The 126747-nt window shown below is 33.3% G+C and overlaps 4 protein-coding genes, 1 non-coding gene and 1 pseudogene across 8 annotated transcripts; 5 read left to right on the top strand and 1 right to left on the bottom strand.

The window, feature by feature from the left end:
* Positions 1-11873: 11873 nt before the first annotated feature.
* Positions 11874-47639, top strand: LOC111055782 (hydroxyacid-oxoacid transhydrogenase, mitochondrial). The gene is made up of 9 exons (XM_039419488.1): positions 11874-12318; positions 13722-13824; positions 16597-16805; positions 20098-20294; positions 28945-29113; positions 32884-33051; positions 41434-41611; positions 45288-45416; positions 46893-47639. Exons 1-9 carry the CDS (start codon positions 12269-12271, stop codon positions 46974-46976), a joined length of 1287 nt encoding a protein of 428 aa, XP_039275422.1. The 5' UTR covers positions 11874-12268; the 3' UTR covers positions 46977-47639.
* LOC120349525 lies at positions 19063-19217 on the top strand. Its single transcript, XR_005570373.1, has one exon. It is a non-coding gene; the product is annotated as a U1 spliceosomal RNA (small nuclear RNA).
* Positions 47033-56250, top strand: LOC120349421 (biogenesis of lysosome-related organelles complex 1 subunit 5). Its single transcript, XM_039419482.1, has 3 exons — positions 47033-47038; positions 53253-53438; positions 56080-56250. Exons 1-3 carry the CDS (start codon positions 47033-47035, stop codon positions 56248-56250), a joined length of 363 nt encoding a protein of 120 aa, XP_039275416.1.
* On the top strand, positions 48699-48840 carry LOC120349531 (annotated as a pseudogene).
* Positions 50697-73517, top strand: LOC111055784. 4 transcript variants are annotated; one of them, XM_039419638.1, is made up of 6 exons: positions 50697-51008; positions 51713-51795; positions 53253-53438; positions 56080-56663; positions 68190-68497; positions 73129-73517. In XM_039419638.1, the coding sequence occupies exons 4-5, from the start codon at positions 56306-56308 to the stop codon at positions 68471-68473; spliced, it is 642 nt and encodes a 213-aa protein (XP_039275572.1). In that variant the 5' UTR covers positions 50697-51008; positions 51713-51795; positions 53253-53438; positions 56080-56305; the 3' UTR covers positions 68474-68497; positions 73129-73517. The 4 variants fall into 4 exon arrangements, with proteins under 4 accessions (XP_039275572.1, XP_039275571.1, XP_039275574.1 ...); XM_039419637.1 differs by having other exon boundaries at positions 50710-51008; positions 72931-73517; XM_039419640.1 differs by lacking the exons at positions 50697-51008; positions 51713-51795; positions 53253-53438; positions 56080-56663 and adding an exon at positions 58130-58731.
* Positions 73518-76226: 2709 nt separating this feature from the next.
* Positions 76227-107907, bottom strand: LOC111055783 (leucine-rich repeat-containing protein 15). Its single transcript, XM_022343066.2, has 2 exons — positions 107622-107907; positions 76227-78836 (listed from the first exon to the last, which is right to left on the bottom strand). The coding sequence occupies exon 2, from the start codon at positions 78823-78825 to the stop codon at positions 76639-76641; it is 2187 nt and encodes a 728-aa protein (XP_022198758.2). The 5' UTR covers positions 78826-78836; positions 107622-107907; the 3' UTR covers positions 76227-76638.
* Positions 107908-126747: the final 18840 nt, after the last annotated feature.

Genomic DNA, 126747 nt, shown 5'->3' with positions numbered 1-126747 from the left:
GGGATGCATTGATTCCATAAGGGATGCATTGATTCCATAAGGGATGCATTGATTCCATAAGGGATGCATTGATTCCATAAGGGATGCTGATGCTGACAGTTCGTTGTGAATTTCTCACTATAGAGCTTTCTTTTAAATATAGCTTTTGCTACTAAACGGCTCGACCAAAGTCGCTAATTTTGTTGTAATATTTGTCTGTTAATTCTTACCATTTTATTTTAATTTTGTACATCAAATGTACCAAAGAAACTGACAGAAATCAGTTTGATCAAGTTCCACTTGTCTATTTGTAGATATCCATCGAATTTTAATGGACATTATCAATGCTTTCGCATCATATTGTGATCAAGTGTGTGTGTGTTATATTTATAGCTATTTATTTTTTATTATTTTTTGTAGTTAGCGTAGCTAGTTGTAAGGCTGTAAAATTTCAACTCTAGATCTCTCAATGAATCTTATTCAGATGTGACAAAAGGAACGTTAAATTAGAAATTTACAATATTGTTCAAAGTTGATTCTGAATAACTTGAAAATATTGACATGTTAGGTAAAATTAGATTTGAAAAATGAGCTTAAAATATTATTACAGGATGCTCGTATGGTTTTTGAAGTATCTACATTGTATCTCTCAGGGGTTTCAAGTGCTATAATTAATCATTATTCCTTTATACCTCATGAATTTCCCCAGTATTTTTTATATGCTGAGTAGATAAGTGTACTAGTAAAAATTTATAAACCCGATTTAATATTCTAAAAGTTATGCATTGAAGTACCTAAGGAATGAATTAAATTCAATTGTTACAAAGATATTCATTTATTTAAGAATGATGGAATGATTATTCTGTCAATCAATTTCGTTACATTCAAGATAGAACGTCAATTCCACCTTTTTCAGATTCATATTTTTTTATTGATTCTACAAAGTGCGCCAGAGAAACTTGATTATTTGAAAAAATTCCCGTGCGTTGAATTGGTCGTGTAGAGGGGCAGGAGGGGGCGCATCTGGAGGGGGAAGTTCTCAAATTTATCCTCCTTCAAGTAAATAGCCATCATGCTCCGGTCTAGAGAGCAGCGGTCCTTCTCAGTTGAGAGCTTCTTTTCTAATGGTTGATCACCTCGATTTGAAATTCCTCCCCACAGACTGGATACTGGCCATAATTCGATTCTGTCGTGGGTTAACTCATTTCAGGAGTGTGGAAGTGTCGCTAAACCCAGAAATGGACTTCAACGAACCATCAGAACTCCAGAAAATATTGAAAGAGTGAGGCAGTCAGTTGTTCGTTCTCCCCGGCGTTCGGCTCGCAAACACGCAGCTGCTATGGCAATTTTTGACTCCACTGTTCAACGAGTTTTCCATGAAGACCTTCAACTTCATCCCTATAAATTGGCTGTTGTTCAAGAATTGACTGAACGCGATTTTGTTGCCCATCGAAATGCATGTGATATGCTGATTGACAACCTGCCTTAAGACGCGGTCATATGACAAGGCTCATTTCCACATGCGTTTCCTTAATGCTATTTTTATGGGGTTATTTGAAATACCTGGTTTATGTCGATCGACCACAGACCATAGCACACCTCAAGAACAACATTCGCGACGCCGTTGCCAACATACCGATTGATATACTGGAACGAAATTTCAAAAATCGACTTTATCAGTGTACATATGTGCAAAGGGGGTCGCCATTGGTCTGATGTCATTTTCAAGACTGCATGGAAAAAAATTTAGATATTGTATTCTCATATAAAAAAAAAGATTGAAACAATATATCTCAAGTACTTATGTTTTCATTGACCTTTCAAATAAGTAAGTTTCTCTGGCGCACCTTGTAGTTTCACTTATTTTCCAATTGAACATGATTTTTATTTATTTGCATTATTAAACTGGACTTTTGTTTAAGAGAGTATCGTTTTAATTAGATTCTGGAATAAAATTCTCGGTCCACTGTCGCGCACAAATTTACCAATTTTGTCTATAAATCTATTTTTATTTTGCTTTAAAATTCCTTAGTTAAATTTCTTTCCCGTAACATTTATTTATTTATTCATCATTGAATAATGACATAATTCTTATCATTGTTCAGCATTCTATAAACTTATTTGTGTTAAAATAGTGAACGATATTATTTCGGAGCACCACTTGTTTATCTTTTAAATTAAATTATGTTTATATTTATGGTCGGAATTAATGAATAATATTGGTAATAATATTCAAATCCTTGAAGTTTTCATTTCCCAAACTTACAATCAACAAATTTTGCTTGAAACCACGAGTGGTATATTCATTAAAGTATTGTTCCTTGTCAATAACTTTCTTCCAAATTACATCACATTTTATATAAGTGTCTGAGTAGATAATTAAATCAGAATGATTATTATTTTATCATTTTTTCAGTTCATGAAAACTGAAGTTTTATAAGTTATAAATACTATATACTAACTAAAATAATTCAATTAATTATTCTGAAACTTATTCAGTCTATTTTAATAAATTATTTAGTGAATTAAAATATAAATAATATCATTAGAGAGATCAATGCTTGAAAATAAAAGGTTTGCTTATAGAGCTTTAACATTGCTTTAGATGTGGAATTGAAGATATTTATGTTGACGATTAATGTAATCAGTATTATATGTATTGGATTCTACTAAACCCATCCATAGAATGCATTAGAAAATTGTTACTTATTATTATTTGTTTATTGTTGTTTAATTACTTATAATTTTTGATTTTTTTTCAAATTGGTAATATTCATTTCACAAGACATTTGAGTTTTTGAAAATTATATTTATTTATTAGACTGAAACGATATGCGACTACATATCACGCAAGTAATCATTTATTATATATTGATCAAACTTGAACAAATTGATGTATTAGGTCTCAAGATTTCTTCATAAAGGCTTTAATAAATCAGCCTTCGTCTTCATTCTTCATAATATTTATTCAATTTGTTAGTTTATTAGAAATTTGAATCATTATCATATGTTGATAACTTTCTCTTAATAAAGTTATTGTAATGAGATTATACCATTATTATGCAATGCCAAAGAATTGAATTTGAGCTCGATGGAATTCCTTCATTTTATTGTCAAAAAATAACATCTCTTTGTGCCGGTTGCACAAAAGCCGGTTAAATTTTAATCGTGATTAATTCCACGAGAACCAATCAGAGAAGCCGTCTTTTTAAAAAGGCCTGTTCTGGAATTAATCACGGTTAAAATTCAACTGGCTTTTGTGCAACCGGGCCTTTATGTAGTTCAAAGAGGGAAAGATAAGACGTGAATGAATTAACGAGTGAATGAGATTTTCTGTGTATAAGTAGTATCTTAGATTGGCTTCCACTTATCATAATCATTGTTGAATTATAGTTATAATATAATTGTACAGTGTAAATCTAAATTATAAGTATGGTGTGAATTTGTTGCTTTTTTCTTCTAATTTGTATATTAGAATAACATACCTAACCTAACCTAACCTAACCTAACCTAACCATCTATCACTCCAAGCAATCTAGGTTGATACTGTATTTATTACTCTTAGTGTACAGTTAGAATCGATGAATGTTGTTACCTGTGTCTGCTTACTTTATATCAATAACTAACTTCTTGTTTATATTATTTTTCCGATTAGTGTTTAAAATGTTGAAAATATGTAGCCTGCTATGACAAATTGCGTCTATTTTATTTTTCTACTCATAGTTTAATGATTCAGTGTATTATCGCAGTGTATTTTGTTCAAAAGTAGATATTTATTGAGTATATTATGCCAGTGAATCAAGTGGTAACATTTCGATTTTTGTAAATAAATTAATGTAAGTAGATGTAAAACTATTTATTATCTGATTTCAGATCAGTTTAACAATTTTTTAGTTTAAGAAATTAGTAAGAGTTGTATTTACTCCACTCTTCGTGATCAATTGTCGTCAGTTGATAGATATTTATAAAATAAACAATTTTAAGAGAAGAATATATACAAAATAATAATTACCAATGTCGTTCATAATGTTGATAAAGCACGTGTTAATCACAATGCAAGTATATATCCTATAAAATCATAGTATTTATCTCAAATTAAATGACGTTACTCGTAATTTAGTATCAGTGTTGGAATTAAGCAGTTGTCTTTTCGTATATATTTTGCATTTTCTTGTGCCAAAAACAGCAATTTCTAATTCAATCTAGTGAATTATGTAAACAGGGGTTGGAATTGGAAAGTTCTTAGCCTAAAAACTTCATGTTTGTTCTTCATGCTCGATAAATTCCCATTGTTAATGGCGTATTGAAGCTGTGAGATGGATTTCTGGTCACTGTCTTATGGAAAACTTTAAAAAATTACAGTTTCCCTGGAAATAATTCAAATCAATAAAATTATTTGAGAGTTAGATTAACTTTCATTACGTTTTTCAGACTTTTGTTAAGGTTGTGCAAAGGCTAAAAATAAACTTTCTACTGATGATATTTTTCAAAGTTTTTTGATTTTTATATCATCAAGTTATCAAAATGGAAAAGTTTTCTCAGGAAAACATTTTTTCCGATCATTAATTTTTGAGATATGAAAGGCTAAAGTTTAAATTTTTGGGACAGAACATTTCAAATTTGGTAAGAGATGAATCCATGAGATTTGAAGGATAAATTCTTCATGGTATTGTTGATCTAGTAAAACAAAAATTTTCTGTAAATATCAATTTTCAATAAAGTTATTCAATTTACCAAAAATAACTCAACAAAAAGTTACTTTTGGTCATTTTTAGTAAATTGGATATATTTATCAAAAATTGATATTTTCAGAAAATTTTTGTTTTACTAGATAAACAATACCATGAAGAATCAATCCTTTGAATCTCATAGATTTATCTCTTACCGAATTTAAAATGTTCTGTCCCAAAAATTTAAACTTTTGCCTTTCATATCTTAAAAATTAATGATCGGAAAAAAAATTTTTCCTGAGAAAACTCTTTCATTTTGATAGCTTGATGATATAAAAATCAAGAAACTTTGATTTTACTCTAGTAAAACAAAAATTTTCTGTAAATATCAATTTTTGAAAAAGCTATTCAATTACCAAAAATAACTTTTAGTTGAGTTATTTTTGGTTATTTGAATAACTTTCTCAAAAATTGATATTTCAAGAAATTTTTTTACTAGATCAACAATACCATGAAGAATTTATCCTTCAAATCTCATGGATTCATCTCTTACCGAATTTGAAATGTTCTGTCCCGAAAATTTAAAATTGAATCAACAATCACTATTTGAAAATTCACTTTTGGGCTAGGAACCTTTCAATCGCATCCACTTCTAAAAATGTTAATTCTTCTTCAAGTTGTTTAAATATATTCAATGAAGCACAATAATACTTGTTGAAATGTTGAAATCTTATGATGTTTTACAATCAGTAGTACTTATTTAAAGCATGAATGTACCAAAGATTACAAACATGACAAGCATATTTTATTTAGTCTTCCATATTTGTATCGTTTTTCAAAGAATACACTCACTTGCAACTCGATGCAATTGTTGATTTGTAGAAATTATTACAATATTTAATGGAAAGTTTATCTTCTTCAATGAAACTAAACAAATCAAACCAGACATACAACAAGTTTTCTAGTGTTATGGGAAATACTCTAGTGTAATGCACAAATGGTTATAAGATGTTCTTGAATTTTAAAATGTGATAAATCTTCCTTTTTCGTGTCCCCTTCTGTAATTCTGTATTAGTAATCTACTCCTGATTATCTTGAGTTGATTTTTATCAATAACGTGTTATCAACTGCACAATATTCAATATTTTATCACTCCTGATAAGTTTCTCCAATTCGCTGTATATCTAAATATATTCCAATATACTTTGTACATTAGACTATATACTTTTTATATTGTAGCAACAATTTTACCAACATTTTCACCTTAAAACACTATCATTTATTCAAATCTTTGTTTCAGAAACTCAATAATATTTCAATGTTGTAGGGAATAAGACTTCTTTGAAAATACTGATCTCGCCATAGTACTTTGAATCGAAAGATGATTTGCTTAAAAATATTTGTTGGTATCGTATCATACTATTCTTTCAAGCTTTGAAATTGTTTTCATCACGGAAGTAGCCAAACTTTTGCATTAATCTTATGTTCCTAACCCACCGCTAAAGAACCGAAGAAGTTTCAAAATCAATATGTTTAGAATATTGTACTCCACCTACAAACTTAGTTTGAATTCTCTGAGTTTCAATGGTTCTACGCGAATCCTGATTCCAGCTATCAAATAATGAAAACATGAAATTTCTTGCAATTTTAGTACATGGATGAAAATAAAATGTTGATAAATAATTGTATCTGTTACTGATCATTGTTGCACCAACTATTGTTCATAAATTTCCAGTTCGAAAGTAAAAATCATATATTATACTACAGAACAGTGCTACTTTACACTGTAACTACAGACTTTGCAATCACTAGTTTCTTACCTCAGAGTTTTACCATAGAGAAACGATAGCATAGATATCCCATGGTATAGGGCGTTTATGTCGCAAGTTTTACTGTTATCCCAAGCCGATAGTTCACATAGTTCTTTCCTATGCAGCTGTGTGAAGCTGGTAGTCTCTCAAATTGTGCCGTTCATACACTATCACCCCAACAAAACAGTAAAAATTGACAATAATCGACAGTAATCGGCTTGAGATAACAGTAAAAGTTGCGACATAAATTCCCTATACCATGGGATATCTACTTACGCTATTGTTTCTCTATGGTTTTACACCCTTGACAACAAACTAAATGAAGAATTCAGTGTTAGCCTTTTTAGGCTGAACACTTCTATTCTGTAAACTGTTGAGTGAAATTGAAGTGTAGTCGATTATTACATTCAAAATAAATCCTTGTTTTTATTGACTAAATATTATAAAATATAGGAGATTTGAATTTTCTCAAAGCAATTATCCCAAAGACGAAAATCAACCGATAAATTTATCAAAACACTGTCATTATTTTCCCATTCCTTTTCTCATCTTGAATCAATGTGTGTTGTAAACATGACGTGATTGAACAATAAAAAAGTTAACCCGATTTTAAATTGAGTTGTTCCTAGTTCAGTTATCGTGTGTTTTGCAAATGTTACCGTTTTATTGGCGAGTAAAAACTATTTACAAAACTAATGTTTTGAAGATATAACGCCTTAATCTTAATTATTACTTTTCTTGTTATCATCAGAAAGGTTACTCTTAGAATACTCATAAGCTTGTATACTTTCGCTCGTAGTGCTAAATAAATCAATGAAGTCAATGATAATTAGAAAGTGATGTATTTATATTATTTTTTTGTGTAGACTATGTAACACATATATTATTTATTTTGTATATTCAAATTGCTTACATTATTGTTGATTTCATTAATCAGATGCTATTTTAATATAACTAAGTAGATCATTCGTCTGTGAACATTATTGCTGCCACTTATCAGGATTAATATTCTTTGTATTAAAAAGAATATTATTGAATAATAAAGATGAATATAGAAATATGTTTTCTGTCACTGGTTATTTGATTATTCCTACCATCTATCCTACCGTTCTATTTCTGTAACTTTATATTCTTAAAATATATAACGTACCAGAACTTTTTGTTTTTAAAAGCTTGCCAAAGAGTATAGGAATTGGCAAAATATTGAAAACACAAAGAAAAAAAGAAAAAAGTAAAATCAAAAATAAAAATCATACAATGAACCCTCTCTACACACATATTCCTGTGTGGTATAGAAGACTCTGCCCATCAGTTCGTCACAATCTACTATTATTGTACTAATTTATCACCTGTTGGAAATTCTTACAATAGTCAGTAGCAAAAATATCATTATTGCCTTCAAAGAGTATTTACTGTAAAGGAAGTTACAGCGCAGAGATACCTTTAAAAAAATAACTGATAGAGCTGATAATAATTTATGTCAACTATTTTTCACAAGCAATTTTTCAAGGAAATGACAATAGTTATTTGTGCAACTAGTGCCCAAAGTGACAGTTTGCTGCACCGAAAGAAACGTTTACACACGAGCCGTAGGCGAGGGCGGAATGGTTTCTTGAGTGCAGCAGAGGAACTTTGCTCGCGTATTTCACATTAAATTTTTCCTACAGCTAACATTGAATATGAGAAGTGGTTGATTATGGGTAAAATTATGGCTGAAATCCATCAAATGTTTGTCTGTACAATTTTGTTATTAATAACAACTTTAATTTATTTTAAACTTAATAATCCAATTAGAAATTAATAAACGATCATTTATTTAAATTAAAAATTAAATTAATTTGAATAATTTTGAGTAAATCTTAAATTCTAAATAATTTTTCAACCAATCAATTTATGAATGAAAAAAAATATTATTTGAAATAATGAATAATTAATAATACCGTATTCAAAATGTATAATTTAATGAGTTCTCATTTTTATTTATTTGAAAATCAGAAAAATATAGATAGAATAAATTCGCCTTCAAAATACACGCCAACAATGTCAACAGCTGATTGGGATGGCTTCAAGATAACACGCAAAGTATTAAGAGTACGCAAAGTAATACTTTGCACACTAGAGCGGAAAAGTGATCCTTTGCGGTCTGCAGTCAGTGCAGAAATGGTCACTTTCCAAGGTAGCTGTAGAAAATAATATTTGTTACAATTTTAATCATCAGATTAAAAAAGAAAAATGTAAAAAAATGTTTTCTATCAATAACTCCAAACTAGAATCATGGCCTCAGCTTATGGAAAGACAATGTTAGTAGACAACTGTCTACTAACGTTGATGGAAAGATACATTTTCAAGATGTTCGATGTTTTTGAACGGGTATTATTATAGTCCACTAGACAGCTGATTTATGATGAATAATTCTATAGTCTGATTTTTACGGTAATATTGGATGGTGTTCGAAGGAAACTTCTTTTCCTTTTGTATTATTCTTGAAATGCAAAATTTTAAAAAACCTTATGTATACGTCGACGCGAAATATTCAAAAAGGAACATACCTGTCAAATTTCATGAAAATCTATTGTTGGGTTTCGCTGTAAATGCGCAACATAATATCAACATTCAAACATAAAGAGAAATGCAAAACCGTCGACTTGAATCTTAGACCACACTTCGCTCGGTCAATAATTATTGCTTTCAAAGAGTATTTACAGTAAAGGAAGTTACAGAGCAGAGATACCTTTAAAAAATAACTTATAGAGCTGATAATAAGTTATGTCAACTATTTTTCACAAGCAATTGTTCAAGGAAATGACAAAAACATTTTCTTTGAGCTTCTCATTTCTCACTCTCTTAGAGATCATTATTCTGGCCATTCTCTTCCATTCCAAGTTGGTGAATGATTAAGAAAACACCTCTTACTAAATAAAAAACTTTCACTTCAGGATGTAAACAAAGAAATAATATTCCATTTTAAGCAGTCAAAGTAGGGTATCAAATGCTGGCTTAACTATTCTAAATACAGGCATTTGATGATTTGATTAACCGAATTCTGATAGAAAGTTTGCTGTTCTAACATAATGCTTCTAATCATAGCTTAGTGCTAAATATACCCTATTATGTATAGCATATTGCATATCAATAGTCTACATATCCACCAATGATTCTATAATAACGGGACACACTCAAGACCTTGAATTATGGAAAATTCCATAGTAATAACACTAAATTGAAATAGTTATCACAAATGAGTACCTTGAAATAGTATTATTTAGTCAGTCTACAGTTTATTTATAAATTACCTGACAAATTCATTCTTGTATATTATTATTTTTAGTGATCATGAATATATAAGTATACTAGCAGATTTACGATGACACTAATATTTTTATTGCAATGAGCTATTATATAATTGACGATAGAAATGTTTCCCCGTTGGAATTTAAACGGAACACTGTCTAAACGACTAAGATAACAGGGTTAAAGGTTTGATTACTTCAACAATGAATAATTTTTATTTATACAGCAGTCTCAACCAAGATAACTATAAACTAATCAATCACATTAATTCTAAGTTCAACGTGCTTCGATATAATTTTCATCGAATTTCTTACAACCAACCATATAATTTTCAGACTCAAAGTTTGACAGGTAGCTATTTCCTCCTGATGAGGATTGATGAAAGGCCTAAAATGGAATAAGTGAATATATAAAAATAATGCACATTATTAAGAAGTAAAAGGTACTATTTCAGTTATAAATATTAATATTATGTGCTATAATAATATTAATAATATCGAGTGACCTGGCTGGCTCGGGTCTGGTGTCAGAGTTTTCAGGTCGCAACTGATCAGTTTCAGGGCCTCTGACATGACCTAACGACTGCTTTTTAGGCAGCCGGGACCGACGGTTTAACGTGCTATATAAGGGAGTATGGGTCCAGTGTTTTCCATGGATAAGTTATATTATACATCTTACTTATTTATTACAATTAAAGACTGCTGCACCTATAGTATTGTCTACACTTGTCATAAATACCTATGTATTTTTACTAACATTTCTTTACAAAATATCAGAATAAACTTATAAATATTGCCGGCCGGCGTGGCCGAGTGGCAACTCCAGCCGGTTTCGCTCCGCCCGGTCGTGGGTTCGAATCCCGTCCGGGCCATGGACATTTGAATAGGCTACCTAAATTTTATCATATCCCATCCCTATATCCATGCACAGGCAAGACGCTTAAATGTGCATTATCCAAATACGAGATAGAACCTCGATAACAGAAGAGAGTTTAAATATATTTATACGGTACGGTAGTTAATACCAAGGATAGTATATAGCTAGCTATAGATAGGATAATGATTCTATTTATACCATTCTTGAGTCAATACCTATCTTTAATCGCGCGTGAACCAATCAATGTTCTTTCTATTTACACTTATAATAATCTTTCTATTTACACTTATTATAATCGGTATTATTACATACGGTACTGACAACGCCTGACGATATAGGTAGTTGAAGCAATTTTCTAATTAATTGTCAATAAATTATAAACGGTACCGTACCTATTAAGGCTGTGCAAAGGCTAAAAATGAACTTTCTACTGGTGATATTTTTCAAAGTTTTACTATCAATCTATCAAAATGAAAAAGTTTTCTCAGGGAAACATTTTTTTTCAATCAGTACTTTTCGAGATATGAGCGCCTGAAGTTTAAATTTTTGGGACAGAACATTTTAAATTCGGTAAGAGATAAATCTATGAGATTCAGAGGATTTATTCTTCATGGTATTGTTTATCTAGTAAAACAAAAATTTTCTGAAAATATCAATTTTTGATAAATATATCCAATTTACTAAAAATGACCAGAAATAACTTTTTGTTGAGTTATTTTTGGTAAATTGAATAACTTTATTGAAAATTGATATTTTCAGAAAATTTTTGTTTTACTAGATCAACAATACCATGGAGAATCAATCCTCTAAATCTCATGGATTTACCTCTTACCGAATTTAAAATGTTCTGTCCCGAAAATATAAACTCAAGGCGCTTTTATCTCAAAAAAGTAATGATCGGAAAAAATGTTTTCCTGGGAAAACTTTATTATTTTGATAGCTTGATGATATAAAAATCGAGAAATATCACCAATAGAAAGTTTTTTTAGCCTTTGCACAGCCTTAAACACTTCGAAGCTGTAATTGCAACTATTAATTTATACTGTAAGTTTATTATAGGTAATTGAAAAATATCAAACATAATTAATGTAGGCTATCGTGATACGATAGCATAATAATACAAGTGCTGGCAAAATGCGACGGTCCTATAATAAATTAAGGTACATTCTATAACTGGGTCGGCTCTAAATAGTATCCAACTGATAAGTGCTTATCAAGGACGTTTATCTTCATCTCTATTCAAGTAAATTACTCTTGCCTCTTCATCATTATCACAGTTTACAGTTCTGGTTGAGAATCCATATCAAGAAGCTATAGGGCCTACATCAGGCAGAAGGAAGGAGGAACAGTCAACAGTGTTTTTTGTTGGTGTGTTTGTGTTGAAGTTGAAGTAGGGGAATTCAGAATTCCGTAGAACTCCCACAGTTTGGAAGGAGTGGGGTTGAATTGGCCGAATGCCATTGACTTGTTGATAGTGGAAGCGAAAGCGGACTCTGACGTTTGTTATGAGTGCGTGAATAGTGCTACTGATAAACGTTAACAGGCAAACAATTTATTTTGTTTTGCTAGTTGTGTTGCTGCTCTGATTGTGACAAGTACTGACTGATTATTAGTGAAATCTTCTTCCTCTTCTACATCACAATGTCTCGTAATCGTGTCCGTGATTTGATGAGTGTTATTTCTAATGCCTCGTAAGTTTGGTAACCGATCCACTATAACCTAAAAATATTGCAAATTTATATTAGAAAATTATTCAAGAATGACTTTACACGTTATAGCTAATATGTTAGTGGTTAGTCTAGTCTATTTGTGGAAATAATAAACAATCTGTGGCTGAAGGACAGCTTTCAATTGGTTACTTCAAAAGCTTCAAACTCTGTGAAATTCAGTAACTTAGGCTACCTACTGTGGAATTTATACTCAAAACACTTGTTGAACTTTCAATAAAAACTGGATTGTTTTATATAAACCAGGCCATACGCCCATATCCTATGGTAGTAGTGTTTTGAATGGAATAGTAGGTACTATAATGAGGGATGCTAAATTCTTTATAATCAAGGTGCTCACATGGCCACCCCCGTAGGGGTGGGGGGTGGGTCAATGAAGCACACTGCGTCATTGAAATTCTGTGAGGGTGTGGGTTTCAACGCGAATCTTTGGGGGGCTCCAAAAATTTGGATAACTTATATTAATTAGGTACCTAATTCTGGGGTGATACAATAATTGACGAACTGACAACCTTTGTTTTGGTGATGGTGCCTGTAGGTTGGGGGGGGATCAATGTCTACAGTGTAGTAATGCTTTTATCATCAATTAATGAGGTGGTGAATATGGTATAAAGGACCAATAAAAGCAAAACTTCAATTCATTTATAATTTATGTTTTCCAATGAACCCTCAACCATATTCCAAGATTGTTGAATGGACTTGGGGCGGGGGTGGATGTGTTTTCCAATAGTCAATCAAGTTTTAAGCACAAAGTGACTTTGCTTTTGAGACTAAATCAAAACAATTGAAAATAAGAATGCTCTCAACTTTTACACTAATACTTTGTGATAGCCCCCTAATTCTATTTATTATTGTCATAGTTTATCATTGGCATTTATCATCATCATCATCATCATCATCATTTTCTTCATCTTCTCATTCATGCTTGTTATCATCTCTCCATCACCATTTCATGTCTTTTCTCAACCTTTCTTTCACTTTTCTCTACTTTTCAATACCGTATCATTTTTAAAGTAGTTTTTTAAGTACTTTTTCTAACGTTAGTTTATTGATTTTGGTTTTGAATACGAATTGTACTTGTATTTTTGTGATGATAAGAGAACATATATTTGGGGTTTTACCTGTTGCTCCCATTGTGAAAGAAATAAATAAACTCGCTCGGACACTTGGTGTCTCACTGGTGGCCAAGTCTGAATAGTGGCCTAATGTAATACGAGCCTAAAATATCAAGTCCCTACCCAAAACTAAAATTTTGAAGTTACACAGAAATGTTACAATATCATTGGTGTTTATTTTAATTGTGTATCTAGGAATCATATTTGCAAAAAGATAACAATTTATGCAGTTTATGATCTATGTTATTACAGGTGCAGATGTCCCTCACATTCCCATTCAGGTCCAGCTTATAATTTGACTGTGAACAATAGTACTACGACAAGTTCACTACCATCGAAGGATTATGCATTCGAAGTAAGTATATCCTATCCTGGGTAAAATTTGAATGCTTGAAACCCCTATTCAAAACTTGTCTATACAGAAAAGGTGCCCATAAGTCAGGGTGTGATTCCTCTAATCAAAATAAGAAAAAAGTACTTATTAAAATAGTTCAGAAAATGCTTGGGTGAAAGATTTCGTCTGAACTCTAGTTCCCCTGCTGAAACAAATCCCTACTAGTATTTGTTGGCTGCTGTTAATAAATAAGTACAATTTAGCGTTACTTTATGTAAAATGAACTGAGAAATTGAATAAAACTGTTTCCAGACCTGTAGCTATAGTAATTTTTAAGATATTTGACGAAAGACATGATACTTGGTCCCGAAAAACAAGTTCCTTTAAGGTTTGAAGCAGATTTTCTATGTTAAATGTGCAATAAACACAACATATTTTTTCTCAAAACTTGTAGAAAATTTAATTTTGAAGGAAAAGATGTAAATTAAGTCTATTATAGACAAACGAAACCTTTAAAAAATAATTCTTAATATTACATTTATAGAAAGCTTAACAGAGTTTGTCTAATTAATTGAATAGACTTAGAACGTTGTCAAAAATCCACTTTAATTAAATAAAAATTAATAATTAATTAATTAGCATGCTCCTGTAAAATATTAATTTTTATTTAATTAAAGTGGATTTTTGACAACGTTCTAAGTCTATTCAATTATGGAAAAGTTCCACAACATCAACATTAACACTACAGAGTTTGTCTATTTTTCATGCATTTTAAGATTATGTTTGTTAATGTCACATAAATTTTTGAAATGATAACAACGTTTTTTGGTTGCTAATTAATTAAATTAATTTTTTTGGAAACTATTGTTGCTCTTTGTAAAAATTTTCAACTTGAAAATCATTGTTGTTGATGAAAATTGAATGATTCTCCACTCCAACATGCACTGTACCGTATCTATATTTTTGGCTTTTCATCGCCAATTTATTTTATTTTGCCAGTGGTTTAAAAAATTGTATTTATTAGGAGTGTAAAATACAGAGTAGAGTAGCCTACAAGTACAGAGTTATAAAAATGGAAAGAGTTAATTCACTCTACTTTCTCAGGTCCAGAGCTTTTATTAATATGAAACTGTTGAAACTATCTTAGTCTCATATTAGACTGTTAACAACACATTGTGTGTGAAACTTATATTTAAAAAGATGAAGGCTCATCTAAGGCTGAGCACACACCAGCTAGTCATGAAAAGACAAGATATGATCAGACACGTTCAGTCACAATACTTCACATAGTTGCTTATGAATACATGTCTAATTGCAATGACTAATCAGTGTGAGTTGCGTCATAAGCAACTATGTGAAGTATTGTGACTGAACGTGTCTGATCATGTATTGTCTTGTCTTGACTAACTGTTGTGTGCCTAGCCTAAGATTAATGTTGGAACATAGTGTTGAATATTAAATTTGAGTTCCGGTTCCAAAATGTTGCAGAAATTGTAACGGTCAACTACACTAACCTACTATTGTAAAATGAAAGTAGATTTCCATAGAAGGGCTTATACTATGTTAGAATAGTGATACAGTTGGAATTTTCGATACTATATGTATATCAATTCGTCGAAATTGAATATAATTACTATCATATTTTAATAAAACTTTAAAGTGAAATAAACACTAACATTCTTTGGTTTGGTGAACGACCATTTCGTGCTGGTATATCACATTTTCAAGCTAAACAGAAACTTTCTTGAAAATGTACAATACTAGCACGAACCGGTCGTCGCCACATCAAAAAATTTGAGTTTTTTTTTCACTTTAAAGCTATTTTAAAATAGGAAAGTAATCCTGTACTATTAAACAAGCAACTTCTGTTTATATGTTTATATGTATAGATGTTTATATGTTTGTATTTCACCGGATCTCGAAAATGGCTCTAACGATTCTCACGAAATTAAGAACAGAGTAGGTTTATAATATAAAGATTCGATTGCACTAGGTCTCATCCCTGGGAAAACTCGCTGATAATAATTATTATTCATCCTTGGAAAAACAGCTGATAATAATTATTTCGTCGTCTGTTGGTGATGGAAGTGATTGAGCGAGTTCATGTATGTGGGAGGACTGTGTCAAAGTTATGTCTCAGCTGTTGAAATTTGGTAATCATTCAATCAGGTACTTAGTGCCGGTTGCAAAAAAACGGGTTATTTTCAATCCTGATTAATTCCAGTAGATCCATGCTTTTGAAATGGTCTTCTCTGATTTGGTTCACGCAAAGTTAATCAGGATTAAAATTTAACCGGCCTTTGTGAGAAAATTTTTGCATTCCTCTGGGAATTAATCTCAATTTACTGTTATTAGATAGAACACTTCTGTATGAATGTTATTATAATTTCTTCTTTCGTGATAAATTTGTTATGCTTTTGAATTCCAGAGCGAAGCTCGGTCCCCGATATTAATAATATTGAGAACAAGATGGATAACCAACAATGAATATAATTGTTGAATTTGTTATTGACCAATATTCGCCTATGCTCATCAATTCCTCATGAAAAAATAAAAAAATAAATTCCATATGGATCTCATTGCCTTCCCGCTTGAAATTCTTGTAAAATATTTATCAAAATTTGTATAAAATTTATCATTTACTTCAATGTAAAATATTTATCTCTCTAATAACAGAGAATAATAATTGAATGAATTCAATTATTTCAATACTTTCTCCTGGTAAATGCTTTCCGAATCGATTTGAAGATGTACAATAGGAATGTGAACTAAGATGCATTTGTGTGGTTTCAGATGGCTTGCTCGACCATCAGATATGGTCCCGGTGTCACTCAGGAGGTCGGCATGGATATGGTGAACATGAATGCGAAGAAAGTGTGTGTCATGACTGACCCCAACCTGGCCAAGATGGCTCCTGTTAAGACTACTCTCAGCTCATTGGCCAAGAATGGTGTCAACTTTGAACTATACGATAGAGTTAGAGTGGAACCCACTGGAGAAAGGTGGGTAAACTTATATACAGAGTGTTTCAGAGAAACCGGAAATTTTGAAAGTTAAATAATTTCAAGAAAAACAAATCTTTAAATAAAGTTTATCATATCATTCAATAATAAAAATAATGCCGTTTTAGAATAAATAATACCGTAACATTTATTTTTTGAAGATGACATCTTGCAGGTGTGTTCCTTTTCCACGCAAACATTCCTGTAGTTCTCTTCATCACATTGTCCATGGTTTGACGTAACATTACAACTGGAATTTGAAATCGCTTCTCGAATCTTGGCCGTCAATTCTGCAACAACGGAAGAATTGTAAGCAAAGATTCGAGAAGCGATATCAAATTCCAGTTGTAATGTTACGTCAATCCATGGACAATGTGATGAAGAGACTACAGGAATGTTTGCGTAGAAAAGGAACACACCTGCAAGATGTCATCTTCAAAAAATAAATGTTACGGTATTATTTATTCTAAAACGGCATTATTTTTACTATTAAATGATATGATAAACTTTATTTAAAGATTTGTTTTTCTTGAAATTATTTAACTTTTAAAATTCCCCGTTTCTCTGAAACTCCCTTTACTATACCGTTGTGAGATTCACTTTTAGCTGTCACAGCATTTATTGAACTGCATTGATGTTATAAATAATTATGTTGGCAATTCAAAATGGATGTCACTGTATCTCAAATCATTGAAACTATTAAATCAATATTAATGAATGATTGATCTTGTTTAATTTTGTTTGATGTCATCTCTTTGTTCTTCACAGCTCGTATTTATTCGTAGCTGTATCCATAGTTGAGAAAATTGAAATTTTAATATTGTAAGTGAAGTGGAAAGAACTATACTTTATTAATAGCTTAAAATTAATTTGTATATTATTGAACAACAAATGATTAAGTAAAAAGTAGGAAAATGGTTCCCTTATGCCGTGCTACCAATTTATCCTAAATAGGTTGGATAGCATTTCACACCTATTAACCTAAAGGAAGTTATCGGCTCCAAAATGGTAGATTCTTGATAAATTATGAATGGATCTATTGCTTATGAATAAGAAATCCAGTTTTCAGAGCAAATCAACTTATAATCTTCATAAGAATTTTGGCAATATACAACACAAATCCACAAAACAATACCTTACACACTTAAACATCTAGCATCATTACAAGCTAAAAATACTTATCCATTTTATATAGTTGAAAACAATGGCTATAGGCTTGTAGACACACAAATCAAATTATACAAACTTAGAACACCATAAAACTGTTCAAATCTCAAATTAAAACATTATAAATTTCAATCAAACAGAAAAATATTCAGAGAGCACGAACACTTTTCCATAGCCAGCCACCATTTTTTAGAGAGAGAAGCTAACAAGTACAGAGCAAAGCCACACCTCAAACCAGTGATGACGTTATGAACACGTCATTGATATTAAATTCCAAAAAATTATAAATTACAAGTTTAGAATTTACATTTTACATTTATTCTCAATAAAACTTTATTTCGAAACTGTTATTTTAAATTTATATATCCTCTATATTTATAATGATCTGTTAATTCTGTTAACTCTGTTTCGGTGATACCATGGAATGTGCAACACAATTATTTACGATAAATTCTCAGTTAAAAGTTGTCCGCATATCGATTACTCTGATATTTACTATCAAGTTTCATAGATCTCGAATTGAAGATTAGATTTTAATCGAGAAAAAATGTAATATTACACTTATGATAAAATTTGTAGAACAGGGGAACGCTTTGACGTAGTAACGTTTTGGAACCACTCCATAGTTGAGAAAATTGAAATTTTAATATTGTAAGTGGAGTGGAATGAACTATACTGTATTAATAGCTTAAAATTGATTTCTTTGTATATTATTGGACTGACCATTGAACACAAAATGATTAAGTAAAAAATAGGAGAAATGGTTCTCTTATGATGAAATGAAATTTGTAGAACAGGAGAACGTTTTGACGTAGTAACGTTTTGGAACCTCTCCATAGTTGAGAAAATTGAAATTTCAATATTGTAAGTGAAGTGGAATGAACTATACTGTATTAATAGCTTAAAATTAATTTTTCTATTATTGGACTGACTATTGAACACAAAATGATTAAGTGAAAAATAGGAAAAATGGTTCCCTTATGATGAAATTTGTAGAAGAGGAGAACGCTTTGACGTAGTAACGTTTTGCAACCTCTCCATAGTTGAGAAAATTCAAATTTTAATATTGTAAGTGAAGTGGACTGAATATATACTTACCTGGCATACCGTGATCAAGAAGGCAGTTCCCCCAGGGCGAGGCCTTTTCATTGCACTGCAACTTGGTTGACCCCTGCGAATGCCCCAAATGTGGGCATCTCGGGCGCATAATTTTTGTTAGTATTATACTGTATTAATAGCTTAAAATTAATTTGTTTGTATATTTTTGGACTGAGCATTGAACACAAAATGATTAAGTGAAAAATAGGAAAATATAGCTCCTTTTTGGAACGATTTTAATCAAAATTTGGGAAAAGATCAGTTTTGACCCTCGCCTGTTGTTTCCTCCTTAGATAAGATAAGATAATCTTTTTATTTAACACAGTACACTTTATAATATACAGAATATAATATGGAAGACTAGAGTAGGCCTACCTACAAACTATGCTACCTTCTATCACTAAAATCCTAAACTTTCCTTCCTAGTCCTTAAATCAAATTCATTTGATTCATGAATAATTGAAATTGGTAAATAAATCTCTCATGAACACATTTTCTCATATTAAGAAAATAATCTCTATATATAAAAATGAATGTCTGTTTGTGTGTTAGTTAGTTTGTTAGTTTGTTTGTTCCCTATAGACTCGAAAACTACTTGACAGAACGGCATCAAACTTTGGGAATATGTTGTGTGAATATTGGGGATGGTTTCTGACCAGAAATTTTAATGGGGGGGCTGATAATAATCATATATTAATCCATTTTACAGACCTATATTTTCGAAATTGTCGGCCGAGCGGCTAACGTAGAACGGGAAGATCATCATGATTCAAGATCATGTTGTGATAATATGATTTAGCATATTCACCAGCTGTAATAAACACGTCACTCTGTGGTAAAATTGTTTACTGGTATTGAAACGGTAGTTTTAAGCACATAGGAAGTCCATATTGAGATAAATTTCATGATTCACCAAATAAAGTCGAGTGTGACATGAGATATATTGACTTTTTGGCGGTACGAAGTTTGCTGGGTAAGCTAGTGTATAATGAATGTATGTGTAATAATATTTCACAATGTATTGCAGTTTTGCCGATGCCGCAGACTTTGCCAAGAAGGGAAATTTCGATGCTTTTCTGGCGGTGGGAGGCGGATCTGTGATGGATACCTGCAAGGCGGCCAATCTCTACAGTGCGGACCCCGAGGCTGACTTCCTGGATTATGTCAATGCTCCAATTGGAAAGGGCAAACCGGTCACCGTGCCATTGAAACCGTTGATTGCCAGTAAGTTCTGCCAATTATATATTCAAATTTCTCCAATTTCCAATCATTTGATTCAAATTGAGTTACTTTCTATATAATATTTGAATCTTCCAGTTTCCCATAAGAGATAGAACAATCAGTTTTGAATTTTCAGCCGGCCAGATAGCAGAGTTGACTAAGACGTTGCACCCTTCAGTCTGCTAGTGTTACCTGGTCGTGGGTTCGAATCCCGCTGAAAACCATCGGTTAGGCATGGACGTTTGATCATCTCATAACTCACCCTTGCACTTCTCATTACCCACGCACAAGCAAAAAGCTCATGTGGGCATCATGCTCAATAATAGAAAAAAAGAATTCATGTATGTTTTGATCGAATGAAGAAAACAAATACAATATTTAGAAAATACTCACTTGTTACTTACTAGTAACAGAATAAAGCAAACGAATACAATATTCAGGAAAGAAAAATCAGGCTAAACTATCCAAAACTTCTTCCATCTCTTAAGGCTGTTTGGTACAATTTTTTCATTTAAATTGGATAATCTTTTTCAATATAATTGTTAAGATCATTATAAGAGTGAGAAAAAGGGGCAACTTTAATTTTTAAGTGGTCTAATAAGCGAGTTATGGGTTGTTGAAGTGCTAACTCCGTTTTCTTTCCAGATCGGTTTCGACTATATTAACAGAACTTCTCTTAAAAATCCAAAAGATGTATCTTTCCAAACTAAATCATTTTATTCACCATATCGTGCATAAATAAAAAAGTAACATTTTTTGTGAATTCGATAAATTGTTTATTTTGGCATTAATCGCGAAAAACGACAATTAGATCAAAGCCAATGGATGTATTAAAAAACTACCATGGAAAATTCGAAACCGTTTATGATCTGGAAAGAAAACGGATTTAGGACTACAACAACCCATAACTCGCTTATTAGACCACTTAAAAATCTCAGTTGCCACTTTTTCTCACTCTTATAATGATCTTAACAATTATATTGAAAAAGATTATCCATTTTAAATAAAAAAAAGTGTATCGAACAGCCTAAAATATAGTCTCATATAATCAGAAAAGGTTATAAACCATATTTATTTATACACTGAACAATCTGAAAATTCCACATCAATTTAATCTGATACTATAGTGAGGTCCACGTTATAATGGCAGTGGAGAAAGATAGGAGAACTGCGTTGTCGATTCTCTGCCTTGTCTGCGCTGTCGAATCTGATGTAAAATTAACTGTTCTTTCTTGTTGAAAATGTCCAATAATATTATAAATGAAAGAATAAGACTTTGATATTGTCAATATCACTTTTATTTATTCGAAAATTAATTTATAATTCAGAACCAGGTTTCATGGTAAAACCTACCACATCTTCAGCTGAACTAATAAGTTTGTTGTTATTGGAGGAACAGGAAATTCAATTTTAGGTTATGTGTTGGGATTGTATAGGGGAAGGAGAATGAAATTTGTTAGTGGGAATGGATGAATTAATGATGAAATTAAACTATGTTAATATTTGAAGAATGGAAAATTACATTTTAAATGGAAATCTAGACATCTTAAAATATATATATATATACATCAAATTTGGTTGGTAGCTTACTGGTGATTGTATAATCATTTATGGTTTTGAAATCCTGTCTCAATTCTAAAGGTTATAATAATATTATAAAATTATAAAAACAAAGGATATTATTATGAAAACAATTCATAATAATTGTGATTAGTCTAATCTAAAACACAATAAGATAATCAGTCTTATCTAATTTTTTTTTTCTCTTTTTTTCTCAATGTTACCTTTAGGTTGGTACTGGTCATGGCACCAACTTGAATATAAACTTAATTTTGAGAAATTTATCAAACTAGAATATTAAATTTCACTTAACCTTATAAGGTGCTTAATATAGTAGGGGGAGAGGGGAGAGAACTTAATAAGAAATTTGATAAAGGGGTGGGGGATCTTAGTAATTGAATTATTCTGTTCAACTTTGGGGTTAATAATTATTGCTAGTGGGAGATCATGGCCTGAAATTGAGATCCCTCTAGGGTTCAAAAGTTGAGTAATACTAGATATTGGAGCTGAGTATGAACATGATATTACCCACTGTCCACTTGTTATGTTAGGTTATATTGGCCAGATCTTGTAATGGGAACTGAATTGGAATGTTATCAAATAGACAATAATTGTTTGTACTTGAAACTATGAGTAGTTGTGAGCAAGTAGTATGATAATATTTTAGTTGAGATCCATATAGATACTCAAGTCAAATTCTTATCAAAAATCTGAGATTATAATAATGGATATGTACACATTAATTTAAAATAAGGAAATAATATAATTGGGTCTACCTGAACTAATTGATATACCCTAAAATTAGAAGAACAATATAATTGAGCTTATGTGGATTGTTTCATAGACTATGGACTAGAATATAACAACTATAATAAGTTCTCAAGATAATGGTGATAACTGTTATTGATTTGTGGAAGTTATCTACTTGTTATATATCATTAATCAATTGCTTATCTTACAATTTGCTTGGATTTTGAAAAAAGAGAGAAAGGTGATCCCTCTTGGGTTCAAAAGTTGAGTAATACTAAATATTGGAGCTAAGTATGAAAATGATATTACCCACTGTCCACTTGTTATGTTAGGTTATATTGGCCAGATCTTGTAATGGGAACTGAATTGGAATGTTATCAAATAGACAATAATTGTTTGTACTTGAAACTATGAGTAGTTGTGAGCAAGTATATGATAATATTTTAGTTGAGATCCATATAGATACTCAAGTCAAATTCTTATCAAAAATCTGAGATTATAATAATGGATATGTACACATTAATTTAAAATAAGGAAATAATATAATTGGGTCTACCTGAACTAATTGATATACCCTAAAATTAGAAGAACAATATAATTGAGCTTATGTGGATTGTTTCATAGACTATGGACTAGAATATAACAACTATAATAAGTTCTCAAGTTAATGGTCATAGCTGTTATTGATTTGTGGAAGTTATCTACTTGTTATATATTATCATTAATCAATTGCTTATCCTACAATTTGCTTGGATTTTGAAAAAAAAGAGAAAGGTGATCCCTCTTGGGTTCAAAAGTTGAGTAATACTAGATATTGGAGCTAAGTATGAAAATAATATTACCCACTGTCCACTTGTTATGTTAGGTTATATTGGCCAGATCTTGTAATGGAAATTGAATTGGAATGTTATCAAATAGACAATAATTGTTTATACTTAAAACTATGAGTAGTTGTGAGCAAGTAGTATGATAATATTTTAGTTGAGATTTATATAGATACTCAAGTCAAATTCTTATCAAAAATCTGAGATTCTAATAATGTATATGAACAAATTAATTTAAAATTAGGAACTAATGTAATTGGGTCTACCTGAACTAAGTGATATACCCTAAAAGTAGAAGAACAATATAATTGAGCTCATGTGGATTGTTTCATAGACTATGAACTAGAATTTAACAACTATAATAAGTTCACAAGTTAATGGTGACTACTGGTATTGATTCTTTCAAGTTATCTACTTGTTATATATCAATTTGCTTATCCTACAATTGAAATATTCTACTTGTTCATTCAAGCTTGTGGATTCTGTGTCTGTTTTTAATTTGAAGATTTCAATGGCTTCAAGTACATTGAGGAGTTTGCTTTTTTGGCCTGTGTGCAATATTTGGATGTTATTGTTGGGGTTGAAATTGTGTCCAGAGTTTATAAGGTGTTCTGCAAATTTGGAAGTGTCTAGTTTTTTGTTTTTGAAGGCTATATGTGTTCTTGTATTCTAGTTTTGAATTTTCTCCCTGTTTGTCCAATATAGCTAGCATTGCAGTCTCCACAATTTAGTCTATAGACTCCACTTTTGTTTTCTATTCTGATGGGGTCTTTGGAATTGAAAATGCAGTTGAGTAGTGATGAGGTCTTGTAGGCTACATTCAAACCTTTCTTTTTAATAAGTTTACCTATTTTGTCTGATACTTGGCCTATGTAGGGAATGGTAATCCAAGTATTGTTTTCATCTTTAGTGAGTGAGACTGTTGATTTCATGGTGTAATGCATTTTCCTCTTCTTAGAAGTTTGATGATGGTTCTCCTGCTATAATTGTTGTTCTTTCCTAATTCAAAAATAGTATTCAGTTCTTTGTTATAATCTTTGTGGTCTTGTGGTATTTTAATGAGTCTGTCTATCATGGAATGGAAAGCTGCCATTTATGATTGAATGGGTGACATGAGTGGGATGGAATGAGAGTGTCTGTGTTTGTGGTTTTCTTGTGTGAAACAGAACTTCTTCAAATTCAACAACAGGATGTTCCACAAGAAGAAGGTCTAGCAATGGGATCATCATTGTCTCCACTGTTGGCTGAAATCTTTATGGACAACCTGGAACATAAGATATGTGAAGAACCTCTGTTTAAGGACAATATCAAGTACTGGTTCAGGTATGTAGATGACATCATTTGCCTCTGGGGAGGAACCAACAGACAACTGGACTCCTTCCACAATTTCATAAACAAAATCCACAAAAACATCATATTCACAATGGAATAGAATCAGATCACCAATTAATTTCCTAGACTTGACCATTTCACATAAGAAAAATACACATGAATTCAAGATTTTCAGAAAACCCACAAACACAGACACTCTCATTCCATCCCACTCATGTCACCCATTCAATCATAAAATGGCAGCTTTCCATTCCATGATAGAACTTATTATAGTTGTTATATTCTAGTCCATAGTCTATGAAACAATCCACATAAGCTCAATTATATTGTTCTTCTAATTTTAGGGTATATCAATTAGTTCAGGTAGACCCAATTATATTATTTCCTTATTTTAAATTAATGTGTACATATCCATTATTATAATCTCAGATTTTTGATAAGAATTTGACTTGAGTATCTATATGGATCTCAACTAAAATATTATCATACTACTTGCTCATAGTTTCAAGTACAAACAATTATTGTCTATTTGATAACATTCCAATTCAGTTCCCATTACAAGATCTGGCCAATATAACCTAACATAACAAGTGGGCAGTGGGTAATATCATGTTCATACTCAGCTCCAATATCTAGTATTACTCAACTTTTGAACCTAGAGGGATCTCAATTTCAGGCCATGATCTCCCACTAGCAATAATAATTAACCCCAAAGTTGAACAGAATAATTCAATTACTAAGATCCCCCACCCCTTATCAAATTTCTTATTACGTTCTCTCCCCTCTCCCACTACTATATTAAGCACCTTATAAGGTTAAGTGAAATTTAATATTCTAGTTTGATAATTTCTCAAAATTAAGTTATATTCAAGTTGGTGCCATGACCAGTACCAACCTAAAGGTAACATTGAGAAAAAAAGGAGAAAAAAAAAAAAAAAAAAATTAGATAAGACTGATTATCTTATTGTGTTTTAGATTAGACTAATCACAATTATTATGAATTGTTTTCATAATAATATCCTTTGTTTTTATATTTTATAATATTATTATAACCTTTAGAATTGAGACAGGATTTCAAAACCATAAATGATTATACAATCACCAGTAAGCTACCAACCAAATTTGATGTATATATATATATATATATTATATATATATATATATATATATTATATATATATATATAATATATATATATATATATATATATATATCTATATATATATATATATATATATATATATTTTAAGATGTCTAGATTTCCATTTAAAATGTAATTTTCCATTCTTCAAATATTAACATAGTTTAATTTCATCATTAATTCATCCATTCCCACTAACAAATTTCATTCTCCTTCCCCTATACAATCCAACACATAACCTAAAATTGAATTTCCTGTTCCTCCAATAACAACAAACTTATTAGTTCAGCTGAAGATGTGGTAGGTTTTACCATGAAACCTGGTTCTGAATTATAAATTAATTTTCGAATAAATAAAAGTGATATTGACAATATCAAGGTCTTATTCTTTCAATTATGGAAAAATATCACAACATCTCATACCATACAATCAAATCAATATTATAAATATTTGTCAAGAAAATATATTTTAAATGATTTAATAATATTGGGATTAAACAATATTTTTTTATTAATTATATTTCTACATTGTTGAAAAACGATCTGAAAACGTTGCGGAGCTAGAAAAGGATCTGCTTAGTCAAATGATAGACAAGGATAGCAACACCAATGTTGATCAAATATCGCCATTATAACGAGGACCTCACTAAAGTCTGTTCATCAAAGGGTATGTATAAGGCTCAACTCACACTCACGCGACTCAGGTCGAGAAGAGACTCGACTCTAGTCGAGACCATGTGTTTCCAAATGGTGACGTCGCGGAGACTAGAATCGACTGGTCTGAGTGTCACCATTTGGAAACACATGCTCTCGACTAGAGTCGAGTCTCTTCTCGACCTGAGTCGCGTGAGTGTGAGTTGAGCCTAAAAGTGATGACTGTTTCCGTTGTTAATTTATGGACTTTTAAATACCGGTTCACAATGCGTTTGCTCACAGTGAGTTATATATATATCTGATTATTTAGTTCAGTCCATGACAAAGATGTTAGGTGACTGCTGTGAATCGGTCTTGCTGCTCCAAGATCCACCCACAACTGATTTTGCACCTGAAGATGTCTTTGTCTATAATGCATAGTGGATTATCTGCACTCATCTGTACACTAGTAGTTCTGTGAACAGTAGACCTCGCGCTCAGTAAGTTACACTGACCTGTTGTTATGTTTTCTCAAAAAATAATAAATAATTTATCAATTAAAAATGTCTAGAAAAATCCTAAATAAGCATAGAACTTTCTGTCCTATATCGTACCGTGACGTGTCGTCCCGGAATGTGAGTGTGAGCACTGTTATCAGGTCTGGCTGCAACTGTCTACAACGTTGATGGAAAGATACAATTTTCAAGATGTTCGATGTTTTTGAACGGGTAGTATTATAGTCAACTGTCTTCTAACGTTAATGGAAAGATACATTTTCATAGATGTTCGATGTTTTTGAACGGGTAGTATTATAGTCCACTAGACAGCTGATTTATGATGAATAATTCTATAGTCTGATTTTTACGATAATATTGGCGTATGAAGGAGGCTCCTTTTTCCTTTTATATTATCCTTGAAATGCAACATTTCCAAAAACCTTGTATATACGTCGACGCGCAATTTAAAAAGGAACATACCTGTCAAATTTCATGAAAGTCTATTACCGTGTTTCGCCGTAAATGCGCAACATATAAACATTAAAACATTATGAGAAATGCCAAACCGTCGACTTGAATCTTAGACCTCACTTCGCTCGGTCAATTAATTATTTTATCTACCCATTATATTCGCAAGTTAACCACATCACATTTTTAGGCTATACTAATTTCATCTCTAAGGATTAAACCTTATGAGTATTTTGCATGTATTATATTTCCAAAGACTAAGTTTAGTGCATCTGTGATAATATATAGGCCTATGTTATTGTAATAATATGACTTATCTGTAATGTACTTAATGTATAAGAAATAAGGTTATGGTAATCGCTTTAAATACAGTATCCAAACTTATAATATTGATAGAATAATATACAACATTTTCTCCTAGTTTGGCTTGCAGGAAAAAAACCATCAACTCCAAATACTTGTGAATGGTTTCCAGTTGCTTATTTCTGACCTGTTTTACAACGTTTGATATAAACTCGTTATTCATTTATTAGCATATGACATTTTTGTCATAATTAAGAAAATTTCACACTGTTCACAAGTGCACGTCAAGGTTTGAAATGTACTGTATTACCTGGGGACTGGCCACAGTAAAGTCGTTAGCCTCACCCAGGTAGGCACGTCTCTCACATTCAAATATGATGTGGTGCACTGTCTGCTCCATCGCTCTACAGTCATATAGTGGGGAGTCTGCAAGTACCCATTTGAAAAATGATAAACTCGTTATGCTCACCAGTTAAGTGCGCTATCTACAATTAAATTCTTGGATCCCAGTGTCAAGCACTGGGATGATAAAGTTAAAGTGTCAATCATATTGAAAATATGTTTTCCTACAGTTACGTTGAAAAGTGGCCATTGCTGCACTGATTACAGAACGCAAAGAATCACTTTTCCGCTCTAGTGCGGGAAAAATTTTTCTGCACTCCAGATTTGCAACATGGCAACGCAAAATACTTAGTAGGTTATATGGAGCAACAGTGCAGCAAAATCAAAATGAAGTTGGTAACAGTGACTGCTGTGGCTGCTATAGTGAGCAGAGGTGCAACCAAGCACAACGCGCTAATTATTAGTATTAGATATTATAACCAAGGACAACGAGGACTTTAGGATTTTAGGATTAAGGTTTTTATCAATAATAAAATTACACAGAAAAACATTTGATGGATTTCAGGCAATTTTACCCATAATTACCCACTTTTCATATTCAATGGTAACTGTAGGAAAAATTTAATGTGAAATACGTGCGCAAAGTTCGTTGCTGCACTCAAGAAACCATTCCGTAGTTGTAGTTTCCAAAGTAAACGTTTCTTTCGATGCAGCAAACTGTCACTTTGCGCACTAGTTGCACAAATAACTATTATTCTAAAAATCAATAAACACTTTGATCTACATGAACCAATATTATTTCAGTTCCCACCACCTCCGGTACTGGGAGTGAAACTACTGGAGTTAGTATCTTCGATTATGAGCCATTGAAAGCGAAGACCGGAATCGCAAATAGAGCTCTGAGGCCAACTCTGGGTCTAGTGGATCCCATTCACACCCTGTCAATGCCTCAGAGAGTTTGTATTTACAGTGGGTAAGTGTTAGATAACTATTCTGAAGTGTCAATCCTTATCATTTTAGATGACTTATTTATCAACCAATCTAAATTACTGAATGAAAATGTCAATATCAACTTCACAACTACTCACAAAGAATCTTTATTACCGTATTTTTAATTCACTGTAACCGACCCCAGATGGGGTTAGAATTAAGAGATCTCTAAATTCTAAAGGCCGAGTCATGGCGGGACTTTATTGAGAACAAACTTTTTGCATTCTGATCAATTTCTAAATTTTATTCAATGAGTCAATTTAATTTGAAATTGGACAACAAATAAGCTGCAACAATTTATTACACATTCTATGACAAAAAACGCCTGTAAGATTTTGCTAACTCTGATCTCTGGTAGTTTGTTTACGAAGGTAGCGTGGACTTTACTCAATTTTCTACTAAATGAATATAATTAATAGGGACTCGGTCAATTTGGGTTTCTAAAACATGAGCAAGACAATATAATGGCACTAGCTATCTTTAGAACTATTAATCTCATCACGACTGAAACCTTTCACTACTCTACGTTGTTGATAAACAATAAAATACATACACAATTCAAACTACTTTAAATTACTTTACGAAATCGGACCAATCAAACATTATGAAAATTCATACAATACTTATATTTCACCACATGTGACACGTTCAAATGTGTAGCCTTCGAGGCCCGAGGCTACCTCTAGATATTTATCTGATTCCGGCCGCGGCTTGATTGGAACTGAGCTATTCCACGCAAATTATGTTCCCCTTCCACCAACGAGACAACGGTCCACGTGGAGACGAGCATAATTCCGTGGGAAAGGAAAATAAAGCAAGTTTGAAATATTCCCAAATACTCGTGTATTTTCCATCGCTAACGGAAATACAGTTCCGTGAGAATACCTGAACCCTGCATAAAATTGGAGTCTTCTCGGACGCACGTTAGCAAAATCTTAATGAGAGAAAATGATTTTTTAACAGAAAAATAAATTAAATCACTTTTTGCTTCTAGAAAAAACGACTAGTAGTCAGATATTTTACAATAAATGTATTAATCACTCACTGGACAACGAGATCTTTCGGCAGTTCCGCCATCTTCTTGGTTGTCTCAAAAATAAATTTCTCACCATAAAAATTTACACACAAAATTCAGCTTCAAGATCACTAAAGTCTCATTGTTGGAGTCCTAATTCTACACTTTTCAAATGAGCCCACACTAAATTTATCTCTATGAAAACACAAACCCATAATTAGTTAATTTATTCCAATATCATCACCATCACAGTACGTTCTATTTCTTTTGAAAAGTTCCTCCTTCTACCAAGCGTTTATGTTTTTACTATAGCGAATTTATGCTAAGACAGAACTAATTCTAATAATTGACAAAACTAACGGAATTGTCCAAATCACTCATTTAAAGGATAATCGAGGAATTATTTCCTATTGTTACACCATAATCAATCGCTAGTAAACTGTTTTACACTTGAACTGGGTTCCCACAATCAGTGTCAGTGAAGTAAACCTGTTCAGAGAAGAAGATCCATGAGTTGTGATTGGATTGTTCCCTCTCAGCAGTAAGAATATTATTCCAATAAGCTCTTATGGGACTATTCATACTCGCGTGGCCGGGCTGAGTGTGCATAGTCCAATTAGAACCCATGGGAATTATATTTCCACTATGCCGGTCACTTTCACTCATCCTGATATGTGGCAATCCAGCTTTATGGTTAAGTGCTCAGTCAAGTTAAACGGTCAAGTGTTAAGTGAACAAAAACAAAATACATGAAATTTGAACTAAGTGATACAATAAGAAATAATAGTTATTTGTATATCTAGAGTGAAAAGTGCTGTTTTTCTCCCTGAGAGGAAAATTTAAAGCCCGAGGCGAAGCCGAGGGCAACAATTTTCCTGAGGGAGAAAAAACATTTTTCACTCTTGATATACACAACGTTTTTCCTCCACCTACATTTTTATAAAAACTGCAAATAAAATAATTTTTAAAAACGTATGTGACCAAACAATGTGTTACAACATAATCTAAAAAGTAAACAGAAACAGCTGGCTTGTAATCACAGTTCTCCTCCGACAGCACTATCTGTCGGCTAAAGTTGTAACAACAATGACAGCCACAACTACAGCTATGATGAAGTTCCCGTTTCAAATTGATTAGTTAATAAGTAATATTTGTTGGCTGGTATTTTGAATAACATGGATTAAAAGAAAAAATATATAGTTTTTTTTAGTATAGTGATATGAAGTTTGTAATAATAATTTCAGCATACAAACATAAATTTTATATATCGATCAAATGTCTGGTTGAGGTATGAATTTAGTTGGTTTAATGACTACTCTATATGCTTCCTCATCTGAGCTTAGACCTTCTGACCTATTCCAAATATACGTTTTTAAAATAGAGATGCTTCCCATGTTATTTAAATGGAGTCACTTTTACTCCCTAGGGAGTTTTTCTGTTTTTAGTACCGAGAGCGAAAAAGTGACGCTTTAGTATCATGTTTCAGGGAGTAAAGTAATTACTTTGACAGTAGGTGGAGGAAAAAACATTTAAACTTCACTGTTTGTGAAAACATTACAGCTGTTATAGGCCTACCACAATTGTACATATTTCATCACATATCAATATCGGGGCACCCAGCTTCGCTCGCTATTTTTATTTATTGATAAACAGAACACAATTCTCTAAAATGTTCGTGTTTATATTTACAGCTGGCTATACATCAGCTTATGAATTTCGGGGATGCGATATTTTGATTTTCCACAGAATCACTCGCTCACTTTTTACTGTCCACAGACGACGAGAGTCTCAGCTGTTTCAGCCAAGGATGAATTATCCTTTTTATGTCGTTCAGCGAGTTTTGCCAAGGATGAGACCTAGTGCAATCGAATTTGTATAACATAAACCTACTATGTTCCAAATTTCGTGAAAATCGTTAGAGCCGTTTTCGAGATCCGTTGAACATAAATAACCAGATATAAAAATATAAAAATAACCAGATATAAAAATATACAGACATACAGAAATTGCTCGCTTAATATAATAGGAATTGGAAAATTATTTAGTTTGCTGATATGCTTGGATTATCAAATAATAATTAATCTTTTCTTACTTTTAATATTATTCTCATGAACGTGAACTGAATTATGTGAAATGAAATATTATATTATAATAAATGAATATTATAATATTATATGTTTCGTTATACTCATGAATAAAGGAATTTAAATCTTTACTACTAGACTCTATAGCTGCGTACACATACTCGCGCTTCCAACCCGCACCGAGCACGCTCCTCCCTCGTACCGCCCTCGTACCACCCTCGTACCACCATCGAACCACAGTCGCACCGCCCACGCACCCATTATGAACGTTACGGAAGATGTTAGATCTTCTCACGTTCCCCGGTCAAACCACTGTTGCTCGCCGGTCGTTCATCAATCGCTCTGCTGGAGTGACGTTCGGTTGCGGAGCAGAGCGACAGTCTGTACGCACCTCAAGTGAGACTAGTCTCTCGATTTTTCGATGATTGTGAACATTTCAAGTTGTTCTATTTAGGGAAATGGATACCACAGTTTACATTCACTTCTGAGGAATTTAAACTTCCAATTGAATAAATCTTCCTTTTATAAACAAATCATAAATAGGCCCTATAGTATGAAATGATTGGTTTTGAGAAAATAAATTGATGTATATGACATATGACATATACATCAATTTATTTATATCATACATTATATGATCTGTTGTTGTTCCAGGTTTGATGTATTTTGCCATGCTCTAGAATCGTTCACTGCAGTGCCTTTCAATGAACGTGGACCCTGTCCGCCTAATCCGATTCTGAGGCCAGCCTATCAGGGTCAAAATCCAGTGTCCGATGTTTGGGCGAGATTCGCTCTGCAAGTTATCGCCAAGTATTTTAAAAGGTGAGTTCTTATTGTTTCAAAATTGATTATTCACCCATAAGTTAAGTTTTATCTTTGTTGTGGCCATTCTTGAATTGAGCGCGTTGATGTAGCGCTGTTCCGTGCGGTGCTGCCTCCTGGCGATGGGTTGTCGAAAACTGTCGTCAGCCCAGGCTTTCTTGTCAGTCGGGAAAAAACAGACTGAGTCAAGAGTGTACAAAGCCAGACTGTACCGGCTCACGTTATTTGTTATTGTTATTGTCTGGCCGAACATTATATGTCAATAATTGATTGAAGTGTTTAATGAATGTCGTGAATATTTGGGAGAAGCAAGGAGCAGTGAAATTAATATTGCCAAGCAGCTTGTAATCATCGCCAGGCCACAGTATCAGAGTATCAGAAGGTATTTCCTTTCCCAAAGGTATTTATCCTTCTCATTTCTATATTCCCTCCTGTATTTCGATTCCAATACCTTATAATTGATAATTTGGCACATATAAAAATTACGACTGGTGAGTCTATTATCTATACTAATTTGAGAATTTCCATAGCTTTGCTCACAGTAAATATTTCTTTTAATTCCAGCTTGGCAAGTATTTTCATTAAATAAAATAATAATTTAGATACAGTCCTCTCACTCTACAAAACAATCTTAGAGAAAAATAGCATAATGCTATATTTTTCTATGGTTTCATTGAGTCAAGACCACAACGATATGGTTTGAATAGTGCCGTATCCAGAAAAAAATTTCGGGGGGGGGGATCATAACATTGGAGTGGAAAGCACCTAAACTTTGAGGGTGACACCGGGGGTTTGAGGGGTATGAAATACCCCCTACGAAAGGGGAGTCCGGGGGCCCTCCCCCGGAAAATTTTGAAAATGTACCTTCAATTTGGTGCGATTTCACGCAATTTCGACTTGAAAACAAACATTCCATTCAAGTTTTTTTGGTGATCAGTAGGCCACTTATTATTTCGATTTTTCCTTGAAAATTTCATAGGCCTATTGGTTTTTTATTAAATAAATAATAGAATTCTATTAGTCTTTCAATTGTTTGACTATAAATAGTGATTTTTTAGATGGCCTATTTACTCATTATTATCTAACAAGCTAGAATGCTTAAATTTTGGCTCCAATAAAGCACTTTTCAACCATTTTTATAGGCTTAGTTTTACTTGATTGACAAATAAATATAGAAACTACGCACGTACATCATTACTGTGAAATTTTCGGGAGTTCTATCTCTCTAGAAGAAACTGCTGGAGTTTTGTTTAAGGATATTCATGAAACTTGATAAACTATTACCAATTAGAGCAACATAAGCTATATTGAATTCCTTCATAATAATAGATAGTAAAAAGTGAAATAATAACTTTGAAGTGCTATCTGTAGTTTCTCTATCCCCTACTATCTACTCCCTAAGCACTAGGACTAGATACCATTCACTATCTTCAATAAAGTAGCTCATTTATTATTATCATTTCTACTGCAGTGCTATTATCTCATCCCTTATATATTTCTAGACTCAAATAGTACGATATTATAAAATATGACATTAGTTGCTAATTTTTGTGACAGCCACAAAAAATTCAGGTTCCATTTCGGAGGGGGGATACATCCCCAAATCCCCCCCTGGATACGCCACTGCGTTTGAATACGAATTTCAAGTCTCATCGTATCTTTCATAGTTTATGGTCTTATGTACATCTACGTCTACAATTCTAACCCACGATTACATGGAGGAATGATCGTATTTATCATAATGTGTTACATTCTGGGTTTAAACCAACAGTTGATCTCCATTTAAACCAAGATGGTGCATATAAACCTTTTATAGTTCATTTTCAATTTCAGTTCCATTCTTGGGTGTACATTCCGATCGTTTTCTATTTATTTTATTATGATTATTATCGCTAATAATTGATTCTATGTGATTCCAGGATCAAATTCCTTTTATGGAAATATAATAGTTATATAAACCAAGTCGTTTATACGAGTAGGCTATATATTATTCCCACTTCATCTCATTTTATATATTGTTAAGAATATTGCTTGTATGACATTTTTAGGTAATAGCTTATTTTTAACCTTCCGGCAGTCGCGCTATTGGAAAAAGTACAACAGTGTCAGTTTTTTGTTGCACAAAGCTATTGAATGGGGTGGTGTCAGTGAATGAGTCACCTATGCATTCCAAAACTTTCCCCCCATCACTCCACTGAGTTGCAGTAGCAACCGAGCAATGGTTCAGTCTTTAGGTGCCATTTAGTCGCGACAGTGCATAAGTCGCACTGTGCATAAGTTAGGGAAAGACTGTAGCCTATACGGGGACTGTCGGGGACTGTAAATTTAAATATCGAGGTTGGCAGGACTGATCTGCCCAGTTAGTTTGCTGTAATTACTTCTCCGTATTTATTTAGAATCTTAACTATTTAATTGAAAAATTGACAGAATTTAGTGATTTCAGACGGTTGTTATAGTGTTTATAAGTGAATTAATGCAGTAATTTACCTGATTGGTCGAACCTTATTTTCACTAAGTGTTTCGGATTATTTCTGTAGCCAAGAGGTTAGTTTTGCTGGACAAGTGCACTGTATTGAGAAACTGAGAATAGTTTTTACAAGTTCAGTACTGTATTTCAGTTGTTGTTATTGTCATCTTGAGACTTACTATCTGATTTTGTGATTAGTTAACATTGTGTTTCGGACTGTGTTCTTTGCGACTCACGATCAGCTGCTTGTTGAATACCGGTATCTCTTGTTTACTCGTGCGGTCGCCTAGCAACTAACCTTTGCTTGTAACCAATCAACGATTGAGACAATTCAAAGTCTGCAGGCGGATTTGTTTGAATCTCTGTGCTTTCCAATTGCTGTTTTTTATGAAGGTTATTCTTGTTTCACTGAACATATACATGATAACAATATCATTGTTTATCAGCAATATCAACAAATCAATTCTTTTATAACAATTCATATAAACATTTCAAGCTACGATTTTCATTTTCTGTTTTTCTATGAATAAATATGATAAAAACAACTACGAGCAAGGGCAACCCAGCGATTCTCGTTGACTCTTTTAAATATCGAAAAGCGGGGCCGGTGTCCACCGGAGATATTGTTTGGAGATGCTTAGCGAGAAATTGCTGTGCTAGTGTTAGGACGGATGCTGAAATTGTCATGCTTAAAAGTAGAACGGGAACGCATAATCACGAGAAAATAGACATGAATACACCGCCTGCCTCATCCAGAAATTTAGCGTATCAAATACTCATGATTCGTCTATAACAAGTAAATCTCCTGAAATTCTTTGAACAGTCTACCGGAAATTTGATGCACTCGTAGATATATCATCTAAATAGATAGCGAGCTTTCTGAGTCTTTACATGAGGAGGTTTCTGCTTCAAACGACGGTGTAAGAGTGATAAAGTCAGCGGCTTTTGAACTGTCAGTGAAAGATTCTTCTTCTGAGTGCTGTCCTCATTTACTGCAGGAAATTCATGAACTTAAAGAGACTCTTAAAAAGCGTCTAATAGAGTGGGAAGCAGCGGTAGATCGTGCTGCTGACATGGAGACTAGGTTGAATGAGTTTTCAGTTAAATGTAGATGCAGAAAATCGCGAGTCGACGTATCATGCAATACAGTGAATAATTATGTAGCTGAGATAGATTTACCTAAAAGTGTTTCTGTCAATGAAAATGCTTCAACCCTAAAAGAAAAAATTAAAAATCACAAGTTAGAAATTGAAGGTTTGAGTGATCAAATAAGAAAATGATGACTACGATAGAAACTCTGGAAGCTGATAATCTCTGTCTACGGAACACAATAACGGAAAATGCTTCTGCGGCATCAAGACTAACTTGGTCCAACCCTAATGTCAAATCGACTTCAAATGACATATGCTTCAGTAACTAAACAAAAAAGTAATTAAAGGTAATACTGTAAGTTATTCACGTTATAGTGTTTATTTGTGGGCTGATAGTCAGGGTAGAAAAATGAGAGATTTAATATGGGAGAGACTGCCGGTTGGCTACTCATGTGAGGCTTACGTTGCGCCAGGAGCAACTTTTGAAATAATTTCGAATGAAATGCTTTCTTGTAGTAGACGTCATAATCTGGGTCTGAATGATTGGGTGTTTGTTATAGCGGGTACAATAGTGTGTCGAACAATTTCAAAAAAGCGATATTGAAGCTTACATTAGAAAGTTGAGTTATTTAGCAAATGAATATGGAAATTGTAATTTGATATTGTCAACTGTTCCTTACAGGTATGATTTAAGTTTCAATTCAACTGAAATGAAATGATTGATGCGCTAAATAGTGAAATACGTTCCTTGTGTCATAGGAATAGCATTCATCTAATTGATATATGGTATCTTGAACCTTCCAACTACACAAAGCATGTTTGCATCTGAACACAAAAGGTAAACAGAGTGTGAGTAGAAAAATAGCTGCGTTAATTGGCGAGTATGACAGAGAGAAATTATACAGAAATAAGTTAGTAGTCCCTACCAGTATTGATCGTGCATTTAGTCCAGAAAAGCTTTCTTCTAGAAGAAAATCCATTGACAGTCAGAATGATATCATACAATCTTTTATAACAATTGATGAAACTTTAGGATCTGAATACGATTCTAATTATGTTGACAATCCTCCTGTTGAACCCAATATGCCAGTTGTTGTGGAGCATTTAAATTAAACTCTCATGACAAAGATGCTTCAAGCATATCTGCTGTAGATTTACAATTAAGGACTGATACCCATGTTAATATTGTTGAAAGAGGGCCTGATAATATTATGATTTCTAATTCTGTTTCTCACAATTTCTCATTGGTAACCAGGTATAATGATTATAGCAATGACAAGCTTAATTGTTTTTTCTTGAATATACAGGCCTATGTAATAATTCGACTACTTGTCTCTTATTTGTACTAAATACAATATAAAGTTCTTACTATATCTGAGCATTGGATTAATAGTACTGATGTGGATTTTACATATCTGCCTGGTTTCAAAACTGCCTCTGTTTTTTGTAGAACAAACCGAGCACGGGGTGGGTCAGCGATTTTTGTTCATGATCAACTGGAATTCAGGGCTCTTGATCATATTAGAGACATGTCAATCGAAATGGTATGCGAAGTTTCAGCAATTGAACTTGTCAGGGATAAAATAATAATTTTGTCAGTTTATAGACCCTACAATAGAAGTATAAGTTTTTTTAATGAATTCTTAACGTGTTTTTATAATGTATTAAGTGCTGTTTTTAAAAATGGTTACAGTTTGATCATATGTGGAGATTTCAATGTAAATATTTTAGGTCATGATTGCTTTAAAAATGATTTATTGAATTTGTTTGAGAGTTTTGGTTGACTGTTACTATTAATGATATTACTAGACCTGGTCTTGATGGAGTTTCAAATGGATCATGTATTGATAATATTTTGACAGATATTCATAATAGTCTATGGTCAACTGAAATCATTCACTCTCTCTTTTCTGATCATGAAGGAATTCTGTTTAGACTCAACTTCATAAATAAGGATGTAAAAAGTACTGTAAATAACACTAAGTTTAGATTAATTAATAATGCTAATGTAGGAATTTTTCTAAGTTTTCTGAAATCCATAAATTGGTTGGAGGTGTACTCCGTAACAAATTATAATGATAGGTACAATAAATTTTTGAAATATTCATGAGAGCTGTGAATGGTTCATTCCAATGGAAAACTTGTAAACCAATAATTTCAAGCAAAAAAATGAATGGTATGATAGTAGGCTAAGAGCGTTGAAGGCTAAATGTGATGGGCTGTATCATTTATATAAAACCTTAAAAACACCTGAGTTACTCTCCTGCTATAAAGAAACAAAAAAGTCATATAGGATTGAAATAAAAAAGACAAGAATTTCCTATCACAATAAAATTATAAGTAGCTCTGTTAATAAAAGTAAGGCTTTATGGAGAATTGTAAATAGTCTAACAAATAAGAAATGTAGTAATAGATCTTCAGTTGATGATGTAAGCTCGGAAGACTTTAATAATTTCTTTGTAGATTATATTACGCAGCTAAGCAATAATATTCCTGTCAGTATTGAAAGTACAGCTTATTATTACAGTAAGTTGGAAAAACCAGGAGTAATTTTTTCTTTCAAGCCAGTAACTGTTGAAAAAGTTTTTCATACAATTTTAAATCTAAGCAACAGTAAGTGTATGGATATTTATGGTCTAAATGCTTCAATTTTGAAGATAGCTGCTGATAAAATAAGTGAGGTTCTGGCTTTTTTATTTAATGAATGCATTATTGCTGGTTGTATCTATCCTGAAAAGTTGAAAAATGTAAAAGTTTTGCCCATACATAAGAAGGGTTCCAGAAAGGAGAAAAGTAATTTCAGGCCAATTGCAATAGTACCTGTTTTCTCTAAAGTGTTTGAGACGTTGATTCATGAACAGATGTCATATTTCTTTGAGACCAACAATTTATTTTCTCATAAGCAATTTGGTTTCAGGGCGGGTAGAAGCACAAATGATCCTATTGTTAATGTTGTAAGTGGGGTTATTAGCAACATGGAGGCAGGTGATTCTGTAGGTCTAAGGTCATACGATTTTTCAAGAGCGTTTGACACTATTCAACACGATATTTTGGTGGATAAACTAATTTTCTATGGCTTTACACCAGGTGCAGTCAAACTTATATTATCATATTTGAGTGACAGGAATCAGTTTGTCTTTAAAGATGGGGTTCTGTCAAATGGCAGATTATTGGAGTTTGGCGTTCCTCAGGGCTCTATATTGGGCCCCATTCTTTTCAATATTTATATAAATGATTTACCAATTAATATTGATAGGAACTGTCTAGGACGGTTACCTATTTGCTGATGACTTAGGTTTGAAAATAAATTGTCCATCCAAAGATGATCTTGAAAGAGAACGGAATCACAGTTATTGTATTCTAAAGGACTGGTGTGCAGCTAATAATCTGTCTCTTAATAATGATAAAACCTCGGATATAATTTTTAATTTTAGAAAGGAGAAGGACACGACGCCTATCAAGTTTCTGGTGTTATGGTTGATTCTTGTCTATCATGGGAGGCACACATTGATTTCTTGTCTAGTAAACTTGCTAAAGGCCTTTATTGCTTCGTAGACTATCTGTAACGGTTGATAGCCTGTGCTGATAAATATATATTACGCACACATACAAAGTCTCCTATCTTACGGAATAATGCTTTGGGCTAATAGTGTAAGAGCTAATTCAATCTTTGTCCTTCAAAAAAAAGCTATTAGGATCATTTGTAATTTGCCTCTCAATGCTCATTGTAAACCGCATTTTATTGAACTAGGCTTACTGACATTGCCATCTCTGTATGTCTTTAATATTCTTTGTTATGTACAAAAAAATTTGGTAAAATATGACTCAAATAATAATCACCATAACTTAAATACACGAAATAGACATAGACTTAGAATTCCTCAATACAGCCATACCAAATCGCAGAGAAACTGGCATTTCATGTCAATAAAGCTATACAACTCCACACCTGACAAGTTTAAGTTACTCACATATGCACAATTAAAAATAAAATAAAATATGTGTTGATTAATGAATGTCTGTATACTGTGAATGATTTCTTTTTGATTAACTGGGTGCAGTTCCTGTAGTAATAGTGATTTATGAATTTATGTATTAAATTTTTATGTATGAATTTTGATTTCAAAATGTAATCTGACAAAGTCAATGTATTTCTTGTGAATATTGAATGACCAATAAATTCTATTCTATTCTATTCTATTCTATTCTATACTGTAAACGAACCAATAACACAGAATTGATGGCTTTGCTTGATGTACCTTATTGGGCTATGAAATGGTAATCATCCAAATGTTCATAGGCGTAAAATAATCCAAGAAGATGGAAAAAGTAATTATACAATTAATTAAAATGTTTTGACAGTAAACAGAGTACATAACACTTGGAAAATTGGTTGTACAAAATACAACACGCGACTGCTCGTGTGATTGAGTAGGGCGCGACTACCGGAAGGTTAAATTCTGTGAATAACTTTTGAAAGTAATTCACAATTCAGTACTATTATTTCCACTACCTACTGCTCATTACCTGTTTTTTTTTCTACCTGCAAAAATATTACTTGATAAAATCACATTCAGTTGCAAATTAATGTAGCCTACTGTACAAAGTAATCTAATAACTCCACCGTCTTTGATTTTGCTTGGATGTATTTGTTCTAATAATTCTTTCAATTGGATTTTTTCAAATGCTCAATAGAATACCTACATGAACAGACTCACAATGTAAGTTCAATGATGTTCATTCATCATTCTCTAGATCCCGATTTTGAGCGGAAATATTTTACTATATTCCTGTTTAATCTAGTTGATGCTATCTAATTTCCAGAGCTGTCTACCAACCGGATGACCTGGAAGCGAGATCAAACATGCACCTGGCTTCCACCATGGCTGGTGTCGGCTTCGGCAACGCTGGAGTCCACTTGTGTCATGGACTCTCTTATCCCATCTCTGGCAACGTCAAAACATTCCAACCTGAAGGATATAGGTGCGTTCTAATTCTTCTTTGAGCTTAGGATCATCAATTTTATAAACAAACAGGAATTTCAGTGCATTCATATACAGCTGAATCGGTTTGGCTGAATAATAACATTCCAGCACAATAATAAACGTTTTGTAACTTGTAACTACGAAACAGTATTTCAATGTGGAATTTCAACAGTAAAATAAATCTCTTTTAGTTTCGACTACAACTCTTACAACAAAGTTATGAATGAATGATTGAAGTTTTATTCTCAATAAGCTTAATAGAAGAAACTGTAAAATATCTATATAATAAGAGAGAGCAGGTTTGTGTTTGTTCGCATCAAAACATGTCAACTTGTGGATTGCATACCGGAAAAACGGGAATGATTTAGATCTCCAAATTTTGCACATAGATTCTAAAAATATCAATTTCGTGCACCTCGAAGCCCAAATTTCAATTTTCCTTCTAGATTTTTCAGAATTAATGTTCCAATTTCATTCATGGGACATGAATACATACCATATATTAATATAGAACTATAATCTAGAGAGACTACCTCTTCGAAACAGATGGTTAAAATTTGGCAACTAAATTAATAACCAGTGCTATTTTGTCAGGTTGGCATTAAGTTGAGGAAGGTTTCTAAACAAAATTTGAGTTCTGTTACTTTATTAGGTTAGCACCAAGTTGAATAACTTTTCTATACTATAATAAAGAAAAGAACTGGCTCATACAAGTACGGGATAGAAAATTATGTTTGACGCATCATCTCGTCTAAACTATTGGACTGATTAACTTGAAATTCTGAATATAGGTTCCTAATTAACCGAGGATGGTTCTAGGCCTACTTCAAACTCTTCAAGATTCCACTCGGTCAAGTTTTAAATTCGTCAAGATTTAAATAATAGACCCTTGCGGAGCACGGGTTACTTGCTAGTAAATTAATAATAATAGTTAAAATCAAAATTAATAACAGTTATTATAAAGGTTTTGTTATGGAAGAAACAATATCAATTTTAAGTAAAATGAATATATCCCATTTGTATTCAATGTATTCCATCGTGGAATTTCAACATGCTATAAGTTAATCCATAAGTATTTCAAGAATTTTTCATCATGAGGAATATTATTAAATTTGTTATGAGTTTTGAAAAATGGAAAACGTATAAAAAATGTTCACATTCACATTTTGGAGAGATTTTTGTACACTAGATACATAATTATTGTAGAACTTTTCCATATCAACATCATGCATTTAAATATTATCAATCTTACATGTCGGTACAATATATTTCATTCGTCATTAATCTAATATGAGTGTCTTCTTTGTTGGCTCCAATACTTTTTATGAAAATCATTAATAGTAATCTTTAAGTAATCATTAATCAATTGAATTGAATAGTATCATAGCATATGAACAATACAATCAGTAATAATAACATTTTATCTCAAAAGTTGAAAAAACATTCAGTTTTCTCTCTGTCTAAATTTATTTTTCACAATTACTTCTAGGGTTTTCGACCTTATTTGAACTATTGGTAAATAAATTGATAATATTTTGAGTCACTTTTACAACTTACTTATTGAGACTGGACGCGTTTCAAGGCACTGGGTCCATCTTCAGCGTGCAGGGAGTAGGCCTATCTTCTGTGATTCCTACCCTACCTGTAGGGTACTCTGGAAAGGACCAGGGAAGGTCTCCGTGTACGCTGAAGATGGATCCCTGTGCCTTGAAACGCGACGGCACTTGACAAATAAGCTACAAATAAAGATATAATAAGAACAGCATCAGCTGATGAGAAATGAAATGCGCTTGATCGTGGAGCATGTCTGGATGCACCTTAAGGCTGGTCACACACCGATCAGTCAAGACAAGACTAGTCACGTTTAGTCACAATACTTCCCATCGTTGCTTATGGAGTCATGTCTAATTGCGATGACTAAGCAGTGTGAGTTGCGTCATAAGCAACAATGTGAAGTATTGTGACTAAACGTGACTAGTCTTGTCTTGACTAATCTGTGTGTGACCAGCCTAACATTATCCTCTGACATTTTTCTTGTTGAGTTGCACTAAGCAGAATCAATTTTATTTCAGGATCATCTCTATGCTATTTAGCCTTCCAGTATTCAAGAAATTCGATCCAGTTTGATAAAAAAATTTATCTTTGATGAGAGCGTGTCGGATGCATTTATCTTATGAATTTCGGGGATGCGATATTTTGATTTTTCACATACTCACTCGCTCACTTACTTTTTACTATCCACAGACGACAAAAGTCTCAGCTGTTTCAGCCAAGGATGAATTATCCTTTTAATGTCGTTCAGCGAGTTTTCCCAAGGATGAGACCTAGTGCAATCGAATCTTTATATCATAAACCTACTATGTTCCAAATTTCGTGAAAATCGTTAAAGCCGTTTTCGAGATCCGTTGAACATAAATAACCAGATATATAAATACAGAAATTGCTCGCTTAATATAATAGGATACCTTATTATCACAAAATTAAAAATATCAGATTATCATCTAAGATCAAGAAATTATCTTTGATGAGAGCCTGTCGGATGCATTCTGTCAAACTAAAAACTATTGTCAAACGGCTGTTACCCGTGCACAGCATCTTCCAATATCATCTGAAATTTTTCAACAAGCTTTAAAAATTGTCACAAACGCTAGAACAGTTGAGCTGCGTTTACACCAAACTATATATATTCTATTAGATTAAACATAATTTATCATACACATGATGAACATTTGCGTTTGTCAAGTTCCATTCAATCGAATAGAATCTATAAGGATTAAGTTATTAACATTTTGTTAACTTTGGTGTAAACGCAGCTTTATAAGTACAGTTCTTTTATAAGTAAATAAATAAATAAATAAATAAATATAATTTTATTGCCGCTCAACAGCCGGTTGCAGACGAACCACAATCGCATGTGGGATGTAGGCCCGACATACCACAGAACAATACGACTAACGCAGAGAGTCTTTCACACTACATTTAAGAAAACGCTCATTAGTGCGATTGTGGTATAGAAGCTAGGGGAAGCGTGGTGCTCAAACCTGTGGTACCTCAATCGCAAGGAAAATAATCGCTACCACAGCGCACAACGCCATGTGGAAGTATCAGTGCCACTGCCATGCCTGCCAATGCATTCCATATGCGCTGCGTTTGTGGTACCACAGAAGGAAAATAGTAGAACTCCACATCCCACATGCGATTGTGGTCGTCTGCAACCGGCATAACGCTACACAAATCCAAGTAAAATTAGTTTTAGTAGATCTTCTATTGTATTACTCGGAAAATAGAAGCTTCATAGCTATTTTTTCATTTCATTTTATTTATTTATTGTATAAAATACTATAATCATAATACAATTATGACATTGGAGGAAAAACTAGGCTGAGCCTGTACTATTTCTCTCCAAAAATTTTGATAAAATGTTAATGTTGTCCAAAAGATAAGGTTATATAGTCACACACTGCTTCGTCACTTGATTTTCGGTCCAGAAATGATGATTTAAAATTTGGAATTTTGAAGGTTGATTTTATACTCTAAATGAATCACAGAATGTATCACAATGATATATATTCAATATTGAATATATTCTTATAATATATACACTGATAAGTGTGGAATACATCTCAAATATTTTATATATTATTCATCCATTTGTACAACATAACTTATTATTGAAATTTTATTGTTATTAAATTTTTAGGAGCTGTTTTGGCGGATACGGTTAGAGAATTTATGCATGTGATGAAAGTGGAGAACGGCCTATCTGCTCTGGGCTATAAAAAGTCAGACATTCCTGGATTGGTGCAAGGAACTCTTCCACAGGTAATTTTCTAACCATTTTCTCCAATATAAATACTGTAGTAGGTTATTGGACTCAGATTGAAAGAATCTGTGATTTTATTTGATACTTCGATGGTAAGGAACAGACAAAGAAACAGTGGTTGTGAGACCATATTTTTCTCAAGTAAATAAATAAATAAATAGATTTTATTGTCGTAGACCAATATAGGTAATTGACAAAGTCATGGTAATACAATTACGAAATAATAAAGTCAAAGCAATAGTTTAAAGTCACAAAGTAGAATTACATCAAGTAGAATCGAAAAACTCTGTCAAACAATAGAAAGGTCTCAAAACCAGCCAAGCAAATGCAAGGTTATTACAAAATTTATTAATCAATACTGAAACACAGTTTATAAAACATTGTTTATAAAAACAGTATAAAAATCTTGAAGTACCCTTTATTTTATTTTATAACCTGACGATGGTGTGATCACCGAAACTAGTTACTCAACTATTTAAAAGTTTTTAAAAAATAAAGGGTACTTCAAGATTTTTATACTGCTTTTATCAATTTAAAAAGTAGCCCATGTGAATGAAGTGTTTTTATCGAATTGATGAAATATTGCATTTTAAATTCTAATTGGAGATGGTTAAATTTGTTTTTAATTCTGTAATGTATGAGTTTCAGATTAATATAGTGTATGTAATGTAATGTATGTGTTACAAGCTAGATGCCTAAACCCAGTAACGGGACAAAATCAATAAACAAGTTCAAATAGAAATATAAGTAAGAATGTAATAAATTAGCTTACTACCTTTCAAAAAAATACATATAGTAGAGAATTTGTATTATCTAGTGTTTTTACCAAATGACGTACTTCTCACTAATTAAATGATGAAAAATAGAGGTTTTATTATAGAGTAAGAAATTAATTGCATTGAATTGGTGTCTAATATCTCTCACATCTAATAATAGTCCAGTCAATATTGTAGGAAATTATGTAAGCTTTAATTTGTTAAATTTTAGTCAAGTCCTTAGGATACATAGTTTTTGAGTTTTAATCTCTTCTGGTGTCTAATATCTCTCACATCTGATAATAGTCCAGTCAATATTGCAGCAATATTGTAGGAAATTATGTAAGCTTTAATATTTGTTAAATGATAGTCAAGTCCTTAGGATACATAGTTTTTGAGTTTTATGCGAGAAACCAAAAAATGGTACCTCCAAACCACCCCCACACCCTTAGCACGGGGGTAGGGGTGGGGACTTTTGATATGTTTACCTCCTTACTACCCTAAACAGAACTGCGGGGTCAAAAATTGTCTTCTCAACTTTTCCCTCTATAACCTTTTTTGAGCATTCATTGCCTGGACTATAATTAGATATTTTGTGAATTATTGTGATATATTATAAGTGATATATAATATTATACTAATTTATATTATACTTGTGATATATTATACTAATTATAGCTGTTCTCAACTAATTTGACTACCGGTACTTTATGATTTCAGCATCGGATCACCAAGCTCGCTCCAAGAGAACAATCGGAAGAAGATTTATCACAGCTCTTCGAAAACTCTATGACTGTTTATTAAACTTAGGAATCGTAATTTAATCACATATCAAAAAATGTTTTATAAGTCTGATCATTATGGGTGTAAGCATAATATTTTAATCGCAAGATACGGTAACTTTTATTGAAGTGCCTTACATATAGATTTATTGTGTTATTATTTGTAAAAACATAGCCTTCTGCTTGTTTTAAATAGTTTTCAAAGAGAATAATCAACTTCTTGTACCAAATCTATATTATATTTTGTAGTGGAAATTAAATTTATCCTAATTATTAAAAATTCACTTGCCACAACTTTTTTGTGGCGTATTTTTTCATATATAATTCGAATGTTTCAATTTATATTTAGAATGAAATTTCATAAAAAATCACCTACCATAACTTTTTGTGTCGCTATGTGGCGTAATAGCATAATACCGTAATTCATATGTGCCATTTTATATTAAGCATGAATATGTTTTTAAAAGTTCAATATTACCACCCAAAAAGTACTATGCAGTTAATATTTTATCATTTGACTTTTAGAATTAGGTCTGATATCCGTTAAATTTGTTTATTAGTAGCTCTGCTGAAATGTGATGTTGAATTATCATTGTATGTTAATACTGTATGAATAATAGTATACAATCATGAACAATTACATCATTACAATGCATTGCTTCTGGTTGTTGAATTGATTATTGAAGTATAATTGACATTGTATTTGCACATGGGATCGAGCATTTTTTCATGTACTATTCCATGAGTACGTACCTTGAATTACTACTACATGTTGGCTACCAAATACAGGATACAGGATTCGCTCCTCATGCTGTCAAAGCTCTCACCACAGAATAGTTACAGAATGGAAACTTGTAATCAAACGCCTATCCAACCAATGCATTTTACATGACCCCAATACTAAACACGTCACGTGACCTTGGGAAGTTCCAATCCTGGTCTTCTGATGGCTCGTGGCAGTGAATGAGATCAATTGATCCGGATCATTAAGTGATCGAACCTACTATCAATACTATTAGAATGCGGCGCTTCCTAACAAGATGGCGGATTTTGGCGTCAGGGTATAGCCAAGTTTCCGTACTGTATGTATACTGTGCTCTCACTGTGAGCTCCTCATGCTCTCACTCTCAGGAGGAACACGACTTGCAGGTGTGGGTACAATCTTATCACATAAGTAAACGAGTAACGAGATGACAAAAAGAAACTGCCTCACTTTGTGTTTGTTCAGCAATTTTACGGTTATAAATAGTATATCACGCTACAAGCACAGAAAGTTAGTGTTTATAAGGTATGAGAATAGTTTCGGGAATATGTTATCTGAATACCGTAAACCTTTTATAAAGACCTTATAAACACTTATAACACTTTTATAAACACCTTATATAAAGCGTACGATATTTTTCACCACACTACAGGTTTAGCTGATGCCAAAAAGTTAGGCGGTTTCGTGGGTCTCTTGTGCGTTCCAACAGCTGATGCTGTCATATAGAGTTGTCATCTAGCTTGGCTTAGGTGATGATTTTTAAATCAAAAGAGACATTAAATAGATGCATTTCATCAGCTATCCGAAAATCCGATACATTAGCTCCCAATGCTAAAGACCATTTCTCTTTCACCTTTCTTAGTTCCATGTTAGCGGCCGGAAAGAAACCGGTTCTGACGTCAGACGAGAGTCGTCTGCAAACAATGTCTTCCAGATCTACGTAGGGACTGGAAAACAGCTGTGCAGTGTGGCGAAAAAGAAATTTCTGATAAGCCACACATTGTGTGACCAGTATTATATTGAATTAATTTTAGGAAATATATTATGGAGTGTTGGGAGCTTGCTCCACCTCCATCACGGGTCGACCTGGCATTGCAGTACAGTCGGGACAGGCCCACCTAATCTCAATAACAGATATCTTTTTTATCTACAGTTGAAGTCAAATGTAGTTTAACAGTGAACTCATGAATTTAGTGTGCACATCATGTGGCTTAGTTTTTATCAAAGACCTTAAAGAGATATAGACCCACAATGCCTATGCCTTCCCAATGAAAGTTCTAACTTGAAATTGAAGGCCGTCATTGAGGTATTTTAGCACGATATATTATATCTATATATTAGTAATATTATAGATTACAAAGGCATTGGTATGTAATAATCTAATAGGTTGCCCCCTCAATGACCGATTTCAATTGGAAGTGCGACACTAGCGCTGCATGTGAGTCTATGCATATTCAAGGTCTTTGGTTCTTATACAATTACTGATTACAGCCCATTGAAAAGCTTCCTTCCGACAATAGAAGGTGAAATAGAGCGTAGACAATATTCTAATGTCTGATAACATAGCCACCTCTAACACAAGGCCCCGGCCTACGACATTGGAACGTCGCAGTGTAGGCCTAGAATCTAATATCTAATAAATCTTTTTCACCAATCATGTATTAGATTTTAGGCCTACAATGCGACGTTGCAATACCTATCGTAGGCCGGGGCCTTGTATTAGAGGTGGCTATGCTGATACACTCTACTTTTGCCCCTCCACTATGTTCTGACAGATTTGAAATTGGAATACATGCATTACTCTTGAATACTCTCAGCTATCGCCTCCGCTACCTGAGGGTCAAAATTGTAGAGGAGGAAGAAAAACTCCACGAAGGGCAAACCACGATGTAGGTAGAGGAGAAAGGTGGCTGAGAGAGTTGAAAAGTACAGAATTTATCTAGGTTAAGGCACAGAAAAAAAATTAAGGAGTTCTCTCCTCCGTGGCTAAGGGTACGGTCACATTGGATACACATAGGTCGAAGCAAGTGCACGTGTGATTATGCATGAACAAGCGTGCAGATGAGAAGAAAGTTTTGGAAATAGCCATAGAGACACAGAAAGTGTACACTTTCAGTGTGAATTTCTATACCTCTTTCCAGATTTTGTTACTCATCTGCGCGCTTGCGTACACTTGCACATAATCCAATGTGATCATACCTTAAAATAAAGTCTCAGCTTCCTTCTACCTTCCACCAGGACCTCCTAAATATTTAGGAGGTCTTGCTTCCACCCTACCATATTTTGACACATTTGAATAAAATGCATCAATTTCCAACACTCTACCTTTGACATTGACCCTGAGCACAGGGTCTAATCTATGCCCTGAGAGGTAATATCTAATTATAATATCAACAGTCAATAGTTTTATTTTTATTTCCTACAGTAAATCTATAATGTCCAGAGTACAATACGGTAGTCGAATTGTTTACATTCTGATATGAAATATTGTTTAACTATTTCAAGAATACAGTATTGAACTGGTAAATTATATATTATATTGAGGTCCACGTTATGACAGTGATTAGAAAAAGTATTGCTATCCTAGTCTATCATTCAACAAAGCGGATAGCGCTATCTCTTTCTTGCTTTGCTCTGTTGCCAGATCAAAGTCTGTCTTTCAAAAATTTTAATAATATTAACAAAATATTTCATTCTCATTATGAAATTATTAAAAAATGATTATTTTAAACGAGAATGAACAGTATTTAATATTACATCAACGAACCTGTATCAGCTACCGTCTATAGAAGGCATTGACAAGACAGAGGATTGGCAACGTTGCTCTCCCATCTTTCTTCCTTGCCATTATAACGTGGACCTCACTATAGACAGTCGAGTCATGAGTCATGTCTCTCTCATGGCCGACTGTCAAATATAGTGCAGTACCTCAAACGGAACTATTTCTCTACTTTATAATCTGTGGTTGTCATGTGATCATGACATCTGATCAGCTGTTTGACGTCTGTGGTCTGCGTTTGCAAATTTCAGCTTTCTGAAATCGTTGGTTGTGAGCTTTTGAGTTTCACTTTACTAGTAAAATTCATTATTTAACATCATTTAAAACTTTAAAAAAGTTAATTAGCTCGTTTCAAAGTGTTTCTTAAAATAGCTTTGAAATAATAATCATTCTCTAAAACGTTTAACCTTCCATAAGTGAAAGTAGACATTACGAATTTGAATGAACTCCAACAAATGGTTGATTTTTTATAATGAAAATGTCATGATTTATAATGTCAGCTATTATTAAAGGTAAGAGACTAACACCATTATTTTCAATCATGTTTTAATTTGCTTGACAGACGTTTTTGTTTACGTAATTCAACTTAGATTAACATAACCTATAAAAAGACTATTGATTGAAGTACTGAATTAAATTTTATTCAGATGTCTTGGAGCAAATCTTATTGCAAACTCCTAGTCCTATTAGAATATAAACTGTACATCTAAAAAATACTAGTGTTTAGTATACCAGCACATTTTATATAGACTTCTGTACGTTTCAGAACCGATTTTTTAAGCTACCATACTAACCATACCTAATTATGACCTTTATTTACTGTTACTGCAGCCTTTTCCATCAGTTTAATAAAATTAATTGTTTGTTTCTAAATGAAACTCAAATTATTAATAAAATCAGTGCAACTCATCCTACCATATTATGTATTGCATTTAAACTTGTGGCTAGACTACTTTGAGTGCACAAGTGATAATTTATTATATCAATGGTATTGAGTTCCTGTATATCTTATTCTTGTTTCAGTTATCAGGTAATACGCTTGTACTCGAAGTTAAGTGTCCCATTTTAAAATGATTTCAGTCTAACTATTTTTTTGATATTTAAAAATCCCAGCAATTCATATTGTATCATATAAATATTATTAATAAATACATATATGTTTTTTTCTTCTTCCTTTTTAATATTTTACAATTCTAAAACTTGATCTATTTTATAGATGCTGGGGACATTTGGAGTCGGCTGTTTGATCATCGCCCGTTCGTGAGTGGTGAAATTCAATATTTTCTCAAAGAATTTGAGGTAAAAAATATAATTCTATAACAACAAGATAATTAATAGAAATAAAAGATAGAATTGACAGAAAAATCTTAGCTGTAGTGCACCAAATTGGCTTATGTCGATTAGGTTAGTCAGGATTCAGGATTCTGACCTGATGGTTGGTGATTCGTCTCCGCCCACCCGTAAAATTGTCAAGTTTATAATAAAAAATAGCATTTGTGAGCTTTATATTTTATATGAATTGGAGTTTTAGAACTTGTGCACCTTTAGCTCAATCTCTAAAGGTGCGTACAGATATATGTGCCGCGAACATGAGCAATTCACTCTTAATCAGCTGACTATATTTGTATTTTTACAGAAACGGTAAGATACAGATATAAAAAGCTTAGCATCAGCTGATTGAAAGTGAATTGCTCATGTTCGCGGCGCGTGAATCTGTACGCACCTTAACAAACCTCAAGAATATTTTTCAAACACCAATTATAAAAGGTTGCCCCGATCATCTCCCTCACTTTATCTATGAATATTGAACAATGATGCTATCAACGCAAGTAATCATTATGAAAAGCAGGATTGATTTTGGAAATAAGAGAGCTCGATCTCAATAAATTATTCCATTCGCGTTCAGATGTTTATCAGTCTTTAATTAAACTCAGAAGGAAAACAATATGGTGTCAATATTAACTTACTCAACTTCCATCTGCCCAAGTTATTTATATATATATATATATATATATATATATATATATATATATATATATATATATATTGTATTTTATATATAATGATATTTATTCATATACAAATACAATCCAGGTAAAAACAACAGGCATTCGCCCAAAACTGCTCTAAACCTTAATTTGGAATACACAGTCTAGAGGTTATGTAAAAATGATAACTTAATTCACACACTATTTTGAGTCCAAAAAAATGTATCTACTACAATAATCAATATACTAGTAGTTCTGTGAACAGTAGACCTCACGCAGTATTCTCATCCACAAGTACCTGATTGAAACTATAGACCTTATGGAAATACAGCAATAGACTGGCTTCTCCACACATCTGTGTAATCATTTGTCAGCTGATTTATGATGAATAATTCTATAGTCTGAATTTTACTCTAATATTGGCGTATGAAGGAGGCTCCTTTTTCCTTTTATATTATCCTTGAAATGCAAAATTTCCAAAAACCTTGTATATACGTCGACGCGCAATTGAAAAAGGAACATACCTGTCAAATTTCATGAAAATCTATTACCGCGTTTCGCCGTAAATGCGCTACATATAAACATTTAAACGAGAAATGCCAAACCGCCGACTTGAATCTTAGACTTCACTTTGCTCGGTCAATAATATATTCATTTTATATATAGTTATTTATATTGTATTTTGATAAAATTTATTTCACCTTATTGCGATTTTTTTAGATGCAGAATTGTAAAACTTTTTAAAACAATGTATTTTTGATTTCTTAGGAGAAACGATCCGATCGAGAAGTAGAAAAGCTGTTTAAAACATTAGAAACAGTTTCCGAAATAAAAGACAATCAGATTGATAAAGTATCTTCAGCTGGAAAAGATCTCCAAGATTTGAAGAGTCAATTGGATGTAGCTATTGACAGGTGTGATAGTATCATCGATAATCAAAGTCAATACGACACTGTAAGTATATTATTTTTATATTAAATTTGCAATAATTCAAATGAAAATTTAATGTATTGAAAACAAGTATATTGATGAAAATTAATATTTCTACTGAACTAATAATTATAATATCGAGTGACCTGGCTGGCTCAGGTCTGGTGTCAGAGTTTTCAGGTCGCAACTGATCAATTTCAGGGCCTCTGACATGACCTAACGACTGCTTTTTATTATTATACTATTATTATTATTTACTGAACTATTTACAAAAATCTTTAATTTATTATTTTATAATTCAATGAATCTTTTGATTAATCTTTCTTTATTTATAATTCAAGACAAATTATCTGCAATGAATCTTTTTAAGAATGTAGATTATTTTCTGTTTGAGTTATAAGATTTGGAAAAATATTTCTCCTCAGTTATGTACCTCGATGAATTATTCTGTCGAATCCCACTATAGTGAGTTCCACGTTATAATGGCAGTGTAGAAAGATGCAGTGGAGAAAAGGGTTGCCAGATCTAAGCCTTGCCACCCAAACAGCTGATACTGGTATATCTGATGAATTTAACTGTTCATTATTGTTGAAAATAGTTAATCATATCTTATTTGTCAAGAAAATATATTTTTCTAAGATGTAATAATAAATTTTCATGATTGAGGTTAAATATTTTGTCAATTAGTTTAATTTCTACATTGTTGATGAACGATGTGGCAACATCGCAATGCGTGAAGGAGATAGCGCCATCTGCTTTGTTGAACGATAGACAAGGATAGCAACACCATTGCAAATCACACACTGCAATTATAACGTGGGCTTCATATAGGGTCATGGCTATTTGGCTATCTCATCCCACTTATTCACACTAAAAGCTTATGTGGGTACTAGAGACATCGATTCAATTTTTAATAATCATGGTTGATTAAATTTATGATTTACAGTATATAAAAAATACTTCATTCAGTGAACAGAACCTAATTAGTTTTGTGTCTTCAAAATTGAAAATATTCTAGTAAATTTTGGTCAACATGCATTGTTTGTTTTATTTGGTGTAATGATCAATCTTCTCTCAATTTAAACATTTTTGTATCGACATAAGGGTGTGATCACATTAGATGCGTTTATATGCAAGTGCAAGCTTGGTTATGCATGACCAAGCGTGCAGAAACAATCTGGGTAGAGCAATAGGAGCACTTACGCTGAAACCTTGCACTTGCTAGTTGCGTGCAGTGTGAGCAGCCACATGCAAGTCGCAATGCGTTTCAATGGCACTTTTCAAATTATGCTTTTCGGCTCATGATATGCGATTCGGCTTGATTCGACTTGCACTTGCACACATATACGCATTCAATGTTGTGATCACACCCTTACCACAGTATACATACAGTATGGAAACTCGGCTAGTACCCTGGCGCAAAAATCCGCCATCTTGTTAGGAAGTTCCGTATTGTAATATGTTTTGATGAGAGGTTCGGACCACTTTACTGATCCGGATCAATTGATCTCGTTCACTGCTGCGAGCCAATCAGAAGACCAGGATTGGAACTTCCTAAGGTCACAAAAATCCGCCAAAAATTCCGGTTACAAAACTTCCTGGCGCAAAAATCCGCCATCTTGTTAGGAAGTTCCGTATTGTAATATGTTTTGATGAGAGGTTCGGACCACTTTACTGATCCGGATCAATTGATCTCGTTCACTGCCGCGAGCCAATCAGAAGACCAGGATTGGAACTTCCTAAGGTCACGTGACGTGTCTAGTATTTGCGCCATATAAAAAGCATTGGTTGGATAGGCGTTTGATTGACAGTTTCCATTTTGTACCTATTCTGTGCTCTTACAGTCTGATTGTAATAGCAAAAACTACTCAGGCGGTGGAGAGATTTCGGACATTGTTTCTGAGTAGTCGTATCTGCTATTATTTATTTATATATTTATGTATTTGTTGATACAATTACAAATCATATGGATATGATCGGGAAAGAACAACAAGCAAAGCCCAAAACTATTCTGTTCCCAAATTTTGATAAAGAATAACATGTCCGAAAATGTAGGTTATGTTCTTACTGTGATTATTATTATTATTTTCATTTTCCATCACATTACTATGTGAGTTTTTCATCAAAATCGGTCTATGACAAGACTCTGATGAATTATTCTGATGCTAAGTTTAAGAATGCCCTAACCATTGATACATATTGGTGTTGAGCATCACTGCCTTCTGCATCAAGTAGATCTTGTTTCTCGAGGCACCCAGATGACTTAGGTTTGCAGTCACTTTTTTCCCCATCAATCCGACTGCAGGTATTACGACTAGAACTATTTCCACTTTCTCTTGATGCCAGATATCCTTCATCTCAGCTGCCAGGGGGAGATACTTGGAAATCTTTTCACTGTAGTAGTGTTTCATGTTTGGCATCATGGGATGCCTACATGTATTAAGACTGTTTCCCTGGTCAGCTTATTCATCAGGATTAAATCTGGCCTGTTATGTGGAATCGTTCTGTTAGTCAGCACAGATCTGTCCCAATACAGCTTATTATTATTGTTATTATTCATGTGATAATTATGAAGATGTTGAAGAAATTTTCAAATTGATTCATTAAGTAGCAGCTCGTGATGGAAAGTGGTATAAAATGATAATGTTGACTGTTTTTTCCACAGGCAAAGGCACTCGAGCTGAAACGCGAACTCCGCAAAACAGAATGGGAGGCGTTTGTGGTGGATATGGATGCCAAGTTGCAGAAAGTTGACGAAACTTTCCAAGAGAAAGAGAACGAGTTGAAGGAGTTCTATTGTGATTTAGAAAGAAAGTTGCATCTAACGTCAGACTAAGTAATTGACTTTGTTTAGTAACACGCTTATTTGTTTTAGTAGCGCAGTTTTCAGAATGTTGGACTCGATAGAAGATCCTGAGATAAAGATTTCTCTGAACAAGGAGAAGTTGAGTCGAGTGAAGGAGAGTTCGAGAGAGGAGTTGCCTCAGAGGTTTTTTGAGGAGATAAGAGTTGGCGATGTCGGTTGGTTGGCTGAGAGGAGGGCCATTTTGGGAGACATGCCGTTACATGAGTTGCTATCAGGTTGCGACATTGCGCTGCCGCGCCCCGTTGAAGTGAAGCGCAGCGCTCAGCTGGAGGAACGAATTCTGAAACTGAAACAGGAACAGCATGAGCGTGAATACCGTGACATGACTAAGAACGTGGACAACGTTCGAGTCAGGCATCCCGAGGACACTATTGCATTCCAAAGTAATATTGCACATTTTTCATCCAGCTACTAACATAATTTGTAGTTTTCTGACGGCTCTTCAATAATAATACACATTTTTCATTCAGCTAATTTAATAATAATAATAACTTTTATTCACTTCATTGTACAGTTTTACAAAGCATAATAACATAAAAAATATCAAGTGCACTCCTCATTAGGCTAGGCCTGCGTCGAGGAGTGGTTCGTCTTATGAATTACAGAAAAAATATAAGAAAAACGATTCAGCTGCTTCAAGTACTATATAGAGCTACTTACATAAATAGTATTATCTTATGCCATTAAGCAATCTAAACAAAATACACATCTTCCACAAAAAGAAACAAATTGATTACAATGCTTAGTTTATATAGCCTAGTTTACAGAATAAAGTTAAACATATTTCAATGAAACAAAACGAAACGAAACAATTTTACGAAATAATTTTCAGTTTTCTGACGGCTCTCTGATATATCCATAAATACACATTTTTCATTCAGCTACTAACATAATTTGTAGTTTTGAGACGGCTCTCTAATACTATATTCATAAATACACATTTTTCATTCAGCTACTGACATAATTTGTAGTTTTGTGACGGCTCTCTAATATTATATTCTAAAAAAATACACATTTCTCATTCAGCTACTAACATAGTTTGTAGTTTTGAGACGGCTCTCTAATACTATATTCATAAATACACATTTTTCATTCAGCTACTAACATAATTTGTAGTTTTGAGACGGCTCTCTAATACTATATTCATAAATACACATTTTTCATTCAGCTACTAACATAATTTGTAGTTTTGAGACGGCTCTCTAATATTATATTCTATAAAGAATAACATGTCTGAAAATGTAGGTTATGTTCTTACTGTGATTATTATTATTATTTTCATTTTCCATCACATTACTATGTGAGTTTTTCATCAAAATCGGTCTATGACAAGACTCTGATGAATTATTCTGATGCTAAGTTTAAGAATGCCCTAACCATTGATACATATTGGTGTTGAGCATCACTGCCTTCTGCATCAAGTAGATCTTGTTTCTCGAGGCACCCAGATGACTTAGGTTTGCAGTCACTTTTTTCCCCATCAATCCAACTGCAGATATTATGACTGCAACTATTTCCACTTTCTCTTGATGCCAGATATCCTTTATCTCAGCTGCCAGGGGGAGATACTTGGAAATCTTTTCACTGTAGTAGTGTTTCATGTTATGGCATCATGGGATGCCTACATCTATTAAGACTGTTTCCCTGGTCAGCTTATTCATCAGGATTAAATCTGGCCTGGTATGTGGAATCGTTCTGTCAGTCAGCACAGATCTGTCCCAATACAGCTTATTATTATTGTTATTATTCATGTGATAATTATGAAGTCAGATAGTTATGTTGAAGAAGTTTTCAAATTGATTCATTAAGTAGCAGCTCGTGATGGAAAGTGGAATAAAATGTTAATATTGACTGTTCTTTCCCACAGGCAAAGGCACTCGAGCTGAAACGCGAACTCCGCAAAACAGAATGGGAGGCGTTTGTGGTGGATATGGATGCCAAGTTGCAGAAAGTTGACGAAACTTTCCAAGAGAAAGAGAACGAGTTGAAGGAGTTCTATTGTGATTTAGAAAGAAAGTTGCATCTAACGTCAGACTAAGTAATTGACTTTGTTTAGTAACACGCTTATTTGTTTTAGTAGCGCAGTTTTCAGAATGTTGGACTCGATAGAAGATCCTGAGATAAAGATTTCTCTGAACAAGGAGAAGTTGAGTCGTGTGAAGGAGAGTTCGAGAGAGGAGTTGCCTCAGAGGTTCTTTGAGGAGATAAGAGTTGGCGATGTCGGTTGGTTGGCTGAGAGGAGGGCCATTTTGGGAGACGTGCCGTTACATGAGTTGCTATCAGGTTGCGACATTTCGCTGCCGCGTCCCGTTGAAGTGAAACGCAGCGCTCAGCTGGAGGAACGAATTCTGAAACTGAAACAGGAACAACATGAGCGCGAGTACCGTGACATGACTAAGAACGTGGACAACGTTCGAGTCAGGCATCCCGAGGACACTATTGCATTCCAAAGTAATATTGCACATTTTTCATACAGCTACTAACATAATTTGTAGTTTTCTGACGGCTCTTCAATAATAATACACATTTTTCATTCAGCTAATTTAATAATAATAATAACTTTTATTCACTTCATTGTACAGTTTTACAAAGCATAATAACATGAAAAATATCAAGTGCACTCCTCATTAGGCTAGGCCTGCGTCGAGGAGTGGTTCGTCTTATGAATTACAGAAAAAATATAAGAAAAACGATTCAGCTGCTTCAAGTACTATATAGAGCTACTTACATAATTTGTAGTTTTCTGACGGCTCTCCAATATATATTCTAAAAAATACACATCTTCCACAAAAAGAAACAAATTAATTACAATGCTTAGTTTATATAGCCTAGTTTACAGAATAAAGTTAAACATATTTCAATGAAACAAAACGAAACGAAACAATTTTACGAAATAATTTTCAGTTTTCTGACGGCTCTCTGATATATCCATAAATACACATTTCTCATTCAGCTACTAACATAATTTGTAGTTTTGAGACGGCTCTCTAATACTATATTCATAAATACACATTTTTCATTCAGCTACTGACATAATTTGTAGATTTGTGAAGGCTCTCTAATATTATATTCTACAAAAATACACATCTCTCATTCAGCTACTAACATAGTTTGTAGTTTTGAGACGGCTCTCTAATACTATATTCAAAAATACACATTTCTCATTCAGCTACTAACATAATTTGTAGTTTTGTGACGGCTCTCTAATACTATATTCATAAATACACATTTTTCATTCAGCTACTAACATAATTTGTAGTTTTGTGACGGCTCTCTGAAATGATATCCATAAATACACATTTTTCATTCAGCTACCAACATAATTTTCAGTTTTTTGACGGCTCTCTAATATTATATTCTATAAAAAATACACATTTCTCATTCAGCTACTAACATAATTTGTAGTTTTGAGACGGCTCTCCAATATTATATTCAAAAATACACATTTTTCATTCAGCTACTGACATAATATTTTCAGTTTTTTGACGGCTCTCTAATATTATATTCATGAATACACATTTCTCATTCAGCTACTAAATAATTTTCAGTTTTTTGACGGCTCTCTGATATTATATTCTAAAAAATACACATCTCTCATTCAGCTACTAAATAATTTTCAGTTTTGTGACGGCTCTCCAATACTATATTCATAAATACACATTTTTCATTCAGCTACTAACATATTTGTAGTTTTGAGCCGGCTCTCTAAATTTATATTAAAAAATACACATTTTTCATTCAGCTACTTACATAATTTGTAGTTTTGTGAAGGCTCTCTAATATTATATTCAGGAATACACATTTCTCATTCAGCTACTAACAGAATTTGTAGTTTTGAGACGGCTCTCTAATATTATATTCAGGAATACACATTTCTCATTCAGCTACTAACAGAATTTGTAGTTTTGAGACGGCTCTCCAATACTATATTCATAAATACACATTTTTCATTCAGCTACTAAATAATTTTCCGTTTTCTGACGGCTCTCTGATATTATATTCTAAAAAATACACATTTTTCATTCAGCTACTAAATAATTTTCAGTTTTTTGACGGCTCTAATATTATATTCTATAAAAAATACACATTCTCATTCAGCTACTAACAAATTTGTAGTTTTGAGACGGCTCTCCAATATTATATTCAAAAATACACATTTCTCATTCAGCTACTACATAATTTGTAGTTTTGAGCCGGCTCTCTAAATTTATATTAAAAAATACACATTCTCATTCAGCTACTAAATAATTTTCAGTTTTCTGACGGCTCTCTGATATTATATCAACAATATACATTTTTCATTCAGCTACTAACAGAATTTGTAGTTTTGAGACGGCTCTCTAATATTATATTCAGGAATACACATTTCTCATTCAGCTACTACATAATTTGTAGTTTTGAGACGGCTCTCTAATATTATATTCTATAAAAAATACACATTTTTCATTCAGCTACTAAATAATTTTCAGTTTTGTGACGGCTCTCTGAAATGATATCCATAAATACACATTTCTCATTCAGCTACTAAATAATTTTCCGTTTTCTGACGGCTCTCTGATATTATATTCAAAAATACACATTTCTCATTCAGCTACTAAATAATTTTCAGTTTTCTGACGGCTCTCTGATATATATTCAACAATATACATTTTTCATTCAGCTACTAACATAATTTGTAGTTTTGTGACGGCTCTCCAATATTATATTCTAAAAAAATACACATCTCTCATTCAGCTACTAACATAATTTGTAGTTTTGAGACGGCTCTCCAATACTATATTCATAAATACACATTTTTCATTCAGCTACTAACAGAATTTGTAGTTTTGAGACGGCTCTCTAATACTATATTCATGAATACACATTTCTCATTCAGCTACTAAAATAATTTTCAGTTTTCTGACGGCTCTCTGATATATATTCAACAATATACATTTTTCATTCAGCTACTAACATAGTTTGTAGTTTTGAAACGGCTCTCTAATACTATATTCATAAATACACATTTCTCATTCAGCTACTAACATAATTTGTAGTTTTGAGACGGCTCTCTAATATTATATTCAAAAATACACATTTCTCATTCAGCTACTAACATAGTTTGTAGTTTTGAGACGGCTCTCCAATATTATATTCTAAAAAATACACATTTCTCATTCAGATACTGAAATAATTTTCCGTTTTCTGACGGCTCTCTGATATTATATCAACAATATACATTTTTCATTAAGCTACTAAAATAATTTTCAGTTTTCTGACGGCTCTCTGATATTATATTCTAAAAAATACACATTTTTCATTCAGCTACTAAAATAATTTTCCGTTTTCTGACGGCTCTCTGATATTATATCAACAATATACATTTTTCATTCAGCTACTAACAGAATTTGTAGTTTTGAGACGGCTCTCTAATATTATATTCAGGAATACACATTTCTCATTCAGCTACTAAAATAATTTTCAGTTTTCTGACGGCTCTCTGATATATATTCAACAATATACATTTTTCATTCAGCTACTAAAATAATTTTCAGTTTTCTGACGGCTCTCTGATATTATATCAACAATATACATTTTTCATTCAGCTACTAACATAATTTTCAGTTTTCTGACGGCTCTAATATTATATTCAGGAATACACATTTCTCATTCAGCTACTAACATAATTTTCAGTTTTCTGACGGCTCTCTGATATTATATTCTAAAAAATACACATTTCTCATTCAGTTACTAACATAATTTTCAGTTTTGTGACGGCTCTACAGTGTTCAAATAAGTTGCAGAAACTTACTGCAGTGAATTTCGGAATTATTTGTTCTTCAGGGAATAACCTCTCTAATATTATCTTCAAAAATGCAAATTTCTTATTCAGATATTAACATGATTGGTGACGGGGCTTCTAAACCTATCTTGCATCAGAAAACATGACTGGTTGAATCAAACCAATATCATTGTTTACAAGAATACTCGATTCGTCAAGAGGAAATCATATACAAATCTTGACATTCTTTGGAAATTTATTACTGATAAGTTATCTATCCATTTACTAACATAGTTTGTAGTTTTGAAACGGCTCTCTAATACTATATTCAAGAATACACATTTACATTCAGCTACTGACATAATTTGTAATCTTGTGATGTCTCTAATAACGGGTGACCCAGAATAACGGGAACTTTAAAAAACACCATAAAACAAAAGTGGGAAGGGCAAAAATGATTTTATTTAAACTTATGTAAAGTTCAAGACTTGCCATTTGAGAATGATTAATAAAATATATCACTTTCCGACAATTACTTCATTAAGATGGCTTCCTCCTGCATGAATACATTCTTTAAATCTGTGTTGAGATTCCTGAACGATTGCTGCAACATTTCAATTGGGATATTATTAACTACAGTTATTGGTCAAGTTGTGAAAACGTTTGATTTGAGATAGCTCCACAAACAGAAAATCGCAGGTGGACAGACCATGAGACCAGGAAACGCAACCTAATCGTCAGATTACACGTTTACCAAGCAGTACTCTCTCGCACAGTTGCCATTAACTGTCGTGAAGTGTGGATTTTGCTCATAATTTGATCAATAATTTCGAATAAATTAAAAATTAAAACAAATTCAAAATGAAATCCGTTATTACAATGGTGTAATAACCGAAACCGGTCTTTCTAAGTATAAATAAATCTGTGGTTTTTGACAATTTCTTAGTCTTTTTCATTCAATATGAATAATTACCACAATATCAACTTCTCAACTACACAAAAAGTGGAAGCCATTTAAATGAAGTAATTGTCAAAAAGTGATATATGTTATTAATAATACTCAAATGGCAAGCCTTGTACTTCACATTAGTTTGAATAAAATCATTTTTGCCCTTCCCACTAATATTTTATGATGGCGTATTTAAAGGTTCCCGTTATTCTGGGTCATTCTGTATGATATTCAAAAATACACATTTCTCATTCAGCTGCTAACATAATTTTTAGTTTTGTGACGGCTTTATAATATTATATTTAAAAATACACATTTCCCATTCAGCTACTAACAAAGTTTTCAGTTTTGTGACAGTTCTACAGTGCTCAAATAAGTTGCAGAAACTTACTGCAGTGAATTTCGGAATTATTTGTTCTTCAGGGAATAACCTCTCTAATATTATCTTCAAACATGCAAATTTTCTATTCAGCTATTAACATAGTTGGTGACGGGGCTTCTAAACCTATCTTGCATCAGAGAACATGACTGGTTGAATCAAACCAATCCCAATGTGTTCAATAATACTCGATTCGTCAAGAGGAAATCATATACAAATCTTGACATTCTTTGGAAATTTATTACTGATAAGTTATCTATCCATTTATTAACATACTTCCTAGTTCTAGTGAAGGCTTCTAATTTTATCTTGTAATGATTGAATATAATTATCTGAATCAAAAACAAACTCAATTCAATAATAAATGTTGAATCTCAATAGTTAATAATATAACAATAATGTCTTCTGGAATTTTTAAAATTTGAAATGTTATAACTCAAAGATAAGCTACCCGTATTTTACAGCTATATGACAAAAATTATATATCGGATCGTTGATAATATTATCACCATGGCATAACTATTTTTCAGAATAGAGATCTTTCACATAAAACACGTAATTTCAAATAATGTCTGCTGTCTACAGATAGTGTATCAATAATTCATTTTAACACTGAACATGCAATCTATGAACCGAATGAACTTTATTTTCCAAAAAACATTACAAACATAGAAAACTAAAAACAATAAGGGAACTTACTTATTGCATTAGCATGCATATTACAAGTTGATGTTAAATGCAGCTATATATTTATAGTTTATTAAAAAGAAAGTAACATTGCTGCTAGAATAATTACTAATGTCTATTATAAATAATTACGGGTAATATTTGAGGGAAAATGATACCTGCATAGGTTTAAAACCTGTGCGCAGGTATTTAATATTTATAACGCTAAATATTATTTATAATTGTGATTATTTTACAGAAGTTTCTGAAATTGAAGATTCTCACATTCATAAACTCTCTTCTTGGAGAAAATTTGACCTATAGCACAATTATAGTTGTGCAAATTATTCATTCATCAAATTTGTAGTTCTTCAAGATTTTGTCCTATAGCAAAAGTAATAGTTATTTAAATTATTTATTCATCAAGTTTGTAGTTCTCCAAGATTAAATTATGATTTCTCTATCAACACTGTTTTGCATGAATTGATAAGTGTGACATTTTTATTAATTTTTTCAATCAACTATTTCCAGGGACAATTATTTTTTATGATGTTTATTTTCAACTTTATCAATATATAGAGTGTGTGCTCACAGACAGCAGTCAGCTTTCAAATCGGTCTTAGGAGGATATAGATGTCCATGTATATCTATACCCTTCCAAGACCGCTGCAAATTAGAATATCTGACTTCTCTCTGTGTGTACACACCTTAATTCTAATATTCTAAGACCGCTCAACTTGGAATATCTGACCGCTGTTTTTGTGTACACACCCTAATTCTAATAAGATTAACTTCTAGAATAGCCAATATGATTTTCAAATACAACTAAAGTTAAGTGCGCTATAGAGTAGATTGTAGAAAAGCCTGTACAGAATGTGTAGATAAGTACAGTACAGAATGAAATCCGGGTACTTGGAGTATATCTACCGTACAATACTTTTCCATCCATTTTTAAAGTCAATTTTGTAAGTGATAATGAAGTCATACGACGAAAGTATTAATTTTACCAACGGGACACTTCCATAAGAACAAATTTTATGAATTGATAATAATAATATTTTATTAATAATAATAATAACTTTTATTCACTTCATTGTACAATTTTACAAAGCATAATAACATAAAAAATATCAAGTGGAGTAACTAACTAAGTATATGTATCTAGCCTCATTAGGCTAGGCCTGCGTCGAGGAGTGGTTCGTCTTATGAATTATTACAGAAAATATATAAGGAAAACGATTCAGCTGCTTCAAGTACTATATAGAGCTACTTACATAAATAGTATATCTTATGCCATTAAGCAATCTAAACAAAAATACACATCTTCCACAAAAAGAAACAAATTGATTACAATGCTTAGTTTATATAGCCTAGTTTACAGAATAAAGTTAAACATATTTCAATGAAACACTACGAAACGAAACAATTTATGAAGCCGATAAATACAGTCTTAACGGTGATGATTTCTTGATCCATTCCGAGCTGCTTTGTATAAACACACTTTTTTCTATGTATTTTAACACGACATGCAGTCAATTATGAGTAAATATTAAAAACTTTTACTTACTGACTGGAGTACTTCCTAACCATCAAACATTTCCGGTCTACACTGTTGAAAATGATTGCCAAGCAATTGAAAGTACTCCAGTCAGTAAGTAAAAGTTTTTAATATTTACTCAATAATTGACTGCATGTCGTGTTAAATACATAGAAAAACAGTCTTAACCTTCTACAGAAAATCACAGATAATCGATTGTCATTAAACTTTGAAAAAAGCAGTAGACAACGTCTTGAAATGAAAAAATCCTTATTTGGCGGAGTAAGGACTTTCAAGTCAACCTCGAATATGTATCTTTTGGGTAGTAGATCAATGAAAAGAAGGAAATCATTTATTGGGAAGAAGGATTCAGCCAATACTAGATGAGAGATTAGTATTGGAAGGGAAAACTTCCATTATTCTTTAGATTTTTTTTCTGAGGTATTGGTTAGCCAAATACTACCATATTGTATCAAAATTATAACCGCGAATTACTTCAATTTTGACTTGATAGACACAAATATTTTACTAGAAGTCCTTTGACTAGATATGAGATGAAGTATCTAAAACCACTACATATCTACTCTATAAATGTAGATGTAACGAGGCCCTTACCCTAACCCTCCTAATGGGATGGAGCCCAGTCAACTCAGCATTAATTCAATGTTATTTTATTTGCACTGAGAATGGGTCTAGTGAGTCGAAACATGTTGTGAATTAATAAATAGTTAGAAAGGTACTTCATGATTTTTTAAAAATTTCAACTCAGCACCCGTTCTACAGTCATCTACTACTCTACTAGGCGCGCATGTCAAGGTGGGCCGTCCACTAGAACCGTTTTCGTCCGAACTAGCATCGGCCGAAAACTACCGAACTCGTCCGAACGATCCCCCAACAATGAAGAGAATAGATGCTCGTCCATTGCAACTGGTTCATACGGCCGTGCACAGCCGGCTCCGGCCGATCAATTTTTCGATCCGAATTGGATGGGATTTTCCGGCTCTATCTGGCCGAACTAACTAGTCGAGCTGAGACAACTACTAGTGTTCCTAACTTAAAATTTTCTACAGTCTTGTTTTTTTTGAAGTTGTTCTGTTTCATAAGATATGTTTTACAAGAGTATTGTTCTATATCAATGACGTTTGAAAATTCAACACATCATCATAATCTATAATTTTGTGTCATAGCGTTCATCCTCAAATAACCCTCCAAAGTTATCAAACAATATCATTTTAAGTTAAGATGAAATACTCCTACTTTCGTTAATATTCAGTTAATAAATAAATATTTAATAATGATTTTTGTATGATGATATGAATAAATGAATAAATATCTGTAAATTTAAACAGTTATTTTAAAGTGTAAGGGAAATTATGAGTTAATCTATTTTGTTTCTAACAACAAAAACTAGAAGAAAAAACTGAATTCAAGTGGGAAAATGTAGAAAATTCTACTGATGTGGAATTAGAAAGTAGAAATAATTGTGCTATAATATATTGATATTGAGATTGTGGAATGTAATAAATAAATAATTGATAATTAGTAGGTATTTTCAAGAAGCATAACTACTGAACTGGACTGACGAAAACGGTTCCAATGGACGACTGTATTCGGCCGAGTTGACGGCCGGCAGATTCGACCGATTCAACGGCCGAACGCATCTGTTGAATACGGATCGGACGAATCTGCCGGCCGTTAATTCGGCAAATATGGCCGTCCATTGGAACGTCTAGCTCAGTAGTTTGCTGAACTATTGAATTAACTACTATCATAGCCACCAGAATTTCTCATAAACAATGATTATATTAAGATTTTGAAAATTTAATAAACAAATATCCACTAAAAAAGTTATCCATTACAATAATCTTACCTTCAGATCCTATTTGTTCAGTAATCTGACTGTAATGTGCACTGATTCCTTTGAACATCACGACGATGATATCTTTTGTCTCGCATATCCCACAATGGAACATGCTCTTGAACCAAACTTATCAACTTTTCATTGTCCATAGTTAAAACTTTATAAAACCAAACAAGTTCAAAAAAACAAAAACAGACAAGACTGTGAAACAATTTTGAGGTTAGGATGATGTTATCTCAGCTCGACTTCGGCCGGATAGAGCCGGAAAATCCTATTCAATTCGGATCGAAAACTTGATCGGCCGTACACGGACGTATGAACCTGTTGCAATGGACAAGCATCTATAGCTTTCTTTGTTGGGTGATTGTTTGGACGAGTTCGGTAGTTTTCGGCCGATGCTAGTTCGGACGAAATCGGTTCCAATGGACAGCCCACCTTATAAGCTCGTCTCTCCGACCCTACCAGGCGCGCAGGTGTATTAGCTCGTCTCTCCGACCCTACCAGGCGCGCAGCTGTATTAGCTCGTCTTTCCGACCCTACCAGGCGCGCAGGTGTATTAGCTCGTCTCTCCGACCCTACCAGGCGCGCAGGTTTATTAGCTCGTCTCTCCGACCCTACCAGGCGCGCAGGTTTATTAGCTCGTCTCTCCGACCCTACCAGGCGCCCAGCTGTATTAGCTCGTATTTCCGACCCTACCAGGCGCAAGGTTTGTTTTGTTGTTTGTGTTGACGATTTATTAACTGGTGTGTGTTGCAGTGAAGCAGATTAACCGTCAGCTAATTGCTGTGCTGCAGTTCGTGGTTTCTGTGGTCGCTGGTTTTGCGTTCGGCTTCCTGGGTGTGGAGCTGGTCGTCGGCAACCTTGACGTCGGCTTCCGTCTGCTGCTCGGCGTCATCTGCGCGCTCGTCATCGCCCTTGCCGAGATCTACTTTCTCGCCAAGAAGCTGGCCGAGGACGACTATCCGCCGCCGCCGCCGGTGCCAGCCTCGCCGCCGCTCGGCCACGCCGCGTCGCCGCCGCTCAAGCAGCATCTAGACTAGAGTGCCGCCTATCGACAGACCAAGGTACTATGATCCGTACAAAATTACTTTTGACTTGGAGGGATATGCGCAGCAGAGAAAGGTAGGGATACAGTTGCGGCGATGTTACCGTTCTAAAGACATGGTTTCCGTAATTTTATTTATTTTGTGGTTTGAATAAGCTCTATTTTCTTTCTATTGACATGTTTGGGTGACCTCAGGGCTGGGAAAACTAGATGTAGTTTAATATTATTTAATTGACGTGTCATACACTGTTAGAGCTATGCTCATATATACAGTTTCACATGACAAAATAATGATAATAATTTGCTGTACCCAGTTGTTTGAACTCACTGCCGGCGCACAAGTTTTCTTTGCCGGTAGGTCCATTTTGTAAGTTAGAATATTTATTTTATCAATCTGTATTACTTTATTTTAAATGAATTTGAATTTTGAATTTGAAAGCGGCCAGCGTTCTCTAATTTCTAGTGTGTGTTCAAGTGCTTATGATACACACACGAAGTTTCCTTTAGCCTGGTTTTCACTAGTAGAGTTAGTGGTCGAGTAACTGGCATACTAACTCTACCGAGCTAATTCTATTCTACTTACTTGGTCGAGTAACTGGATACTAACTCAACCGAGCTAATTCTATTCTACTTACTTGGTCGAGTAACTGGCATACTAACTCAACCGAGCTAATTCTATTCTACTTACTTGGTCGAGTAACTGGCATACTAACTCAACCGAGCTAATTCTATTCTACTTACTTGGTCGAGTAACTGGCATACTAACTCAACCGAGCTAATTCTATTCTACTTACTTGGTCGAGTAACTGGCATACTAACTCAACCGAGCTAATTCTATTCTACTTACTTGTCGAGTAACTGGCATACTAACTCAACCGAGCTAATTCTATTCTACTTACTTGGTCGAGTAACTGGCATACTAACTCTAACGAGCTAACTCTATTCTACTTACTTGGTCGAGTAACTGGCATACTAACTCTAACGAGCTAACTCTATTCTACTTACTTGGTCGAGTAACTGGCATACTAACTCTAACGAGCTAACTCTATTCTACTTACTTGGTCGAGTAACTGGCATACTAACTCTAACGAGCTAACTCTATTCTACTTACTTGGTCGAGTAACTGGCATACTAACTCTAACGAGCTAACTCTATTCTACTTACTTGGTCGAGTAACTGGCATACTAACTCTAACGAGCTAACTCTATTCTACTTACTTGGTCGAGTAACTGGCATACTAACTCTAACGAGCTAACTCTATTCTACTTACTTGGTCGAGTAACTGTTTTCACTACAATTGAGAATAGTAGGTAAAGTGTGTTGTCTAGTGAACAGAAATAAACTTAAAAATGTCAATACTTTTTAATAAATTAACTCTTAACACTTATTAACACTTTAATAAATTAATACTTTCAAACTTTTTGTATAGTTGAGAAGTTGATATTGTGGTAATTATTCATATTAAATAAAAATACTAAGAAATTTCAAAAAACACCGATTTATTGATACTTAGAAACACCGGTTTCGGTTGTTACACCATTGTCAATCTCTGATAATAGCTTATCAGATAGTTTTACAGTTTATCAGAGATTGACAATGGTGTAACAACCGAAACCGGTCTTTCTAAGTATCAATAAATCTGTGGTTTTTGACAATTTCTTAGTATTTTTATTTAATACTTTTAAATAAATAACAATACTTCTTAAACTTGATAGTCTACGGCACGACTCTACTCTATCTATCTATATAGCGTATGGCAAAATACATAATTAAATTCTAATAGTAAAATGGGATGGATAAAATTATATATACAAGGATATATACCACATTTATGTGTTCATATATCAACAACGAATGGATTCGACTCTACTCTACCAGCTTGAGACTGTTTTCATTAGCATGAAAGTGGTAGAGTAGAGTGAGAAGCGGTGGTGGGGAAAGGCAAGTGGTAGAGTACTATCCCACTCTACTCTACTAAAAACTAGTACTCTACCATGAACGTTTTCATTGGGAGAGTTCACAAGATAGTTAGTACTTGCCCAGGGAACTCTACCACTAACTCTACTAATGAAATCCAGGCTTTTCTGAAAGCACTGAGTCCACTGTCTAATCGACTAATTGGCAACTGCGCTTCTACCTATAATTCATCACTGTAATTGGCTGATCTCCCTCCATTATGAGCCGCAAATTCCTCCAAGTCAAAAGTAATTTTATATGGACTATAACTGACTTTTCCTACTGTTCAGATAGTAAAGGAGGAATGACATAATGAAATTTGACTCATTAAAGCGGGGTTTACATTAGTCAAGTTTTCTTGATTCAAGAAAACCGTAGGAATAGTAGTTTCAAGAAAACTTGAAACAACAAACGACAAAAACTCCACCTGATTAATTCAAACCCTTCTTCATGTTTTCTTGTTGATTCAAAACTCTCAATTTTCTCAAAACAAGTAGATGTTGAACTTGTTTGACGTATGTAACATGTGTTAACCTGTAAATGGGAAAATGGTATCACAACAAAAACTTTGAAAACATATCGTATACAGAGTGTTCTGAAAAAGGTGCCCATACGTCAGGGCGTGATTCCTCTCATCAAGAGAAGAAAAAAGTTCTAATCAACATAGGTCCGAAAATGCTTAGTTACCAAGTTATACAGGGTGGAAGATTTCAGTTCCCCTGCCGAAACGAAGCCCTATGAGTAAGATGTACAATTTAGCGTACTTTATGTAAAATGAACTGAAAAATGGATAAAACCGTTTCCAGACCTGTAGCTACAGTAATTTTTAAGATATGTGACGAAATACGCGAAACTTGGTCCCGAAAAACAAGCTCCTTCAAGGTTTGAAGCAGATTTACTATGTTAAATGTACAATAAACATAAAATATTTTTCTACAGAACTTGTAGAGAATTTAATTTTGAAGAGAAAGATGTAGAATAAGTCTATAATAGACAAACGCAACCTTGAAAAAATAATCCTTAATTACATACAAAACGCATGAAAAATAGAGAGCTTAACAGATTCTGTCTATTTTTCATGTACATTTGAAATTGACCTATTCAACTATTTTAATATTTCCTTCTTCCGAGTATTATTTCTTATTCCTCTTCATCATTATGTCTGTAATATTTTTTCTTATAGAGTCTAAGTTATGATTTTCTTTAAAGGTACCTCTGGGAATCTGTTGTTTTAAACTGAGTTTTCATCTGTATCTGTTATTTATTTATTAACATTTAATAAATTATTTTCTATTCGTTTCGTGAAATCAACAGCACACTTATTACACCGCTGTAGATTGAAATAAGAATAAAATCAAGGTAACCTCTATAGATTTTATTGCAAAACATGTTTCAGCTCATTAGTCATTGTCAAATATGACAACAAAAATTGTAATAAATTGAATATTGCTGTAGATTTACAGCTTTCACTGACCTCAGATGAGTCCTTACATAGTCTTGATGATAATTATTGCTTTTAATAGTTCTGGTTTTTGACGTTTTTGATTTAATTGGCATCCAGATACAATTATGGAAACTGGGTTTAAAGAAGGTATCCCTTAGTGTGCTATGATTGATGTTATGTGATATACCACTGATTGTTGAGGTTTATGTCAAACAGTTAAAATTTGTGTTAGAATATTGTTTAAGGTTTATTTGTAATTTTTTTTTGTTTTCTATCTTGTTATTGTAGCTTTGTTATATTAGGATTTATTATGTTGGTCAGTAATCTTTACCATTATTCTGTTATATTATTTTTTCTTGTTAAAAATAGTACAACTCTGTTTGTATAGGGCATGACAAATAAAACTTTTTTGAATTGAATAGACATCCAGATACAATTATGGAAACTGGGTTTCTTTGACAATGTGCTACCCTCAAAAATTCATTTTGATGAATTGTGTTTTGTGTAACATTGAATACTCTGCTTTCATGTAAAGGTTCAGCATAAATAAGCAAGCAACTTATTAGGACGGTTATAACTCAGAAGAAATATTTATTTGGTTTTTATTTTGACATTTCTTGTTATATATCTTCATTAAAAAATAACTGAAGTTTGCAGGGCGAAGTGATTAGCATATATTCTTGGTTCAAAAACTTTTGAAGTTTCGTTCCAGATTATTTGAAACATGATTTTAATCAAAAAACTATTTCTTCATTCGTCCCCTAGATTATCTCTAGAGCTTCTTCATCCAATAGGCTACATTTTAGAATCTGTAAGGCTAGTTAAACACACATCGGTTTTTAGACGTACGATTTTTTTACCGTCCTTTTACATTCTAATAGATTAAACAGATGATGTCAAACAGAAGACGTTTGTCAAGTTTCGTTTAATTTGATATATTCATAAGGAAGGCAAAAAATGGACGTCCAAAAATCGATATGTGTGTAACTGGCTTAATATTCACTTTCAATGAATATAAAAAAATTATGTTATATTTGTTGTTTATTTTTCAGATGTGACTAGCTGACTACCTAATAATTGCTTCGGCTACTCATCATCTTCAGTAAAATCGTCAGCTTCCTTCCTGTGTTATTGTGAAAATTGGAAGGCAAAAAATGGACGTCCAAAAATCGATATGTGTGTAACTGGCTTAATTTTAAACTTTCCATGAATATAAAAAATTTCTCTTATATTTGTTGTTTATTTTTCAGATGTGACTAGCTGACTACCTAATAATTGCTTCGGCTACTCATCATCTTCAGTAAAATCGTCAGCTTCCTTCCTGTGTTATTGTGAAAATTCATGAACATTCCATTGCTGAGTTTGCAGTCATTTAGTTGTAGTTAGATTTACGTGGTTAATTAATACAAACAAACCTTGAAACCTTTGCTTTCAAAGTAATAAAATTTGGCACATTAAAACAACGAACAATTCAAGCCTATTTTTGAGACATCCAAGTTTCTCAATCTTGATGATGTTGTTAAATTAGTCTTGCTATTATAATTTGGTGCAATCCAGTGTGATTTGTCCGTATCAAATTGTACTATACTGATATTCTACGTTGAAATGTAAAATGTAAATATAAATCTTAGAAGCACAACTTTTCTTGTGAAGTTTCTACCTGTTTAGCAAATATTTAGTTCTTTATAGTTATACTTATATATTTATAAGCGCTTGTATGTGTGAGTAGTAGGAGGGTCGGCCTAATCCTTCAGAGCTCATGCCTGTTTGGACAGAGTATAGATTTAATTGACCAACTGATGTAGTCATTTCTAAAAACATCGATAGCCCACTAGCCGTCACTTCTATCTCATTTTCTTATAGGCTTATTAATTTATTTCAAAAATACAATAATCGTACATAGATGATGTTTTCACCACATCTTCTTATTCTATTTCTTATTACAGAATCAGTTTTGGCTTCCACAGCATTAAATACATTATTAATGCAATCAGATTGGAATTCAATATTTTGATGCTAATGTAGGTCGAGATTATTTCTTTTAAAAAATGTGGGGTAGACATTTTTCGAAATTTGAAAATATTCATCATCATCATTATTGGCACTACAGCCCATGCAGAGCCTTAGCCTTCACAACCACATCCTTCCACCCCTCTCGACATTCTGTTGAAAATATTCCTTTATGATATTATTTGCTTCACTAAAGAATTTTTGGCCTTCCAACTGAAAATGAAATTCAAATAAACTCGACATTCTGTTGAAAATATTCCTTTATGATATTATTTGCTTCACTAAAGAAATTTTTGGCCTTCCAACTGAAAATGAAATTCAAATATAAACTCATCTTTACACTAAAAATTTCCAGTTTGCTACCATTTCTTCCACATTAATAAAAATCCTTTTATTTATATCACCGAAGTAGATATTTCAGTTTCACTTATTATTGATGGAATTAAAATAATTTTCTGACGCCCTTTGAAATTTGAAATCTTGAAATTGAAGTATAAAGCTGCGTTTAAACCAAAGTTATTAGCAAAATGTTAATAACCTAATCCGTATAGATTCTATTAGATTGAACGGAACTTGAACAATACATATATGATCATCATGTGTATGATAAGTTATGCTCAATCATAGAGAAACGATAGCATAAGTATAGCGAGGTCCACGTTATAATAACAGTATTTGATCAACTTTTGTTTTGCTATCCTTGTCTATCATTCGACAAAGCCGGTGGTACTATCATTTTCTAGGTCCACAACGATGCCAATTATGTTTTTGACAGTGTAGAAATAAAATTAATTAATGCAGAGAGTCGGCATCACTATTCTATCTTTATCCACTGCCATTATAACGTGGACCTCACTATAGATATCCCATGGTATAGGGCGTTTATGTCGCAACTTTTACTGTTATCTCAAGCCTATAGTCCACGTAGTTCTTTCCTATGCAGCTGTGTGACGCTGGTAGTCTCTCAGATTCATATACTATCACCCCAACAAAACAGTAAAAATTGACAATAATCGACAGTAATCGGCTTGAGATAACAGTAAAAGTTGCGACATAAATTCCCTATACCATGGGATATCTACTTACGCTATTGTTTCTCTATGGTTCAATCTAATAGAATCTATAAGGATTAAGTTATTAACATTTTGTTTACTTGAAATATTTTCAAAACAAAATAGAAAATATGCTATCATGAAAAAATATTTAGTACACTATATAACTTATATAGTGGCACACATCATTTTCTGGATAACTAGTTTCAAAATAGTTGTATTATTTTCACCATGCTGAGTTGCACTAACAAAGATCTCCATTAATCCTAATAATTCATATCATTAGTGTGGACGGCTTATCCAAGACGTCGGTCCCGGCTGCCTAAAAAGCAGTCTTTAGGTCATGTCAGAGGCCCTGAAATTGATCAGCTGCGACCTGAAAACTCTGACACCAGACCTGAGCCAGCCAGGTCACTCGATATTATTATTATCCAAGATTAAAGTACCTAGATCCTGATTGATGCAAACAAAGGGAAAACATGGGAACTTACTAATTCCTCTATGCTCAGGCCCGCCGCAAAGTAGACCCACGCTAATCCATGAAAAGCAACCCATGCCGTGGGATGTTTTGCAAACCATTGCTATAGAATTATTCATAATCAATCAGCTGACAAGTGGATTATTCAATGCATGTATTACACAGATATCTGGAGAAGCCTAGCAATGGTTTACAAAACATCCCACGGCGTGAAAGCCATACGAATTTACTTTAAAAAGATGTCTGGAAAAGCCTTGCAATGGTTTACAAAACATTTCACGGCGTCGGTTCCTTTTCGTGGATTGACGTGGGTCTACTTTGCGGCGGGCCTGAGCATAGAGGAATTAGTACCCATGTTTGCATCAATCGGGATCTAGGTACTCTAATCTTGGATAAGCCGTCCACACTAATCATATGAATTATAAAGGTGCGTACAGACTGTCGCTCTGCTCCGCAACCGAACGTCACTCCAGCAGAGCGATTGATGATCGACCGGCGAGCAACAGTGGTTCGACCGGGGAACGCGAGAAGATCTAACATCTTCCGTAACGTTCATGATGGGTGCGTGGGCGGAGCGACTGTGGTTCGATGGTGGTACGAGGGCGGTACGAGGGAGGTGCGTGCTCGGTGCGGGTTGGAAGCGCCAATATGTGTACGCAGCTTTAGGATTAATGGAGATCTTTGTCTAGGTTGGACCTGAACCTCCAGGTTGCAACCTGGTAGAGAATAGTGTCTCATATAATGCGCATTTGAAGAGACTGAGATGACAATTTTAAACATGAGAAGTAGGAAAAATAACACACTCAAGTAATATTTATCTACAACTATTTTAATAACCATTTTAAGTCACTATGAGTTACACAAAGTTATGAAATTGCTAGCAATAAAGCACTCTCTGGCATTCAAGTAATCATGGTCTTAAAATATTTAAAAATACATTAATATCACATTTGTAATAATTTTAAAAACATGAAATGATATGAAAGTTTTTATAAATTTGAAATACAGTAAGTTAAACTAAAAAATAATTGTCCTTGAAACAATAGAATGTTGTCTGGCGGTTATCTTATATTCTAGAGAACTGATAAATGATTAATAATTATTATCAATTATGTTTCTTGCTACAGTACATTATTACTCTACATTAGTGGAAAGAAAAGAGTAGATTATAGTTTAGAAATAGCTGCAAAGTAGATTGGTTTAGTTCTTTGCTTGATATATTAAACCATATCTTCACCCTTGCTAGAGTTTGTGGTGATGAGGGTAAGTTTCTTTTCGAAGATTTTTGGCAAGTCTACGTTATTTTTGACAATTGGCTTGTCTTTAGGCACGCTGCACTCTTCATACAACTTGTGATACAGAGATCCCGTATTGTGTCTGACTCTCATTTGGCTCTTGAACGGGGAATCGAATCTGGGGCTCAGTGACACCGACCTGTAGCTTCTACCAGATCTGTAGAGGAGAAGGGCTGTCACGTTGATGATCACTAGCAGGACACAGAGACCACAAACCAGGATTGGCAGGATCGGCCAGGAGTAGATGATGTTCTCGTTACCGAACACTCTGGATTCCACATAGATCGCGTGTGTTTTGTTGAGGGGGAAGTCTTGGGTGAATTTGGGGAAAGCGGTGCTGAATTTGAAATCGTCATCAGCATCAAAGGCGTCCAAACCATCAGCTCCCGTTGGTTGGTCCAGTGATTGAGACGGAATGAGGTCTTCCCTTCTGAAACATATTTTCGACAACATATCTCCCCAATGTAACTCGGCATGCTCCTTCTGCATGTCAACACTAGATTTGCCCAGGTACCTGATAGGAGTCACCTTGCTAGTAATCAACCACTGCATCAAGTAGTTGATGTGCTGATCGCACTGCAGCTGATTCTTGGAAATATCCAACGCTTTCAAACTGACCAAACTCTCGAAGTTGTGCTTGTGGAGGGTCTTGAATCGGTTCTCTTCAAGATTCAAATAAGTCAACTCGCTTAGAATCTTGTTATCTTTCATGTACTTGGTCTCATCCATGTTCCACAGGTAAGTCAATCGGTTCTTATGAACGTCCAATACGTCCAGATTGGGAATGGGTTTGAACATTCTTGCAGGCATGTGATGGAGCTTGTTGCCTGACAGATACAGCTTCTCCAAGTCTCTATTCGCACTGAACAAGTTCTCGTGCAAAATCTGCAGGTTATTGTCAGATAAGTCGATGCTCGTCACTGATGGGATTGAGTTGAAAGTTTTCTCAGCAATGTCAGTCAGCTCGTTGCCACTCAGGTTCAAAGTTGAAATACTTTCCATTTTATTGAAACTATCTACGGTCAGCATTCTGATACCACATAATGAGAGGTCCAGAGTGTACAAACTTCCAAAATATCCAACAAACGGTCCAAAAACTCTCAACTCCACGTTGTTGGACAGTGAGAGGGTTTCGAGTTCGGGAATGGATACGAACATATTTTGAGAGAGAGGGCCTTGGAGTTGGTTGTAAGAGAGGTCTAAGTGACGCAGCTTTGTCACACTGTCGAATGTGTCCTCCGAAATTATAATAATTTCGTTGTGCGAAAAGTTCAATGCCCTCAAATCTTGCACTCCATCGAGAGTCTCAGCCTGCACAGTTCTAAACTTGTTGAAACTCAAATCAAGCTCCTCTAAACCAATCACCTCAATGTTGTCGAAAGACTCAAGGGAGTTGTTGGATAGGTTTAGAACACTGACATCTGAGACAAAATCGAAGAGATTGGGTTTGATATGAGTGAGCTCGTTGCCGGAGAGGTCAATCTCTTCAACGTACTCGATTTTCTCGAATAGTTTTGGTTTGATATCTTTGATGTTGTTTGAAGCTAGGTTCAAGTTGATGAGACTTGGCAACTCGTTGAATAGATCTGGACGTAAGTGTTGAATGTTACAATTTGAGAGGTCGATCTCACTGAGAGACGGGGAATAGAGGAAGTAGTCTTGTTTGGTGTTGGATGCTGAGCCGATAAGATGCTGCAGAGGGTTTCCACTGAGAGACAGCAGCTCCAGGTTGGTGTTGTTCTTGAATGTGTCCGGGTGGATGAACGAGATGGCATTGTTGGACAGGTCGACATTGCGCAGTTTGTCGAGGCCGTTGAAGATGGAAGGGTTGATGGCGCTGAGGGTGGTGTTGACAATTGTGAGGGTGTTGAGCTCCTCGAGGTTGACCTTGGTGAAGATGTCCTTGTCGAGGACGAACTTGGATCGAGGGTCGAGGTCGGTGATGGTGAGATGCTGGATGTAGTTGGAGAATCGTTGGTTTTCGTTGAGTCTGGAGCACTGTGCCACGTATCCGCCCACCTCAGCCTTGCGGCACACGCAGCTCGAGGGACAGTCGAAAGCCAGAGCTGCGTAGACGTGCAGCAGCACCACTAGTACTTGTTTCAGGTCCATCTTCACACAGGCTGCAACAAACAAAACATATTTCCTTGTTAGATAAAAACATTTTTGAGATACAGTCATTTAAAACATGCGTGGAAACTACAAGTTACCATGAAAACCAAATGAACATTTCGTTTTTATTGAAGCATAAAGCTGCGTCTACACCAAAGTTATTAACAAAATGTTGATAACTTAATCCTTATAGATTCTATTAGATTGAACATAACTTATCATATACATGATGAACATATGTGTTTGTCAAGTTCCGATCAATCTAATAGAATTTGTAAGGATTAAGTAAAGATTAATTAATAGAATCTGTAAGGATCAATCTAATCTTGAATGAAAAAGACTAGGAAATTGTCAAAAACCACACATTCATTGATACTTAGAAATTTTCAAGTATCAATAAATCTGTGGTTTTTGACAATTTCTTAGTCTTTCATTCAATGAATATACCACAATATCAACTTCCATTAGACAAAAAAACTAATAGAATCTGTAAATAGATATGTTCATCATGTGTATGATAAGTTATGTTCAATCTATAAGGATTAAGTTATTAACAAAATGTTAATAACTTGGTGTAAACGCAGCTTAGGATTAAGTTATTAACATTTTGTTAGTAACTTTGGTGTAAACGCAGCTTACGAACTGCTTACACAAAAAATAATGTGTTTTTCAGCTGTTCCTATTCAATGTTCATTAATAAATCAGGGCTGCCCACATGGAGGGGGTGGTCTTGGATACAGACCGCGCCCTTGAAATTCTTGGGGGGCTCAAAATCAAATTTTGGTGGGTCTCAAAAAATAGGTCAGCTATGCTTAGAATGACTACACTGTCGAAGACTTTACTTGGGTTTCTAAACCAAGGATTTTTTTGTGATTTCAGGGGGGCGCGTCCATAAGCTTGGGGTGGGGCACCCCTCAACGATTTATATTTGTTTTTTATTGCCAGAATGCTGATTGATATCGTTCACAGAGCCACTTAAGGTAGTTCAGTTGTTCAGTGTTAAATACAGTGAAATCACATCCACGGCATATACTAGTAGTTCTGTGAACAGTATTCTCATCCACAAGTACCGGATGAAACTATAGACTTCATGGAATACAGCAATAGACTAGCTTTTCCACACATCTGTGTAATAAAACTTTTCAGAGGATTTATGATGAATAATTCTATAGTTGATTTTTACTCTAATATGGCGTATGAAGGAGGCTCCTTTTCCTTTCATATATCCTTGAAATGCAAAATTTCCAAAAACCTTGTATATACGTCGACGCGCAATTAAAAAAGGAACATACCTGTCAAATGTCATGAAAATCTATTACTGCGTTTCGCCGTAAATGCGCAACATATAAACATTTAAACATTAAGAGAAATGCCAAACCGTCGACTTGAATCTTAGACCTCTCTTCGCTCGGTCATTAAGAAGACGGTAGGTTTCACGCGCATGTTTGTGCTTAATTTCCGGTGTAGCTGACGTCATTTTATATAGAATCATCTGTTTTTAACAATAAGTTCATAAATTGCCAATAGGTGTTAAAAACCTCGGATGGTGGCGATAACGTAATCTAGCTGGCTGGCCAATGCGCACACATTTCATGACCCCTACCGTTTTCCTCCGTGATCATATCATCATAACCGATTATGTTGTGACTGAAACTAAATCAGTTCTTTTCCCAAAGAGTAATAGTTCTGGAGGAAAAACCTTGAGAAAATAAAAATGAACTTCATTTCACGACAATTTGTTTTTAATATTTATTTTGATATATCACTTGTTCATAACAAATAGGCCTACTGTCAAATCCTACTCCCGATAATAATATATTATCGATTAAGCGATCAAGCTATTATCAAGTGATAAGAGCGATTAAGCTCTACTATAAAGTACCATAGATAAACAATAGCATATGTAGATATCCATGGCATAGGGCATTTATGTCGCAACTTTTACTGTTATATCAAGCCGATTACTGTCGATTATTGTAGATTTTTACTGTTTTGTTGAGGTGAGAGTGTATGAACAGCACAGTATGAGAGACTACCAGTGTCACACAGCTTCACAGGAAAGAACTACGTGGACTATCGGCTTGAGATAACAGTAAAAGTTGCGACAGAAACGTCCTATACCATGAGATATCTACTTATGTTATTGTTTCTCTATGATAGTACCTACTGAATTTATGAAAAGTCGACGTTGCATTTAAAGTAACGTGATTCAAATTATTTTCAAGTCAAGATTCCTCTTTTATAAAAGAGGAATAAGTTCAAATAAGTTTTCCTAGAGAGTCTGTAGAACACTCTGTTATGAGATTGTTTTACTTCAACTCTAAAGAATGATTTGAAGCTGCTCAAATGGAATGTTATGAACTATAGCAGAAGAAAAATATTACAAAAGTAAATTATTGAATTGAAATGAGCGAACAAGGATGTATTTTAAATTATTGACCGAGCGAAATGAGGTCTAAGAATCAAGTCGACGGTTTGGCATTTCTCTTAATGTTTGAATGTTTATATGTTGCGCATTTACGGCGAAACGCGGTAATAGATTTCCATGAAATTTGACAGGTATGTTCCTTTTTAAATTGTATATCAAGTTTTTGAAATTTTGCATTTTAAGGATAAAATAAAAGGAAAAAGGAGCCTCCTTCATACGTCAATGTTAGAGTAAAAATCAGACTATAGAACAAGAACATAATAATACACTCTATACTATAGAACATATTTATCAGCTGACAAGTGGATTACACAGATGGGTGGAGAAGCCAGTCTATTGCTGTATTTCCATAAGGTCTACAGTTTCAATCAGGTAGTTGTGGATGAAAATACTGCGTGAGGTCTACTGTTCACAGAACTACTAGTTATTAAACGAAAATCCCAATTAAATGCTGTAAATCACCCCGAGACTTCTGCTACTGCAAATATTGACAACAGGGTAGACTGCTAGATGGAAATTCGACGAGCGCTACTATACAAAAAATATTTGTCAGCCCGGGATCGAACTCAGTACCTCCTAATTGCCGGTCAGGAATGATTATTACCCTTGAACCAAACTGACAATCTCTGAATACAAAAAATATTTGTCAGCCCGGGAATCGAACCCAGTACCTCCTAATTGCCGGTCAGGAATGATTACCCTTGAACCAAACTGACAATCTCTGGATAGCAGCGCTCATTTTACACAAAGCCATAGCGGCCACCCAGACTACAGATGGAAATAAACTGGAAGTTTCATTTGTTCAAATGCTAATTAATGAATAATTATTATTTAACGAAAATCCGAATTAAATGCTCTATATTACCCCGAAGACTTCTGCTACTGCAAATATATTGACAACAGGGTAGACAGCTAGATGGAAATTCGGGGTGATTTACAGCATTTGATTGGGATTTTCGTTTAATGATAATTATTTATTAATTAGTATTTGAACAAATACAATCTCCAATTTATTTCCATCTGTAGATGTATTTGTTATTGATTGAAACTGTCAATTAGATCCAGACCTAAGAGAATTCAACCAAATAAAATATATGCGATAGTGATAAATTTATACATCACAGACGTTATCACTGTGGTTTGTTCAATTAGAGTGCTCAAATAATAAGCAATAACTGCAGTTATCATTCTAAAAAAAGATTTATGAATTTAATTCTGTTGCTTCTCATCAATAAGATCCTTTCTTTGAATGGTTGAAGCTTGAGTCGGATTGCAGTTCACCTTGAATTGTTTAAGATCAATCTACTGTATCTGCAAGCACTGAAGTTAGGTATTTGTCTTTTGATAGAATGCCAGGTAAGCAGCAGAAGAAGATGGAAAAGAAATAAAAGCAGAAGATGAAGAAGAAAAGAGCAAGAAGAAGAAGAAGAAAGGTAAAAGAAGTATAGAAGAAGAGGTATAGGAGGAGAGAAGATGCGAACAAAAGAAGGAAAGAGGCTCGAGAAGGAGAAAGATCTGGAGAAGGAGAAGAAGAAGAAGAAGAAGAAGAAGAAGAAGAAGAAAAAGAAGAAGACGAAGTAAGGAAGAAGAGGTACAGGAGCAGAGAAGATGTGGAGCAAAAGGAGGAAAGAGGCTCGAGAAGGAAAAAGATGTGGAGAAGAATAAGAAAAGAAGAAGAAGAAAAAGAAGAAGAAGAAGTAAGGAAGAAGAGGTACAGGAGCAGAGAAGATGTGGAACAAAAGGAGGAAAGAGGCTCGAGAAGGAGAAAGATGTGGAGAAGAATAAGAAGAAGAAGAAGAAAAAAAAAGAAGAAGTAAGGAAGAAGAGGTACAGGAGCAGAGAAGATGAGGAACAAAAGGAGGAAAGAGGCTCGAGAAGGAGAAGAAGATGAAAAAGAATGAGAAGAAGAAGAAGAAGTAAAGAAGAAGAGGTACAGGAGCAGAGAAGATGCGGAAAAAAAGGAGGAAAGAGGCTCGAGAAGGAGAAAGATGTGAAGGAGAAGAAGAAGAAGAAGAAGAAGAAGAAGAAGAAGAAGAAGAAGAAGAAGCTCAAGACGGGCTTGCATACTATAAACTTCACTCACTCAATTGCTTAGTAACCTCTAAAACGACTTCAATAGTGTCTGCATAGTGCAGGGTTCGTGAATGATTCACTGCCTGTGAAAAGGACTGGCACGAAATTCCATGTAACGGTCATTTGCAAATTAGGAATAACGAAATCATGATTGACAATGAATTGTGACGTTTTACAATTACGGAATGAGCTGATTCGTGAATACAATGGGTCATACGTGTGAGAGCTCAATTGGCCTTTGGGTATATTGTAATGCAGTTTTTGTAAAAAAACATTTGGGCCCAAATTAACCAAAAATGAAAACTGAGTTTGAGCGGCAGTTGGTTCTAAGTCAGATTGTTGTTGAAGAACCAATAAAGATGATTTTAGAAAATTGGTTTTGTTATATGATTTTTTGTTCTTTTTTTCAGAATCAACTGACCCTCAAACACATATGTTCATCATGTTCGTATGATAAGTTATGTTCAATCTAATAGAATCTATAAGGATCAACTTATTAACATTATGTTAATAACTTAGGTGTGTAAACGCAGCTTTACTGTACATGTAATTCGAATATTGTCAACCATTCAGGTTGGAGAGAAGAAGAAGAAGAAGAAGAGAAGAAGAAGAAGAAGAAGAAGAAGAGAAGAAGAAGAAGAAGAAGAAGAGAAGAAGAAGAAGAAGAAGAAGAAGAAGAAGAAGAAGAAGAAGAAGAAGAAGAAGAAAAAGAAGAAAAAGAAGAAAAAGAAGAAGAAGAGAAGAAGAAGAAGAAGAAGAAAAAGAAGAAGAAGAAGAAGAAGAAGAAGAAGAAGAAGAAGAAGAAGAAGAAGAAGAAGAAGAAGAAGAAGGTGAAGTGCGAGGAGGAAGATGCGATCAGATCACACATGTGCATTCAGTTTCAAAGCACGAACAGCGATCGGCCAGGAAGAATGGAATAGCAAGAAAAAGATAATGCAGAAGAAGGTACGGGAATGTAGTTTGAATAAATTGAAAAGCATTGGCACACGCTATAGTGAGGTCCACGTTATAATGGCAGTAGATAAAGATAGGAGAATAGCGATGCCGATTCTCTGCATTGAATAATTATATTTCTACACTGTCAAAAACATAATTGGCATCGTTGTGGACCTAGAAAAGGATAGTACCACCGGCTTTGTCGAATGATAGACAAGGATAGCAAAACCTCACTATAGTAGGCCTGAGTCCATATTGTGAGACCGACCAGGCAGTCACATCGCAAATATACAAAGGCGGCTCAACAACGAGCAAGGAAATTTCAATGAGCCTACAATGCCAAAATGAACAACGGATAGTTTGAAGGACTTTTTTCTAATGTAATTCTTCCAAACCTAACACCAAAGATACTAGTAGTTCTGTGAACAGTAGACCTCGCGCAGTATTCTCATCCACAAGTACCTGATTGAAACTATAGACCTTATGGAAATACAGCAATAGACTGGCTTCTCCACACATCTGTGTAATCACTTGTCAGCTGATTTATGATGAATAATTCTATAGTCTGATTTTCACTCTAATATTGGCGTATGCAGGAGGTTCCTTTTTCCTTTTATATTATCCTTGAAATGCAAAATTTCCAAAAAACCTTGTATATACGTCGACGCACAATTAAAAAATGAACAACCTGTCAAATTTCATGAAAATCTATTACCGCGCTTCGCCGAAAATGCGCAACATATAAACATTCAAACATTAAGAGAAATGCCAAATCGTCGACTTGAATCTTAAGGTGCGTACAGATATACGCGCCTCGAACATGAGCAATTCACTTTTAATCAGCTGACTATATCTGTATTTTTACAGAAACGGTAAGATACAGATATAAAAAGCTTGGCATCAGCTGATTAAAAGTGATTTGCTCATGTTCGCGGCGCGTAAATCTGTACGCACATTTAGACCTCACTTCGCTCGGTCATAAATATTATATAATATCACTAGCTGTCAGGCTCGTTTCGCTTCGCCATATCCGTCTAGCCAGGGGGCTCCGCCCCCTGGACCCACGACTGGATCGTCCAAGAATGAGATCAGCGGGCTCGCTTCGCTCGCCTGCATTTCTCATTTGAGCATGCTTCATTCCATCAGGAAGTCAAAGTACTGAGAAAACGCAGAAAAGCTGAGAAAAACGCTGATTTTGGGCGTATCTTTGATGAAATATTAAAGTCACCTCATCACAAAATTTTTAGACCCTAGCTATACCTCTGTACCAAATTTGAACATTTTCTGTCTATTACTTGATGAAAGAACTGAGAAAACGCAAAAAACTGCTAATTTTGGGCGTATCTTTGCGTTACTTCAAATTCCTTCTAACACAACATTATTACACCCTAGCTTAGCTTCTGTACTAAATTTGAACAATTTCTGTTCATTTGTTCTCGATAAATCTGAGAAAAAGCAAAAAACGCTGGAAAAACGCTAATTTTGGGCGTATCTTTGACGTTATTTCAAATTCCTTCTAACACAACATTATTGCACCCTAGCTTAGCTTCTGTACTAAATTTGAACAATTTCTGTTCATTTGTTCTCGATAAATCAGAGAAAAAGCAAAAAACGCTGGAAAAACGCTAATTTTGGGCGTATCTTTGGAAATTTTTCCAAATCCGTTCTTAGTGTGCCTCTAAAGGGCCAATTGAACATATCTACCAAATTTGAACGTTTTTGGTCCGGTAGATTTTTAGTTCTGCGAGTGAGTGAGTGAGTGAGTGAGTGTCATTTCGCTTTTATATATACAGATAAATCTCCATTATATAAAATAAGATATATTTAGTATCATAAAAAAATATGGCATATGCTTCTTTATTTCTATTATCTTTCACTATACTATTGTAGCGCTTTATCTGAGAAAGTGTAATCCTATTGTCATTTACCTACTGTCATTAAATCCCTATTAGAATATTATCTATCACAAGATTATAAGATTGGTTGTTTATTACATTATTTGATTATAATTATAACATCATTAATTTGTAAACACATTTATTGAAGGACTCTAACTATGACCATAGTGAGAGGACCACGTTATAATGGCAGAGAAGAAACTCTTTTTGTAGTTGAGAAGTTGATATTGTGGTAATTATTCTTATTGAATGAAAAATAATGAATATTTTTAATTCAAGCAGAGAAGAAAGATAGGAGAACAGTGTTGCCGATTCTCTGCCTCGTCAGTGAATTCTATAGAGGATAGCTGATACCGGTTTATCTGATGTAGTATTAACTGTTCATTGATTATATAATTTTATTAGTCAAAAAATATATTTTTAATTTAATAAATTGATATGATTGAGATTGGATATTTTGTTAATAAATTATAAATGTACAAATAGTTGAAAAACGATCTGGCAGCCTTGAAAAACTAGAAAAGGATAGCGCTGTCTGCATTGTTGAATGATAGAAAAGGATAGCAACACCAATGTTAATCAAATACTTCCATTATAACGAGGACCTCACTATAGGACTCGCTGGCGTTTAATTGAACGTTTAAATTAACAGTTTAATTCAACGGCGTTAAACAGTTTAATTGAACGGCGTTAAACAGTTTAATTGAACGTTTAAATTAGCAGTTTAATTGACCGTTTAAATTAACAGTTTAATTGAACATTTAAATTAACGGTTTAATTGAACGTTTAAATTAACAGTTTAATTGAACGTTTAAATTAACAGTTTAATTGAACGGCGTTAAACAGTTTAATTGACTACGTAGCGTTTCAAGATAGGTAGTGTGAGAGCATAATTGATAAGGGAATAATGTGACTTGTACGTTGCTAATGTGCCACAATTTGTTATTAACGACTGATTAAATGTGGATTGAACTTAGATTACAGTGATAATTTAACATCATCGTCATCAGAAATTATCCTATACTATTGAACGAGCAATTTCTGTTTATATGTTTGTATTTCACCGGATCTCGAAAACGGCTCTAACGATTCTCACGAAATTCAGAACATGTAGGTTTATAATATAAAAATTCTATTACACTAGGTCTCATCTCTGGGAAAACTCGCTGAAGGACATTAAAAGGATTTATTCATCCATGGAAAAACAGCAGTTAATTTCGTCGTCTGTTGATGATGGAAGTGAGTGAGTGATCGAGTGCATGTGTGTGGGACTGAAACAAAATTATGACTCAGCTGTTGAACTTTTGTAGTCATTCAATCAGGTACTTGATGCCGGTTGCAAAAAAGCCGGGTTATTTTCAATCCTGATTAATTCCACAAGATCCATCTTTTTGAAATGGTCTTCTCTGATTTGGTTCACGTGAAATTAATCAGGATTAAAATTTAACATGCTTTTGAGAGAGATTTTTTTGCATTCCTCTGGATTTAATCTCAATTTACTGTGATTTCTGTATGATTTTATTATAATTTCTTCTTTCGTAATAAATTGTTTATGCTTTTGTACTCCATAGTGAAGCTCGGTCCCCGATATTTTATACTTTATTGCTGAAGACTATTATACTTTATTTGCTGAGGATGATGCTCACATTAGCTCTAGGTTTGTGGGAGGGTTATGATACGGATGATACTGGGAGATGAGTAGCTACAGTTTTAGGTGGACTCCGAACCACCGGGAAGTTTTATGAATATTTTTGAGAATTCTATGTTTGAAAAAATTTGTTTTTGGAGAAAAATCACGAAGACTTTGATGGCCGAAAAATGTAGTACTTAGTATGTAGTAAACACATATACCAAGTCCACATACTAAGTGAATGTAGTATTTTGAAATGTAGTGTTGTATTGTTAGATATAAATATCGGGGACCGAGCTTCACTATGGAGTACAAAAGCATTACAAATTTATTACGAAAGAAGAAATTATAATAACATTCATAGTTCATACAGAAATGTTCTATCTGATCACAGTAAATTGAGATTAATTCCCAGAGAAATGCAAAAACTTTCCCCCACAAAGCCCAGTTGCACAAAAGCCCGTTAAATTTTAATCCTGATTAACTCCACGTGAACCAAATCAGAGAAGACCATTTCTAAAAGATGGATCTACTGGAATTAATCAGGATTGAAAATAGCCCAGCTTTTTTACAGCCGGCACTAAGTACCTGATTGAATGATTACAAAAGTTCAACAGCTGAGTCATAATTTTGACACAGTCCCACACACATGAACTCGCTCACTCACTTCCATCATCAACAGACGACGAAATAATATTATTATCAGCTGTTTTTCCAATGATGAATAATAATTATCCTTTTTATGTCCTTCAGCGAGTTTTCCCAGGGATGAGACCTAGTGTACAATCGAATTCTTCTATTATAAACCTACTATGTTCTGAATTTCGTGAGAATCGTTAGAGCCGTTTTCGAGATCCAGTGAAATAGAAACATATAAACAGAGATCGCTCGTTTAATAGAATAGGATAAATATAGCCCTGACCACTGTAGAAGACCTGTGGTAAAGAAAAAAGGCTCACATACACTGTACATGGACATCTTGAGTTAACTGGCTTATATGAGAGGTTGTAAGGACATTGCCGTGTAAAGTTAGTCTTGCTACAGTTTTATTATGAGAGCTTGTAACTTGAAGATCAAATTGTTAATGATTGTAAATTATTATTGAATGATCGCGCCGGATGGGTGTGGATTGAGCACCTGGACATACAGAAATCCAGTGTCCTGAAACGGAAGTATCTGGCAGACAAAGAAAACAAATGACTGAGCCAGTCCGTTATGTCTTCTATTCTACACATGTTGAGCCACGCACGATAATTTGTTCAATACGCACTCGAAGCCTGAATACTAGAAATCCACCAAATGACTCTACAGTCAACCAAGTTCAAAAACCTACAACACACGTCTATCCAGAACAACTAAGTAGCTTCTAGAATAAAGAGCTTCGTTTTTATGAGGATGACACCTAATGCTGCGTTTACACTAAAGTTATTGACAAAATGTTTATTTTTCCGTCCTTATAGATTCTATCCTATTATATTAAGCGAGCAATTTCTATATTTATATATCTGGTTATTTTTATATCTGGTTATTTATGTTTTACGGATCTCGAAAACGGCTCTAACGATTTTTACGAAATTTGGAACATAGTAGGTTTATGATATAAAGATTCAACTGCACTAGGTATCATTCTTTGGAAAACTCGCTGAACGACATTACAAGGATAATTCATCCTTGGAAAACAGATGATAATTTCGTCGTCTCTCGATAACAGAAGATGCGTGTGACTGTGTGGGAGAGAGACAGAATTATTTCTAGCTGTGTAATCATAATCAATCAGCGAGAAATTTTATCTAGCTAGACAATTTAATCGATTTGATCAACATAATCTAATTTGTTGACATGACATGATAATCCTCCTAAACTAGAGTATATATTATCATAATTTTCAAAGTTGATCATTATTTGACAATTTCAAGTGATTAGTGAGTGTTATTTTGTTATTCAATTTGGTTTGAATATAATCTAAATTATATTTTTTTTGTTTTCAAATGTTTGAACAAAAAATTGAACCTGAATTCAAGTGTATGGAACATAACCTACTTTCTGGACTATTTATAGTGTATAAATCAAAATTCGGGAAAGAAACAGTTTTGGGCTGTGCCTATTAGTACTTCCCAATCATTTTAAAGAATTGTGTTCGGTTTATCAAAAGTCAATAAATAAATAACAAGCGAAGCTCGGTGCCCCGATATTTAAATTGAACGGAACATGACATATGTTCATCATGTGTATGATAAGTCATGTTCAATCTAATAGAATCTATAAGGATTGAGTTATTAACATTTTGTTGATAACTTTGATGTAACTCCGGCTTAAATGAGCCCAAGACTTTTCTTGTGCACTCGGACTCAATTCAAAATTGCAAGCTATATTAAATAATGTTATTTATGATGCTTGTTTAGCAAACGTCTGGCTAAACAGGTAAACAAAATGAGGTAGCTACAACAATTTATGACCTTCTAGGAATTAAATATTATCTCTTGTTGACTAGTTGCTAAACGAGGATAAAGTGTCTTTGGCATAATTAGCGTAGGCCTACTTTGTATAGGGAAAGATTTCCTAATACAAGCTTGTATTCAAATAAAAGGCATCAGCATTAATAATGTACGTGAAGGATATTAGCAGCCTCGTAAAAATTCAATACTGAAATATTGAATAAGAAATAAATCTCAAATGAATATTTGAGTTTGAGTTACAACCTAGAACTGGATTTCTGTTTAAAAATATCTAAAGATCTTCATTACCTTTCCTGTCATTGACTCATATACAAGGCTTACAAAGGTCCATTCCACAAAAATAAGAGTAATCGATCAAATTCTTTTAAAATAGGATTATATTGTAGAATTTGAATTCTTCTAAAAATAGAATTTCATCACGGCATTAGATTTCTTTTGGTCAATTACATAAGTTAGCACAAAAGTTGATTTCTTGTTGTTGGAGTGATACTTCTCTTGTTGGTTTCTTGTTATTGAAGTTGATAGCAAGGAATGAATAGAAAACCACTACTGATTACAATAATTGACCGAACGTAGTGAGGTCTATGTTTTAACTCGGATTTTCTTTTGTCTGTCTGTATGTAACGCGATTACGGCCAAACGCTTTGATAGAATTCGATGAGATTTGTCAGGAATATTCATTCCTTTTTCAACTGCACGTCCATGTAAACGCAAGGTTTTTCGAAATTTTGCATTTTAAGGATGATATGAAAAGAAAAGGAATTCCTCCATACTCTGATATCACTATATATATATCGTCTACTTTGAAGATAGGATTAATCAGACTATAGAATTATTCATAATCAATCAGCTGACAAGTGGATTATTCATTGCATGCATTACACAGATGTCTGGCCGTGTCTATTTCTGTAAGGTAGGGTTTCAATATTTTTAATGATGCGTGCCCATCAGTATCAATATTCTCACATTTGAAAAACAAATTTAATAGGTGATTGAAAATAAAATAAAAAATGATTAAATGAACTACCTAATGCTGAAGAAATTATAATATTCTTGATTGAAAAAAATAATTTTAAAATAGTTGAGAAATATTTTTATCAGATGAAAAGATTATCACGGAACTGGTTAAATTATCAAATGGGATACAAATTCAAACGTGAAATGAGTTTATTAACATAAGTGAGTTTTTGATCTTGGGGAAAACAAATAACAGTTTTTAAGAGTAAATTATGATTCAACTGTGAATTGTGATTCAACTGAATCAACTAGAACAGGTGACATTAGATACTTGTGGATGAGAAAACTGCGTGAGGTCTACTGTTCACAGAACTACTAGTATAAGTTAGCACGAAAGTTGATTTCTTGTTGTTGAAGTGGTACTTCTCTTGTTGGTTTCTTGTTATTGAAATTCATAGCAAGGAATAAATAGAAAACCACTACTGATTACAATAATAATAAGAGTTTATTTTTCCTGATGATTAATTATCATACGTGATTTAAGACTTTTTTATCCATTATTGGAGTAGACTGTACAGGGTATTGGAATTCACTATGTTGGCGAACTGCACTATTTGTAATTGACCGAGCGAAGTTAGGTCTAAGATTCAAGTCGACGGTTTAGCATTTCTCTTATATTTAAATGTTTATATGTTGCGCATTTACGGCGAAACGCGGTAATAGATTTCCATGAAATTTGACAGGTATGTTCCTTTTTAAATTGCGCGTCGACGTATATACAAGGTTTTTGGAAATTTTGCATTTCAAGGATAATATAGAAGGAAAAAAGGAGCCTCCTTCATACGCCAATATTAGAGTAAAAATCAGTCTATAGAATTATTCAGAATCATAAATCAGCTGTCGAGTGGATTATAAATTGCATGCCATGACGCATGCAATTCATTAGGGGTATTCACAATGTTGGAGTTAGCTGGCTAAGTCGAGCTATTCGCTAACTCCAGCTATTTGCTAAGTCTGTGTTAACTCAATGTTATAATGCTACGTTAGAAAAAAAAATAACAGACGAGATAGCAGATAGCGCAGGTTTGAGTCCGCTAACTCTAGCTATCTCTGTTGAAACGGCAGTCATATGTTTATAATCTTACTTTTTAAAACTAACTTTAAGTTACACAAATTATCCGCTTGGATCGCTACTGCAGTTACCTAATAGCAGATGGTTTTAGATGGGGCGTTCACAATCCAGAGTTAGCAAATAGCACTTTAGCTGGCTAAAACAACATTGTGAATACCCCTAATATCTCAATGTAACTTGGTAAAAAATCAGCAGCTGGGTAGACTATTAATTGCATGCCTCATTTAATGCAATTTTTATGCACTATTAAATGAACTATTGATTGCGTGCAATAACGCATGCAATTAATAACTATTAATAACATAGTATTTTCTCGAACTTTCTCTGCTTTGAACTCGGGCTGTCCTGTTGCCAGTATGTCTTGAAGGAGATTAGCTTCTGTTGTTAGCATTTTTGATACACCAAGCCGAACAGCCATTAGCCGTTTCCACACCGATATCTCGCCGACACGACATACAGACAGGATTTACTCTGATGGACAGTATAAGAGGAGGCTGCTGTTTATAACTGCGCGAGGTCTACTGTTCACAGAACTACTAGTTAATGTGGAGCTTAACATTTTTTTCTTCAAAATAAGAGGAGTAGACGTATATTATCATGAAGTGTACTGAGAGGCTCCTGTAGCAAGTAATAAGCGCGCCTACTGCTTCTGTTACATAAAATACCGGTAATGAGGCTATTTGCCAAGCAGGTGATCGTTTATGATTGGAAGAGTGGTCAGCCTCATTCATTTAGAAGAAATCTGAAAGAGGTTGGAGCACCTGCAGGCCAGCAAGAAGCTGGTTTAGATCTCTTCAAGAGCTTTTACAGGTAGCAGCCTCACAGCTTTTCTGACATCATTAACGATTTGTAAGGCTAGCTTCGCACGCTTTCGGTTTCATTCGGTTCGGTACGTTTTCGGTTCGGTTCGGCTCGTTACCAAAAACGAATGAGGCTTTCATACATGTCAGGTTTTAATTCGTACAGTTCTACTTAGGTATTTTCTTCTCAAACACAGCTGTGTTTGGATTTTCACAGTTCATGCTGGTATATTTAAATATAACAGTTGGTGTTAAATTGTAAGATGTTATTTCTTGAACAACAAAATTTTAAAGTTAATTAAAAATTGTGAATTATTTGAATAGTTTCTTTTTGATTATGTTAATTTTGGAAGTTCAGAGAAATTATTTTTTAAATTGAAAATTTGTTCCTTGTTTTGACACATGGTATAAAAAACTTCATCTCTTCTCTCCATTGATGAAATCATGTAATATTCGTGGAAAAAAAATAAATAAAAATTCTCCCTAAGTTTTAATTTATATCTTTCATATTTTTTTAGCAAACTATTCATTGAGAAAAAATGTTTCTGTGAACTAACAGAAATGAATTGACCATATGATTTTGACTTGGAAATTTTTGAAACAGATAATCACGATATCAGGTTAAAATATAAACAAAAAAGGCAAGCGTGTGTAAAAGACTTTGTTTTTTCCTGTTTCCCTAGCAACGAATTCGAATATAATGGAACTTATTCGTGTCGAGGGGGCGTTCGGTGCTATACGGTTGCAATTCGGTACCGAATTCAAACCGAATCATCGTTTCACACTTATCGGAATTTGCCGAAAACGTATCGAACCGAACCGAACGGAAGTGTGTGAAAGTAGCCTCTCGCTAGCAACGAATTGAAACCTGATGGAATTTATTAGTGTCAAGTGGGCGTTCGGTTCTATGCGGTTTCTATTCGGTACCGAATTCAAACCGAATTACCGTTTAACACTTATCGGAATTTGGCGAAAACGAAACGAACCGAATGAGTGTGAAACTAGCCTAACACATCAATTAAGCGTAAAATATTAAACAGTCTACGTACAGGAGGGTACTTTATTCCGCCTCGTCCAAGAAAGGAGAAATTCAGAAGAAGAAGAAGAAGAGAAGAAGAAGAAGAAGAAGATTCAAGAAGAGGAATATTCTATGTTGATCAATCTAGGCATATCCTTCCTATATGTTAATCTACTTAATGTTGGAGTAAGCAGCTTTGTAGATGAAAATTGATTAAAACATGAACCAAAGTAAACTTAGTTCTAGAAAATCAGTCGGAAGTCAAGATTCGAATTTGTATTGAGTTGAACAAAGCTTTTAGAACAGGACCAAACTAAATAATATTACGATTTCTGTTAAAAAAAAGCAGAAGTTTCTACTCAATAACATTCTATCAAAGAGAACCCAACCAATATCATAAAAATAGGAAAAAATTTCCTATTTCCGCAAATAAGCTGAATTGACGAATGTATGAGGTCAACAATCTCCAACAAAACGCAAGTGTTGCTACAACAGGTGCAACTGTTAACTGTTTTCAATACCTTTTAACTCACTTCTATTATCCTAATTGATTATTGAATATTCGATTATGCATTATCATGATCATCAAACAGAGAAAAAGAGTTTAATCAGTTTATAAATGGTATTTTAAATGAAGTTAACGTAAGTCTCAAAAGGTATTAATAAGTTGGGAACCAATTTCACAAGCGAAAATACACTACTAATATTAGAATGATTTGACAAGTGTGTATTTACAAATTCTAAAGCCTAGGTACCGTATACATAGTTTAACTTTGTAACCTACATGATGTGGTTCACGGTTCATAGTGTTGAGAAAAATTTGGCATACCAAAAAAAGCGTTAAAAAATACGCTGGTTAATATTATGATGAGATTAATAGTGAAGTACCGGTATTTAGATTTTACAACGCAATATTGTCAGTATTTATAATTAATAAATACAAATATAAAACTAGGTATAAACGTCTCAACATTGATTGGTAGGTTCTGGGACATTCTTAATGATTTTTTCGTTGGTAGATTAGGAAGTTTTAGAACATTCTTGGAATATTAATTACTATCAAAACAGAAATATTGATCCCTTATAAATTAACAAATCCCATCTTTCGTCTTATCAAATATGTACTGCACTTAAAACTTCCGTCTTCATGGAAATCATTGCTATTTTCACCAAAGAAAGATTCACTTTAAACTGTAGGCTAAGCATTCCCTATAAACTAGTAGTTCTGTGAACAGTAGACCTCACGCAGTATTCTCATCCACAATATTGAAATCCACCTGTTATTCTCATCCACCTGATTGAAACTATAGACCTTATGAAAATACAGCAATAGACTAGCTTCTCCTTCTCCACACATCTGTGTAATCACTTGTTAGCTGATTTATGATGAATGATTTTATAGTCTGATTTTTACTTTCCTTGCTCTATTACTATAGGTAAGGAAAGTATTGCTTTCCGAAAAAAATTAAGGTACCCCAATTTCTAAATTTCTATACGTCTCAAGGTCCCCTGAGTCCAAAAAACTGGTTTTTGGGTATTGGTCTGTATGTGTGTGTGTGTGTGTGTGTGTGTGTGGTGTGTGTGTGTGTGTGTGTGTGTGTGTGTGTGTGTGTATGAGTGTATGTGCGTCTGTGTACACGATATCTCATCTCCCAATTAACGGAATGACTTGAAATTTGGAACTTAAGGTCCTTTCACTATAAGGATCCGACACGAACAATTTCGATCAAATGCAATTCAAGATGGCGGCTAAAATGGCGAAAATGTTGTCAAAAACAGGGTTTTTCGTGATTTTCTCGGAAACGGCTCCAACGATTTTGATCAAATTCATACCTAAAATAGTCATCGATAAGCTCTATCAACTGCCACAAGTCCCATATCTGTAAAAATTTCAGGAGCTCCGCCCCATCAATGCAGATAGATTCCCAATTATCAGGCTTCAGATACAATTGAAACAAAAAAAAAATCAAGTGGAGTAGATTGAGCATGAAAATCTCTACAATTGATATTCAGTAACATTTTCACCTAAAATTGAGAATAAGCTTTAAATTCGAGAAAATGTGATTATTCAATTGCAAATTACTGTTGATTCTATTAAATCATTCACTATGAAGAGATAGCAGACCTCATGTGTGTCTCCAGCGTTATTGTAATTGTTCAATTATACTCTGTCCAGACTGCCATGAGCGCTGAAAGATTAAGCCGACCCTCGCTCCCCCACGCGCACACGCCCGGCCTACCTGCGCCATTGATATACTATGTATACTACGTAGTATACAGGTAAACAGACTGTCCCATTACTCACACACACAAAAGGAGACTGCGCTTGTGTGTGTGAGTAGTAGGAGGGTCGGCCTAATCATTCAGAGCTCATGCCTATTTGGACTAAGTATAGAGGCTAAATTCTAGGTTGAATAGTGACAGTAATCAGTGGTTAAATGCCTCCTCAAGCCTAATGATTCACCCTTCCCCCACATTCAGCAAAATTTAGCCAAAACCATCCCTTTCTCATAAATATGAGGAAAAAGTCGCCAGACATTTTGAACACCTCCGACCTTTTTTGGAACCCAAGGTTTGTTTTGGAGATAAGATAGCAAAGTAATAATAATAATAATAATAATAATAATAATATAATGGACGCTGAGATGGTTGTCTGTCTAGCTTTATATTATATAGTATAGTAGTTTGAAAAATTAATGTCTATTGCTTTCAGAATCGATAATTCTATTATAAATAGAGATCAAGATTGAGAAACTATTTTAAATCTGATCAAATCGATACACTCATGAAATTCTGAGTTGATATTTCACGAGAAACATGCATGTGATAATTGGCTGTCAGTAATTCAAGAGGTTTGTTTTGCACAGAATTTCTCAAGTGGATTCAACACTAGCCAACGACTACGTGTCAGAGCTCTATTGGTATTCAATTCAATTGAGAAATAGTCTGATTTTTCTAAGATAGAAAAGAGTTTGACCTTAAATGCAAAACTTTTGTTCCACCTATTGCTAATCAGTTTGATGAGATTTAATGCAGTTTTTTAATGATGGTCGTCATATCTAACTGTCTTTGTAAATTGATATCTGATTAATGTTTCACTCTTTTCGAGTTCAGTCTGTTATTCAGTTCTAGTCCAGATTCAGTTCGTTTGAATAAATTACTTGCAGTTAGTATTTCAGTCGATTGGGAAAATATGAAGTAAATACAGTTTTCCTACAGTTACGTTGAAAAGTGGCCATTGCTGCACTGATTACAGAACGCAAAGAATCACTTTTCCGCTCTAGTGCGGGAAAAATTTTTCTGCACTCCAGATTTGCAACATGGCAACGCAAAATACTTAGTAGGTTATATGGAGCAACAGTGCAGCAAAATCAAAATGAAGTTGGTAACAGTGACTGGGCTGCTATAGTGAGCAGACGTGCAACGAAGCACAACGCGCTAATATTATTCATTATATATTATAACCAAGGACAACGAGGACTTAAGGATTTTAGGATTAAGGTTTTTATCAATAATAAATTACACAGAAAAACATTTGATGCTTTCAGGCAATTTTACCCATATTACCCACTTTTCATATTCAATGGTAACTGTAGGAAAACTTAATGTGAAATACGTGCGCAAAGTTCCTCTGCTGCACTCAAGAAACCATTCCGCCCTCGCCTACGGCTCGGGCGTAATAGTATATTTCGCACCTAGGGTCGAAAATGTACGTTTTCCGGCTCGAGATCGCGGTTTTCAAGTTCGAGACAAAGTCGAGAACTTGAAGCGTTCGAGAGCCGGAAAAACATTTTTGCCCGTGTTGCGAACGCTATTTTTCGCCACACCAAAAAAAACTTCCCAATATAAAAGAAATGAAAATAAATAAAATTCAAACAGCCTATTTTGATAGTTTGAATCTTGGTTATGACAACTTTTACTGTCGATTAATTTCAATATTACTAATTAATAATTTACAATAGTGACCATATTTTTATACTATTGATATTTCGAATAATTGTTTGAATTTTTATAGCTCGCGCTTTGCGCCCGGTGCAATATCTCATGGATAGATGGATAAATAGAATTTTCATTACTATTTTGAAATAATCTGATGAAAAAATTAATATAATTGCATATTTCAGTTTTGTCCCAAAATATATCTAAAAAATTGATTGAAATTTAAATTACGGTAACTAATATAAAAAAATAGCTAATAAAAGTCGAAATTCATCGACAAAAAAAATTGTCATTGACCGAGATTCGAACCTAGATCATGCTTGTTATTCAGCTTTGAGTTCTGATGTGTTACGCCTTTACACCCTCGGCCATTGAGTATCGTTGAACATGTGGGCCTGACTGATAACACTTAGCATATACACGTAATACTAGACTTCTAAAAAAGTTTACTCCACTCCTAAAAAGCGTAGGCCTACAACAGACTTTGGCTCATGACTTATATTATAAAAATTAATATTATTATCTGTCTCACAATAAAATTTTCACTCTGAATTAAGTCAGTAACGTATGTAGGCTACTATAATATAGTGTATAGATTTGAAGCCGTTTGCCGGCATTTTCACAACAAAATATTGCTCTGAAAATAGTTAAATCATAGAGAAAACATTCGAAGATTCAATCTTGAGTGGGCCTAATGTTTTCTCTATATGGTTGAATATTGAAGAAAAAATATCTAAGAGTTTTAATAATGAATTATGGAAAAATTACTAGGAATTTTTCAGTCAAGGCTGAGTTTCACCAGTAGGCTTACCTTGAACTTCAGATCTTTGCTTATTTTCTTATTATTATTGTTGATTGTATTGCATTAAGAGTGGAATTCGATAATAAAAAAACAATTATTACTCTACCTCACTTTTAAATATTGATACAATTATTGCACTTTTGATTTCAAATTCGATTCTTCACTTTTAAATACTTGCGATACACGTACCTTTCTGACAATGGACATGCAGCAAACATTATATTGTTGAGGCTATGGAAATATCATCGTATTCTATTGTTTGATATCAAAAAAGAATAATAAATATAAATTATGAAACAGTAATTTATAAAATATATTATAGACATAATACCGCGATTCACAATACATAATTATATAACTTAGATTATTCAGTCGTTATGAGATTATCTCTCTATGATTTTTGTGAGATCGACAATCAAGCTGTTATTCAAGGTCATTTTACAGCCTAGGGCCGTAAAGTTTTACCGGCCTGGTCGGAAAACAATTACTTTCGGCCTCCATATAACGCACGTAAACCAGCTCATTACATCCAAGTGTGGCGAAAACGTTTCTTTCGGTGCAGCAAACTCTCACTTTGCGCACTAGTTGCACAAATAACTATTTATATTCACTTTGAAAATATAAGTTCGAACTGTCAGCATTGTTGAAGGAAATCAATGCGCTGATGTTAGGCCTAATTCATGCATTCATTCATTTATTGTATAAAACACTATAATCATAATACAATTAATTATGATATTGGAGGAAAAACTAGGCTGAGCCTGTGCTATTTCTCTCCAAAAATTTAAAAGTAGTTGAATTAAAAAGTCATTTGGAGTGAATTTCACAAAAATTAAAATTATCAATACAAGTAATGATTAGAGGAAAAGTCAAGAGTATATAGTCTACAATAATGTAATGAATGTTTTTGTGATTTTTCTGGCTTCAGATTTATCAAGTTTTTTTAACATTTTTCAATTTATTAATGCATTTTCAAGTGTAATAATAATTTGTTTCATCTTTCTGATCAACCGAGATACAAAATTTTTAGTATAATGTATATTTGGACTGTAAATTTTTGTGAGCTTTATAAAAGTGTTTTCATAACCTCATCATTTGGACTATTTTTATCAAAATTGGGGAGAGGAACAGTTTTGGGTTTATCCTGTTGATTCTCTCCTAATCATTAATTTGATGTTATGATTAAGGAATGTAATAAATAATCTTGGAAACTAAAATTCATAGACTAGGAGGGAACATAATGTATATTCAGATCAAGATAAACAGAAAGATGATGAAGGAAGCAGTTTGTGAGAGAACACAAGGGATGTAACTTAAAAAAATATATTTTTTAAAACTTCATGAATTAACGATAACGAAATATTCAGTGATTTTCAACTTGAATAATAGTTCTGAACACTATCGAACATAATAATTATTATAGGCTACATTTAGAGCATAATACTATAAAAAAACTATGAACATATTATTGATTTACACATAGTAACTTATTAATTATTATTGAATACGCATATTATTTATTTTAAATTGTAGCCTATTATCAATTCTAAGAAATCTTTTGGCAATATTTTAACTCTAAGGTTGTTTTTAAGGGTTTAAAGTTCGTCTTTTAGCATGTATATTCTTCTTCTCCCAATCTCTTAATTATAATTGAAATTTCCATATCATATGTTACTATAGAACTATAATCTAGATAGAGTACCTCTTCGAAACAGTTGTTAACTGGCAACTAAATTAATATTTTGTCAGGTTGGCATTAAGTTGAGTTGACTTTGTTAGGTTGGCACCAGTTGAAGATTTGAATGCATTTATCGCGGAAAAATTGATTGGGCACTGCTACTTCATCCTGGGAATTTTATATTACTAGCAGTCAGGCTCGCTTCGCTCGCCATATCCGTTTAGCCAGCCGTTTAGTCTGGACACCCGACTGGATTGTCCTAACATATGATAAAAATGCCCAAATGAAAAATGCAGGCGAGCGAAGCGAGCCTGCTGATCTCATTCTCGGACGATCCAGTCGGAGGTCCAGGGGGCGGAGCCCCTGGCTAGACGGATATGGCGAGCGAAGCGAGCCTGACGGCTAGTTATTAACATTTTGTTAATAACTTTGGTGTAAACCCTGGGTAGTTTGACGTTTAGTCGATTTCCTTTGTGCTCGAACCCTGTGTCCCACTGATATTGTTATAGATAACAATAATCCACAGAATCAAGATGATTATTCATTACTGATGAAACGATCGCTATCGTGTTGAATGCTTTTTGTTGAGAAACGTTTTACTAAATTATTGCTCATGGCAGTAGAGTTTTGCAATTTCCTAAAAAATGCAAATTAGTAAATTTTTACCAACCAACTTTCACAAGATCCACTTTCTGTTTGCTGATTTGCAAGATTAGTTTATTTGACCCAATTATCGTGGAGCTACAGCAAACTTGCATCTTTGATGGATATTGTGAAGAGGCGACCTTGGAAAACGTTCGCTCAAAATATAATCTATGATTTGTATGGCGCCGTTGATAATGTTAGGCCTACTGGTATGAGTCACATAATAGGCCTATAGGCGGCTGCTGTATTTGAAACGCTCCAGAATACAAAGTCTAACCTCGCTTTACGATTGAGCATTGTATTCCTAATCCTTCCTAATGTTATTGCAAACAGAGGTCTCAGAGGTCTGATGGTCATCCTGATGGAAAAGGCCCACAATATAAGATGCGAGAAGCTGAGAAACTCTCATCAACAAATATGTCAATCATCTATTTAAATCAAAATGATATTCAAATTTGTAAATCTGACAGGGAAGAAGGAACGGTATTCCACAGTATTTGGATCTTCTGTAATTCATATTGTATTAATATTTCGATTTGAGTATAGTAATCATATTCGAAACAAGAAACTCATAAAAAGGAAACAATGATCAACGGTCAGAACAATAAAATAAACGAAAGTAAAACACTCAAATCCATTCATACAAATTCTAGTTTTTTGATATGAACAAACGTTTTATTATCTGTAATAGGTAATTGAATATCCAATCAAATAAAATTTCCTACCCTCTTCTGAATCTTTTTTATAAACCATTGTGAGTCCCAGATTTACACCTCTCGCTCTCCTAGAAAAGAGAGCGAAGGATTGACTCAATAGAGCTTACGCCTATGTTGATTTTTATCATTGACCGAGCGAAGTGAGGTCTAAGATTCAAGTCGACGGTTTGGCATTTCTCTTAATGTTTAAATGTTTATTGACCGAGCGAAGTGAGGTCTAAGATTCAAGTCGACGGTTTGGCATTTCTTTTAATGTTTAAATGTTTATATGTTGCGCATTTACGGCGAAACGCGGTAATAGATTTTCATGAAATTTGACAGGAATGTTCCTTTTTTAATTGCGCGTCGACGTATATACAAGGTTTTTGAAAATTTTGCATTTCAAGGATAATATAAAAGGAAAAAGGAGCCTCCTTCATACGCCAATATTAGAGTAAAAATCAGACTATAGAATTATTCATCATAAATCAGCTGACAAGTGATTACACAGATGTGTGAAGAAGCCAGTCTATTGCTGTATTTCCATAAGGTCTATAGTTTCAATCAGGTACTTGTGGATGAGAATACTGCGTGAGGTCTACTGTTCACAGAACTACTAGTAATCAACAACGTTGTGGATATCAGCTAATGAAAAATTAAATACGGTATTATAATATTATAATCATCATCATCAGATGATATATATTAAATACATATTAAATCACATCAGATGATGATGATACATAATATACTAGTAGTTCTGTGAACAGTAAACCTCGCGCAGTTATAAACCACAGCCTCCTCTTATACTGTCCATCAGAGTAAATCTTGTCTGTATGACTTGTCGGCAAGATATCGGTGAGAAAACGGCTAATGGCTGTTGGGGTTGATGTATCAAAAATGCTAACATCAAAAGCTAATTTCCTTCAAAGACATACTGGCCCGCCCGACTTGAACGCAGAGATAGGTCGAGAGAAATATGTTATTTAGTCTATGTTGACTATTTAGACTCTGTTGAGAGGTCTATGTTATTTTAGTAATCAATTGCATGCGTCATTGCATGCAATTAATAGTCCACATGACAGCTGATTTTTTACTAAGTTACATTGAGATATTAATTGAATGCAATTAATAATCCACGCGACTGCTGATTTATGATGAAAAATTCTAAATTCTGATTAATTCTATCTTCAGAGAAGATGATATATACAGTGATATCGGAGTATGGAGGAAATTCCTTTTCCTTTCATATTATCCTTAAAATGCAAAATTTCAAAAAAACCTTGTGTTTACATCGAAGCACAGTTGAAGAAAGAATATTCCTGCCAAATCTCATAGAATTCTATCAACGAGTTTGGCCGTAATCGCGTTACATACATACAGACAGACAAAAGAAAATCAGAGTTAAAACAGACCTCACTACGTTTGGTCAATTATTATCAGATACTGTGTCATCTTTAGAGATTAAGAATATGCGGGTCTACAGTATATAAGCACCATTTCCCATAGCCTATCTATTATTTAGATTTCTCTACAAATAAACGCTTTTAATGTGATGTTAAACACCATCAACAATGGTTCATTCGTTCATTTGAAAGCGTAAGATTATTTTTGTTAATGGTTATTTTTAGAAGAAATAAACTACCAAGTTTGCCTAATGAATAAGAAGAGCAATATGCATAGAGAAGTTCTACGGAATATCAAGTTGAGTTCATTGAGAGAAACTTTAACAAAACTAGTACATCGTTTGAAGAAGAAAACTATTATCGTTTGTTGGAGTCATGAAAGATTTGAAACTATCATCATTTTCATTACCCACGCACAAGCCTGGAGGTTGTGAGCATCACCCTCAGCTATAAAAACCTTGATTGTCCACTTAAAGGATGCCTTGTACCTTCCCCTTCCAATGGTAACACTTGACACTTGGGATTTTGTTTGGATAGGTGACCGAGAATCTTTTCACTGCAGGCCACAGCTTAACCACATCTCATTCAAGTGGAGGCTTTTGAAAAACATCAAAGATCAAAGGACATACCACTGGATAGCACAACCACAAATGAACTCGATTGGCTTACAAAGCACATTTATCAAGATTTTTGGAGAGAAATAGTACAGGCTCAGCCTAGTTTTTCCTCCATGTCATAATTGTATTATGATTATAGTATTTTATACAATAAATGAATAAATAAATAAATAAAAATTCTTATGAATGTGTTGAATAAAAGTTCTCATTAGATCTTAGTTCTCAGAATTAAGTTTGTTTTTCGGTAATTCTTCAAAATTATATTTTCAATGTGAATATTTCCTATTTCAGTTATAATAAAGTGAAATATTTCTTTTATGTTTAGTTTTGAAGCATCTAAATTTGAAAATCTACTTTGTGAAAATACTTGCTGAGGACTGAACATTTTGTGAATTGAAGAACTACAAGACTTAACCTAATTCGGACTATGTGTTATCTAAATTTGGGAGAGGAATAGCACAAGGTTACCTTATTTTTCCTCTTCCTATCATTTTGATAATGTACTTATTGTATAAATGAATGAAGATTGGAAATTTGTCGTAATGAAGTTCTGTATTCAGCAATATCACATTATATTGTTATCGAACCACGATAAAATGTTCGTTGGTAGTGTAGATGGATACTTTGTGATGTTAATTCGATGAACAATAAGTATTAATAATATTGTACTGTTCATTATTTATAATACAAATTACCATACCCATATTATTGGCTATAATATCTAAAGCAGCAAGTTACCAAAGGGATCCAGATCTACATTCAACTGAAAGTACCTACAGCTATTGACAGAAAACGATGGAAAGCTGTCTACCAATAGAATGATTGAAGCTAAAGAAAAAGATTGGTAGCTACCCATATTATTGATTTATCTAATCCATAAATACAGGTAGATACAGATGAAGGTGTAATCTAATCGATGTGTACAATATAATTATGTTGACTACGGTACTAAATTTTATAACAATTTATTGTCAATTTATGTTAATATTATCCGATATTATTATTGACACTTTGTGTGATTGATTCTCTCAATATTACAAGTGTTAAAACACACTTTTCCCTCATTCAAGTGGCCAATTAATTGATTAATAATTGCATGATCATCGGTATAAGTATATGATCTTTACAATCGATAAAGCAACGGTTTGTAAGTGTTTTCAATAAATATTTTACTATAATGAGATTTACTTGAAACTCTCAGAGCCGGTTGCACAAAAGACCTTTTTTGTAAGACAGCTTCTCTGATTGGTTCTCGTGGAGTTAATCACGATTAAAATTCAACCGGCGTTTGTGCAACCGGCACTCAGCAATTATGCTAGAACATGAAGACAGTATAATGACATTCAACCAATAATGAAAACATAAATGCAATAATGACAGTATAATGACATTCAACCAATAATGAAAGTTTAGTGGAGTGTTTCCACAGAGATGAAACCAATGCATTGTCAATTCAGACTAAAGGGTTCCTGGGAGAATGGAAATAGAACCTCATATGTAGCATATTATGCTTGCCACAATGCCTGGTTCACTTCTTTTGTAATGAAGACAAAAACTCAGACATTTAACATGTTGTGAACCTACGCCGACCACGTGGACTACTCAGAATAATTTGGAACATCAGGTTCGGCTTTCAACATTCCAGAACCGTTTACAAGCATGCATTCTGGCCGTAAAGCTTTGAAGCTTTCATTTTCTTATCGACTATGAGATTCTTGGAGAGTCCGGTCTCACGGGATGATATCAAGATGAACGGAAACACTTCACCACCTACGAATTCGTTAAACTAATCAACTGATTGATCAAATAAAGAAGATCTCATAAAAACCCAGCAAGTAGAGAATTTTTCATAGAGTGCGATGTGAAAACTTTTTTGAATTTTCATTCCAGATAAATCTATGATGAACCAGTACTGGTATTGAAATGAGACTTTCTATTCCACTCAATAGGTTGACTATCAAAACAACTTAGCCAACTGATTACTAAATTAACTTGAAAAATCCAATCAGTCCATTTGGGCTTCGAAATACTGAAGTGGCAAAAATAAGAATAATAAAACTTAAATAAGTATAAACTTAATTATTTATTTATTTATTAGAACAGTCACAAACACGATATTTGGAAAGAGAAACAGGCAATTGCCCAAAACTTCTTCAATTCCTTGATTTTGGCACATAAATAGTCCAAAGTGAGGTTAAGTTTAAAATTTCTGTTTTCACCAAGATTAACACTCGGAGAATACGTATTCGAGATATGACTGATGAATTTTGAATTTCGAAGGGTTGATAAGAGCCGGAAATAACACTAAACAATCCGAAAGTTTCAATAATATTGAAATAAACTTAAAAATTTTGAGCAGAAAAATTAAAACTACTATCACTGCAACTATCAGCTGTTTTTTTATATATAAAAATTATATTAAATTAATAATAAACTTGAATAAGAATAATTGTGTACGGTACTGTACTAGATATTGCATATTACAGGAAACAAACGTACAGTAGGCGTACACAGTATATTATTTTATAAGATTAGGTATATTCTATTCACTTTTACAGTTGGCTACACTACCTAACTTCATACGTGATGGGGATGGCTGGAGTAATTCTTTGTCTGTAGTATAGGCTACTGATAATAGAGTAGGAATATAGGTAATCTTTTTTTTACACAATACGGTATTGAAAGTAAATATAAAAGAAAATTGTCTCGATTGGAGAAGTTAGTCAAGTGGAAAATCATGAATTTCAATACTGGTAGTCTCTCATCGTTGCTTCTTCAATCTCAAATAATGAATGAATCAATATCATATAATAACTATTGAACTGTCGGTCCCGGCTGATGTTGTATAACAGTCATGAGGCCCATTCATGGCTCAATTGATAAATTCAGGATAGGTGGTAACTTGCTGTAAGGGACTCCTCACCAACAAAACCATACAAATTTTTCTTTTCACCATAGAAAGGTCTCACTTTTCGATTGGGGGTGTTAAAAGTGTTACAACTCTCTATTCTTGAGCAAATCAACAGGACTAGACCTGAATGCATCAGTGGGACTGAAATATGAATTGGAATTCAAATACCAGGAACATCTTTAGCTTGAACCTTGTAATATTGTAATACATAATATTTCATTCATGAATTCAAGCTTGGAAGCAACCTCAAATTTATTTTATTCACAAAGAAAAAATAAAAATCCAAGTAGGTACCCTTTTTTTTAATTGTTTATTTACATGTTTTGGCCATGATGCCATTATTATTTTAAGAGTACCTAGCCCTAACGGAAAAGGATATTTTTTATTCAACTTTGAAAGTAGTTTGGCTTGTGAAATGAGCAGAAAACGTCCATGACTACGGTACCGATCATTAAAACTTGGAGTCCTTCATCAAATTCATAGCTCTTCTGGGCTGAGCGACCTACTGGCAGCACAACACTGGCGATCAAGATCAATTTCACACTAAAGCTCCAATATTCTAAAGATTTAATACAGACTTGTAGGCCTATATTACGCTTCATGGACTACGAAAGAATTCTGCTCAGTGCCAAGCCCATAATGAATAAACAAAGGTATTTGAGCAGCACCTTCTGCGCAGTCTCACATATTACAGGAAAGTTGGTTCTTCCAGCATGAATCTAGGTGTAACAAGTGGGTGGCACAAGGAATACTTTTGTAATAAGTTTGTACTTACGGTGAGAAGGCCAACAAGTCCGTTTATGTAATGCAGACGCTGGAACACAGAACAATAGAACTCCTCACAAGTGGAAAAATAATCCCACAGTTTTACAAACTGTGACTGAGTTTAGTAGAGACGACACTGCTGACTGTTGTCTGGCTCTCTGGCTGTGCAACAGTAGAGTGAACTACGTCACGCGGGTTGGGTTCGAAAACGTGTTTTCTCTTTGAATTCAACTGACAGGTATCACATAGAGACAAGAGACAACGGAGAGCTTGAATGCACCGATCCCCCACCACTGCGACTGAGGCTCCATCATCAATCCCACCACAGTTCCATCTCGCAGTTTGTGGAACTGCGCGGCAAATTCAAATAATCGTGGAAAGTTTATTGGAATGACTGGTAGACTGGAGTTATTGCTATGAAGACGTAGATTTGCAAAGTTAAGGGATTTACAGATCAAAGGATCCTAATACAACACATTAGTTACTCAAAAGAATGGAGAAAACCAAGTAGTCAAGAACTGTTCAGGATGTAGTTCAAGAAACTTTGAATAAATATTTATGCAAGGGAGGCGGAGTCGAGAAGACCTATTTAGAACTTAGATATTGCTAAGAGGTATTGATTTGCAAAGATAGGGGATTTACAGATCAAAGGATCCTACAGCACATTGATAATATTTGACGGCTTAAATTATATATTCAGGCGGTGGGACCTTCCCGCAAGGGACTCCCCACCAACAAAAGCCATACCGTACGAATTTACTTTTTTAATATAGCACATTAGTTACTCAAAAGAATGGAGAACCCAAAATAGTCAAAACTGTTCAGGATGCAGTTCATGAAACTATGAATAGAAATATGCAAAGGAGAAAGAGTCGAGGAGACCAGAATTTAGAACTTGTTTTTCCGATTGCATGAAGAGAAACCCTGTTTTTGGAGACACGAATATCAGATCGAAATATTTTTGAAACGCTCTTCATACTCTTGTAAAAGCTTTATAGCTTCAGTTTCAATTCTTGGTGAATTGTTGAATTAGTTAGCTTATATTAATTTGTAAAAAAAACCTTAACTCCAGATATATTAGTGATTTATCAATTTTTAGAAATGTATCTTCTTAAATAGCAAAAGGTTTGCAAAAGTAGAAGATTCACAGATTTCAAACTACTCAAGAATTAAAAATTTTATTTTTAAGATATTCTTCAATTTAGTGTAGAGAAACCCCTGTTTCCAGTTTCAATGTAAAATATCAGATCAAAATATTTTTGAAACGCTCTTCATACTTGTAAAAACTTCATAGCTTCAGTTTCAATTCTTGGTGAATTGTTGAATAAGTTAGCATATGTGAAATAAACCTAACCTCTAGAAATATTGGTGATTTCTCAATTTTTAGAAATTTATCTTCTTAAATAGCAAAAGGTTTGCAAAAGTAGAAGATTTTCAAATTTCAAACTATTCAAGAATTAAACATTTTCTTTGAAAATATTTTTAAATTTCATGTAGAGAAACCCCTGTTTTCAGTTTCAATGTCTATGGAAATTTATAGTTATCTCAGTTTCAAGTTCAAATTTGAATGGGTCTTCTAAAAAGTGGTTATTTTGGCTTATTTCCCAATTATAAAAAGATCTTTATAATCAAAGAGACTAAAAAATAGGAAGTAACATTAGATGTCACATATTGATGAAACAAGGTGCAGGGGCCTTATAGCTGATCGCATTTATAAAATAAATAGGAGAAGCACCGTTCTTGTCTTGTCATAGTCTTAATACTGGTGAAAATTAAAAAATATCATTTTTAAAATTTAGTTCTTGAGAATTTGAGAATGTGTTCACAAACACATCTCTTTCTGTCCCACTTCACCAACATTCTACTGTAGGGAGGTCAGGCTTCAGACACGTTATTCAAACTCATTTGGCAAAAAGAAAATAAACAATTTACTCATACACATACATACATGTGCAAAAATAAAAATAAAATGTGCATAATACAATTGCACATACATGCATTATACATTAAGAAGAGAAACTGAACCTACTATAATATTTCTAAGCATCAAAAAAGTTGCTTGAAAAATCTTTAAAACAGACAGTATTTGAAAGTTTAAAATATGGATTTAGAATTTTGATCAAAACTGAAATTGTTTCCAAATTATTATTCTTGCAATGTATATTTTTTGTGGTACAATGAATGTGATAGGTGGCTTTTAGTTGGTGCAAACCATCAAATGAAGATATCTTCCCAATCAATAAATGAAAGTATTATCTATAAAATAGAATTCCTTAGGTATAGAATAACCTCCCAATAGATTACAGCTAAAAATGCATAACCATAATGAAGTCTCTGTGGACTGCTCTTGCAAAGTTATAGAAAAAGTTGAAAAAATTAAATACTTAGGTATAATTATAGATCAAAACTTGAAATGGAATGCACATATACTTCACCTTTGCTCAAAATTAAAATATCTGACTTATATTTTCTACAAAATCAATAAAATTAAACATCCAAGTATTATTAGAAACATTTATTTTGCTTATGCACACTCTTTATTTCAATATAGCATTGAGGCATGGGGGGCAGCTCAGGATACTCACTTCAATAAACTTTTTGTTCTACAGAAACATATTATCAGAGCAGCCCTGGGAAGACCGAGAATGTACCCTAGTAGACTACTATTTAAAGAAATTGATTTACCAACATTGAGACAAACATACGTAACTAACGCAATTCTGTACATTAATAAAAACAAAGACAAATTCACTACTCGTAATACACCATATCTAATACGTCCAAATGTTTTCAATACCTACAATAACCTATTCACTAGACTTACATCTTGCAAGCACCAATTGACCTTCTATTGCCATAGAATAATAAATTGTCTACCTGAAAAATTCATTCTAAATAGAATTACTAAGTGTTTAATTTATGAAATAAGAGAGTGGGTATGTAGGAAAGTTTACTTCGGACTTGAGATTTCAGAAGATTAATTGACTTTTTGTTCTAGTGCTTACATTGTTATATTGTACATACATTTATATTCTAGTGTTTATATTGCATATTGTTTCTTCTGGTACTAATCAAATTGTCTTAGACATCCATCCTAATTACCTTTAATATTTTGAACTTTCTTCCAGAGCTCAAGCATTAGCTTTTCTGGGAGAGCTCATTATTTCAATATTAAAATAAAAGAAAACATTCGTTGAATATGTTTTTAAATTAGTTATAACATTATAAGAATGTTTTTGTTTCACTTGTTTGTAAAAAAAAGAATAGCAATAAAATTGATTATTGATATTGAGAATTATAGTACCCTTTGAAATTAATAAAATAATAGATTAAGAATACCGTACAAATTATAACTAGCTTCAGTGTTCACACAATCGTCAGGTTTTTTTAAACTAGTTGTTATAATTTGTATTGTTAATCTATTATTTTATTAATTTCAAAGAGTACTTTAATTCCATTTTATAAATAAAAAATAGCCCTAAATTCATACATTTTAAGAAAAATATTATTCACTAGCCGTCAGGCTCGCTTCGCTCGCCATATCCGTCTAGCCTGGACCCCGACTGGATCGTTCAAAAATGAGATCAGCGGGCTCGCTTCGTTCGCATGCATTTTTCATTTGAGCATGTTCTTTCCATCAGAAAGTCAAAGTACTGAGAAAACGCAGAAAAGCTGAGAAAAACGCTGATTTTGGGCGTATCTTGGATGAAATATTAAAGTCACCGCATCACAAAATTTTTAGACCGTAGCTAAACCTCTGTACCAAATTTGAACATTTTCTGTCTATTACTTGATGAAAGAACTGAGAAAACGCAAAAAACCGCTAATTTTGGGCGTATCTTTGGCGTTATTCCAAATTCCTTCTAACACAACATTATTACACCCCAGCTGAGCTTCTGTAGTAAATTTGAACATTTTCTGTTTATTTGTTCTTGATAAAGCTGAGAAAGCGCAAAAAACGCTGAGTTTGGGCGTATCTTTGGCGTTATTTCAAATTCCTTCCAACACAACATTATTACACCCTAGCTTAGCTTCTGTACTAAATTTGAACAATTTCTGTTCATTTGTTCTCTATAAATCTGAGAAAAAGTAAAAAAACGCTAGAAAACATTCATTTTGGGCGTATCTTTGACGTTATTACAACTTCCTTCTAACACAACATTATTACACCCTAGCTGGGCTTCTGTACTAAATTTGAACAAATTCTGTTCATTTGTTCTCGATAAAGCTGAGAAAACTCTAAAAAAACGCGGATTTTGGGCGTATCTTTGGAAATTTTTCCAAATCCGCTCTTAGTGTTCCTCTAAAGGGCCAACTGAACATACCTACCAAATTTAAACGTTTTTGGTCCGGTAGATTCTTAGTTCTGCGAGTGAGTGAGTGAGTGAGTCAGTCAGTCAGTCAGTCAGTGAGTGAGTGCCATTTCGCTTTTATATATATAGATTGAAAAAATATTTCCAGCTCCACTAATATGAAAACAGGATTAAATTCATTAATATAATAATGCCAAACCTATTTCAGCATGAATGAACAAATGCAATTTTTAAAAAATGTAAGACAAAATCAACTGTAAGATGAGCAAAAAATTTGTCGAATTTGCTAATAACAAGGTCGAAAAACTCATCCAGTGAAAATAAAACTTTTCAATAGAAATGTATGTAATTGTTAATAATTTTCTGCTACCGTAGGGAGGTTATATAACCCAAATCAAATAATCAGCTCTAGATTAGGGATTTCAACCACTAAAGAACACAATTTTTTGAGTACGGTAGTATGTGAGTTTAAAATCGAAAAAACATTAATAATCGAATTATGGAATCAATTTTTAACATAATAAGCAATTCAATACATGCTTCAATCGTTATGTCATAGTAACATTTATATATTTTTGGAAAATGTTTTCTCTTCACCTCCATAATTTCAGGCACTTCTCACCAATTACCGCACTACTTGAGCATAGTTTGAATTACCACTTCACTTGGATATTTGTTCTTGAATTATTTATTTATTTATTCAACTTCCAACGGTACAACACCAATTTTACATAAGAATAACATGGAATAATGATGAGAATTGTTGAATGTGTAGAGATTGGATGGGACCCCGAAATGGAGGGTAACTCGAACTGTAAAACTACAAAATTTTAAAATAATTGGTACAACCGAAAAAAATGAATTACTGTGGATAGTTATCACACTAAAATTCATTTTTTTGGAAGAATACAGATTCCACCGTTCAGAAAAATATACCTGCTAAAAACAGGCATTCATAAATGAATCATGAATTATAATTCATATCAATGGAATTCACTAATTAATTTTGCTGTTCATGAGGCTTAATTTAAATTCTAAAAGTTCTTATAGATTATGGTTCCCATGAGTTCTTCCAACTGAAGAACCATAATTTTATAATAATAATTATATCGTGTGACCTGGCTGGCTCAGGTCTGTTGTCAGAGTTTTCAGGTCGCAACTGATCAATTTCAGGGCCTCTGACATGACCTAACAACTGCTTTTTAGGCAGCCGGGACCGACGGCTTAACGTGTCAATCAGAAACACCATAATTTTTATAATTATAGAGAAAGATATTTGAATAAGTCCACTGTGTCTGAATATAATTCCAAATTTTATATGTTTCAGAAAAAAAAAACATTCTAATATTTCACTAGAGTATTTAATGATAAATACTGAGGACAATTGATTGAGTTTCAGATCCTAATAACTTGGAACTTTGATAAATTCGAAAACTCTTCTCAAATGTTGAATCTTTTGATTCAATAATATAGTAAAGTTAATACTTACTAATTGGATGCTCTATTTAAACTTCCTATAGACCTTGCCTTTACTTGAATTATTTATTTATTTATTCAACTTCCAACGGTACAACACCAATTTTACATAAGAATAACATGGAATAATGATGAAAATTGTTGAATGTGTAGAGATTGGATGGGACCCCGAAATGGAGGGTAACTCGAACTGTAAAACTACAAAATTTTAAAATAATTGGTACAACCGAAAAAAATGAATTACTGTGGATAGTTATCACACTAAAATTCATTTTTTTTGAGGATTCCACCGTTCAGAAATAGACCTGCTGAAAACAGGCATTCATAAATGAATCATGAATTATAATTCATTATCAATGGAATTCACTAATTAATTTTGCTGTTCATGAGGCTTAATTTAAATTCTAAAAGTTCTTATAGATTATGGTTCCCATGAGTTCTTTCAACTGAAGAACCATAATTTTATAATAATAATTATATCGTGTGACCTGGCTGGCTCAGGTCTGTTGTCAGAGTTTTCAGGTCGCAACTGATCAATTTCAGGGCCTCTGACATGACCTAACAACTGCTTTTTAGGCAGCCGGGACCGACGGCTTAACGTGTCAATCAGAAACACCATAATTTTTATAATTATAGAGAAAGATATTTGAATAAGTCCACTGTGTCTGAATATAATTCCAATTTTATATGTTTCAGAAAAAAAAACATTCTAATATTTCACTAGAGTATTTAATGATAAATACTGAGGACAATTGATTGAGTTTCAGATCCTAATAACTTGGAACTTTGATAAATTCGAAAACTCTTCTCAAATGTTGAATCTTTTGATTCAATAATATAGTTAATACTTACTAATTGGATGCTCTATTTAAACTTCCTATAGACCTTGCCTTTACTTGACTTACTTATTCATTTTTATTGACAATAGTTCAAGTAAAAATAAGGAAGAATCAGCAGGCATCTAAAGCCGCGTTTACACCAAAGTTATTAACAAAATGTTAATAACTCAATACTCATAGATTCTATTGGACTGAAAGGAACTTGACAAACACATATGTTCATCATGTGTATGATAAGTTATGTTTAATCTAATAGAATCCATAAGGATTAAGTTATAAACATTTTGTTAATAACTTTGGTGTAAACCCAGCTTAACAGAACCTGTCTCAATTCCTAGTTTGAAATTATTAACAGTCAATAATTTACAGATGGAAATTAATGAGATATTGCATTTATTCAAATGCTAATGAATTAATAATTATTATTAATTTGCAGCATTTAATTTGGATTTTCGTTCAATAATAATTATTGACAGTAAATTTCTAAACTACAGATTTCATGGCATGCTCCCAAAAGATATTCAACTGGTAACTGAAATTTATTCTTCGATACTGTAATTTATTCCATATAGATTTAGTTACCATTGAATCGTTATCAGTAGAGTAGTCAGGACAATATTATAATTAAATTTTGAAAAAGAGAACAGGGTACGTTTCATACTACATGATTCAAATCCAATGAATTTTCCACTCTTCATTCATCAACAAACAAGTGCTATCTTATCAAGTTTTTATTTGAATAAAATTGGCTATTTCCTTATTTTCAATAAAAGTCTCAATCCAGAAGGTAAGTCTAATGGTAGAAGAAAACATTGAAATCAATTTTTCTTCGTAAATTTCATGTAGGCTATTATTGTATAGGAATGATGCTTAGTTTTCAGTCCAATAAGGCTTGGTTTTAGCATATAAATTCAATTATTTGAGTTTTTCAATAAAAGTATAATTTTTTCCAGGAATTCAATGATGTTAATAATTCATTGATAATAATTATTCATTGTTGTTTTCAATCATGTAGGTACTGCTTATTATTTAATCACTTTTTGCTATTAAAATGAACGACTAGCAGTCAGATATTTTACAATAAATGAATCATCTTCTTGGCGAACCTGCCGAAAGATCTCGTTGTCACAGTGAGTGATTAATTCATTTATTGTAAAATATCTGACTGCTAGTCGTTATTTTTAATAGCAAAAAGTAAGTTAATAATTATTTAAAGAATTCAATCGATTATTGAAGGAGTTAATCATTCAACAATTATGTTAATTATGCACAGGATTTGATTATTTTTTCCCTTATCATTAACTTGTAGAAGAAAGTTGAAATGGAATGATTTTTTTATTATATTTCATGTATTATTTGATGAAAATAATTTAATGAAATTAGGGCATGGTTTGGAATAATCATGTACGTTATAAAAATGTCAAAGAGGCATGAAGAAACAGTGGAATTGATTAATTATTAGGTACATCATCTGAGATTATTATTAGCGTATGGCTTTGAATGGTGGGGAGACCCAAGGGTAGTTCCACCTCGCCGTATGTAGTCCAAAGTTTCCTAATGGGAAACTGGACACTAAGGTTTTAGTGAGCACAATACTTTAAATTTACACTTTTCACTTCGGAATAAAGTTCATTTTAATGTTAAAAAGTCCAAACATATACAAAACCGAAACAAAATACAAAACCACTAAGCTAAATTTTGACTATAAATTTGAGAAATAAAATATAATTCATAATATATTTTTTTCATTTTCTCTACTATGCTACTGTACTTTACATTTTATTCCCTTCAAAATTTAGTTTACAAAATGAGTCACATAACCCACAAAAATAAACAAATTTTCCTTCTTATCAGTTATTGTATTGCTGAATATTGTTGATTATTGCCAAATTTTTGTTTTTAACATGATATGTAGGCTACAGTTGAATCTCCAGACCTTTTTCAACTATAAATAAATGATTCAACATTCAATATTTGATAGTTTTAACTCAACAGATTCCTGATAATCAACAATTGCGATTATTCATTATTTGTGATTGCAATGATGATTGTATGACCCGACAGCTTTTGATTATTTATGCTATTTGATGAGTAATTCAACTGTAGGAACTCTTGAATCTTCAAAGTCGTAGGTATGCTACATGAACTCTAGTACTTACCAACTAAATCTCAATGAAATAAGGATTCAGTTCATTTGATAATTCATGAACAAAAATAAAACTTAGCTGAATAGCTAAAGACAAATAGCTAAAGACAAATCACACCTTGTTTTCTTTTGGAAAATTGTATTGTATTATGGCAAATAAAGAAAGAAAGAAAAGAATTGGTAAAAATACATATATTTTATAAATATATCAATGTTCACCATTGTGAGGATTCAGCTTGATTTGGAATTTTTTGTATTTTCAAATTCGGGGTGATAAATTTTACCGTATACATTTTCAAATTTACAGAATTTAGCTGAACTTTCCAGGGTTGATATCGACGTTTGCTGAGTCTTGACTCAAAAAAGAATTCTTAGAATAATAATTTTAATACAATACATTAAAACATAATTGTTCAAATAAATATGCATAATTTCTATGATATTGATATTGAAATTATTATTAATACACTTCTAAATTCCTAGAGCTACGTTTACACCAGAGTTGTCAACTGAGTTTTCAATAAATTGCGGAAATTTGTTGCCAATTTCTTGTCGTCATGCCCAGCTACATGTTGTCGTCAACTTGTGGTAATCCTTGTGTAAAATCTGACAAAGCATTTATTGGAACGGTTCCACTTGTTACTCGTTCCGCTACTACGTAGACATCATGTCGTCATTTTGTCCGTCTGCGCTGACCAGTGACGTCACAGTCACGGTTCTTTGCCACTGCTCTAATCAAGTTGGTTTCCTATATTTTTCGTATTTTTCGTCGGGTTATTTGCCGTTGCAATTTTAATATTTGTACTATTCGATTTTTTGGAATTTATTTTGTCTTTAGGCATCTTACTTTCTAGATATTTGCTACTTTTTCACCAAACGTTTGTAAACGTGTTGCTTACGTTTCTAACACATCCGGCATGTTCCTTTTTTCAACGAGCATTTAGCGGTTTCCGTGTCTTTTGCAATGGTTCCTCTAGTCGAGAGTGCATCTACGCTCTTGGTCTAAACCTTTTATCCATATTCATCTGATCTACGAAACGTTTTTAAAAGTGAATTATTCTTCCAAATTAATTCGTTTGTTCTATTCTTCAATTGTGATTCAACTATTCATCGATTTCTTTGCATATTTACTCTGATAAACTTTGTCAAAATTGCAACCTCGTGTGGGCGTTTATCGCTATTTATTTGATCTACAGAACGTTTTAAAGTGTGAATTAATTCTGCAAATTAATTTGTTTGTTCTATTCTTCAATTGTGATTCAACTATTCATCGATTTCTTCGCATATTTACGCTGATAAACTTTGTCAAGTTCACAACCTCGTGTGGGCTTCAACTGCCATTCTTCTAACAATTGGCTTCACCTTGTATAACTCAAACTTTCAAGTTCATCATCTCTACCGTTTGGAAATCATTCTAAAAATTCCACAACTTGAAAGTCGGATTATTCATTTGGGATTCTACACGCTCCTGCCTACATTTCCACTGGGGAATTGGCCTGCTGTGGTGGACGCTTCCATTCTTGTCATCGCATGGCCAGATCACATTGTCGCTTGCTGATGTCCTGTCCCTTTGGATTTTGCGGATTCCTTGCCTGTCTGCCTGGCTGCATCTCCTCTTCAAAATTTTATTCAGGTTACGTAAATCGTTCTATTCAATTTTCATTTACATATATATCAAATAATTGATCTATTGATGTCTATCTTGACATTCAATTCACTGAGGCCACTGACGCCTATTAATTCATTGGATTTGACAGCTACCCTTGGCTTTACAAGTGATTTTCTGAGGCCACTGACGCCTATTAATTGTTTTGTTGATGTCTATCTTGACATTCAATTCACTGAGGCCACTGAAGCCTATTAATGGTTTTATTGATGTCTATCTTGACATTCAATTCACTAAGGCCACCGACGCCTATTAATTCATTGGATTTGACAGCTACCCTTGGCTTTACAAGTGATTTTCTGAGGCCACTGACGCCTATTAATTGTTTTGTTGATGTCTATCTTGACATTCAATTCACTGAGGCCACCGACGCCTATTAATTGTTCAATTGATGTCTAACTTGACATTTAATTTACTGAAGGCCTATGCCGCCTATATTTTAATGTATTCTATTTGTTGAGCACTATCTACAGCTCATTGTCATTTGTTATTATTCCTTTTGTACTATTGATGTCTATCTTGACATTCAATTCACTGAGGCCACTGACGCCTATTAATTGCTCAATTGATGTCTACTTGACATTTAATTTACTGAAGGCCTATGCCGCCTATATTTTAATGTATTCTATTTGTTGAGCACTATTTACAGCTCATTGTCATTTATTATTATTCCTTTTATAAATCATTGTCATTTATTATTATTCCTTTGTAAATCATTAAGATTGAACTTTGCAGCAATAACCTTTCATTATAGCACTCAATTTTTTTTTTCGTGAGATGTAGGCTACAGTAGAATCTCCAGGCCTTTTTTCACTCTAAATAAATAATGCAACATACAATATTTGATTGTTTTAGCTCAACAGATCCCTGATCATCAACAATTGCGATTATTCATTATTTGTGATTGCAATGATGATTGTATGACCCGACAGCTTTTGATTATTTATGCTATTTGATGAGTAATTCAACTGTAGGAACTCTTGAATCTTCAAAGTCGTAGGTATGCTACATGAACTTTAGTACTTACCTACTAAATCCCAATGAAATAAGGATTCAGTTCATTTGATAATTCATGAACAAAAATAAAACTTAGCTGAATAGCAAGACAAATCACACCTTGTTTTCTTTTGGAAAATTGTATTGTATTATGGCAAATAAAGAAAGAAAGAAAAGAATTGGTAAAAATACATATATTATATAAATATCAACGTTAACCATTGTGAGGATTCAGCTTGATTTGGAATTTTTTGTATTTTCAAATTCGGGGTGATAAATTTTACCGTATACATTTTCAAATTTACAGAATTTAGCTGAACTTTCCAGGGTTGATATCGACGTTTGCTGAGTCTTGACTCAAAAAAGAATTCTTAGAATAATAATTTTAATACAATACCACATTAAAACATAATTGTTTAAAAAAATATTCATATTTTTCATGATATTCATATTAAAATCATTAAGTTATTCATACACTTGTAAATTTATAAATCTACGTTTTCACTAAAGTTGTCAACTGAATTTTCAATAAATGGCGGAAAATTGTTGCCAATTTCTCAAGAAGCACAGCTACATGTTATCGTAAACTTGTGGAAATCCTTGTTTTCAACAAAATTTCCGTTTTCACTCAGTGTGGGGAACACTGAGAAAGTTGACAACAAAATGTTCCTCCTTTACTAGTCCACGCCGACTACACTCTCTGGGCATAAAATTGACAACGTTTGTTGCTTTAAATTTGAAAACAGCAACTTGCTTTCTTGATAATTGACAACTTTTTTATAGATAACTGTTCCTATAGACAACTTTGTTGTAAACGTAGCTCAATAATTTAAGGCTGGTCACACACCGATTAGTCAAGACAAGACTATAGTCACGTTTAGTCACAATACTTCACATAGTTGCTTATGGAGAGTCATGTCTAATTGCAATGACTAATCAGAGTGTGTTGCGCGCGTCATAAGCAGCAATGTGAAGTATTGTGACTAAACGTGACTAGTCTTGTCTTGACTGATTGGTGTGTGACCAGAAAAGAATAGAATAGAAAAGAATATTTATAATTTACAAATGTAAATAGATGAGATATTGCATTTATTCAAATGCTAATGAATAAATTAATAATAATTATTCAACGAAAAACAATTTCCAGTTTATTTGAATTTTTGTTCAGTAAATGTTGATTATTTGTTGTTGAACATCAACTACTTATTAATAAATACAATATAGGTTTATTTGAGAATCAACTAAAAAATAAATACTCTCAACTAATATTCAATATCAACAATAATATTGATTTGTGTTAATGTGAGCTCCTCATCCCAAATCCTGAACTATCAAGATTACATTAATAATTCCTTTTCTACTATAATTGTTTCTTGCATTACATAATTGATTTTTTAGTCTAAATGCAGATTGACTGTTTTGTTCCAACTTTGTTTCTATTTTGTAGCGATATCATTTAATGTATTTCTATTTATGTATTAAGTTACATTGTATTATTTATTCAATTGCATTTTTAATGTCGAGATTGAGTGGTAGAGAGGACTTGAAAGTCCTAACTCCGCCTAATAAATAATTTTTCCATTTAATTTGTCAACTTAACCTACTGCAGTGATATTCTTGATAAAAAATTAAATTTATTTAGAATATTATTGAATTAGAAATATTCCACTCCTGAAAAATATGCATAAGTTCATATGAATATCGCCTTTTCATTTCAAACATTGAAGATGAGAGAGACTCACCACTTTTATGCATGATAAAATTCAGATTCCAGATCTCTCCTATTCATATAATATTCAAATTATCTGAGAGTTTCTATTGGGAATAGATTTATTGAAACTACATTTATTAGATTAATTTAGATTTATCAAATTTGAGTGAGTTTTATTTTTCTCAAAAAGAGCTACAATTTCTTGAAAATTGATTTCAGCCTTTAATAACAATATTTCCTCTTCATGGAAAACGTTTAAATATCCTATGTAAGCAGCAATACGTTTTTGATTTTTCTCCTAGTATATTTTGCAGCCATGAGTTTCATTATTTATTCTTAAAATATTTTTAATAACAATATTTCCTCTTCATGGAAAACGTTTGAATATTTTTATTCAACCTCCAATACATTTCTGATTTTTTCCTAATATGTTTTGAAGCCATAAGATTAATTTATTTTTAGAAATGTCAATGAAGAATAATTTTCAAAGTTTATTGTTTTCGATTATTTTTCCTTCAAATACAATATGAGAACTAGGAGATATCATATTATATTGATCCTAAATAATAAGTGACATTGATTTAAATTTCTACACATGAAATGGTGAAACCATACAATAAATATGTGTCAAGATTTCCCACTAAAAACCATTATGTAGTATTTTTGAGGATGGAATACATTAAAACATCGTATAATGTTTATAATAGAATACATTATAGGCCTACATTGTATAAATTAGAATTGGAACCGTTTTGGGCGTGAGCCTGTGGTACTTTTCTGTAAGTTGTGTAATTCTGAATGATTAAATAAATATAAAATTGAATTTAGATTTTTTAAATAATTGTTTCTAATTCTGTGGAATTTTTTTATCTATGATATCTAGTTTTAATTGAAGATTTGTTTGTTTTTTGAAGTGTGAATTGTTATTTTAATAAATGATAGTAACTTAACCCAGATTATGATTTGGCCTGTAGTATAAATTTGAAAAGGGATATTTTTGGGCATAAGCCTGTTGTGCCTCCTAATATAAGTGTAATAATTTCATTATACATGACTAAATAAATAAAATTCTCTCCCCCGATATGACTCTCATGATAAATCAAAATTCGTTCCTAATTTGAGAGACAAGGAGGACAGAAGAGGAGACATTTTTTTTTCAATTACTGCTAGAATAATTATTAGAATAATCGTATCTCTTGAGTTTTTGCAAATATTTTCAGAATTCTGAAAACGACTATGAGAACGAACGTTAGCTGTGCTGTACAAATGAGAAATTTTTAGGATGATATGTGTGAAATGATAATACATAATGAAGCTATAACATCCTTTTATTTCAAGAAAGGTGATTTTAATAACTGCAAAAGTCACTCAATCTGAATATAATATGATATTTTATAATCAATGTTGTTTCAATCTTCCTAAGAACAATAAGAGGAGACTACAATGGAATAGAATATAGAATAGAATATTTATTTCGCCAAAATACAAGATAGCCTACATATAAGACAAAATGTGAATTATAATAAATTTTTGGCACAGCCAGCAAAGTCAGACTTGTGCGCTAGCTGTGAGTTCGTAGAACAGTAGAAACCAAAAGAATGAAAAAAAACAACAAGAAGACAAGACAGATGAAAATAAAAAGTAGCATATTAATAGTAATTCTGACAAATAATACAATGCTGAAGAAAAAATATGAAGTAATTTCGTGTTAACATTATATCCACTAGGTGATAACCAAAAACAAATCAAATACAATTACTTTTCTAAATGAAAATGAATTAAGAAAAAAATTAAGAATAAAATGTATAATATCAGTGGATGGAATTCATAATTTTTTCTTGCTTTGTAATCTTGTAAATATTATTGGATAGAATCGATTATTATCATATTATTTTTTAGTAGCCTTGTGTATTCATGTACAGAATCCAAAATATTATTTTATTCCTTGGTATATTTTTATGTGAATTATTATTAGAAGGAATCCAGAATATTTCTCTTATTTTTTATATTCTTATGAATGTTAGTATTCTTGAGAGACCTCTGGCTTTTACAGAAAATACTTTCAGATGGTGGGTCAATTACTTGAAGTATTTGGAGGCAACTAACCCTATTTCAGCTAACGCCTCTTATATTGGCCTAACCAGCCAACTTAAAAATCATATTATCAAAGTTTTGATAAAAAAAACGGTGAAATCCACCTGTTAACCTGTTGTCTCAGATGAAACTACTTTGTCGAGTGTCAATCATTTATTAGTGACCGAGCATTTATCAGGGACCGAGCTTCGCTCTGGAGCACAAAAGAATAAAAAAATTATTACGAAAGAAGACATTATAATAATAATGCATAGCTCATACAGAAATGTTCTATCTAATCACAGTGAATTGAGATTAATTCCCAGAGGAATACAAAAATTTCCCTCACAAAGGCCCGGTTGCACTAAAGCCGGTTAAATTTTAATCCTTAATAATTTCAACCAAATCTGTTTTCAACCTGAACCAAATCAGAGAAGACCATTTTGAAAAGATGGTTCTACTGGAATTATCCAGGATTAAAAATAACCCGGAACTAAGTATCTGATTGAATGATCCCGGCTTTTTTGCAACCGGCACTAAGTATCTGAATGATTACAAAAGTTCAACAGCTGAGTCATAATTTTGACACAGTCCCACACACATGAACACGCTCTCTCACTTCCATCATCAACAGACGACGAAATCATTATTATCAGCTGTTTTTCCAAGGATGAATAATAATTATCCTTTTAGGGCCGGTTTCCGAGCTCGGGATTTAGCTAAGTCCTAGACTTTAAACAGCTGGAGTCAGAATTTTGGCTTTCCAAAACGGGGCGTAGTCGCAGTTCTTATAACAGTAGTCACAGTTTTTATTTTCTATAATTTGAAACGTTTTTGCTTGAAGAAATTAAACATTCCTAAATAATTCAAAATAGCTGAAACTTTAAACTATTTTCTCTTTATTTTATTTTGTGACCAATTTTCTAGTTTATCAAAATTTAATCCAAACATGACTATAACAATGACTACGACTTCGCCCCGTTTCGAAAAGCCAATTGTATGACTCCAGCTGTTTAAAGTCTAGAACTTAGCAAAATCCCGAGCTCGAAAACCGGCCCATAATGTCCTTCAGCGAGTTTTCCCAGGGATGAGACCTAGTGCAATCGAATTTTTATGTTATAAACCTACTATGTTCTGAATTTCGTGAGAATCGTTAGAGACGTTTTCGAGATCCGGTGAAATACAAACATCTAAACATGTAAACATATAAACAGAAGTTGCTCGTTTAATAGGATTCTATACTCACATTGATCTCAAACTTTTTTACAGTAAATGAAAGTAGTTCTCTACTACATCTTAAGAACATATGAGTAGTTGCATAAATGCATATCAAGTGCTTTGCATATCAAGTGTACAATGTTTCAGTTATTGTTAAGAGAAAAGTTTTATTTACATTCATTAAACCAGGTTCATATTCAAAAAAATATTGTTGGAGGAGTGACGAGGAAGCATTGGATAGGGTTTTGTGGAGATGCAGACTAAGAGAAAGGAATGCCGAATCAATTTTAATGGAATAAGGCACAGCCAAAGATTTCCCGTAAAATACAAACATATAAAAAATAATTATCATTTAAATCATTTTCTATTGTGATTAAATATACGAAGAAAAGGCCCCACACAGGATGATTACCTTTGGGGCTTCATTTAGACTATGATGATAAACATGTATTGTGCATGCGTGGGTGTTTGCTACACCAGTTATGTTATTTTATTTCAATTTGTTTGTACAATGTTTGTTTTTAGTCGAATAAATTATTATTATTATTATTATATTATTATTATTATTATTATTATTATTATTATTATTATTATTATTATTATTATTATTATTATACACATAAATAGCTCGTTTAATAGTATAGGAGAATCCAAAGATTCCAAAGTGATGATCAAATTGATATTCCAATATCAAGCAACTCTTGATAATACTAGAAACTGTTCCAATCGTACATTCCCATTTACTGTAAGGTTTGATTTTTTGCATCCCATTTCTCGTTTTACAGCTCTGATGGAGGTCTCATTCAACTCATATTGAGTAACATGTCATAATGAGAAACCTGCTATATTAGACTATCTACGGCAGCAATCGTATCGACATTACGCACGTACGGTGCTGCAGTTATAAGATTATTATTGTCGATTATAGTATAGTTTCATTGGACTCGAACTGTGAAGTGTTTGGAGAATAAATAGTCAGATTCACTTGAACAGTCAGCATCGGCTGAATGGGGATTAATAAGGATTTCTGTGGAGGTGAATATCATAGTTTGGATATACCCTTTCTCTGAATCGCGGTACCTATAAAGATCTGCAGCAGCGCGCGGTTATTACACGACCACTTTAGCACGCCGGTTTACGTTAAAGCTCGTCGTCTCAAATGGCATCAAGATATGTAATTTCAACAAGGCTGGATTTTAAACCGGTAATGATGTTTTCCTACATCCTTTCTGGAGACCCTTTTCGGGTCAAGGTTCAACAGATAAACTTATTATTCAACTGTTTCATAAACAACTCTTCAGATAAATTTGAGACAGTCAAATCCTCACTTTATAACCTGGTTGTAACGACGTGTGCGTAGTTTATAGTGTCTTATTAAGAACTGTATTGGTTCATTATCTATGGTTAAATTCTGCTACATATGAGGATGGACTGAATAATATATAATGATCACCTTATATACCGTAATTTAACCTGTAAAGGTGCGTACAGACTTTCGCTCTGCTCCGCAACCGAACGTCACTCCAGCAGAGCGATTGATGATCGACCGGGGAGCAACAGTGGTTCGACCGGGGAACGCGAGAAGATCTAACATCTTCCGTAACATTCATGATGGGTGCGTGGGCGGCGCGACTGTGGTTCGATGGAGGAACGAGGGCGGTACGAGGGAGGAGCGTGCTCGGTGCGGGTTGGAAGAGCGTATATGTGTACGCAGCTTAAGAATATCGGGGACCGAGTTTCGCTCTGGAGTACAAAAGCATAAAAATATTATTACGAAAGATGAAATTATTATAATATTCATAGTTCATACAGAAATGTTCTAATCACAGTGAATTGAGATTAATTCCCAGAGGAATGCAAAAATTTCCCTCACAAAGGCCTGGTTGCACAAAATCCGGTTAAATTTTAATCCTGATTAATTTCACGTGAACCAAATCAGAGAAGACCATTTCAAAAAGATGGTTCTACTGGAATAAATCAGGATTGAAAATAACCTGGCTTTTTAGCAACCGGCACTAAGTACCTGATTGAATGATTACAAAAGTTCAACAGCTGAGTCATAATTTTGACACAGTCCCACACACATGAACTCACTCACTCACTTCCATCATCAACAGACGACGAAATAATTATTACCGTATCAGCTGTTTTTCCAAAGATGGATTGTAATATTATCCTTTTAATGCTCTTCAACGAGTTTTCTCAGGGCTGAGACCTAGTGCAATCAAATTTTTATATTATAAACCTACTATTTTCTATCTAGTCACAGAGGATTGAGATAAATTCCCAGAGGAATGCAAAAAATCTCTCACTAAAGAATGTTAAATTTTAATCCTGATTAATTTCACGTGGACCAAATCAGAGAAGACCATTTCAAAAAGATAGCTTATCTGATTGGTTCTACTGTATTGGAATTGATCAGGATTAAAATTTAACCGGCTTTTTACAATCGGCACTAGGTACCTGATTGAATGATTACAAAAGTTCATTAGCTGAGTCATAATTTTGTTTCAGTCCCACACACATGCACTCGCTCACTCACTTCCATCATCAACAGACGACGAAATAATTATTACCGTATCAGCTGTTTTTCCAAAGATGGATTGTAATATTATCCTTTTAATGCCCTTCAGCGAGTTTTCTCAGGGCTGAGACCTAGTGCAATCAAATTTTTATATTATAAACCTACTATGTTATG

Source organism: Nilaparvata lugens, chromosome 1, assembly GCF_014356525.2.
Source record: "Nilaparvata lugens isolate BPH chromosome 1, ASM1435652v1, whole genome shotgun sequence".
In the NCBI taxonomy this organism is placed as follows: domain Eukaryota; kingdom Metazoa; phylum Arthropoda; class Insecta; order Hemiptera; family Delphacidae; genus Nilaparvata; species Nilaparvata lugens.
This window is presented reverse-complemented; position numbering and strand designations above follow the sequence as displayed.

What these genes read in the sequence shown, in the direction of transcription:
- LOC111055782 (XM_039419488.1), top strand. Translation starts at nt 12,269, where the DNA reads ATGTCTCGTAATCGTGTCCGTGATTTGATGAGTGTTATTTCTAATGCC. An exon ending in GTGGAACCCACTGGAGAAAG is followed by an intron (nt 16,806 to 20,097) that starts GTGGGTAAACTT and finishes AATGTATTGCAG; the next exon opens with TTTTGCCGATGCCGCAGACT. An exon ending in AGAGTTTGTATTTACAGTGG is followed by an intron (nt 29,114 to 32,883) that starts GTAAGTGTTAGA and finishes TTGTTGTTCCAG; the next exon opens with GTTTGATGTATTTTGCCATG.
- LOC120349421 (XM_039419482.1), top strand. An exon ending in ATCAAAGTCAATACGACACT is followed by an intron (nt 53,439 to 56,079) that starts GTAAGTATATTA and finishes TTTTTTCCACAG; the next exon opens with GCAAAGGCACTCGAGCTGAA.
- LOC111055784 (XM_039419638.1), top strand. Translation starts at nt 56,306, where the DNA reads ATGTTGGACTCGATAGAAGATCCTGAGATAAAGATTTCTCTGAACAAG. An exon ending in GGACACTATTGCATTCCAAA is followed by an intron (nt 56,664 to 68,189) that starts GTAATATTGCAC and finishes TGTGTGTTGCAG; the next exon opens with TGAAGCAGATTAACCGTCAG.
- LOC111055783 (XM_022343066.2), bottom strand. Translation starts at nt 78,825, where the DNA reads ATGGACCTGAAACAAGTACTAGTGGTGCTGCTGCACGTCTACGCAGCT.